Below are 144,179 nucleotides of genomic sequence, written 5' to 3'. Positions count from 1 at the left end.
TATAGTAGTCTGATCTGGCAGTTGTGGTCTCTTAGAATCTGCAGCACATGTGTCCAGGCCCTTTTGGCTTTTAGAGTCTTCACTGAGAAGTCATGTATAATTATAATAGCTCTGCCTTTATATGTTACTTGGTCTTTTTCTCTTACAGTTTTTGATATTCTTTCTTTGTTGTGTATGTTCATTGTTTTGATTATTGTGTGCTGAAGGGACTTCCTTTTCTAGTCCAGTCTATTTGATGTTCTGCATGTGTCTTCATTGGGGCTTCTATTTCTGTGAAGAGACACCACAACCACAGTAACTCTTATAAAGTAATACATTTAATTGAGGTGGTGGCTTACAGTTTCAGAGGTTCAGTCCATTATTATCATGGCAGGGAACATGGTGGCATGTAGGCAGAGGTGGTCCTGGAAGAGTACCTGGGCATCCTATACCTTCCAGGCAACAAGAAGCTGACTGAGACACTGGACAGTGTCCTGAGCATAGAAACCTCAAAGCCCACCCTTACAGTGGCACACTTCCTCCAACAAGGCCACACCCACTCCAACAAAACCTCATCTCCTAATAGTGTCACTCCCTATGAGAGTGTGGGGGCCAATTACATTTAAACTACCACAGTATGCTTCTTGTACCTTGATTGGCATGTCCTATAGGTTAGGGAAATTTTCTTCCACAATTTTGTTGAAAACATCTTCTGTGCTTTTGACCTTTGTTTATTCTCCCTTATTCCTATTGTTCTGGATTTGGTCTTTTTATGGTGTCCTAGATTTTCTGGATGTTTTGTGATAGGAGTTTTATTTTGTTTTTCAGTTTTATCTTCTTTGACCAAGGTAACCATTTCTTCGATCATGTTTTCAATGCCTAAATTCCCTCTTCTGTCTCTTATATTCTGTTGGTAAGGCTTGCTTCTGAGGTTTGTGTTTGAGTTCCTAAACTTTTCATTTCCAGGTTTCCCTCAGTTTGGACTTTTTTGAGTGTATTTCTGCTTTCAGGTCTTAAAGTGTTTTATTCAACTTCTCCACTGTTTGTGTTTTCATAGATTTCTTTAAGGGATTAATTTATTTCCTCTATCATATTCATAAAGGCTATTTTGAGGAACTTGTGTGTGTGTGTGTATGTGTGCATGTGTGCGCATGCATGTGTACATGCACGTGTGCTTCAGCTGTGTTGCAATACTCAGGGCCTACTGTGGTAGGGTTGCTAGGCTCCAGTTGAGACATAGCGTTCTGGTTGTCATTGTTTTTACACTGACATCTAGGCATCTGGGTTTGGGAAGATGATATCTAGGTGCTGATATCTGGTCTTGTCTTTCTTGGGTGGGTGCTTTGTTTCTTGCTTTCTGTTGGCCTCTTTGTTTTTTAGGAGGGTGTGGTGGCTGTGTGTTGCCTGGTAGAAAATTCTTCTGGAATCCTGATAGGTGTGGCCACTGGGAGTTCCAGGGAAAATCTGTTCCTAGGTATTGGGAACTGGCACTTAGGAATGGGGGTAGGTTAGGAGGGAGTAACTATGGGGGCCCACAGGATGGAGAAAAGAAGGATTATCCACTAGGATCTGCTTAGTCCCTGGAAATGGGTGCAGACATAGCAGGTAGTCTGCAGAGCTGGGAATGAGACTGGGGATTGGGCTTGGAGAAATGGAGGGGTGAAGATCTGCAGTTAGCAGAAGTGGCCTGTGGATCCCCAGGGAGTGCCTGCTGGAGCTGGGGGCTGGGATAAATCAATGAGGGGGGGAAGGGAGTTTGGAAAGAAAGATCTAGGTAGTCTGCTGGCAATGGGATGGGGGTGTGAAGGGAAGCTGCAGCAGGTGGTCTTCTGAAGAGCTAGGGTTGAGACTGGGGGATTGAAGGATAGGTGAAGACCTGAGACTAGCCTGTCTGCTTCCCTGGCTGTAGTCCATTCCTAGTGTTCTTAAAGGCAACAAGGTTGACATCCAATTTTGAAATGGCTCAGTTAATATTATTAAATCACCTAAAACCCTTTCCTTTTCATAGTCTATTGTTGCCCACATTCATTCCATAATCAGCATATTAAGTTGCTGAGAAGTTAACTGTACTTGATAAATCAACTGCCAATTCCATGTAAAATTGAACTGCAACCTAAGGCATGCAATTTTCCTAGGTCAGAGTACCCAGCTACCCTTCTCAAACATATCTCCATCATGAAACATATTTTTGTTAAAACATGTTTATTTCACCTTTTTAATCTTAACAGAACTCATGCTATGCTTTCCCCCTCAAATCTTATTTGATAAGCTCTGTGTAAAATATTGAGTTCTGTATAGGTATAAACCATATATTGGAAAAGTTTATAAAATATAGTTGTTAAAAATAAATTCTACATTGGAAAATAGAGGGTGAAACAGTAGACAAAGCCTCATTCTTCTCATGAGAAACTAAACCTGTTCGTGAAGATCTAGTAATATCAGACATGGAATATTCAAATGCACATTGATCATTAACAGGCATATTAGCACACAGGCAAATGAAACACAGTGCTGGCTGCTGCTTCCTGTACTACGGAAACACCCCGCAAGGGGGCGGGGCTAAAGCTGGTCAAAGGAAGCCCTATCACATGGCTCTGTTCTCTGCACAGCTCTGGTTTTTAAAATGTGATTTGGGAATTGGAACCACACCAACCAAATAAGTTACTTAAAATTAATTAAAGTCCTTTAAAAATATGTATAGTCAATATGACTTTGCACCAAGAAAATTCTAGATTGTTTCAAATAAATTCTTCTATTAGAAACCATATGCTTGGTCTAAAAAAAGAAAAAAGAAAAGCCACAAGAACATTTTATGTTTCACGTAATTCTTAAAACATGAATGACTATACAAATGTAACTACCTAAAATCAAAGCCCAAAGCAAGAGATTATCATATTTGCTCTAGTTACCTAACATGCCAACGTGATAAGTTCCCACTGGACACTTGGCACATTAGCAAAGAAGAAAGAGGCTAGCTTTCTGTTGAAAGTATCTTAAAAGGAGCCTTTTATATAATGAACAGGGGGTGGGGGTGCCAGATTATATGTAGAGGCTAGATTTGGTGGGCTGGAGCTATCTCTTTGGAAATTTTATGACTAGCAATCAGGTAAATGATATGCTCGTTCTTACCCTTACTTCTAAGTTGTTTGATTAAGTGTGGTATGAACAGCAATTACCACTGTGTACCACGGAAAATTCTTTAACCTGACACAATGTACTTTGGTAGTATTGGTAGGTGCTTCACTGTGAGATGAGGATAGACCTCTCTCAAGAGGATTCCATTTTGCCATAGTACACTGTAACATCTTCCACATAAAGTTAGACACCAAAAGTAACCACTCTTTAAAGCACACATTTTGAGCAAGTATAGCTGGAACTGTGCAGACAGCCCAGATTCAGATAAATACAATTATTACAAACTGGTTTTTATCAAAGCGTTTTTACAGTATGGCAACCATTTACAATTATCACCCCATTAAAAATTTTATCATCAGAAAGCACTTGTTGGCCTGTTACATAATACCATAAATTAATACTGAAGGGTGCTTCAACAGCAGCTTAATCAGGTTAGGTCCCAGCATTGTTCTGAAACACTTCAAGAGCAACCCTGAGTGGGGCCCGATTTGCCAAAGAAAAGGCAGAATGTGTTTAGTTGAGCCCATTGCACTGCCTCGAAGTTAAAGAAGCCTTCCCACGTCAGGCAAGCTCACTGATATTCAGACACTTGTGGTCCTGGTCATTTTTCATAAAGAATTGACAAAGAAATTATGAAAACAGAAGCCGTTGCTGAGCACTGTTTTCCCATCACTGCCATGAACCTGCCTTACTTGAGGACAGCCATTAAGAATGTTACACCATCCTGCCCTCTTCCATCATGGTATTAGCATATCTTTCTATTAGCATGGTATTAGCACGCCTTTGGTAGCATGGGTGAATTTTTCTTATGGTCTGGACATAGCAAATACTGGAACTGTATTGGAGAACTATATAGGAGAACCTGTCTAGCATATAAGTGTTCTATTTGTTACATAAATGTCCCTCATCACCATCAGGTAAATAGAAATGAAGTGTCCTATGGGCTTCAACTCACAACAGAGGGTGGGCTCCTGGTCACCACTGGATGGTGTGAGGTGAGTCTTAAGTAACCTCTTGAATGTCACCTGGATGGATGGAGGAAGGGTGAATTCTATCCACATGGCCTCTGCTGAGTAACAGGAAGGATCAGCATGGCTGGGAGATGGTGACTCCTAAGGATCTCATCGATCAATAACGTATGGCCGGGCAGGTGAATGGCGCTTTGTCTCAGCCTGAATGGGAGGGAGTCTACACTCCCTGGACTTTTGTCACAGGCTGCACAGGGTGGATGCACAGAAGATGCAATGAAAGGTTCTCTGTCCTGTGATGCTTTCCTTGTTCCTTATCCTGTTTGGCAGGAAGCTTGGTCTCATGTGGAGACTTATTCTGTCTGTGACCTCAGGGCTTTCTTGGTGTCTACCATTTCCACTATTAGCTCTAGAATATATGACCCCTGTCATCCACCCCACCTCTCAAAGGAAAAACATCCAAGGCTCACGCTGTACCAATCTTTGGGCCTCTGGCTCCCTCACAGCTATTTTTTATTCTCTACTCCTTAGAGTCTATTTTTGAATATCTAATGCCTAGGTTTTATCTCCATTGAGTTGACCAAATGGAGAAAAAATGAATCTGTTACTCTTTCCTAGACCTACACAGCTATCATAATGTGTCCAGGCTACTGGGCTACTGTAACTAAGTCCATGAGTAGCTTACAACTGACGGACATTTACTTCTTAGTTCTAGAAGTGGGAACCCCAAGATCCAATTCTAGACATTGTCAGAATGGAAAGACTGAATCCCAGTTTATGGAAGACTGTTTCCTCAACGTGGTCACACCTGGAAGAGGGGTCAGGCGCTCCAGGATCTTGTGTAAGGTCACTAATCTCATTCATAAAGGTGCATCTTTATGAGCTCAGCACTTCCCACCTTCATCCTGAGGGCGAGGATTCCTCTGTGTGAATTGGATTGGACAACAACATTCATATTGTCCAGTGAGAGCCGAGAACCAAAAAATTTTAATTGCAGAATTAAGAACACAAACAATTCACATGAAGTGAATTGAATTTTACCCTAAATGTGTTTGTTTGTTTGTTTGTTTGTTTGATTGTTTGTTTGTTTTGGTTGTTGTTCTGTTTTCTTTCATTTTAGCCCATGTTGCTGAACATCTTTCTCAAAGGTTACTGTACCCTTGTGCTGTTCTAATAGAGCGTAACTGGATCATGTTGATTGTACACTGCCAATGTCATTACATGTGAACAATTCTCTGGGGATAAAATTCAATAAAGGAGGAAGCTAAATGTAATTTAAAACACCCTGAAAGATCGGTATTGTTTTCCTACAAGTACCGAATAGTTTCTTTTCTTTTGTTAGATGTTATTCTATAATTTAGAGACAAAAATCTAGCTAATCCCCAACTTTGATTTGTTTGATTGAAGTTCGTTGAAGTGGTAATCTTTGAACAATGTCATAGTGGTTTTTTATGGTAAAAGATTACATGGTATAATTTACTTACTAAAAGTTAAGTGTGTTTTAACAACAGGAATGTTGAGTCTATACATGGATAGCACTAAGTAAACTGATCTTTGTGACAACAGAAAATGCAGCAGCTGGCGATGAGGAGGGGTCTTGCAGTATTGGTGGTCGGCTTTGTGCAAATCTAGCAAAGGATGGAAGCCATGGGGTATGGTGGACAAGGAGCACCTTGAAATAGTTAGAAAGCCGTCAAGCTTGCTGGGAAGAGAGAGTTCCTCTTTCTTCGAATTCTGTGACCAACTGTGTGTGTATGAGTGTGTGTGTGTATGTTTGTATATGCCTGTGCATGCACAAGCACCCCTTCCCCACACTGACATACAGTATGTGGAGGCCAGAGGTCAAGGTTTCCTCTCCAAACACTCTCCACACTTTTTAAGACACAGTCTCTCACTGAACTTGCAGCCCATCGATTTGGCTAGAAAGGCTGGCCCAGGAGCTTCGGGGATCCACTCGTACTTCTCCAATGCTGGGGTGACAGGAATGAGCCGCTGTGCCCAGGCTTTTACACGAGCACTGGGAATTGAACTCAGGTGAGTGTGTTCACACAGCAAGTACTTTACAGACTGAGCAGTCTCATTTGTGATCAACTTCATGCAAATTTGAGTGGAGAAAATAAAAGTTGGGGGCCATTCTAGCTTCCTTCCTGTTGCTGTGACATGACTGAAAGCAACTGAGGAGAGAAAAGAATGTAGAACAACGTATCTAGACTACACTTCCAGATCACAGTCTGACACTGAGGGAAGTCAGGGCAGGAACTCATTGTAGGAACTTGAAGGCAGGAGCTGTGGAGACGCAGGGGTTACTGGCTCACTCTCTTGTTCACAGGGCTCATGCTTCGTGAGCTTTCTTACACAACCAAGGACCACCTGTGCCTAGGGATGACAATGCCTACAGTGGGCTGGGCCCCCCCTAAAATCAGTTACTCATTAAGACGATGCCTCACAAACACACCCACAGGCCAATATGATCTAAGCAATTCTCAGTTGAAGGAGCTTGCCTTTCAGATGACTCTAGTTTGTGTCAAGATGACATTTGAAGCTAATGAGGGCAGCAGTCAAATCACCTGGTCACTGAGAAATGGGCAAGAAGGAGGAAGGTTTTCCCTGCCCCACCACCACAGGACATGCGTCAAAGGAGAGGCATCCAGGGGTCTTGGGGGAAATGGTGTAGACATTAACGGACAGAAGCCCAGGCAGCTATCTTCATGTCCTGAGAATTGACACATCCACATTCCTGTTTCTTCAGGGTTAACAAACAGACCATTTTTCAGTCTGTATTTATTAAGACCTAAATACTGGATTCCAGGACAGCCCTGGAATGCGGTCTGTGCCATTGCAGAAGGTCTGGTGCTACATTGTTTATGTGAACGTTTCCAGAGTGATGAATGGCCCTCTACTCCAGGACATACTTCCTGGGCCCTGTTTCCCACTTAGGCACACAAGGAACTTTCCTATCTGCCAGGCCAGCATGCCTAGGTCTTAGGATATGGAAAGAGAAGTTAAAGGGAGTTGATGAAGGCATCTGTCAAGTTCATCTACCTCAACAAAGCTCCTCATAACTGAAAACAGTCATCTACTAGGGTCTCAATGCACAAGGCTGACATGGCCTTGCTGGAAGCTCCTATTTGGGGTCACTCAGGTGGCTTCAGTTAGAGAATGGCAGAGGGCAGGTCACTGAAAGGCTAGGTTTGGCAAGATGTCCTAAGGGGCTTCTATCTCACATAACCAGGCCTTTCAGCAGGCAGGATGTAACCACAGGATCTGGCCAGACTTCTCTCTGACTGTCACTTAGTGCAGTCTCTGATATGGCCAAATGAGGCTTCCTCTAAACATGGTAGTTTGAGGACAGACAGACTCTGAGGGGGTATACAGTACCCTCCATGCGTCAAGAACCTGATGGAAACCACAGTCTCCCTCTATATAGTACCATGTACACCATCCCATTGGCTACACAGGTGAGACCCAGGTCAACATGAAAAAGCACTTAAGGGGCCTAGGGAAGTGAGGCTTAGCTGCCTAGTGGCCATCTTTGTAGACTAACAACTTGAGTCACTGAGGACACTTTAAAAATGTAGAGAATCAGAAAAGCTATTGAGGGAAGTCAGGGCAGGAACTAAGCATAGGAACTTGAAGAGCTATGAGAAACAGTGGTTACTGGCTCACTCTCCTTATTGCTCACAGGACTCATGCTTCGTGAGCTTTCTTATACAACCAAAGACCACCTCCCTAGGGATGACAATGCCCACAGTGGGCTGAGACCCCCTAAAATCAATTACTAATCAAGATGATGCCTCACAAATATACCCACAGGCCATTCTGATGTAGGCGATTCCTCAGATGAAGAATACATAGTACGTGCAAGTCACCTGACTGTGTGTGGTGTTTGACAGCACAGTGCTTCTGAAGTCTCTTTGGATTTTTGTTATTACTGACTATCATTTTCTTGCTGTTATCAGTGGAAATTTTGTTCTGCATTATTCCTTGTATTCCTAGAATATCGAAGGAAATATCAGAATGTTAATGGTCCTGCCTATAGAAGAGAATCCCATAGCATGGACTTCTACATCTCTGAACTATTTACGGAGACTCTTCCTTCTGTTGTGGACAGGGAGCCTCTGTGACAGTCTGCTATGTGTCCCCTTGCCAGGCCGTAGTATCCCAGTTACTCAGTCAAACACTAGCCTGGGTGCTGCCATGATGATTCCACAGATGCCGTGGACACATGTACTGCTCAATATTACATAATGGATGTGGTCCTTTGCAACCCAGACAATTGGTTAAAGTCTTAAGGGTAGAAGTGAGGTTCCTAGAGGAAGAGAGGGTTCCATATGTGAGCTTCAGGGTCAGCCTTGCCTGGGACCATCAAGCACTGGCCTGATCCTGAGGACCTGGGCTTATCTAACCAGACCCACAGTTGTCTTGTCTATGTGTCTGTGTGTGCATCTGTGTATGTCTCTGTGTGTATATCTGTGTGTGTATGTCTATGTGTGTGCCTGTGTATCTCTGTGTATGTCTATATAAGTGTGTCTGTATGTCTGTGCATGTGTATGTAACAGATAACTAGATAGTAAGTAGATATAAGATAGGTAGTCAATGATATAGTAATAGACAAATGGTATGTAGCTGGACAACAGATAGTTAAATGATAGATATAAGATAGATAGATTGCTGTGGGTGGTCTTTCTGTATGCTGTGACTATGTATTGTTACCATTGATTAATAAAGAAGCTGCTTTGGCCTATGGCAAGACAGGTTATAGCCAGGTGGGAAATACAAGCAAAGATACAGGGAGAAGAAAGGCAAAGTGAGGGAAGATGCTGTGAGCCACTGGGGGAGCAAGATGTAATAGAATACAGGTAAAGTCAGGAGACACGTGGTGATACATAGATTAATAGAAGTGGGTTAATTTAAGATGTAATAGCTAGTTAGCAATAAGCCTGAGCCATAGACCAAACAGTTTATAATTAATATTAAGCCTCTGAATGATTATTTTATAAGCTGCTGTGTGGCTGGGCAAGACACAGAAAAGCTTCCGGGTACATTTGGCACCCACCATCGAGCATTGATCCACATAGACCTGAGAAAGATTCTAAATGCACAGAAACGGAACTGCACTGGGCTTCCTAGTCTCACAGTCTCATTCCAGCAGCAGAGCAGAGAGATACATCTCCCAACAGCTGCCTATGAGATGGAGCTGGCTGCCAGCCACCATCAGCTAAGCAGCATGATCAGCTCCTGAAGTCTTTCCCACAGGCCATGGTACAGACAGGATTCTCCCAGCTCCTGCCTGCAGGCTTAAGCTATCAACACAAGCTCCAACAGCATGCCACATGGCAGGTTTAAGGCTTTTACCCAGACAGATAAAAGGCTAAAAGATACACAATAAAAAAGATTCAGTTTTAAATGGGTCACAGTCTATTTTAAAAATATGCATAGGCATGAGAGAGAGCAAAAAAGATATAGACAGTCATAAAAAAGAGATATATAATTTTAAAATTCTTAAAAAGAGAGAAGTAAAGTAATATTTTTAAAAAGCCACATAAAGATGAAAAATACACAGAGAGTCTGGATATTGTATATTATTGTGTTGTCTTTGGGATATTTACTGCAGAGAGACATTTGATTGTGGGGGCTGCTAAGCTAAACCAACATATATATCTTAAAGGTATATTAAAGACTTCAAAATTTGGGTCTAAGGATACGTCACTTTGGAAAAGAGGTTCTGCTTTTGTTTCCACAGAAGATGAGAAGCTGTAGATTCCTTCCAGGTTAATATGGTTCCATCAATGAAGACCCCCTGAGATGTCTCCAATGTGAGCTATGGCCCAGATGATCCAACATTCAGAGCAGCTTCAAAGCAGCTGGTTGAGATGATCCAGCCTCACAAACTGCACCAGTCAGGACTTGACCATAATGCTAAATTTTCTCAGGGTCCTCCAAAGATTACTAACACCCTCAATCAGCAGGAAGTAGCCTAGAAAACTATGCCCACATTCCCCCAAAAAAAATGGATTTTGGATGTTTGTCTTTATTTAGGGGGGTTGGTTATAATCAATCTCTTTCTAAAATATTGAGGACTATGGGGATTCAGCCCCTTGATAGTCCCCTCCTAGGGTCCAGGAAGAATCTACAACCAGCTGATAATCTTTGATGAAAAGAAATGAATCTATGTACATAAAACTCCTTAGTCCATACATTTTATTATTCTGTCAGTTCTCTCTCTACAAGCTTATACTCTCATCGTGTTCTTTCTCATCTTGTTCTTCCCCATCTCATCTGGCTCTTGCTCATCTTCCATCTCCTTCCTCTAGTACTCTCTTCTAACCCTTCAATCTAGTTCTTCCCCATCTCAGTTTGTTCCTCTCAAGTTCTTACCCATCTAGTTCTTCCATTCTCTTTTCTCTTCTCTGTCCTCCATATGCCCTGGAAGTCCTGGTATATATACATTTATAAGCATTATTCCCTTAGCAGTGCAAAGCCAGGCTTCCACGGTCAAATGGAAGAGTGATAAGAATCACATAGAAAAGCAATAACCACTAATTATCATTTGCAACCCCAAAGGGAAGTGGCCAATGGGGAAATGAATTAACTAAAGGCTAAATTTGGGTAATATCTAAGAAGAGGGATCTTATGTGTTCAACTATAGTCTTGAACATGATTAGCAGAAAATGTTAAGAATCTATAAGTTGCTTGGTCAATGGGAGAAAACAAAATTGCCTTCTTTTTCCTGTGGCTCCTATCTGTCCAAGCTGTCTGCCATTTTTTCTGCAAAGTGGGGTAAAGTGTGCTCAGTCGCTAGGCAACATGTGTATAGCTAGATGCCTCTGGTGATAGTTAAAGGGAGATCTGGAACTGGAGGTAAGATTTGGGAAAGGAGGAAGTTAAGCTTAATTGACACATCCATCAGGCCTTCTCAAACAGGTAGCCTGGATGCTTAATTCTGTTCTTAGAGAGTACAGAAATATCTCTGATAAGGTATTTTCCTCTTTCTGGGGATGGTCCTGGCCAGATGCTGCCAATGACAATAATTACAGGGAGGCTTGAACTGGGGTTCTGGCTGTGCATAGCTGTCAGTGACAAGGTTATCTAAATATTCCTTTAGTAGAGAAGAAATGGTGCCCAATAAATGATGGAAAAGCTACAATAGCACACAAGAAACTCATAGCAGGAAATGGCTGATAATCAAAAGCCAAATATCACCAAGTCTCCTTGAACCTCAGCTTGACCTCTGGAAGGCCCTTGGCTACTTCCAGATATTAGTTTTGTCATAATCAGCCGAAATCCTACTTTTTTTTATTTTTGCAGCTTGCAGAAATAAAAGAAGGGGGATATGATATACAAATGATAGGGGAAAAGAATATATTATTGAATCTACATTAAGCCAAAAACTATTAATCTTACATATTTTACATTAGTATAGATTTTGGTTTAATTTAAAGTTAATTTTATTATATTATATGTATATTTCTATTCGTGTTTAGGGTATTATGTTTATGCAGCTCATTTAAGAATGTAATATATAATTTAAAAAATACAACTTAATAGTCAGTAGTCATACTTATGGTCATGTTAGTTAGATTCTCCAGGTATACAGAGTTATATTTCATATAGACAGGTAATCTTCAAACACTTCAAAGACCTACAGAATATGGCATTTAAAATGTTTTAAGAACTTGGACTTTTCTAAACAATGAGACATGTCTGTCCCTGGCAACACCAATTACTTAAAAGAGGATGATGGGTACCAAAGAAACTCATTATGGAGTTTGTTTTAAATATGGCAAAGGCTAGCCATTTGAGCAAGAAACTTCTCTTGCCTGGGCTGCTTGACAACATGTTATATAAACTGGACATGAAGGACCATAGGAAAGTGACCACTGAACTTTGCCAAAACAAGGTGGGATGGTCCTTCAGGTTCCTGCTTCACAGAAGAAACTGCCAGACATTCTACCAGACACAGAGAAAAATAACTTTGTCAAAATAGATGAGATAGTCCTTCAAATTTCCTGCTTCACTGAACAGTTTAGGCCTATAGGCTGAAGGTGGCTGCTCCAACATTACAAAAGAACTTTGGCTGACTGTCCAGGCAACCAGATGTTTCTTGTCATTTCTAGAGTTTTGGAAGTTGCTTACAATGCACTTCTTGTTACTAAGGTAATATTATATCTTTCTGGGGTCTTTGATGGAGTTGAAGACAGATAGTTATATTTTTCCTTAGTTAGGATAAAAGATAAATTAGATATAAAACTTTAGACTCATAAAAATAGGATAGATGATAGAGCATTTTCTTTAATTTTGCCAAATCCAAACAGATTAGATATTGTAACTGTAATTCTTGTTTGATAATTGTTTTGTTATGTGTAATTTTACTATTTTAAAAGGAAAACCTTCATTTTTGATTAGACAGAAAAGGGGAAGTTCTGTGGGATGATCATTCTGTATACTTTAAATTTAGCTGTGTGTGGTAGTTTGAATGTAATTGGCCCCCATAAGCTCATAGGAAATGACACTACTGGGATGTGGCTTTGTTGGAGTATGTATGGCCTTGCTGGAGAAAGTGTGTCACTGTGGAGGGCTTTGAGGTCTCCTATATGCTCAAGCCATGCCCCGTGTCTCAGTTTACTTCCTGTTGCCTGCTGATCAAGATGTAGGACTCTCAACTCCAGCACTATGTCTGCCTGCACACCACCATGACCCACCATGATGACAATGGACTAAACCTCTGAAACTGTGAGTCACCCCATTGAATGTTTTCCTTAATAAGAATTGCTGTGGTCAGTGTCTCTTCACAGCAATTAAAACCCTAATAAGGCACTATGAGACCTACTTCCATCCCTGAGCACCAACTGGATGAGTGACTGAATCTTATGAATACCCCTTGCCTGTCTCTGCATATATCATGAAAAAACAAGTAACAGAGATCTGAAATGTTCCTTCACCTTGCTCCCTAGGGTGTGAGTGGATCCCTCATCCACATCAACCCTGGCTAGTAGCCACAAGGCCATCAAAAGCACCACTAAGACACTTGGGTGCCTCTTAGAACCACCCCAGAAACACCACTGCATCTTCACCTTTCTGTAAGGACTCACTTCTCAAAATGTTGCTCTCTGGGGGCTGAGGAGATGGCTCAGTGGGCTAAGTGTTTGCTGTGCACGCATGAAGACCTGAGTTTGACTCCCCAGAATCCATGAATAAAAGTCCAGGTGAGGGAGTCCATGTCTGTATCCTAGCACAAGGGGGCTGGTCTAGCTGAACTGGTGAGCTCCAGGTCAAGTGAAAGATTCTATCTCAAAATTAAGATAGGGAGCAACAAAGAAAGATACCCAGTGTTAACTTCCTGATTCCACAGGTGCATACATGGATGAATACCCCCGACACACACACACACACACACACACACACACACACACACACACACACACACATGCATACATGCACATTTGCACACCCAAAATACATTACTCTTCATAATTGCTCAAATGAAAGCCACTTTGAAAGTTCCCTGTATTTGCACCAACCTGGTAGTAATGTCTTTATTATCTTTGAGCCTTCAGAGACAAGATAATCTTCCATTGGGGGAAACCAGAGTCCCTGTTTTAAGAACAGCTGTGTTAAACATATTGGCCATGTTCTCCTCAAGCAGTCATGATCAACATAGCACTAATATTTCAAATTGCTCCTGTTGAAAGCTTACTCTTCCAACACCCTTCAGACTTCCCAATATCCTGCAGGGAAATTAAAGGGAGGTTAGGCTTAGCAGAACCCAGTCCAAATGAAATATCTTTAAAACAGTTTGGGAAGATATGACAGACAGTCTGCAGCTGAGCACTTAAAACAATAATGCAGCCCCTAATACAATAAAAAAGGCTGGGAATGAAACCTTACAAACAGGCTTGATGGCAAAAGCTTATGATTACAGAAGTCATTTGATCCCGACTCGCAACTCCAAATAACCCCAGTTCCATTTATGAAACTAGAAACTCAAGTTTGGCCTCATTTGTAGTGTCAAGAGTAAACCAAAGAGCTGGAGGTGGGGGTGGGGGACTGAGAAACTGTGAGTGCACATGGCTGAGCAAGGCAGCAAATACCAGGGATGCTCCTGGGGAAATCAACCTTTTAAAGTAACTCTACGTGGGTAAGCTGAGGTTTTAATCTTTCCTCTGACATAAATTTAACAGAATGACTTCCAGAACAACACAAGAAAAGGCATGTCTCTATCAACTGACCCACCCACTGTTTGCAAATCTTCAAGATCGTGTGTGCCTCTGCATGGCCTCTAAGAGTAGGTTGCATGAGTTCTTCTTTTTGCTTTGATATTTTGGGGGTATATTTCCTAAAAACAAAGAATTTTTCTTTTACAGGAACACAGTATAGTCATCAAAGTTAGGAATTTTAATTTTGATACAGTGCTGTATGGAACCCATTTTGCATTCACATTTTGAATTTTTTTTAATTTGTCATGTGTGTGCCTGGGCATGTCTGTGTGTGTGCAGGTTCAGGTGTTATGTCGAGGTGCATAGGCAGATGTGTGAGCATGCACGTGGAAGCCAGAGGACAACCTTGGGTGTCACCATCAGGAACAAGGTCCACTTCCTTTGAGATAGGGTCTCTCACTGGCCTGGCGCTCACCATGTAAGCTAGATTGGCTGGTCAAGGAGTGCCAGGGAGTCTCCTGTCTCCACCTCCCCAGTGCCAGCATTACAAGTGCTACTATTGTGCCCGACCTTCTTACACAACTCAAAGGCAAGCTCTTTACTGGCCGAGCCCTCTCTAGGCCCATATTTAGCTTTATATTATTGCTCTCTTCAGCCCGTACTTTTTTATGATAGTCATCCTCCCAGTCCAAGATCCTTGTCAGGGTCGTGGATTGCCTTTGTCTTTCTTCAACTGGAAAGACTTTGGGGATCTTCTTTGTTGTTCTTGTCCTTGAAACTTCAGAGGATTGCAGGCTGATTATTGGGGGGGGGGCGAATCTCTCAGTGTGGGTTTATCTGGTGCTTCCTGGGGGGCAAGATTTAGATAATGTGGCAGGATCCAAAGGAGTATCAGGGGACACTGTGTTGTTCTAGGTGTGTGGCCTCTGAGCTGCAGTGATCTGGCTTCGTCCCAACATGAAGGGTGTCGGTTTGGTCACGTGGCTTCTGCCCCCTTTCAGCACTCTGCTATTAACTCTCTTCCCCTTTGTAATTTATGGGCAATTTGCAGGAAGGTGTTTGTTACATGTGTGACCTGTTTCTCATCAAGCTTTCACACTTCACTGTGAGTGAGCATCCCTTGATAATTCCGTAGCTCCCTGCTCCTTCCAGGTCTGTAAGACGATATTCCAGTGTAATAAAGAAAATGTCGCTTCTTCCCTACATATGTGTGTGTACGTGAGCATTTGATAATACAAATGTATAAAAGTACATGCATGTATCCATGTGTGTATGTAAGTGTATTGGTATAGATATAAAAAACTCATTATGTTTTTTCAGTTTGAAGTCATTATTACTGATGTATGATTGAGGATTTCTTCAGTGGGTGCCCCATCAAGCCATGGCCATTCATGTGGACATCCACATTCATCCTTAAGAGCTTTGCTCTTTAGAAACAAGTTGTTCTAGACTTGATTTACCTTTCTCAGATTCACTCCTACTCGAAGACCCCCAATTTCTCTGAGTAAAAAGTAATCTTTAGATAAGAAGATGTGAGCACCTGATGTCACTGCCCAGAGACCTCCCAGATGCCAGACCTAGGAGATGTACATGCAAACATATGCATTAGGAAGTACATGCATGTGCATGCATGCACACGCAAAAATTTACATTAAGAAGTACACACACACATACTTTTATGCCCACACAGACATCCAAAGAATATGCCAGCCGGGAGGTGGTGGCGAATGCCTTTAATCCCAGCACTCGGGAGGCAGAGCCAGGCAGATCTCTGTGAGTTCGAGGCCAGCCTGGGCTACCAAGTGAGTTCCAGGAAAGGCGCAAAGCTACGCAGAGAAACCCTGTCTCGGAAAAAAAAAAAAAAAAAAAAAAAAGAATATGCCTTTATGTGTACACATGAAATTTATGTTAAGAAGCACATATGTGTGCATGTGTCCACACACAGAAGTTTACATTAGGAAATACACACATATGCACACAGAATTTTAAGTAGGAGCACATGCATGTGCACATACCTGTAGCTGGAGGGCTTCTCTCCAGGTTCCCCAAGCCCCACAGTCCCACAATCCACTTATAAAATAATCACTCAGACGCTTATATCACTTATAAACTGTATGGCCATGGCAGGCTTCTTGCTAACTGTTCTTTTATCTTAAATTAACCCATTTTTATAAATCTATAGCTTGCCACGTGGCTGGTGGCTTACCGGCGTCTCTACATGCTCTTCTCCTGGCGGTGGCTGCAGTCTCTCTCCCCTAGCCTTCCGCTTCCCAGAATTCTCCTCTCTCCTTGTCCCACCTACCTCCTGCCTGGTCATTGGCCATCAGTGTTTTATTTACATAGAGTGATATCCACAGCACTTCCCCTTTCTTCTTTTTTTAAAAAGGAAGGTTTTAACTTTAACATGGTAAAATTACATATAACAAAACAATTACCGAGCAAGAATTATAGTTACAATATTAAAGAAGATGTCCTATCTATCTTATATTTGGGAGTTTAAGGTTTTATATCTAACTTATCTTTTATCATAACTGAGGAAATTACAACTATCTAGTTTTCAACCATATCAAAGACCTGAGAAGGAACATAATGGTACCTGAGAAATGGTAGATGGATGCAAGCAACTTTCGGGAATCTTGCAAGAGTAGACCAAGACAGCTGGCAGCCTGGACAGTCACCTAATGTTTCTCAGCATTGTTGGTGCATTCAAATTGGCTACAGGCCTAGAGTATCTGACAGACCATTTTTAGAAGCAGGAATTTTAAGAGACCATCTTACCCTGTCTTGGCAGAGTACAGTGGTCGCTTTCCTTGTGTCCCGCTTGTCCAGAAAGGACAGCATTGCATTTGTACTGTCAGCCATCAAGGTAAGGGCAGTTCTTTGCCCAGTAGGCCATTTTGTGCCAAAAAGACAAACTTCCAAATGGAAATGTCTTAGAAGCCCAACATTCTCTCGGGATCAAATTGGTGCAGCCAGGAGCAATTGTGTCTCACGTCAACAGAATTCTAAGTTATTTAAATGCCATATTCTCCAGGTCTATGAAGTGTTTGAAGATTACCTACCTATCTGAAATATATCTATGTATACCTAGAAGACTTAACTAACATGGCTACAGATATGATTATCATAGATGACTAATTATTAATCTATTTTTAATTATCCATTACAATTTTAAATGAGTTACATAAACATAATACCTCAAACAAGAATAGAAATATATATATAGAGAGAGTATAACAAAATTAACTTCAAGTTTGTATCAACGAACTAAAATTTATACCAACGTAAAACCTTTTAAACATAAACTAAAATCTATACCAATGTAAAACATTTTAAACAAGTTGTTCTTTAAAAGTAGGTTCATTAATCTACCCTTTTATCTTATCATCTCCATTTCCTCCTATCTATCATATCCCCTTTTCTTTTTTAGAAAGAGATCACATTTATAATTAACCTGTTTTAAATAAAAATATTGGTTTTTCTCTGTCCCACACCAGAGGGCTCTTCTGATTTGGGACATAAGAATCACTTAACCATTTTTTTTTTTTAAAGCAATATGTCTGGGTTTAGAGGGGGAGTGAGCCAATTCCACCTCTAAAGCCAGCTTGGTATATTTGGGAATTTGGGCGTAGCATCTCTTACTACTTCCTGCTGGAGGGGGGCGCTGTATCTTATGGGGATGCAAAGAAAATTTTAGACCTATGGGGTAGTCCGTGAGGCTGTATTGTGTGAACCAGTTGCCTTGAAAACCGATCTGGATGTTGGATCATCTGGGCCATGGTGTCATCGGAGTCCTTTCAGGGGGTCTTGGCTGGTGAAACCTGATGTATCTTAATCTGGAACAAGTCCACAGCCTCTGGCTTTCTGTGGAAACAAAAGCAGAACCTCTTTTCCAAAGTAACATATCCTTAAATCCAAATTTTGAAGTCAAGGTACCTTTAAAATATACATTTTGGCATAACTCAACAGCTTTTGTAATCAAATGTTTTTCTTTAGTTATGAATATCAAAGAGAACATAATCCAGATTCTCTGTGTGGTAGCCATCTTTATGTGGCTTATGTTTTATAGTACCTTGAGCCTTGAGCCTATTGCTTTAAACTGTACCATTGTAAGCCTGAAACGGCGCTGTGGCTGCTGGCTCCGCCCACTTCAGCTTCCCAACATGGCAGTGGTACGTTTTCCGCCAGCTCTGGGAGTCATCAAGTCTCAGAAATAGTGGGTCTAAGCTTTTATCAAAGCAGCGTGTAGACCAGAAACCTCTTTTTTTTTTTTTTTTTTTTAAATACTAGTAAAGACTAAATCTACCACACAGCTTAATGTGCCGCTGGCAGACGCCTCATTTCCGCCATACTGCCGGTCAAACGCACCCGCCAGGAACCCGCCAGTGTTCAAACCTGTGTTTTGCGGCGTCTAGCTGCCAGTATGAGACAAGAAGCAGGAACCTGGTTTTGGCTCTGTTTAGAATTGGTTATTAAATATTCTCAGGTTTAAGGTGGAAACTCGAGCCGTTGGGCGCCATTTGTAGCTGGAGGGCTTCTCTCCAGGTTCCCCAAGCCCCACAGTCCCACAATCCACTTATAAAATAATCACTCAGACGCTTATATCACTTATAAACTGTATGGCCATGGCAGGCTTCTTGCTAACTGTTCTTTTATCTTAAATTAACCCATTTTTATAAATCTATAGCTTGCCACGTGGCTGGTGGCTTACCGGCGTCTCTACATGCTCTTCTCCTGGCGGTGGCTGCAGTCTCTCTCCCCTAGCCTTCCGCTTCCCAGAATTCTCCTCTCTCCTTGTCCCACCTACCTCCTGCCTGGTCATTGGCCATCACTGTTTTATTTACATAGAGTGATATCCACAGCACATACCTTCCACACACACATGGAGATGTGTGTGTTCATTTGAAGCCAAGCATTCACATGGACACATGGGCTCCAGTGAGGCACAACAGGATACACATATGTGGAGATTCCTTCTGAGCTCTGAGAAGGCCAGCTCCCATGCCTTCACATGGACTCCGATGTAACCTTCGACAGAAACTTAGAGAACTGGGAAGCCACACCACTACAAAAAGCAAACCTGACAGCTGGAGCCGAATTGTTTTATTGTGGATTATTTTAGGCAAAATTCACATTTAGTCTAATGTGCAGGTAGGTCTCATGTGCACAGTTGAATGTGTCCTGGTTCTCAAGCCAGGGAGACTCAAGCAGCACACAGGTGTATTCATCTGTCACCACCTAGGTAGGGGTAATACGGTGATATTTTATTTGTACTGAAATGTTATTTTATTTGTATGTTAATAAATAATGTTGCCTGGGGGTCAGAGCTAATAGCAAGCCATAGCAGAAGTCTGGCAGTGGTAGCACATGCCCTTAATCTCAATCACATGACAGGCAGATCTCTTTGTGTTCAAGGATACCACCATCATGGAGACACACGCCTTTAATCTCAATACCAACCATAGAAGATCTGGAGGTCTGTATAGATGGGCAGTGACGAGGAGGTCATGTAGTTGGGTTTACAACCAATGAGAAGGCAGAACAGAAAGTCTATAAGAAGATAGAGACACAGGAAGGAGGCCTCTTCGGAGGGAAGGACAGGAGCGGCAGTGAAGGGTAAGGATTTTAGCGCTTAGCTATCACTCTGACCTCTTGGGCTTTCATCTCTGCATTGGCTCTGTGTTTCTTATTTAACAAGATGGTTACAGCTACAGGGTGAGGCTGGGAGGACCACTGAATCCAGCATGCAGAAGGCAGCAGTGACACCCGGCAGCCGATGAGCACGAGGAGACGGTGCTGCGGGGAGAATCCTTGCCTGTAACGGCAGCAATACTGCATCTTTAATTCTAGTAGTGCACCGTGATCCCTAGAGTTGAACAGGACAAGTCCTCCGACGTCCGTCTTGGCTTTGGAGATTATTTCCTCATAGGCTGTGGCATCTTCATAAAAGCTTAAAGATAGCTGTCAAAATGGAGATTTTATTGGGTGTTGCACTAGATGAATCAACGGAGTTGGGAGAATTGACAGTTCAGCGGCCCCTCAATGCAGCGCCGTTTCTAATGTATTTAAATCTTCAACTTCTCCAGGCGGTGTTCGATGATTTTCCGTGTAGAAGACATGAAATCCTTTCATCTGATTTGGGAGTTCTTCCAGAGTTTGATGTCTGGGCACCAGCATCAGGTACAGCCTGCACTTGTGGTATTTTTCATACCAGATTCCACAGTTGCCACAAGACTTGGAAGTACAGTCGGTGTCATACGCTGGTTTTCTGAGCTTCATTCCTGTGTTCCCTGCAGGGCGGTTTCGTGATTCCTTGGCATTTTCTGTATTGTCAACCAGACCACCGGCAACTGAAGCTTGTGGTTTAAATGAGAAATGTCACCCTCATGCACTGGAACCCTTGGTCTGCAGTTGGTGGAACTGTTTGGGAAAGTCTGGGAACTTTTAGGAGGAGAAGCCTTGCCGGAGAAGTACTTCACTGGGGGCTGGCTTTGAGGTTTGTAGCCTTGTCTTGCCTTTCTACTTTCTGTGTTCACTTTCTCCCTTCCTTCCTCTCCCTCCCTCTCCCTCTCTCTTCCCTCCCTCTCTCCCCCATCCCTCTGTCTTCCCTCCATTAGATGAAAATATCATCAGCCAGCTTCCGTGCCCAGGCCACTTTCCCTGATTGTTGATGGACTTCATCACCATGGTGGACCATGGACCCGTGTCTCTCGGCAACCCTAAGCTAAGATGCAAATGCACCTTTTCTTTCTTAAGTTGGTTTTGACAATGGCATTTCATCACAAGAGCAGGAAGGTAACTAACACATGGGTACTTCTGTCCAAAAACATCTCCCAAGTCTTTTTCCCCTGGCCACCCAAGGTTGGAGGTGGGAGGGCAGGGGACTAGCAGGAGAGAGGCGCAAGGTTGAAGGAGGGAAGTGGGAAGAGAGATCAACAACAAGCAAGTACGCATGAGAGCCTCATGGTAAAGTCCGTCCCCTTGCACACCGTGCCCAGATTTTGTGGCATGCCTGTCGGGTGAATAGCATCTCTTCGTGTGTCACATGTCAAACACTGCACTTTAGAAATAGGCAATCAAATATTATAACACGTGCACTGGCTGCTTTGATTAAACACCTAACAAAAACAACTTGAGAAAGGAAAGATTGGTTCTGGCTGGTGGCGCAGAAGTCATACCACAGCCCAACGTGGTAGGAAAGCTCAGTGGGGCACGGGCTCTTAGCCGTGGCAGTGCAAGTGTGAGGTGACTACTTACACTGTCTGCAGCCAGGAAGGGGAGGGAAGTGGGCGGAAACCAGGGACACACTTTCTCCAACAATGCCCCACCCCACAGGTTCCACAACCTGCTTCCACAGCTCCACAGCTGGTGATCAATCCTTAACACAGGAGCCTTGGGGAGCATGCCACAGTCAGACCATCACACCATGAAAATAAAACAGAGGATGTTTTATAAATTACCAAGGCCAAATGAATAGTTATGTATTCCCAACGTCTCAGATTGGTCGAAAGTGAGGTCAAAGCTCTGGGTGAATATACTTTAAAATAATGAAAAATGCTTCTGAGATACAGAGACATCTCGAGACTAGGGACTCTCTTAAAGACATACAGGGATATCGAAAAGGGGCAGGCCCAACTACGAGCACTAGATGACCAATCAAGCTAGCAAGTCATTCATATTTGTGCAGTGCTAAAATATAGAGGCATCATTATACAGATCAGTATTTTTTGTTAAATCTGCAATATTTGCAATGATCTAAAATCGGGATGCATTTCAAGTACAAAGACAAAAGCTAAATGCAAAAAAAAAATTGTAATTATAAGAGCAAAAACCAAACACACATTTTATAATTTTATTAGTAGGATAGAATGCTATACAGAAAGAAGTGAGGGCAATTATCAAATTTTCTATGTTCAAGAGCAGAAGAACTTAATTTAAATATCCATGAACTGAAGTTGAGTGTATCAGTCAGCTACGCCAATGAAGAGGACCCCGGAGAGCAGCACCCCACCACCACCACCCGGCTCTTCCTGGTATACTCAGGGCGATGTGCTTAATTTCAGGTGGTGGTTTACTTGAGTTATGTTCCTGGTTCCCAGGGCACAGCTAGAGGTCTGTAGGAACACCCTAGAAGAGTGCTTGAAGAAATGATTGTTTCCTCCAGAGATGAGGATGCCAGGGACTAACAAAGGCCCCTCCAGGTAACTGGAGATTTTCTTTAGATAAATGAGTAGACTTCTGTGTTCCTCGAGAGATTTTCAAGTCAGTCTTTCTTCTTTATCAGCTATGTGGAGAGACAGTTTGATTTTCATGGCAAGTCAAAATCCTTCAGCACCATTAGCACAGAAACTCTCTCAAAGAAAAAGAGTGATTCACGTTTTAACAGGGTGTGCTCCCTGGATGGGAACATCACGGGCCTTTCTCAGGGACACTGTGGAAGGAAGTCCCATGGGTGTCCTTAGGAAGGAAGAGCCCTTAGGAGCTCTTCCAACTCCAAGATTCCACAGCTCATGACCATCACAGTATGGGGCCTTGGATTGCTGGACCTGGACAGAAAGTGATGTTAATGCCCGAAGCCTCAGGGTTACACGTGACAAAGTCACTAAGGCTCTGTCCAAGGTCCCACTGATGCTAGCTGGACATATTCCATTTCTGTCAGATTTTCTTACCATGAATAAGGCTAACAGTTGAATTCAGAACTCCAAAGAGGATTTCAAAAGCTCTGGAGTCTTCATTGTTGAATTAATTACAGACATGTAGTGGCCACATAATAGTGCCAATCCCCCACCCAAGTAAATATCAGGCTGGTAACACCCCCCATTTGGTTAAAGAAAATGGTTTTATTTACAGTTTGAGCCAGAACCACGAAAAAAATTCTTAACTTCTTCCTTTCTTTAGTAGTATCACAATTTATAGGGGAAGATGGGCCTAGTAACTTAAAATTCCAAATTCTGGACATTTTATTCCATATCCTAATAGAGATCAGTAACCATGATATGAGATTGTAGATTCTTATTCTTATTAAATTCCTGGTGTTGTGATGAATTGGCCCCTGTGTATTTATGACCTTGGTATGTCTGATGAGATAGAAAGGTGATTTTGTAATAACTACCCGCCAAAGTTGTTCTTCTACAACTTGCCCAGGGTAGGTTGGCTCTGACTCTTCTCTGCCATCCTCCTGCTGGAGCTGGGGACAGCATCCCCCAAAGCACTCACTGATGCTGACAGTCATCATTCAGAAGTCATGTGCAAATTTGGATTTTGGGAACAGCCCGGGGAAAGTTCCTCCTGTGGAATGTCGTTGTGGAATCCAACGACAGGGAGAGGTGTGGCTTCCCGAAGCTTCTGAAGAACTAGGTCACTGCTGAGAAGGACCAGCCCTCGACCCACTGGCTGGCTCCTAGCATGCAACCACCAAGGCTGCGGCCTGTGCTGCTGGCCCTGCTGGGAGACAGTGCCGCCAGCCTTCGCTGGGCTCCAAGGGTTCTGGTAAGTTATTCTTTCCTTTTCATTTGAGTACAATTTTTTTTAATTTATTATTTGGTTTCCTTAATGATGCGCTGATATTTCAATAATGACCTACCTGGCAAGGTAAGCTCACTGGGACAATAGTGGCATGACTGTTATGGGAGTAACTAGCCACTTTCCGATTTGGATTTAAGTCCTATTCCACTAGAGGAACTGCCTGATACTGTGAGCCTTGTCAAGAGCCCATGACCGGGGAAGTCATAGAGCTTAGGGGAGGACCCACCACCCTGTGTTTGCTAGTTGGAGGTGGCATCAAACTGCCTTCTGATGATTTCTGTTCATATCCATAGATTAGTGTGACCCTGAACCTTCATCAGAGAAGTCTCTTTGTTTGTTTGTTTTTTGTTTTGTTTTTATTGTTAGAGACAGGGTTTCTATGTGTAGTTTTGGTGCCTGTCCTGGAACTCACTCTGTGTAGCCCAGGATGGCTTCTAACTCATAGAGATCTGCCTGCCTCTGCTTCCTGAGTGCTGGGATCTCATTTTATAGTGGGTAGTAGCTAATGCAGAAATTCACAGTTGGTCACTATGGAATGATTAGCCCTAAATCAGACATCTATATTATCTCTTCCAACAACTCAGAAGTTGGAGCAAAAAGAATGTAAAAGCCAGAGGTTTCATGCAGAACATTATCTTCTGGACAGGACCTGGCCATTGGACATGAACAGCTTCAGCCCTGGTTACTTGCAAAATACCTGCACAAGGCTGGGCCTTCACTCTTTCATGATGCAATAGCAAGGGACTCAGGAGCCCCCTTCTTCTTAACTGGGGGACTAAACACAGATAATTGGAGCTAGGAGAGCAGTTATCATTTTCTTCACTCGTGTGGCCACTGATATGGTGCTCCTGTCCCAGGTAATAACCCTCAACTCATGCTCATGCAAGAATCTATAGTCAAACTTGGTAGGTCATTAAAGAAATAGGAAAAGAACTTGTTGGAAAGAATAGGGGTTTCATCAACAGAGAAAGAAAGATGAAAGAGAATAATGAGGGCAGTGAACATACCAAAATTCAGTATATACATGTATGAAATTGTCAAAAATTAAAGAACAAGAGTATGGGGTTCAATCTCCATGTGTTTGCATAGTATCTTGTGATATTTTCATGGTATTGTTTAACAAACAATCCTTTACCTCCCGTTATTAACTCCCCATGTAGAAGGCAGGGGAAGCAGAACACAACCTTGGTCTAACCTCAAGTTTCATCTGCAGATGCTCAGGGTAAAATTAGAAAAGGTGCTGAGGAGACGAGAGAAATCACTGTTGACAACACATTTTACCTGCCATTCCAACATTGTTTATCAGCCCCATAAAATGTGCCAATACTTACCAGCACTCTAAAATATGCACTAATAATAAGTAGAGACACCGGACATAATGCAGTCATTGATGAGAAATGAATTTATGGTTCCCTGGGGGACAAAAATGACGGGGCATCTCACACGGGGCAATGTCGGCTCTGGATGAAACTGAGAGCTGTTCCCTTTGTTAAGCCTCAGATGAAAACTGCATTGATCTTGATTTTAGTTATAAAATAGCAAGCCCTATTTGTGTTATCAGGAAACAGAAGCCAATCTTCAAGCTATTACCTTTCTGATCCAACATGCCCCTGTCTGTCTCTTTGTCTCTCTGCCTTTGTCTCTGTTTCTGAGTGAGTGTGTATGTGTCCATCCTTTTGATAGTTAACATTCAGTGCTTTTGTTTGAAGATCAGAACCAAGTCCTGTCCACACTAATCCTTGACTTGCCAAGTCATAAATCATCTCACATTCTTCTCTCTGTGTGTTAAAGCAAAAGGCAAACATCCACCCTAATCAGCTAAGTTCCTGAATCCCTGCATTTCCTTCATGAAATCTTCATGTTCACACTGATATGAAGCAACCACAGCTTCAAGGAGGCTGATCTATTGTTGACGACAGTTCACAAGGTCAATTTCCTTTTACAATGGCAAGTTCAACCCTCCAGGTAATACAAACAGGTAAAAGCTTAGCTTGCTTCCACATACAGGAAAGTATGACACCAACCTCCTACCATCCTTGAAGAACCCAACATGGAAGTAAACACTAGCATCTCACCTTCCCTTCTCAAGGACCATTAAACCTGAACTTCATACATTGAGAGTAGGTACAACTCCACATTTTGCCCAATCACATTTTAAGATTTGTTTTCCTTTTAGAGCTAATTAACTTGCACCTGTGACCACTAAACTTTAATTTTCTATATTTTCAATTGGCTTTGCAATTATCCTTTTGGAATGCTTTATTCACTCCCCTACAAAGAGTATGCCTCACTTCCCATAAGGAAGATCCTGACACTGCCTGTGGGAAGCTTGGCAATAAAACAAATGTCTGTTTCCTGTCCCAGAAACTCAAAGAAGGACAAGAAGTGGACGGCTGGCCCCATGGGGCAGCACACAGTTTCTCTCCTCTCCATCTGCCTATCCCTTGGAGTCCTGTACTGTGGCTCTGTGTGACAACAAGGGCTGCTGAGTAGCAGGCTTCTTCCACACAGGTCCCCTGCATGCTGCTGAGTTCATTGCTGGGAGCAGGAGCTCTCCTGCTCAGGCAGCCAGAATCCTTGCTGAGTGAAGGATGGGAAGTTTCTAGGAGGAGTGAGCATGCTCAGGAGCACAGTGAGTCAGGGGAAGCTCAGGACCTTGCTTTTGTCTCTGCTGAGGCTCTATAGGCTGAATCACTGCCTCTGCACAGCCATGCTCCCTGGGCTTTGGAAATGGTGGGTCTCTCAGCTAACATGGAACACAGAATCCTTGGGCATTTGCTTGGAATAAGATCAGGTAAGTATATTTACACTCTCCTGTATGGAAGAGTTACCACACACTGTAAATATGGGCAATGTTTGGGTAAACTGAAGGGACCCTTGATCAAGAATAAACACCAAAAGGAATGAAATTATGCTGTTTGCAGGAAAATAGAGTAAATAGATTTTCATATTAAATGACTCCAGTCAGTCTCAGTGGGCAGTAGACCATGTTTGTGGCAAGGCAAGAGAGTCCAGAGGTATTCTTGTATTCTTGCTGAGGTCATTTTAGCTTTGACTAGAATTTGATCTCCTTGATGGAAAATCTTGTGGAAAATTACCCAACTCTAATCTGGGCATCTGAGGTCACGATGCCCCAGTTAACTTATCTTGGCTGCCATTAAACTGCCTGCTTTTGCACAGCTCCCCCTCTGGCTAATTGCTTACCTTAACTTCTGTTAAACTGCTTGCTTGCACAAAACCTCCCTGTGCAGGTGCCTAGCAAAATAACAGGATGTGATTTTTGCCTTTAAAAGTCCCTCACTCTAAATGCTTAGGGCTACCCCTGGGTCCCAAATATCTAAGTGTAGTCCCAGTCATCTGGAATAAGGACTTTTAATTGGCTATAGACTGTATCTGAGTGGTCTTCTCTAGTGGGCTTCCTGTAACATTTTTCTCCCCTTTGTAGACACTGAAGTTTATATCATACATAAAATCACATGTGCATATATAACTTGAAAGAAGTGAAACTGTATAGGGAAATGAAGGGGACTAGACAGGTGTGAGAAATGTGAGGAGAGGGGGACATTTTGAATATGTGTATATCATATACCTGTATTAAAATGTTATTAGGATGAATTGGAGGAAGAGAAAGAAGGTGATCAAAATACATTGCATAAAATTTTCAATAATAGTTTTTTTTTTTAAAGAAAAGCAAATTCCTTGCAAACCCCAGCACCATGCCCAGTGAATATATGTCAATCAACAAATACGGAGTGAGCACCAAATGAGTCAAAGGTTGTTTTTAGAAAAGTCACGTTAGGCGGTTGCAATATCCTGCTGTGGAGTCAGAACTAGAAAGGAGTGTGGTGCTGGGCCCTTCCTGTGAAGTTCTTTCTGCAAAGCAAGCCTGAAAGTCAAGGGGAACAAGTCAGGAAAAAAGCTCAGGACTGGCTTCTCACCATGAGATTCTCAACCACAGGTGAACAAAGCATCACATAATATGTGGACATATGGCTCCTGAGACTCTTCTGAGGGATTCCCCCCCCCCCCGCGCGCCTCCACCAACAAGAGCAATGCTGGCAGTCCAGTCCAGTTGTATTTGAACTTCAGAAAGTGTATGGCCTTCACTTGCCACCAGAGAGCTTCTAGAGGAGTCCTTCAGCATGCTCTGGTGGCGGGACTTTCATCAGAGAGTACCTGATTGAGCAGGAGCCGGGCACCTCACAGGCAATCTGTCACTTGTTTCATCCCAGAAGAATTGAAGGTCACTTCAGCCTCTATACCATAGAGACATGCTACCAAGAGAAGCTGCTTCTTCATGGACCTTGGGTTCGAGAAATCAGCCTCATCAGATTCAGCACAAAAGTCCAGGAGTAGAACGTTCTCTGAGGAGGGACCTATCGCTCTCCCTCTGTTCAGAGGCGTTTGACAAGGGAAAGACCTGGTAACCACATCTCCAAAGAGCTACTGGAGTATCCCCCACCTGCTCACATTTACTACAAAAGGGATGGAGGCCCCCTTTGTAAAGTCCCCACTGTTTATCCTATTGTGTTTATTTTAAAAAAAATATATATCAGCCACTGAAAAGACAACTTTGTGTGGAAAAGACAATTTTTAATATAAAAATTAAGGCTATTCCTAGGGCTACGAAGGAAGGTGCCAATTTAAAAGAAAAAAAAGATTAGGAAATAATAATGAAAGCTGTATGCCTTATCACTTCAGGTAAAAATATCTTATGAATAATATAATCATTGTCTCTGGTTATTGGTATGAAGAAGATAAGTATGCACTGTGCAGAGCGATAGAGAGACGGCAGTGGGCACAGACTCAGAAACGGGTTAAGGATCCCTGGGTCATCTGTGAACAGGATTATCCCACACATGAGCCCTGAGGTCAGTTTAGATTGTTAAATTTATCTCTGTGACCACGGGGCCAAGCAAGACATTTTGCGTTTTCATGTTATCTTTCAGCCCTGTTCATTGTGACTTAGCAAGGAGGTCTCAGCGATGACAGGAAAAATCATGTGATCCAAAGTCCTAGCTTCTCTCTCTCTCTCTCTCTCTCTCTCTCTCTCTCTCTCTCTCTCTCTCTCTCTCTCTCTTTCTCTCTCTCCCTTTGTTTCTTTCTTCTTTTCTTTTTAGATGGGGCCTTACCTGGTGCTAGGTAACTCCAGAGTTCTGAAATTAAAGGCACATGGCACCATGCCTGACCCTACTTGGGCCTTTAGATAGTGAGTTACTAAGCCATGGGAGAGTCAGACGGGGTGTTTCATAGCATCCCCTTGCAGAGTGACTCTGTGTTGCTTTTAATTTTGTTTTGATTTTGGCACAGTAGGGTTGTCTTTGGGGTTCTGGGGCTATGGGCTCATCGGAAGGGTTGCCAGGTGGCTGCTCAAAAGTCATTCATCTATCTTGGCTTTCTGGGGGGTTCCCAGCATTAGTGTAGCCTTGTTTAAGAATCAGATGGACCCCGCTGAGTCAGCATGCCCAGGGATGCTGCTGCTTCCACCTCCCTGGGAGCTGGGATTACAAACTTGCACCACCACTTTACTCTTCTTTATGTATGTTGTGGGACTCGAACTCAGATCCTCGGGCTTGCATAGCAAGCCCTTTAACAACTGAATCGTCTCTTCAGCTCCAAAGAAAGATATTTTAAAATTTGCTACTCTACCCTGTGGCTGAGTGAATATTATACATAATAGCTGTAAGGCCTCTATAATTATCGTCCTTAATAAATCACATGCCCAAGCATAATCATTACACTTGTCTAGCCAATAGTCCTAATTTAGTGTCCACTGAGAACTAGACCTGCAAACAGCATTTTCATTTCCCTACGCCTCTGGTCCAGAGAATGAAGGGGTGAGAGAAACAAGCAACTATTTGAGAATTCTGGTGGCATAAGGGCATGCTAGGTCAGAAAAGACAGTCAAGGAAGTGGTGTATGAAAAGGTGACACCCAAGGCTACAGAAGGAGCCCACCAGGTGAGCTGGTGCTGTGCCCATGGGGTAAAGAGAAATCCGAGTCCACCTGGAGCAGCCAGAGTTTTGTCCTCAAGGAGAGCGGGGGGGGGGGGGGGGGGGCAGCCTGGTGTGCCTGAGAAGCAATAAGCCAGGAATGGGGTTGGAGAAGCAGTCAGGATCTAACAGAAGTGACCCTTGGGTTAGGAGGGCACTTTGAGCCTTGCCACATGGAGAGTGTGGGAGGAATCACAGGCTCTGACATCCATGTTCAGCAACTCTCCTTCTTCTTGCACAGTGAAGAAACGAAAAGTCCAGGAGCCACTGACTTAGGGCACAGCAACAGCTGTCACAGGCCGGGTCAAGTGATGCACAGGCCTGAGAGTAGCAATGCCTATAAAATGGGATTTGATTTTCATCCTTCAATGTGTGCAATGGCTGCCTTTAGCTCTTTGCCTAGTAAGTCCAACAGCTGGGTCCCCTTGGGGATGTTTCCTTTGGTTGCAATTTTTTTCTAAGTAGGATATACACTTTCCCATTTCTTCATGTGTCCGTACTATTTTGTTGAAAACAGGACGGTTTGCATAACAGAATGAGGCAACTCCGGGCGTCGGATGCTGTTCTCTTCCCAGGATGCATCACTACAGCTGTTTTGTGTTTATTTCCTGTAAAGTTTGCATTTTCTGTCATGTAGGACCGTTGATCACTCAGTTTGATTAGCCTAGCATTCGGATACTAATTTGCCCCGGGGATTTTCAGAACAGTTGAGCCAGTGAGTCTTTGCGGACACTTGGAACACTTTCTCCATGTGCTGGGGCACACTTCCAGCGCTCCGGCCATTACAAGCCTTCCTTAGCCTTTGTTTCTTACTTGTGAGGGCTCTTCAGAGTGACTGGGCATGAGTCCTTGGGGACCCCTTTGGATCCTTCTCTACATGTGTGTGTGTGAAGCATGAACCTAATTAGTCTTAACAATAAAAACCCAGAGTCAGATATTAGGGTGAAAGCTGAAAGATCAGAGAAGCAATGCAACAGCCACCAGAGACTTCTTACCTCTATGGATCCTCAGACCAAAAGGGGGAGAGCTTTTCTCTACGAGTCCTCAGAATGAGTGGGCCAAGATCCTGTCTCCACCTCCCGAATGCTGGGATTAAAGGAATGCACGCCCTCCCGACCCCCACCTCCCCCACCCCACCCCTACCCCCGGTTCTGTTTCTTGTTTAGACTGATTCAATCTCATGTAGCCTAGGGTGGCTCCTGATCTTCCCGCCTCCTCTTCCCAAGTGCTGGGATTAAAGGTGTGTGCCACCACTGCCTGGTCTCTATGGTTAACTAGTGGCTAGCTCCACCCTCTGATCTCCAGGCAAGCTTTATTTGTCAGAACAGAAACAAAATATCATACAACATGTGTGTATGTGTACGTGTGTGCGCGCGTGCGTGCACACACGCATGCGTGTGTTTATCAGTACATGTGGGGGAAGTGTGTATAGATGTATACATGAGCACATGTGCACGTGGAGTCCAGAGGAGGCTTAGGTGTTGTTCCTCAGGCAGCTGTTCACCTTTCCTCCTCCTTTCTTCCCTCCTTCCTTTCTTCCTCCCTCCCTACCTTCCTTCCTTCCTTCCTTTCCTCCTCTTTCCCATCCTCCTCCTTCTTCTCCTTCATCTTTTTGGCAAGGTCTCTTACTAAAGCTTGTCAAGCAGGCCACACTGGGTGGCCTGTGAGCCCTGGAGATCTGCCCGTCTCTGTGGTTACAAGTGCCCCCATGCACACCGAGCTTTTTTATGTGGGTCCTTGGAGTTGAACTCAGGTTCTCGTTTTAGAAGGCAAGCACTTTACTGACTGAGTCATCTCCCAGCCCTGTGAGGTCTCTGCTGATCATGGCCTAACCCTTCAAAAACCCAGACATAAGCCAGAGCTTTTCAAAGCCCCGAATAGTAGTTATGTTGCCCAGATACTTTAAAAATAAATTGACCTTTCTTGCTTTAACTGATACTACAATTTTAATCAGGTGTGGGATCGAAAAAAAAATGCAGGTAGTTAATTATTCTTGGTAAATGCCTTTGATGTAGCATTTTTCCATGAAGCCCTGAGTCAGGTTAAATGGTGGAAACATCCTTGTGACTTGAGCTTTATTGAGAAGCTATGAGGCACACCAAATTGTGGCAACGCTTTAGGGATGGGCCTTCTTGAACCCTTCAAATCTGCTCTGCTGCCTCGGATGGCTTAAGGCTATTGGTTGTTCTTCAAGGACACTATGAATCTGTAACTTCTGGTTGTCAGGGATACCAGAGAACTGAGGAGAGAGGGATGGAAGTAGGCCAAGAGAAGACATCACAACTGGGGTTCTTACCAAAGTTCAGCAGTATATCTTGAGATTATTCTGTTCAGATTCGTATAAATCTTTGGCTAATTCTTTGGTTCTGTGGGATGTTGAAAGGGAGCCAGCTGACAATTTTCCCAGTATTGCCATGGCACCTATGGAGGAATATGTGTGGAAGCCTTCATTCTATCATTCTGAAACTCCCTCCGGAAGTGGCTGGATTTTAAATATCTAAAACAAATTCAGCAGAAATTACCCCAGATTTTGATATGAGGAGTGGAGGAGAGGAAAACCCAAATGTAATTTCTAGGTTTAGGTTCTAAGAAACGGGAAAAAAAATAAATAAAATGAATTTCTGTTTTCTGACAGTGAGTAGGGAGATGAAGAGAACAGCCATGGGCATGTTAAATGTGAAGTCCATGCTAGGCATTCTGAAGAGACCTTTGTGGGATGTTGCATGTTCTAGTCAGAAGAGAGACTGTAGAGTGGAAGGTGTCATGTATGAGCAAGATTTAAACAGTACAATCTTGACCCAAGGAAAATGTGTCTTCGAAGGAGTTCTAGAATGAGGGAGGTTCAGTTCCTCAGAAATGGAAAATGAGAAGCATCTGGTGGAGAGGAAGTGACGGGGAAGGGAAACGGGAAGAGGAGGGTAGAAACAGGGCAGTGGCTGACCCAGGCATGGACAACCTGAGCAAACCGGCAGAGAGATCCCAGTTGGATCGAGTTTAATGGAGCAGAGGGACACATCTGTGAGTGGATTCGAGGAAGAAGGAGAGAAGAGGAAGTAGGAGTGGTAGGTGGGCTGGTTAGTTGTGTGTCAGCTTGACACAAGCTAGAGTCGTTTGGGAAGAAGGAATCTCAACTGAGAAAATGCCCCACCAGGCCTCTGCATCAGCCCCTGCCTCCAACCCCTGCCCTGGCTTCCCGGGGTGATAAACTGCAAGCTGTAAGGAAAATAAACCCCTTTCTCCCCAAGTTGCCTTTGGCCATGGCATTTCATCACAGCAGTAGAAAACCTAACTAAGACAGTAAGTTTCTAGGTTTTCATTTTTTGTTGCTGTTGGCTTTTGTAGGGGGGGGAGGGGGAGTGGGCATGTTTACACGGGGGTCCTAGGCATGAAGCAGTCCACACAGGCCTCAGGTTACTCTTGGCAACGCAGAGCTAAGAGTTGAGTGGTTCTGCTTAGGGGTTTTGCCGAGCAGCTCGAGGCTCCACTTCCATTTTGAAAGCATTACAAAATGCCATGTTACAGTGGGACTTGAACCCAAGACCTTGCGCTTGCTAGGGAAGTGCTTGACTATTGAGCTACGCCCCATTATCTAACCAACAAGCACCAAGCTTTTCCATCAGAGGGTGCAGGAAGAAGAAGCAAAGCCGGTCATGAGCACAGGGAAGATGAAGAGGTCTTGGAAACCAGCTGTTGGAGCCTAAACTCACAGCAACCTTCAGGCGAACTGCATGGCTGGGGAATTGGCATCATCTAAAAACGGGGGACCTTGGCCGGGCATTGGTGGCGCACGCCTTTAATCCCAGCACTCGGGAGGCAGAGGCAGGAGGATCTTTGTGAATTTGAGGCCAGCCTGGGCTACCAAGTGAGTTCCAGGAAAGGCGCAAAGCTACCCAGAGAAACCCTGTCTCAAAAAACCAAAAAACAACAACAAAAAAAAAAACGGGGGACCCCTGCAAAGAGCCCTGCAGTTTCCAGGATCAGCCCAGCCAGAGGCTGGGGCAGCAGCTGGCAGCAAACCGTTCATGAAGGACGGACGAGGCTTTCTGGCTGGGTTTGTTTGTTTTGATGCATCCACTGACTCATCTCCCCCATCTATATTTGGGGGTCCAGTTCTGTAGTGAAAAGGAACTGAGATTCCTATCAGATCTCCCGGCCCCTCTTGAGAATTGTGTGCCTTTGTGATTAAGTGCATATTAATAACACAGACTGTCCACATTAGAGAGACATGCACAGTCCTCCTTGCCAAATACTGAGATCATCCCAAAGCGCTCTGAAGTTAAAACACTCCCTGAAAAACAATTGAGCCCCTCCATGACAGTCTAATTTTGGCTCCTAAAGTAGGCACACCAGGAAAATGGCCACCCCTAAGGACATTGTCTTAGCTACATTTTTTTTTTCCATCTGGATACGCCACATGTTATAATACCATGTGGCTTCCTCTCATAACTATCTTCCAGAATGCAGATTACTAACTCTTTTACATTTTAGCAGCCCCAAAATGTTCATTCAGTATAACAAACCTTCACACATTTTTACCTCAGGTATTCTTAAGGATGCCTTTGTTTCTCTTGTCTCTGAAATCTAGTGTCTCTCACCAGGCTGCACAACTTTCTGATTCCCTTCCCTCCTCTCCCACAGACAGAAAGAAGGGAAGCCGTTACAACGGATGCCTGGCCTGGGATCCTAATTCCCTATGCACACCTCATTTACCGCCCAATCAAATTCAGCGGTTGCAGCGGTTACCAGGCAGACCTTACCCTGGAGCTTAAAATTCCCCTCCTACAATATATATAGTTAGTCTTAATAAATAAATGACTTGTACCATGCATTATATATCACTCAAATCCATGAGGACACAAATTATGTATAATACATCGGCTGTGTAATTTATTTATTAAGCAAAACGTGGATTTCCCATGCCCGTGCATGGAGCACAGTTTGTCACACACGGCTAAATGATGTATTCTTATTAGTCCCACTCAATTACCAAGTCATCCCTCTGTGGTCCATGTATTTGTTAATGATAGCGCCACAACGCTGCGTCTACAGTACCTGTGATTTTAGTGATTCATAACCGCTCGCTAAAACTGTGAAAATGATGAATCGGCTGCTGTTGATTAAATGCCGCCAACGGTATGTTTCAGATGTGTTTGTCGCAGTTAGGAGTTAAAGAAACAGCGTTGCTCCCGATCATTTACATATCTAATTAAGCCAAGCCCTCACGAGATAGGAAGAAGTCATCAGAAGACAAGAATGAGGAAAGAGGAGCAAGCATGGGTGGGGAGCATCTGTGGGTACTCTCCAGCTCCGCTGGCTATAAATTCTCATCCTCACCGTTTGCAAGGGACAATATCCTCCATTGAGAAGGGCAGTGGGGTTTGTTCTTTCTGCTTTGAGGACCATGGACAGACTGTCTGGCAACGGTTCTCATCTTTGGGGTTCATCTTGGACAACAATGTGTTGTTAACGTTGGAAGACTCCCCAAGTGAAGGCTTTGAAACTGAAGCTAATTCCTAAGGCCTGGGAAGGGAGGAAGGACACAGAGGTAAGGAAGGGTGAGGAGCATTTCAAGAGATTTCCAACAGCTCCAATTCGGCTTCCACCTCCTCAGCAGGGCTTCTTACTACTTCTCTGTGACACATGGCAGCAGGAAGGAAAACATCATTTCAAACAAAGATGAATTATCTTTATAGCTTCAGCTCATTTTCCCCCTTATCTGGATCCAGATAGGTTTTGTAGCTAACGTTAGAGCAGTGTAGAATGAGACTCGGACACGAGAACGCGCTGGAGTCACTGTGCTGGAAGGAGGGCTGTGGGACAAGTCCATAAGACAGGAAGAAAGGACACTGAGAAAAGCTGATGCTTCAGACCAGCCAGGAGGTGTCTGTCTTCCTGAAGCCAACTGAGAAATCTACATGCAAAGCAGGTGCGTGCGGCTTTTGGAAAGGAAATCTCCCTAAATTAGACTACGTCTCCAACACACTCAAAGCAAAGAGAAATAATGAACAATAACAAAAGAGGACTACTTTGAATTTCAGAATTTGGGTGCCTGGAATATTTTTAAACTTTGTGTTTTAGGAAGATAATCTTTGGCAGTGTCTCTGTGGTGGCCTTCCCCTAGAGCAGTGGTTCTGAACCTTCCTAATGCTGTGATCCTTTAATACGGTTCCTCAGGCTATGGTGACACAATCCCCCTCCCCCCACACACACACCATAAAATTATTTTCGTTGCTACTTCATAACTGTAACTTTGTTACTGTTTTGAATCATAACGTAAATATCTGTGTTTTCCCAATGGTCTTAGGTGCCCCCTGTGAAAGGGCTGCCGACCCCCAAAGGGGCCAAGAACCACAGGCTGAGAACCTGTGCCATCTTCCAATGAACATTCACTATCAACACCCCAAACCTGTAATTGACAGTGAAGGAGAAAATCAAAACAAAACGACATGGAGCACAACTCTGGCACGTACGTGTCACCTTTAACCGACTTCGTGTCGAAAGTTGTGTGCTTCCCTCTGCCAAAGTCTGTCCTGTCCCTCAGTGGCTTCATCCTCAGATCTGAACGTAACTCCGTGTGTCCCGGCAACTCCGGATCTGACTGGCCACCCACTCCTGCTGGAAGCACTCCTGGCACTTGGTCATCCAGGGCAGGATGCTTGTTGACCTGCCTGCCTGCCTTGTCTCTCACCGGAAGCACAGAGCGCATCTGCCAACTGGTCCTCTGAGCAGAAGAAACCCCCTGGACATGGAAGGGCATGCAAGGATGGTGGGACCCCCCACGTCCTGAAGTCTGTTCTTCTCAGGGGCACTGGGAGGGGTGCAGAGCTGAAGTTCTCACTTTTCCCCCTAATTAACCAAATTACTTCAGGCATTCTGTACCTCAGAGTCCACATTTTGACACCACAGATGCAAGAGGGACAAGAGAAGGCATCGGTGGTGATGAGGGCAAGTAAGAAATAGGTATGTATGAAGACGTCGTAAAGAGGTCCCTTCTTTTGTTCACTAACTAAATTTAAAAACAGACACCCTCAGGGACAGCCCTCCCTTCCCTCCTCTACATTTTAAGTTCCAGGATCCTCCTATTCCCATGGCACCTCCAGTTTGCCTGTTGCTTGGGTCGCTCTGTAGCTGTCAGGGGACAGCCCAAAGCACTCCCAGTGTGGCATGTGCGGGGTACACTTACAGACATCCCAGCAAAACATCACAGGGCACTTCTCTCCCAGAGGCTCTAGGTCCCCGTCCACCACGCCAAAGGGCCAACTCAATGCTAATCATCTCAGCCCTCTGAAAGCTGGTCCCATTTCACCTGAGGACATTTTTCCCCACATCCCTCATAGCGCATGATGACTGATTCCCCCCCACACACAAATCTGTAGTGGTGGAGTACTCTGCACTCCATCTGGACCATCATCCCTCAGTATTTGTGTGATGCCATCGTAACAAACAGTCCTGCTCTGTGTTTGAAAGCGACATCATCTAATCCAAGAGTCATGACATATCCTCTCAGCCCTGGTAGTGCATGACCTACCCAGATACACATTTTCTAGAAATTTCTTCAACAGCAATGTCTTGGACTGATTCCTTCTTAGGCCTCTGGAAAGTTTTCAATGCAAAGTCGTTTAAGAGAGAGAAAAGTTCCAGTTCTATTCAATGCAAACCTCAAAGCCAGAGCTGACGATGAACAGGAGTTCTGTTGATTTCCACAAATGGAGTCTGTGGTCTCCTCCTGTGGGAAGGTTTATACAGAAAAAATGTAAATGAGAAAAGCCTTAGAGAACTATTTGGCCATGAAGCGTAAGCCAGGGAACCCCATTTACCACCAGCAATAGCCTAGGTGAGAAAGCTTTGGTTTTTTCTGGCAGCTATGGAGAAAAGCAAATGCAGAAAATCAGATCTTGGAATGAAAATGACCGTAAAACAAGAACAGGGTCCTTTACCCAGTTCTTGGTAGGTCCTGCCCAGACACTTCAGGAGCCATTTCTGAAAGGGGCATCACCAGGGCCCCAGCTCCAGTGCCAGGTGGGGAGCAGGCAGGGGTTTCCTGTTCTCGCTTCACTCGGGGTTGCAGAAGGCAGGCAGTATGAGCTCTGAGGCCAACACCATCTCCAGTGAAGCAAACCCAGGTTCTGACGGCCTCTCCCTGGAAGGACCTGCAGCCTTGTAGCTCTGAGACCTGCTTCCCGGGGGCTGTGGGAGGCATCTGAAGACAGGAAAGGTCAGGGTCAAAATGCCTTTCCACGGCTTAGACAACGGTGGTTTGCTTTCTTGCTTTCAAAAGTCCCTCCGAAAATGCAGGACCTCTGGGAGTGCCAGTGTCTCCTTTATTTATATCTCAAAGTGCTCTGGTTTAAAGCATATTCTCTCCAATAACTAGCTGAGGTCTCTCTCCTTGGGGAAAAAGGAGCAAGTACCTTGGGCTATATGAGACCCTGTCTCAAAGAAACAAAACCAAAACCAAAGTATGAAGGAAAGAAGAAGCAGAGAAAGAAAATCTTTGTTCTTTTGTTTCGTTTTTTTGTTTTGATGTGGCTCATCCTAGGGAGGGGACAGCAGTGCCCAAGGGCCACACACCCAGTCCCAGACATCCTACAGACATAGGTTTGAACTCCTTTCCTATAAAGAAGATTGTGTCGCTTTAAAGGTTTCTGAAAAATTCTTATTTGTGTGCATGTGTGAGTATGCATGTGCCTGTGTGTGTGTGTGTGTGTGTGTGTGTGTGTGTGTACACACCTGTGTGAATACACAGTGGAAGCTATCCAGAGTTCAATACCAGGTGTGTTTCTCTATTGCTCTTTACACTACATTTTGGAGACAGAGTTTCACTGAATCTAGAACTTGCCAATTCAGCCACAGGACGGGCCAGCAAGCTCATGGGAGCCTCCTATCACCACTCCACGGAGCAGATATTACAGATATGCTTTTATGCAGTGTGCACTTTGTGACTTTTTTAAACCAGGAATAAAAACATCTAGCCAGAAAATAACTGGTCCCTCACAGTCAGAGGCAGAAGTAGCTTCTAATCAGATATCAGCTCTTATGACTTGAAGCTTGGCCCCCTTATTGGTTTGAAACCCTACAACCATTGAACTGTCTATGGTAGCGGCTTGCAGTTGGCCCTTGTGCCCGCCAGGTCCCTCCCAACACTGTCTTCGTAAGAGTGTGCTCATGAGCACATGCTTTTAGAGAAACAAGATATCGCACTAGACCAGCAGGACCGGGCAATGCAGATGGGGTTTGGTTCATGAAATAAGGGAAAACAGGCAAATAACCCAGAAACTATTTCTGCTGTGGTGCTTATCTGAGCTACCTTTCCTGTTGCTGTAGTGAAGACACCCTGACAAATCAGCATCAAGGAGGAAGGGTTTGTTTGGCTCCCAGTTCCTGGTTATGGTCCATTATGGCAGGGAAGTCACAGCAGTGAGAGCTTGGGGAGGCTGCTAACATTGTAGTCCTGATAAGGAGGCAGGCAGGGAGGGAAGGAGGGAGGGAGGGGAGGAGGAGGGAGAGGGGGATAGGGGGAGAGGGAGAGGGAGAGGGAGAGGGAGAGGGAGAGAGAGAGAGAGAGAGAGAGAGAGAGAGAGAGAGAGAGAGAGACCACTGTGCTCAGCTCACTCTCTCATTTTAACTCATCCGAGGACCCCAAACCATGTAATAGTGCTAAACACAGTTGAAGTGGGTCTTCCCGATTCAATTCATCTAGGTGATCCCTTGCAGGTGGGCCAAAAGGCGTGACTCCCAGGTGATGCTAGATGAGCCTATCAAGTCGACAGTCTACACGGACCTTCACAGAGGATAAGATGATACAGCTGAGCCAGCTGTGCTTTACTCCCAGGTGATTCATCTTAGCTGTCCTAGGTCTTGGGAAATCAGCTGTGACGGTGGAGGAACCACCTCCAGGCAAGCAGCATGGATTCATATATGTGGTCAGCTGGTCAGAATTTAAAGGGAGACCATGTGAGAGTGCCCGAGGTATGCATCACTGCAAACAGAGGGTCCTTGTATTAGTCACCCTTCTGCTGCTGCGATAAAATATGCCGACCACAAGCAAGTTATGAAAGAGTTCATTTTGGCTTATGGTTCCAGAGGAAGGGTCCATAATGGCCGAGAAGGCACAGCATGGCACGGCAGGAGGGGCAGGAAGCTGAGCAATCACAATCTTAACCACACACAGGAAGCAGGGAGAGCGAGCAGGAAGTGGGGTGAGGCTGTAACCCTTAAAAGTCCACCTCCAGTGACGGATTTCCTCCAGCAAGGCTCCATCTCCTGAAGGTTCCATAGCCTCTTCTAACCACGCCACCAACTGGGGAAAGTGCTCAAATGCATGGCATCTCTGTGGGACAGTTATCACTCTGACCACGGCAGTGTGTATCTTCTGCTTAGGGAGACCAGCAAAATCCCTTGATACTGGCTGCATGAGGTAGAAACAACAAGAAACTGGAAGAGACTTAAAACTCAAAGAAGGAGAAGAGGGAAGAAGGGAAGAAGGAAGACAAGCATTTAGCAGGCTGTTCTTGCAAACATCCACGAGGAGACTGGAGAGTGGGGTGAGCTGAAAGGGGGCAGACTAAGAAGAAGGAATGAGATGCTCACACCAGGGATAAGGAGCAAACCTTGGAGCTAGAGCATGCCAGGCAGGAAGTCCTGCAAGGTTCCTGCACTGAGGAGTTCCCCAGCAGAGAAGCATTTGAGAACAACTTCATTTCCATGGTTCTTTCCAAGGCCCAGCAGCAGCAACATCTGCTCGGTGCGGACACAGAGCTGCTCATGGTAGCATATACAAGGAAGAGAAGCCATTCATCTGGGGTCCACTTTGGAAGTGCATTCTGGACAGAGTGTGCCTGCAACCAGGTAAGACCTGAAGGCACTTGCAGACTCAGTGGAAAGGGGTCTCCAGCCACTGGCCTCTGGGGCCCAAAGAGACAGTGATGATGACTGAGAGGGATGAGGCGGGGAGGAACACAGCACGGGTCATCATTTTGGGGAGAGGGATGGAAAGAAAGGTTCTCTTGTAGCCCAGGCTGGCCTGGAACTCCCTAGATGGCAGAGGCTATCCTTGAATTCTTGCTTCTCTACCTCCAGAGTGCTGGAATAGGTATGCACAGCCACGACCAGTTTATGAGTTGCTAAGGATTGAACTCAGGCCTTCATGCAGGCTAGACAAGTACTCTACCGACTGAGCTGAGCCTCTAGACCTATGAGGGGTGTCATGTGAAGAGTGTGATCATCACCTAGACTGGAATGTTGGGGACTTGTGGGAGCTAAGGGAGGATTGAAGGTTTCAACATATAGCCTGGAAGCTTCTAACATGTCAACATAGCCTACGGGCTTGATGTTAGCACACAGAAAGACTCCATTTCTGTCCCACACATTCCCATCGGCAGCACATTGACCCTGCATGACTGGGTGAGGCCAGAACCAAGCAGTGGCCTGCTGGGGTCCTGCACGCTTGGCTGACCCTGCTTTCTACACAGCAGAGAAAGGAACGGATCTTTGGGGGCAGAGAAACCCAAGCCAGGAACTGCTCCAGTTCATACTTCAGTGGCTCTCAGGTCTGCTGTGTGAGAACCGTTTAAAACCAGAAACACAAGTGATACAGAAGGTCATCAAAATCTCCGTGGGCTGTGTCTCCTTCCTCTGCGAGGGCTCTTATTTCTCTCTTCGGTGATCCTACCATGCCGTCTAAGTCTTGTGCTGGGTATAAACTACCCTTAGAGCCCCTGCCATGCCTCTCTGTCTGTCTGCCCATGGCCTTAGCAATGCTTCTAATAAGGCCCAAACTTTCCAATAATCTCTCTCAGTGTCCTCTTGAGTGAGCCTAACAACAGTGGGAACAGAGAGGTTCAGGAAGCTCGACATGAACAGAAGCTGCTACTGGCCACACACTCTGGATCACTTGCATCCTTGGCAAAGACTTGGTGGGAAGATGGCTCCTTCTTTTACAGCTTCAGGATAAGGTCCAGTGAAGCAGCATACAGAAATAAAACAAAATAAAACAAAACTTCAAAATATGAAGGCGTCCTGCAGCCAAGTACAGAGTTGGGCAGTAATGTGCCTCACCACCTCTGTCAGGTCTTGGGATAGACCCTCTCTCCTCAGACACATGACTGAGGACAAACTCTGGACGCTCCTTCAGTTCAGCAGTACAGCACTCACCTGCCTTGTATGCACAAAGCCCTGCGTTCAACTCCAAGCATAAGACAGGAGGACCAAGATAAAGGAAAAGAAGACAGGAAGGGAGAAAGAAAACAAGAAAAAGGAAGTGGAAAGAAGAGGAGAGGAAAAGAAAAAGAAAACAACTCTCTCTCTCTGGTCTGCATCAGACGGAGTACCAAATATGCTTTGGGCAACAGTGAGCAGGGACCTGGCCAGTCTCATCTGTCCTGAAAGAACGGTTTTTGGGTCATCTGAAGATGAGGCAAGCCCACAGATTGGTAACACCCTGGGGCTCTGCCGTCACTGAACTCACCACAGTATTGGGCTATGCACAGCAGCCCAGTCACATAAAGCACTTTACCTGGTGTTACTCTGCATATCAACACAAAACATCCCCAGCACAGGGAGAAGTCAGGCAACCACTGCAGATGCTACAGTGAGATCTACACCAGAGGACACAGGGCGACCCAGAACTCTGTGTCTGTGTATCCCTCAGTCGCCATCATCATCATCATCATCATCAAAAAGAGCACTAACTGAGGGAGAACTTCCTACATTTCGGTTAGTGTGTTAAATCCCGTTTGCTCCTGAGAGACCTTGTAAACGGACAAACTGGGTTGACAGGAGCCTGTGGGATTGCCAGGACCTTAGACTGAAGCACGCCAGAGCTCATGTAGACCACATTTTGCCACATCCCTGTAACCATACTTTAGCCCTGCTTTATAGTGCTTCATATTTAAAAGGTTTTCTATTAAAGCAAAGTCCATGCAACATCCTCCGTGAAACCCCAGCTTGCCCAGAATAACGTGCCAGATCACTGCCACTCATACCAGGTGTGGTGTCCTCCTTCAGCCAGCTAGGAACAGACCACAATGCCACAGCTAACTATGCGTGTGGTCTGTCCCTGCAACAATTACAGATTTCCCCAGCGTAAGGCCACCCACTGAGTCTCAGAACTGTCCTGAGTACTTCATGGTCAGTCATGAGAGACTGAGGTATAGCCCCGAGAGCCAGGAAATAGGTGTGTGTCTTAGAGAAAGGAAAATGTCGATTTTAAAGGAACTGTTCTAACCCAACACACATGGCATAATCCTGTTCTAAAATTTAAACTCCTTGCTGGGTGGTGGTGGCGCACGCCTTTAATCCCAGCACTCGGGAGGCAGAGCCAGGCGGATCTCTGTGAGTTCGAGGCCAGCCTGGGCTACCAAGTGAGTCCCAGGAAAGGCGCAAAGCTACACAGAGAAACCCTGTCTCGAAAAAACCAAAAAAAAAAAAAAAAAAAAAAAAAAAAAAAAAAAAAAAAAATTTTAAACTCCTTTATTTTATAATTATTTATTTGTTTAATTGGTGTTTTGCTTGCTTGTCTGTGTGAGAGCATCTGATCCCCTTGAACTGGAGTTACAAACAGGTGTGAACTGCCATGTGGGTGCTGAGGATTGAACCCAGGTTCTCTGGAAGAGCAGCTGGTGTTCTTAACCACTGAACCATCTCTCCAGCCCCTTAATTATTTTTTTTTTTTAGGACAGGTTTTTCTCAATCTGTAGTCCAGGCTGTCCTTGAACTTGCAATCCTCCTGCATAAGCTTCCGGTGTGCTAAAATTACAGGCAGATAGCACCACACCCAGCTCACTGAAAAAAATTCTTTAATTTCTTCTCCTTCCAATTTCACAACTAGCCTTTTCAATTCGGGATCTTGGATCGCTGAGTGGTAATAGTAGCAGCTGCTGTTGCAATAAATTGCTCCTAAGCTTGAACACAGACATTTTGTGCCCAAGTTGATCTTTCCTTACTTTCCAGGAGGTTTCCATTTCTCTCTCAATCACCAGTTGCCGAGCTCGGCACAAGCCTAGGAGAGTTATTGGCAAGTCTCCAATTCCTTTCTCTGTGTTTTTGTGAACCCGCTTAACATAAACCAAGTGTCCTGCCCCAGGGGACGATTAAGCAACAGAAGCTGCAGTATGGATGGATGGACAGGAAGATGAGGGTCCCCCAACCCCCGCCCTGAGAGGGGTGGGAGTCTCCCCAGTCTCAGTCCCTGAAGAAGCTCTAGGCATCCAGGGTAACCCTAGGCTCCCCCTTTTGTGGAAGGGGCCAAGTGTGGCTCCTGGTTTTGCTTTCTCACACTGTTTTTGTTTTGTTTTGTTCTTTTTTTCCCCCCTCTTCCTTCTAAGGAGAGACTCAAAAGAGAGAAAAGAGAGAAAAAAAAACCCACGGATGTGAGAGGCTCTGTGGTGGCTGGGCTGTCCTAGAGTCCCCGTGTCCTTCCCAGGCCCCGAGTCACACATCACTCATCTTGTCACATTGAACTCCGGATGCTCCTGCCCTAGAGAACGCTCTGACTCCAGCAATCTTTCTTCATTCTCACTAACAATTTGGTAATGAAATATTGATTTTTAGTTAGATTCATATTGATGCTATTAGGTTTGCATTGATAAATCATGCTTGCCTCCTGTCTGGGAGCTGGAGACCGCTACCAGAGCCCTGGAGATTACAATCAACTCATTGATGTGTTAATTTGATGGATTTTTTTTCCTTCTCTTAGAAGGAGTGGGAGGGTGGAGGAAGATTTTTCAGCCGCGCTGCTGTAAAGTTTTCACAGTGAAATCAGAGACAGTAATTGCAGGCTTCACTAGGTACAGTCGCCTAAAAGAATCCTCAGCCTCTTGGGCGAGGAGTTAAAAGCAGGAAGAAGGTGGAGGCTGGGGGGTGGGAAGTGTGGGAGGATTTGGGCAGAGGTCTGGGAGGATATGACACACCTTGTAAACACCACTCCACTTGGGTTAAATCCTCATTAAGCCATTCCCAGACCTTCCTGAGCAGGCCTGGCCCCACCACTCTGATCACCTTGTGAAGTTTCTCCAAGAGAAGGCAGGGGGGCTGCGGACTGGGCTGCCCCCTCCTTGCCAGTGCCTGTGGCATAGTCCTGGGACATTTTCTCTCCCTTTCCCCAGTCCCCAGGCTCTGTAACTTAGTGCCAACAGCCCCTGGGTTTGATTTATGATCCTGTGCTAATGTAACGCCTATCATTAAGGGATACTCCTTGGCCACACCAAAGTCTGACTCTGATTTCCTTCAGAGACCTGGAATTCAGAGGGAGTGCTGAGAGCCGGGGGCGTGGGGAAGGAGTCTTTGAAAGTGCTTAGGTAGGGATTCGTTTTATTTAGTTTCCTTTTTAAAGCAAAAGTAGTTCCCATTCCAGTGCAATGTCTACTTTGGGAGCTCACTCTATTCTCTTGCTTCCTGTAAGACTGAACGGGCAGCTAAACACACATATGCATGAGTGTGTGCATGCATGTATGGGTATGTGCGCACAAACATAAAGCCTGCTTTCTGAGATAAATATGTGGACATGTTCACACACGTTCACACACACACACACACACACACACACACACACACACACACCCATATGTATGTGTGTGCATAGTCATACTTGTAAAAGAAAAGCAGAACAGAGGTGTGCCAGCTCCCTCTGAGGGAGTCCCACCCTTCGCCTCTTTGCCAGTCTGGCAGGAGTCAGTAGCAGCTTTTTCCGAAGTTAAGCATTTTGTACACATGTGTGTCTGTCGTCTGAGGAAGAAGATAGGAGGATGGAGGGAGGAGACAGACCAAGGGTCCATCCAGCAGCTCACGTTCCAGAACAGTGTTGACACTGCCCAAGGCCACCCTTGCCCCACATTTTTGTCACAGCCTGAGCTGTGCTGATCACACACAGGGAGAGAGAACTCAAACCTCTGAACTCTCACATCCAGGATGCAGGTACAGCAGCCATGAGCTGCCACAAGCAACCTCGAGTGGAAGACCTCCTGCCTATATGCCCTTACCCTACCTTCACCTCGGTGCTCATCTCTGAAACGAGGTGGGAAGTCACTTGTCCAGGGGCATGGAGACCCTGTCTGCCCAGGCCCTAGGATCAGCACAGCCTCTGCGCATGTCCGTGAGCTGAATGCATGTCTGTCCCAAGGTCTCCAGACCTCTGTGACTAGACTGTCCCATCCTAGAGTGAATTGGGTGTAGGGCCACATCGGTGCCAGGCTCCCATGAGACTCAACTGTGCTCCCTGAACTGAAGTGTCGTGTAAAGTGGGATGTGGGGCTGGAGGGATGGGGCTGGAGAGATGGGGCTGGAGAGATGGGGCTGGAGAGATGGGGATGGAGGGATGGGGATGGAGGGATGGGGATGGAGGGATGGGGATGGAGGGATGGGGATGGAGGGATGAGGATGGAGGGATGGGGATGGAGGGATGGGGATGGAGAGACAGGGATGGAGGGATGGGGATGGAGGGGTGGGGATGGAGGGATGGCTCGGTGGTTGAGAGCACTGCTGTTTTGCGGCTCCCAGAACCCTGTGTCATTTGGTTCACAATGGCCTCTAACTCCAGTTCCAGGGGATCTGGAACCCTCTGACACCCTCTTCTGGCCTGTGTAAGCACCTACACACACACACACACACACACACACACACACACCATACACACATACCATGTCGATGTTCTTTGAGGTCCCAGGCCTGTACCAGACCAGGCATTTGATCAAGCTCTTCCATGAGCAGACATATTGATTCAGCAGCTTCTCAGGGCAGGGAGGGAGACAGGATTCTACCATAACTACACATGGAGGTGGGCCTCTGGCAGAGCCTCAAGTATAAAAGACTGTGTCCCAATCTTCTAGGCTAAAACTCAGCCACAACACTGTTCTCCTGGGGACTGATCCTAACGACCACAGGCCATGCTGGCAGCTGGGAATGTGGACTCTATATGGTTTGCTTTGAATTCATCTTCTGAGTTTGGAGGCAATGTTCAGACACTGGTAGGTTGGTTTCTCACGTACCATATCTGATTAGTTACAAGGTTGGAGAGAAGAGGCAGGAACTAGATTGCCCTGGTGGAAATCCTGCTGCCAAAGCCTCCTGTGCAGTCTCAAGGGAGCTCCTTGTTCTGTGCTTGCCTTATGAATAACGTGAAAGTTGCCAAATTATTTAACCTATCATCCTTGCTGAAAGCATAGAATGAACTGATACACACACATATATACATAGGCATGCGTAAGTACATATGTGTATATGTCACTACATACACACATACACATAAATATACAAACATGCAGACACATTTTCATATGGATATACATATTTGTACACACATGCACACACGTGTTATGTGTACATGTCATATATATAGAGACAATATGTATCGTATACACATATGCACATATATACACATATGGTACACAGAACAGACCAGAGACCATCAAAAGCCTAAGATGTGCACCAGCAATTATTTTTTCCTGAAGGTAGACCCAGGCTCCTGCTTGAGGCTATCTGTGGAGCCACGGACCCTGTCTCCTGTACCCGGCCCCTGCCTTGCCTCCTCTCCACAGGCTCTGCTGTGCCTGTCATATCCAGCTGGGCCTTCCCAGTCTTCCTTACCGGCCACTGTGCATGCTGTCAATGGAGCTCACACAGCACTCTCGGCAGAATTTAATGCCGGTTCTGACCAGCAATGCTGTGGGAAAGGACAGAGGAGCCCTGGAGCAAAGGGACAGTGCAAGCCGGCAGGAGGAGCAGGCAGGGTGGGGGCAGACAGGAGAAACAGAAGAGGCAAGTCAGTCCACGACCCTGGACTCGGGGAATGAAGGCACAGTATTTAAAGAGAGAGAAGCCAGTACTTGGCCATCTGGGGCACCGCAGGCCTGAGGAGCAAGGCTCCACAACTCAGCCTGGAAGACGTGGATGTGTAAATCACTGACGGAGGTCGGGCCAGGTGTTCTGACCACTGATCACGGAGCAGGGATGACTGCCATCCACCTGATTTTACGATCCCTCTCTCCTGGATAAGCTAGCCGAGAGCAAAGGCCAGCGGAGGCCACCACCCCGATTCAGGGCATGCATTGCAGATCCAGGACTGGACTCAAAGATTTACAAAAGCTTGCCCACGGAACAGACACCACGCAGATTGATTCAGGCCCCTCAGGGGTTTCCTAATCAGCAGGAACAATTCCCCAGGCCTGGAAGGTCCATTGCTTCTGAAGGAGTGGAGGGTCCGGCGGTTGCTGTATTTCTAAATCTAATGAAGCACCAAGGCAAACAGCTTGCTGTCTCAGTGCTGGGGCTGAGCAGTAGCTACCAAAGTAACTGACTCTGCCTCCCAAACCCGGCATTCTAAGTCCCGGGAAGTTGTAGAAATCCCGGGCCATTTGGTTTTCAGGGAAATATTCTGCCCTCTTACTTTGGGCTTTACCCAACCCACAAGAAGTCTTTAGCTCGGTAAAGAAGGACGTGGACTAAAACTTTTCACATTGAACCTCGTCACCGCGCTCCTTTCTTCCAAGACAAATAGGCTCCCACTCTCGGATCTCCTGCCCCAGCTTCAATCACAGCTTTTGCTGCCTCTGACAGCCAGGGCAGGTCAGAGAGAGTGACGGTGGGGGATTGGACTTCAAGGACCGGCTCACAATTCCCTGTCTGACAAAAATAACTTCTTTCATGGGCGATTTGAGAATCTGAGCCTTGGTGTGCCTTCTCTGCAGGAGGCGGACACAAAGCGAGGGCAGAATATGCAGGTGCTTTCTTATCAGGGCCAGAAAACTTAAGAAGCACCTTTGGATGTGGGGGTCCCCACCTTAATGCGATTCTTTGGGTCCTAACAAGAAAAGAACATTGTCGCCAGAAACACTTGTTCCCATCCATTGTATTTATACTGTGCACCTGTCGAGGTGTGAACACTATTCCCAGGGTGCCTTCTTTCCAGTGGCCCTGGAGGGGGCCTTCCTCGACACCCTTGGAGAACTCAGCCTTGAAAAATAATCACTGTGAAGTAGGCATTCAAAGTGAAGCTTCCTCTCTGTTCCTCAGGCCTCATTGTCTACGGGTATCGACTGTGGCACCGGAAGATCCCCGTGAGCAGCTGTCGGCAGCAGGTTGTAGATGTTCACCATTTCATTTCACCCTATGAGTCCAACAGTGTAGTGGACATCATGCATGCCAGCACCATCCAGATCCCGGTCCCTTGCTCCGTCACTCCAATCACTGATGGTGCCTCCACTCTACCTGTGGAAGAAGAGTTTACAGCTAAAACCTGGAGTCGAGTGTGGTTGTTCTAGGATGACAGCGAGAGGGAGGCTAGGAAGGAGGAGTCCAGTGCAATGGGGGTCCAAAAGCCCCCTTCAGGGAGCACAGCATGGCTCTCACTCCACCTGCTTCCTACTGTTCTCCCCCACCAGCCTTCCTCCCAGACCCCAGGGAGCCTTTCAGAGCTGCACAAGGACCCATGCTCCTTCCCCTCTGCAGCATGCTCTTTCCTTCTAATGCAAACATTGGTTCCTGTTCTCAGAAACGTGGGCCAAACGCCGTTTTCCACGTGGTGTTTCCTCACCTGCCAGGAGATGGAGCTGCTCATGCTGTGGGTTCCCACACCGGGAGTCCTGTGTGTTTTTGGTCTCGACTATAGCCTCTCTCCTTCCCGCTGCTCCAAGCTAGCCTTTGGACAAACAGAGATGTTTCTGAGGATGACAGAGGCTTGAACACCAACAGGTCCAATCCTCCAGCTTAGCCCTCATCACACAGGCTTGGTCTTCATGAACCAGGTCAGTAGGACCTGACCCTCACTAGGGTCCTCAGGTGAGAGCTAGTAATTTCATCCGAAGTCTCTGTAAGCACTCTGTGATGTTTCTCCCTTTAAAGGACCAGAATGAGCCTATTGACTGTCAGCTGCTGGTCTCTTTCTTCATAAGTAACAGGTGTTTAGAAATGAAACACAATGGTCGGCCTGGGGCGGGCAGTCACTGGGGCCAGAGCAGGAGCTGCTGCAATGTGACCCATAATTCCTGAACCAGGAGACAGTGGTGAGATGTATGTCTACCACTCCTGAGGAGATGGTGGTGAGATGCATGTCTACCACTCCTGAGGAGACGGTGGAGGGATGCATGTCTACCACTCCTGAGGAGACGGTGGTGAGATGCATGTCTACCACTCCCAAGGTTGCATCAGTGGCACCTACAACACAAACCCTGCCATTTATGCAGCAACCACCAGCAACTGCCAATCAAACAGCTGCTATTTTATCAGTGGAGACTTCAGCCAACCACGGAAGCCCCAAAGAGGCTTGGTTCAAGAAATGGCCACCACTACAACTGTCGCACCCTCTGTACCAAAAACAGCTTTGCTCTAGGAGACTTGGGTTTGGCCAAAAAATGTTGAGAGGACCTTTAGATAATGGCCGCTACAGCTATTTCAGATGGCCCTACCCATAATGTGCCCAGGACCTCCCTGCAGCAGGCCTCCATCTGATCAGAGAGAGCATCCATGACAGCTAGTAAGTCACCCATGAGTCACTGGCAATGCAAGCAGAATTCCTCTCCTCACAGCCATCAGAAGACCTCCCTCCTTGCAGTGTCCACTCGATCCTCCCGCCTAGGCCCCCTCCCTCTTAGAGCCCATGTGTGCTTTAAAAAGGGTCGGGCTGCTTGTACAGAGAGTAGACACCCCCCATGCTGTCAGCTGCAGCCACGTGCAGCAATAACTAGATGGTGGACGGAGAGTCCCAGAGAGCAGCCAGAAGCAGTGGAAGAGCGGAGACCTCAGAAGGCAAGAAGCTAGGAAGGCGTGAGCCTGCAGAAGAACTACGAGATCCAGTCACTTGAAGGGTTCCAGAGAGCCACCAATAGCTAGCTATTAGCCTCTGCTTCTGAGGAACCACCTAAAGTGGCTCTCCTAGTTTGCTTCTCTGCCGCTCTGATCAAACACTCTGGCCAAAAGCGATTGAGGGGAGGAAGGGGTTTATTTCAGCTTGCACTTCTGGGTCACAGTCCATCACCGAAGGAAGAACAGAAAGTCAAGCAGAAATCAAGCAGAGACCAGAGAGGAGCGCTGCTCACTGGTACACTCCCCAGCTTGTGCTCATCCAGCTCTCTTCTATAGCCCAGGACCACCAGCCCAGGGATGATACCACCCACAGTGATCTGAGCCTTACTATAGCAGTCATCAATGGATGCGATGTCTTGCAGACACGGGCACAGGCCAGTCGGATCAAAGCTATTCTCCAATTGAGGTTCGCTCTTCCCAGGTGACTTTAGGTTGTGTCGAGCTGACAATAAAACTAAAATTAATGTCTATTCTTTGGCAATAAAGCTAAGAACTGAAGACCCCAACACTCAGAGCTCAGAGCTGTAGCATTAGCTGCTGCATGCTGGGCCACTAGGCTAACACCCCAGAGCTCTAAGCCTCTGGCTTTGAAAGCTTGCACTGTGAGTCATTGGATTTGAGAGTCCAGAGCTGTAAGCTACAAGCACTCAAGGCTCAGAACTGATAACGTTCAGGGAGTGTTGACCCTGCTGGTTGGCCACACACACTCCACCATGCTTAGTCCTCACCCAATGGACTCGTGTGCAAAGGGTCACACTGGCATTCTTTAGCTTCCAATCTGCCTCCCTGTCTTGACCCCTCCCCATCCTCCCCACCCCTGCTTCTCTTCAGGACTCCTCTACCATCTCCTGTGTTAATGTACCCATCTCCTGGAATCCCTAATGCTGAAAGTCACCTGAATTCTGTCATTAGATCCCCAGTGTCTATTAAATGACTGCTCTTGGTCATTTAATCCTGTCTTGGGATTTCAAATGCCATGTGAATGCCAGCAACCTCCAAATCACTATCTCTGACATCTCCCCTGAACTCGAGGCGAATTCCCCCACCATCTGTTCCTCTTCTGTCCACCTAGCTGGCTCTTCCATTCGGAGATTGAGTGAGCCCAAGCTACAGCTGCTCCTCACAGACTTTCCTCTCTTGATGAGAAGAAATTCAGTTATTTAGGATGTTCAGGGAAATGAAATGTACCTCCCGTGTAACTGTAACTCCTCTCCTTCAGGTTGACCTTCCTTAAACATGCACCCAAGTGTCCCTTCACTCCTGACTCGCCATCTCAGCACGCGACTTCGCCTCCCTCTCAACTCCATGCAGCTGCCTCCCATTGGCTTCCCTTCTTGGGCTGTACCCCTCTCAGTCTCCTCCCTGTACCCGAGGTAAGCCAAGTGTCCCTTCCAACCTCTATTCTGGTCAAAAATTTCCCACAGTTCCCAACGTCACTCAGAAAACAAATCCACGGCCTAATTAATAAAGGCCTTCCTGCAGGGACCCCAGCTGTCTGCTGGGCTTCCATCCACCCCCCACCTTGTTCCAGACTCCACCACACCTGAGTCATGGTGTCCGAAGACAATCAGAGACGCTGTGGAGAACGTTTTCATTTCCTCGTCGCCAGCCGGGGATCACCTCTCCTCTCTGCAATCTTCACGCTGGTCTCACCCAGGTCCTTTGAGTCCTGTGAGGATGGGGCATTCCCCCCGACCCTGACAACAGGCCTGCACCTTGTTTAGAGCAGGCGGTGTGTGATAAGCCATGACTGAATGAGAAAGGCAGCGCCTGCAAGCTCTACCAGCGCCCACATCATAGTCTTCTCATCTCTGACGGGCTCGCTGTCTCCACTTACCCTCTCACTTCACACAAATAGCAGAAATCATGTGTTGTTGTGGGTTTTTTTTCCTATTGGGCTAATGTTCGGGACACAAATATCAAGTTCCTCTTAGTATTTCAGAGAGTTCTGTCAAAGATTTAAAGTGGACCAGTACACAGGGGTTATGTGGTGGGTTTTATATTTTGATAGCTTGCCGCCTGCAGCACCCTGTGGACCAGGTTGTATCGTCTGCCCATCTCTCAGTGGCAAGATTAGCATAGGTTCCATTTATACCTACGCAGGTCAGTTGGCTTCACTGATCTCCTCTACTCTAAACGGTTCCGTGGTATGTGGATGTCAACATAACTAAGTCATCCTTAGATATAGCATCTGTCGCTGCCCTGGCCTCTAGATTGCATTCCTTTGTGTACATGGTAATTTATTTGTGAGTGTGTGTGTATGTGTGTGTGTGTGTGTGTGTGTGTGTGTGTGTGTGTGTGTGTGTGAAGACCAGAGGTCATCTTCTTTTTCATGAGGCAGGGTCTCCCACTGCCCTGGATCTTGTCAGGTCACCTAGGCAGGACTAGCCAGTGAGCTCCAGGGATCCTCCGTTCCTACTTCTCCAGCACTGGGATTATAAGTGCCCATCACCATCCCTGGCTTTTTAAATGTGCATTCTAGGGCTCAAAATTAGGTCCCCACACCTTCAAAGCAAGTGCTTTATTGACTAAGCCTTCATCCCAGTGCCCATTCATTTCCTCACTTATGACCTACTTCCATAGAGAAGCCCAAACATCACTTGAGTTACTTCCTGACTTTGATGTGACTCTTGCCAACTATTTAAACAAAAAAAAGCCCCCAAATTATTATGGACCAATTTAATACAAGTTCAAAAATCTTTTTTGCTTTGCCTAAGCCACTGAAGAAATACCTGGAATGACATATATAAATTGAAAATCATTTCCCTCTTGCGAATGTATCTTAAATTGATATGCCTAAGACTGTTCCCTGTAATTGTCAAATTCATTTAGATTTTTTGTGATATATTGTTCCTTGCATGAAAAGCACTCATCATTCCTTCTGTTCACTTACGCCTAGTTTATAAAGACAGAGAATGTTCCACAGTGCACACCAGCATCATGCTGCTTCCAGGCCAGGCTCACTTCAGTGCAAGGAGACAACGCTCCAAAGGCACAACAGTAAGGTCGGACAAGAGGTCTTAGAATGCACGAGAGAGAATGCACTCTTCCTCCCAGGAAAGTGAAGATGCATAATTATGCCTTTTGGGGATTAGGCCTCCTACCAAATTGCCTCCAAGGCTCAGTGTCGGCCCGCACTCACTAGTTAGCCATGTAGATAACAATATTAACCAAATGTCAAGGCAACTACACATTTCTTTGAATCCTACTAAACCATCTCCTGATTCATGGTAGCTGGGAGCTTGGCTTCAGTGTTGTAAGAAAAAGAGAATAAGCCAAAGAAATGTCAGAGTTCCAGTCATACCGTTTTCAATTGTGGCCCTCGCCCAACAAAGGCTAATTGATTTCTTGTGATCTGCTGCCCTCCTCTTATCATAAGAATAAAAATGAGGAAGGTCAATTTTCATAGCTCTATATGCATTTGTTAATCTTAAGAACGTCTATTACGTTATAGAGTAACATATGGGCTTACTTTTTAAAGCAATCTGATTCTGCAAGATTTGTGTTTGTTGAATAAAATGGAATTGATACCAAATATCTCAAGCATATCATAATAAAACATCATTTTTTCACTTATATTCTGTGGTAGTCTGAATGTATTTGGCCCCCGTAATTTCATAGGGGGTGGCACTATAAGAGGTGTCCATTTGTTGGAGTAGATATACCCTTGTTGGAGGAAGTGTGTCACTGTGGGGGTGGGCTTTGAGGTTTCCTATGCTCAGGATAGCGCCCAGTGTGTCAATCACTTCCTGTTGCCTGAAAGATGTAAGAGTCTCAGCTATTCCTCCAGAATCACATCTGCCTGCATGCTGCCATGCTTCACACCATGATGATAATAGACTGAACCTCTGAAACTGTAAGTGAGCCCCTTCAATTAAATGTCTTCTTTAGAAGAGTTGCTGTGATCATGGTGTCTCTTCACAGCAATAAAAACCCTAAGTAAGACATATTCCAAAGTTCTTTTTAAAATGATTTATTTTATTATTTATTTGTATGGGGATAGAGAGACAAAGACAGAGAGAGAGATGGAGAGAGACAGAGAGAGAGACAGAGAGAGCATGCATACAGGTACCTGCAGAGACCAGAAGAGGACGTTGGATGTCCTGAAGGTGGAGTACTGGCCATTATGACATGAGAGCTCAGGACCAAACTCAGGTCCCTCTGCAACATCAGCAAACACTCCAAACCCGGAGCCGCCTCGCCAGCCCCCTAAAGTACTTTTGTGTGAACTGTTGTTAGTTCCGCATGTGCCTGGGTGGACGGAACAAACACATCTTATGCCGACAACCTGACATTCGTTCCTGCTTCTGTCTTCACCTCACCTGGTGGACAGGTTCACGTGTGCCTCTGTGCAGCCTTGCACATTGATTTGTCCTGAAATTCCCTCTTCTTAGACTTCAGGAAGGTATGGACTGCATTAGTTAATCTTGCTTTGCAGAGCATCGTACCCGAAATTCATGGAGGAAAGATTGATGCTGGCTCACAGCTTCAGATGGTTTAGTCTACCATGGTAGGGGCTGCATGGCAGAGGAGGAGCGGTAGAAGCACGCGGCAGAGGCTGCTCACGTCGTCACGGCAGAACAGGAAGCAGAGGGTCCAACAGGAGCAAGACCTCGGTGTTCTTTTCAAAGGCCCTCCTCCGAGATCTACTTCTGCCAGCACGGCCCCACCTCACCGCATGAAGGTTCCCAAGCCTCCCCCAATAACGCCACCAGCTTGGCAATCACCTTTCAGACTACGAGCCCATTGGGAATATTTAACCCATAGCAGTTTGTCCTGGACCCCACAAAGCTCAGGGCCATTCCCTAATGCAAAATGGATCCCCGTAGCCTTAACAGTTCCAAAATGGTTTAAAAATCCAAGTTCGCAGTCTCTTCTGAGACTCAAGATTAAGTCTCCAGTGTGAGCTCCGGGAAAACAGAAAGAAAGCTACATGCTTGGAATGTACAATGGCACAGAGTGAATGCTCCCATTTCAAAACACAGGAACTGGGGCACAGAGAGAAGAGGGATAGAATTAAAGCCAGCGAGAAATTCAGCAGAGCAGACATTAACTCCTGTAACTCTGTGTTCGGCACCCTGGGCACACAGTGGCATACTCTGAACTCTAGCACGTGTACCTGTGTCTTATCATTGACAGCACGCATGGGCTCTCTCCTAGGCTGGACCTAATCAGTGCCTGAAGCTTCCTCTGTAAATATGCCACATTCCTGGAAACTCTAATATGTGGGGGTTTCCATTAAAATTTGGGCTCACCCTCCAAATTTTGAACAGAACATTGTAAGGGGTTCCCTGCCGAGAGTCCAGCCCTGACATGTACCCTGCGTTGTCTCACAGGCTTTCCTTAAAAGTCCAGGTAGACGCTTCGACAGTCCTGTAACTCTTTTAACTTGAACCTGCTCCCCCTTCAAATAATCCAACAAACCAGCACCACATTTATGATTGCACTCTCCTGCTGGACTGAGCAGTGTCAGGGCTCTGCTGGACCACCGTTGCAAAGGCCTCTGAGGGTCTTCTACAAGCAGTCTTACTTGAGGAGAACACAAATGTCACTCACCTTGCAAAGGGAAGTCTTCCTATTGAATATTCAGTTTTACACCCTGGAGCCTTGGATGGATGGGATCTCGCCAACATCTAAAATGCCATAACAGTACCCTTCATATCATCCTGGTGAACTTGACTTTTTTTTAAATGATTCTATTCTCTTAATAGCTTCAACTTTCTGTACAATTTTAAACGGGTATTTTTAAATATATATATATATATATATATATATATTATATATATATATATATATATATATTCCACATTTTTCTGCTTTGCCTTGTGTTCCCAGTGCTCACTAAAAACCTGGCTAAAAGCAACTGGTAGTAACCCTGCCAGTAAGCTATCTTAAAATCTCCTTCACAAAATATTGTCTACTACTGTTGACTCTTGTCTATCCCACCAGAAGCTCCCATTAAGCTCTACTCAAAGCATCCACATCTCTAAGTGTTGACCCTAAATCCCTCCCATTAGCCAGCTTCAAAGGCTTAAGAAATGCATAGACATGGGAGTGGGGAACCCAGTTCTCTGCTCCCAAAATCTATATTAATCAGTGTTATTTAGAGGAACTGTGCCAAAAGAATAATAAATCAATATGTATGGAAACGGATATGCATGATGTATACGCACATGTGAACATATCATTTGTGTGAGTCCATGTTGAAAGACAGAAGAAATTGCAGTGGCCCATGGCCATGGCGGTTGTGACAGTCGCCTCTGTTTAGGGAGAAGAGAGTCTGTATTCCTGTGCTGGTTGCTTCTTCCAATTTCTCTGTCCCTCACACTCGGGGGGGGGGGGGGTGGCTCTTCCACACTCCTAGCCACTATCCTACAAGTCAGTGAGCAGGCTAGGGGGCAGGTAGTCCATTTCTGGGTCCATGCCTTTCCTTTGAGTATGTGAGTGGGACTAGTGTGGCCTTTACATCTCTCATCTTTGTACCTTTGGAGACATCCAGCAGCAGCAAGTGTCAGTGACCCTGAACGACACATGCTTTCAGCAGAAAGGTTCTCTGCTTTGGAGGCATTCGCACCAGACTCGGGAGTCCAAGATGGCTTCCAGGATGAAGAGAGAGGCTTATTGAGAGCCTCAGAACATAAAGCATTATCAAGACTGAAAGGGCAGGAAGGAAGTCTGAGAAGAGGGCACCTGGAGCTTGGACAGCAGTATAAATAACTATTAGCACAGCTAATAATGAAGGCAACGTTGGCGAGCTTGGACAGGAAACAGCCCCACAGGAGAGCTTACAACCTCCTGCAGAGCCCCACTGGTGTGTGTGACGGCAGTGGGTGTTCAACGTCATGATTTAAATGGCCCTGCAAACCGTTAGCATCCAGGACCAGAACTGCTGTAGACTCTATGCATGTGTAATTGGATCAGGGACACCTTTCTTAATTAGACCTGAAGCTCTTCGTTTATTTTCTTTTCTTTGAATGAAAGTCAATTTTTAGCTGCCTCAAGTACGATGGCACTTTGTGTGCATTTTTTAAAGTGCTTTCAAATGCTTGGGCACACATGCTGACAGTTGCCTGTCTGAGTGACAAGACTGGGACCCTGGTCCCAGGAGGGCGCATAAACCATCCGAAGGGACTCTACACAGTGTCCAGGTGGCACCGAGAGAAGGAACCATAACTCACGGGACAGTTTCCAACTGCGGTTGCTTCCTGTATTCCATTCTACATTCTGTGGAACTGCGGGCCCTACCAGCTGTCACTCAGCTTGGCAAAATATCCAGTAGCTAAGTATATGATTAACTCTTGCTTTGGATGTATCTTCCTTGTCCTGCAAGCACCTCTGATTGACTGTCGTGTGGACCTTCTTCAGACCCCACGATCAGCCGGCTGTCTACTTCAACACCCTCAATTTTGTCTACTTGTAGATACAGTAAACACTCTGAGAACACATACATCAGAAAACAGATTTACCAACATCAAATTCTGTCACCAAATTGCCAAATTAAAGATATTATGTACCGCAGTCACAAGGGTACTACTTCTGAGTGGATCCCAAGAGCATCGGTAGGTGGGGTTTCCTGCTTTCCTGCTGTTCTCTGAGCTAAAAGGCCCACCCTGATCCAGAGAGAGAGAGAGAGAGAGAGAGAGAGAGGGAGTGAGAGAGAGAGAGAGAGAGAGAGAGAGAGAGAGAGAGAGAACCCCAGGGTACTGATCTTAATTAATTATCAGCCTTTCCAACAGCACGGAGTTCACAGGAACAAAATCCCAACCCAAAACCCAGGGACAACCCTTCCCAGAAAGTCATGTGCTTTCCCAAAGTGGGCACCTGCAGGGATGGAGCTGAGCCCCATGATGCTCCTCAGCCGATTGTTTTTCTGTGGCATTAGCCACACCCGGGCAAGAGGCAAGGGTGAAGCATAGACATATGGCCCCCCAAGACTTCAGCTCTTCCTCCTTGTGAGCGCCCATTTATAATCAAGGGTAAGTTGTTCTTAATAACCACCCATCCCTAGGGTCTGCACTGTGTGTGTGTGTGTGTGTGTGTGCGTGTGCGTGTGCGTGTGCGTGTGCGTGTGTGTGTGTGTGTGTGTGTGTGTGTGTGTGTCTGTGTCTTGCTGTGCACTGCAGTAGTGACTGAGAGCCTGTTTCCCACTTGTCCTGGTGTCCTCTACCCTTGTCACTGAGCCCCGGGACTGTTTCCATGTGTTACTTAGAGTAGCCATGGGGAATGCCGATCCCTGGAACCCTATGGCTGGGGATACTGGATCTTGAGGGCTCTTCATGGGTGGAGGTTATACAGTGTTCCCTATAGGAGTTGATGGAAAATGTTTCCCCTCCACTGGCATTGTGGATGTCAAGAGATATCTTCTCTTGGGAAAGGTCTCATATCTTATACATTTTATCAACTATTTCCTGATTATTTCAACAGAATACCTGAAAAGATGTAACTTAAAGAACAGGAGTTTGGTCTAGCTCACAGCTCAAGGGTCCATCATTCTGGGGAAGCCACAGTAGCGAGAGAATAAGGTAACTGGCCATATTGCTGCCACAATTGTTATATGATATTTTGTTTGTGCTCTGACAAATAAAGCTTGCCTTGAGATCAGAGGGTGGAGCTACCCACCAGTTAACCTAGAGGCCAGGTAGTGGTGGTTCACGCCTTTAATCCCAGCACTTGGAAGGCTCGTGCCTTTGATTCCAGCACTTGAGAGGCTCACACCTTTAATTCCAGCACAATCAGGAGGTGAGGATGGGAATATAAGGTGGTGGAGACAGGATCTCAGCCCCCTTTTCAGTCTGAGGATTCGTAGAGGTAAGAAGTCTCTAGTGGCTGCTGCCCTGCTTCTCTGGTCTTTTAGCTTTAACCCCAATATTTGACTCCTGGTTTTTATTGATAAGATTAATTAGGATCACACATCAACAGTCAGGAAGCAGAGAGAGAGAGAGAACACTGAGTGCTGGTGCCCAACCCACTTTTCAGACTCGAGACTACGGAATGATGCTACCCAAATTTACAGTGTGTCTCCCCACCTCAGCACAATCTGGAAACTCTCAGAGACATGCCCAGAGATTTGTCTCCAAGGTTGTTCTAAGTCCTGTAAAGTTTGCCATCAATATTAACCATCACATGTACCTCACATGTAAAATCACATCACATTAATCTTTCATGTAAAATATGTTCCAAGGCTATGCACCCTTGGGGGTGCTGTTGGAGGAATCCCATACCCAGGTCAAGCTCTGAAAGAAGTACATAAAAGATGGCCAGAAACCCATTGTCACAGACACTCCTCGCCCCCACTTGCTTTCTTGTCTCTGGTGACAAGGAATGCATGAGCTACTCCTCTTATGGCTGTGAATGAATTAGTGACAAGAAGCAACTGTGGGAAGAAAGCTTTGTTTTGTTCATGGTTCAGGGTACAGCCCATCATGCCGGGGAAGACATGGTGGTGGGTGGTTCCAGATGGCAGGAACTTGCAGCTGCTGATTGCCTTTGTCTCCTGGGTCAGGAAGCAGAGTGAAGAGGACAGAAGCCCAGAATGGGTCAGAAGCCTCAAGCCTACCCCTGCCCATCTACTTCTTTCTGTAGTTGAATGATTTCCTGTGTCCCACCTGGCCCGCGGTCACAAATCTCTCACTCGCAGTCCTGCTGTTGTTTATAAAATAATCACACAGGGGCTTATATTAATTACAAACTGTATGGCCATGGCCTATGGCTTATTTTCTTGCTTGCTAGCTCTCATAACTAAACTCAGCCCATTTCTATTAATCTATAGGTCACCCACCACATGTTCCATGGCTTTTCCTGTATGCCATTATATGCTGCTCTCTGGACGGAGGGATGGTGTCTCCTCTGCCTCTGCCTTTCTTCTTCTGTCTCTCTCTTGGATTTTCTGCATGCCTCTAAGCTGCCTTGTCATAGGCCAAAGCAGCTTATTTATTAACCAATGGGAGCAACGTATATTCACAGTGTACGGAAAGACATCCTCCAGCATCCTCCAAATGGTCCTCTCCTCCTAAGTGTTCCTTCTTAAACAGTACCACCAAACAGGGAATTTATTTCCAAACATTTAAGTCTATAGGGGCCATTTCACATTCAGGCAATCGCAAAGATCAAATTCATATGCTGGACTCTGCTTCCAACGGCCTTCATGTGACCCATGCAGCCAGATTGCCATGCTGTCATACTGTCACAAGCCAGTTATGAGGGCAATTTGGGCTCCCTGGTGTGGAAACGTTTTTATTTCCTGAGTCTTGGCTCTACCTTTTACCCCATATTTGCTTTGGCCTATTAGAACCTGAGGGTCAACATTGGAGTTGTCAAACACGGCTTTAAAACACAGGAGAGCAGCAGGTGAAGTGGGAGCTCCACCACCATTGCGTGCCTTTATTTCTCCAGTTATAACAAGATGCCATTCTTGTTACGTAGCCATAGCAACGACATCAGAACAACACAGTGGTAGCTGTGTCTTTGGTAATGATAGTTGAGTTATTGACATTTCCTGAAGAGTTTCAGGGGACTGTCACCCTGGATTCCAGGTGTCACCCTTTCCCCAGATGCAAGTAATCTTGGGAGAAGCTAGACTATTGAGAAGTGAATGGCTGATTAAAATCAGGATGCCATGAAGCAGCATGCACAAGGTAGCCCTCCATGTTGGTGTGAATGAAAGCGAGAACTCTTGGAAAGAGGCCATGACTACAAAGGTTGATTGACCACTTAGAACTTGAGTGTTGTGGAGAGGTTGGAGTGTTACAAAGTTCATAGCCAGATTATCTGGGGTCATCTATAGGCCTTTAGTGGCTGTTTATTGATGTCCTCTGTACCTGATCTAGCACCTGTGTAGCCATTAGGCAAATCACTTGGAAGGTACAGACCCCAGTTTCAAATCAACCAAAGGACTAAGAATGCTGTCAGATAGCATCTGAGGTCTAAGACGGAGTTTCCCCCACTCTTCTGTGAGTTGCCTATCTGATATTTCCACCAATGTATTTGGAAAATACTCTATTTTATGACCTTATTCATTCAGTGACTATAAAATGTTCATGAAATTGCTACCACGCTGGGACATGTCATTTGGGAAGAATTAAATCTGGGTTCCCAGACCATTGTCACTCATATTCAGTTCCAGAATGAACCATCTCCTTCATTCCTTTGAGATAAGAGTTAATTCTTCTTTCTACAGTATGGTGGGTCTTGGCAGTGATACCACTGCTGGGGGATGGCTCCAGCACCTTTAAATCACTCCTCATCTGTGCTCTGTGAGAATGCATGGTAAACTTGTTGGCCTCACCAAAGTGTACTTCAGCGAAATAATAATTCCATCTGCCATTGGTGCCCATCTGAGGCGACTGGACATTCATTTGTGTTTCCACAGGGGGGAAAAATTGACACAGCAATCACCATGGTAGTGGGGCCACCACAAGGAGCTGGGATTGGCCTCCAACTTCACAGATGAGGCCTACAGGAAGAGTCTCCTGTACTGAAAATAACAACGCTGCTTGTGCATGGTGATCATGAGGTGCAAGTCCTTCCATCAGCCAGCACAAGGTCCTGTGACTGCGGCAAAGCTCCCTGTGAAAACCAGGTTTCATCCAGGGGCTCTGTGCACTGGTGTCTGTCTGAATGTAGGCTTCTCTCCTCACAGAAGCCTCCAGTGGAGATCACCAAGCATCTTAGCTAAGTTCAACATCTAGTTCTGCACCTCTGAGAGTTTTAATACCTTTCCCTGAACTAAATTACAGTTTTATTATTTCTTTAATCACATTCCCAGGTTTTAACCTTTTAAAGCAAAACTCTTTGTCCTCTGGGCCAGGAGTAGCCAGGATGAGAACAACAGATCAAAGAGAGCGCTCAGAAGGTGCTTTGAATGTTATGAAAGGACACAAGTCTTGAAATGAACATTCAAAGGTGACTTTGGGGGCGTTGTAATGGAGAGCAGACCTTGCTAGCTCAGCCAGGTCCCCAGCCAGCAGCAGAAACACCTCCGGGGCACACAGGGTGGGAATCAGCTACTCTCTTCTGTGGGCTCAGTCTGGCTGAGCACTCTGACCGGGATCCACAGCAGGGCAGCCTCAGCTCTGTGGTTCTCTTTGCAGGCTGGAGCTTCCCCTCAGCTCCCACCATGAATGCAGCTGCACGTCACAGAACAGGGGCCCTGAGGTCATCAGGCTTACCACGTTTCCAAGTCCCCGCACCTGCCTGATGCTTGGCGGTATCTTTCAAATCCTATCCTTTTTCCATCCCTGGGATATGGCTTCTGGAGAGACGGCACTCATCATCAGAATGCGATGTCTTCATTAAAAGAAGCTTCACTGTCTCCACAGTGGACATTTACACTGACTGACCTGGGTGGACTCTAGTGTGAGATAAAAGGGAGGCGGCGTGGCCGGAAAACCATCAAAGGGGACGGCAAGGGCCAGGCTTAGCATCTCCCACTAGGGAGGGAGAGAAGTGGAGTGTGATGGGAAGCACGTTTTATATTTCTTCCCTTAGATTTATAGGGTACTTCCACTTCAAAGAACTCCCTTCAGGTCCATGTAGTGCATCTTCTAAAGCAGAATAGACACACGGGAACGAGGGGCTAGGACTGCAGAGAAGAAGGGAATAGTCACTCCTGTCCTGGAAGGGGCCTGGGTCGTGCCTGCTCCTGAAGGGACCGTGAGCAGATGCTAGGGAGAGACTTTTAGTGCATTCGTACATGTTTCTTCCTCTCAGTGGGGAGAGGAGACAGAAGTCACTTCTGAGGTCAGGGAGAATGGCCACCTTGACCAAGGAAGTTAATGAACATTCCAGCAGCATTTAAAATGTCAGCTTGCCTCCAGAGTGCTATGGACTTAAGTGACTATTGTGGGGGTTTACACACACACACACACACACACACACACACACACACACACACACACACACACACGAACAGAGAGAAAGTTCTCTGCTCTATGTCAGTGGCATTAATTCACTCAGCAAAACCTAACCAGGGGGCGAGAGACGACTCGGACGGTAGAGTGACTTGCCGAGCGTGTATGAAGCCCTAAGTTCAATCCCGAGCACCTTGTAAACCAGATCCCAGCGGTGCAGGACTGTGATGCCAACACTCGGGAGGTGAAGACGGGACAAGCTCAAGTTCAAGGCATCCTCTGCTACACAGTGAGTTCAAAGCCAGGCTGAACAAGAAACGCCCGAAACAAAACAAAAAGAACAAAAAATTATAAGCCTGACTGAAGATGGCCCAGGGGCTGGAATTAAAGAGGGGAGCACAGAAATAAAGACTGAGCCTCTGCTTCCGGAGGTCATGACTGAGTGGAGAGTCACCCACGGGGAGCAATGAGCAGGGTGTCCCCTACCCCCCGCCCCCTGCGTCCCTCAGCAGGGACAGAGAAAGCCCCAGGGGGCAAAGCATTACTTGACAATGTTAGATGCACTAGAACTGGGTCCTGCCATGCCACTGCATCCGTGTGACAGACGTTTGTGTGCTGTGGATGATTGGTTGACAAATAAAACACTGATTGGCCGGCAGCCAGGCAGGAAGTATAGGCGGGACTAGCAGAGGGGAACAGGAAGGCTGAGGAGGAGATGCCAGCCTGCCATCCAGGGAGCAGCATGTGAAGGCAGCAGGTAAAGCCACGGAACACGTGGCGACATATAGATGAACAGAAATGGGCTGAGTTTAAGTGTAAGAGCTAGTCAGTGGTAGGCCTGAGCTAAGGGCCGAGCAGTTTAATTAATATGAGCTTCGGAGTGATTATTTTATAAGCGGTTGTGGGGTCCGTGGGGCTGGGCAGGACTGGAGAAAACTCCAGCTACATTTGTGCGTTGTCACCTTCTATGGACCAGGGGCGAAAGGGACACAGTGACAAGCAACCCCGCAACGAAACAATGATCTCGGTGAGCAGCTCCTGGCTCCAGGCACAGAAAGTCAGGATCCATGAGCCAGGCAGGAGTAGGGGTCTGAACTGGTGAATGGAATGAGGACAGGGCCGCTCCAGGGTATGGTTGAGGAGAGGGTTTTTATTGTAGATATGAGGGAGAGCTCAGCCAGAGGCATCTGGAAGGATCCACAGCAGTGAGGAAAGGTATAGACTGAACACAGCCAGGGGTGTAGCTCTGAGAGGAGGGAAGAGGGAGTGAGAGAGAGGGGAAGAGAAGAGAGGAGAGAGAGCCAAGAGGAGGGACCGAGAGCCAGGAGTGGAGGACCATGAAAGCACGTGGCCAAGATGGCAGATTTTTACAGGAAGTAGAAACTAGAGGAAGGGAGGCAAAGCCCTTGGCCTGAGAGGCTTAGGGTCGGGCGTGGAGTGAGAAGAGCTGAGGGAGGGGTCAGAGGTACTGAGTGCGCCTAGCGCCAACATGTCCTTCGGTATGCTAATAGGCAACACAGTTAGCTGCTTGTCCTGAGCTTCTTCCGGACCTGACCAAACTGAGTGACAACTTGGAGAGATGGGGCAGGTGAGCAGGGCCCAGCCATGAGTCGGGACCTGGGAGGACGTGGAAAGTCATGAGTGTGACCCTGTGTGACTGTGGGGACTGTTTCAACTATCCCCACCGCTGTATCTGCTGTGGGGCCTGGAAGCCCAGTCAAAAGAGGGCTGGAGTGAGGTGAAGCAAGGAGATGTGGCTGGACATGCAGCCATGGACTGGAGTCCCCAGCTTCTGTGGAGGGATTCTGCAGAGGGTGCTGGCTTCCTTCCCTTTGAGCCAGACTGGTACCTCATCTTGCCCCAAGACAAGCACCAGGGTAGTATGACTTGGAGCCCAGCAGCTGCCTCGAGGTATCAGAGCTGGTCCTCAAGTGGCAGCCAAGGGCTATAGGGCTGGCAGTCTTGCTGGCTGGCTCCTTCAGGACTGCACTAGGCAGGCAACTACCAGAAGCCGTGGCCACCAGTGCTAGTTCTAATGGAGCCAAAAAGCCAAAGGAAGTCCCATGCCTGGGAGCTGGCTGCATGTGTCCTGGTGAGGAATGCTCATCTCCAGTCTTCACACAGACACACAGTGGGCTGGAGGCAGGCATTGACAGCAGAACCTCTTCAGGGGAACATGGGTTAGGCCGCAAGGCAAGGGGCATGTCACACTTCTCACGGGAGAGAGACAGCAAGCTTTGCTAATATGTGCACCCCTGTATAACATAAAAGAAGATTCATATCAAAGAGGCCTCAACTTAGGTATTTATTTATTTTACTGTCTAGTAGCAGTAGGCTCAAACCCAGCACCTTACACATGCCAAGCAAACCCTCTACCTCTAGCTGCATCCCTGACTCAGCCAACACTTTAGGGAATGGTTTTCACCAACTCCTGCAGTTTTTCAAGTGCCCGGTTGACATAACATGGATTGTATACCTTTTGTTGTACATAATCACTAGAACCAGTAGCCTACATGTACAAACAAAAATATTTCACGTTACAAATATAACCACTTCTATTTTTCGGAAAATAAGACTCATTATTATTCACATAAAGGGCAATAAAAACTTAGGATCTCCCCAAAGCTAGAAACCCTGGGGTTGCATTTCTCAACTTCTGCTGAGATAGTCGAGTCCTCTGAGCACCTACTCGGGTCATCTAGGAGTAGAGGGGTCGGGCACCTGAATTTTCAAAGCAGTCCTGGTGACTCCATACGTAGCCATGAGGTTCAGAAGGTTCTGGGATGAGTGCATCGCCATCTCAAGACCCCTTCGACCATTGTCCTGTGACTCCAGAACTAGCGCACAGTTAATGGGACGCAAATGGAACAGTCTACAAGGATGTCTCTCGTGAAGCGTGGAGACACCGACACAAACTGAACCTAGCCGCATGTGAGCACACAGGAGCTCACTGTAGCAGGGCAATCAGATGCAGCAAGGGGAGTCCCTTTCTCTGTGCCATGTGCCTTTGCCTATGATCTAAAAACCTGGCCTTTGGACCAGATAGTCCAAAACCATCAGGAATTTGCAGAAATCCTCCTCGACATGGACAGAGAATGCTTCCTCCACGATACAGAGAACCTCTCGCTTCCAAACTAACAAAACGCACTGCAGAGAGTAGCCTGACTTCATTAAGATTCTCCAACAAAAGCTATGCATTTCAAACCCTAGCCTCTTCAATAACTTCACTCGGCCAATAAACATCACGTAAAATTGATTCCTAATAAGGAAATGAATAAATGCTACTTAATGGCTTTGGTAAGTACACAGATGTGAACGAATTATGGCCCAATAAAAACAGCTGCTCTGCTTTCCCCTGCTCGTTCACCACTCCAGAGGCCCTGCCTGGCACAGCGTCTCACAGCTAGAGTGTGGCAGAGCTCACATCACCACCCACCTCTGCCCCCCACCTTCTGGACCGGCGAGCTCCAGATGCATGGGGACAGTCTCACTGCCTATCAGCTTAGTGGCTTCCACGGGCCCATTAACCTCAGTGTTACATTCCTATCCATGGAGTGAGACAAATGTCGGCACCTTCCTGCCGTATTATGGGGCTCCTGTCCTGACATACAGAAGCAAAGTGCAAACGACATGCCTACCTGGTGATGTGGCCTTTCTATTGTACATTGCCCTGGTACACTCCTTGGAGACAGACACTACACATATGCATTTACCCATAAATATGCAATCTCGAGATAGATACTGCATACATACAATATACGCATTTACACATAAATATACGGTCTTCAGAGGCAGACGCCACATGCGTATACATGCACACATTTGCACATAAATATGTACACATATGTATCCTCCATGTAGCTGCCAGTGAAGCAGTCCATAAATCTTCATTGCATTGAACTGGTGATGAATTTTTAACAAACTCTAGAGATTATTGTTTTAAATAATACATCATTTTTTTTCCAAGAGACTCAAACATTCTCAGTTCAAAGAGCTTAATTGGGTGCCATCATCATTTCTGTAACTTTGTGTGTAAAACATTATTAATGACATGCTACAAAAGGATTAGTCCGCATCATCTGGGTTGCTTAGCATTTGGGTTTCAAGAGGAGAGGCTCATCACGGAAGCCTGAGCATAATGGCGGCTCCTGTCTGCGCCTTCCGTACGCCACCATCGGCCCCTTGGCATTCAGACCCAGGGGGCCATCAAGGAAGCCCTGCAGGTAAGGTGGAAAGTGAATTGGGAAGAGGAACAAGAAGAGAGAAGGGGTCTTCTAGTGATTACAGAAACAAACCGGTAAAAAGTAAGAAAGAAGTGAAAGCTCATCAGTGGACCCTTCTCCTTTGGGATGGATGCGTGGGTAAGTAAGGTGCCGGATGCCGGAAGCACCGAGCCACGTGCTAGGTAAACAGGCCCAGAGCAAGCAGCTTGATAGTCCGCAGTGAAAAAACCAACATGCTTTCAACTCTACTTCCCTCCTGCCAACTGGCCTTCGGTGTTCTGTGTACGGTCGTGTGATCTTCCTAGATTTACTGATGTATCAAGAAACAGCAGTGGAAATTTATTGGTGGATTTCTAGGGCAAGGTTTAAAATGTTGAGAATGTGGAAGTGTTAGGGTGTCAACCACACGCTTTGGGACAGGGTCGTTTCTCATGCAACATGGTCTTTCATCACACAAATTGGATGCCATTGATCTAATAATTAGAAAATGCAATTTGAATTATTGCAGACCTCTATTGATCAGGGAGGACCCCGATCTAGTGTCCAGCTGAGGGAGAAAGGGTTGCTGTCCCAGTCAGAGCTTCGCTGGACTGGCCACAGCTCTATTCGAGAAGCATCAAGAAGGCATGAAAAGTGATGGGTTGCTGAGTTAGAATCAGCTCAGTCCTGATTTTCACAGTGAGCCAGAGAAGGAGCTGTGCAAAGCATTTGCTACGAGGGTTAAGGAGACAAGAGCGCCCAGTGTGTGCCTTGGGTTCACCTAGAATCCACCCTGAGCATCCAATGATATTTACATCTCATAGCACATCATCTATAGCTAGTGGAGAAAGCCTTCCCATTGAAATTTATGTAAGAGAAGACTATTTGGTATGCAGGAATTTCAATGAAAGGGGAATTTTCGCTTCTCTGGGTCTTGAAACCCCTTTGTGACAAATAAATCCAGTTTTTTGGGGATTTTATAGGTTATTCAAAGGGACGAAGGTAAACAGCTGTACAAGTAAACTTGGACCTTACCCCAGAGAGGTGGCCTTCCCTGCAGAAATATGAATTGATAGTTTGAGGGAGGGGGGATTCTTATTTTTCTTTCTCATGTGTATGTTACAGTGTGTATGTGTGTGTGCGCATAATCCCAGGTGTGGAAGTGCACATAAGTGCACATGCATGTAGATGATGGAGGTTGACGATGGGAGTCTTCCTTCACTGGTGTCTATTTTATTCACTGAGGCTCAGTCTCTCAGCTGAACCCAGTGCTCTCCAGCATGGCTCTTCTTTCTATCCACCTTGCTTCTGGGATCCCCGTCTCTGCCATCTAAGCACTAGAATCACAGGAAGGCCATGACACCCGTTATTGACATGGGTTTGGAAGACCTCGACTCTAGCCTTCTGTTTGCTACATGTGCAGTGGGGACTTTGACCACAGAGCCATCTCCCCAGCCCTAGGTTAATAGTTTGTCAGAGTGCTCAGCCATAGGATCTATTTTCTCCACCTGCTCTTGTGTCAAGTGAAGCTGTTGGTCTGCAGAATTTCATGACCCTGAATGCTAGCCATGCCATGTATGTACAATAGATTGTAGCATGCCATGCCTTATTATATAGGTCGACATGTTGGGCGTGACATCCAATTAAGCTTTTTGTTCAGATGAGACTGGAGAGGGACACTCCTCCATGTACACAGTCCCCACCAACTCAGACAGGCAGCTCCAAGAAGTGACCATGTACATTCACACTGCAAGTCAGTAAAGAGTAGATAGAACAGAAGAGCCCTGTCACAGGATTGCACAGCACCTCCACCCATGCTATCCACCACCAGATGTCCTCACGGGCTCTGCAGTTCACCACTTTGGAAATGAAATAAGGGGCTGGGGACCGAGTGACTCAACAAGAAGGATGATTTCTATGCGAAGGAGGACCTGTGTTGAAATCCCCAGCACACAAAAAGCCAGGTGCGGTAGTGTGCTCCTTTAATCCCAGCACTGGGGATGTGTAGACAGGAGGAACCTTGGAACTTGCTGGCCAGCTTGTCTGGCCAATCAGCAAGCTCCTAGCCCAAGAAAAGATGCCTATCTTAAAAAGTAAGACAGTAAGTGACTGACAAAGACATCTGATGTTGTCGTCTGTCCTCCCTGGCACGTGCACGCACACCTGCACAAAACCAAGTAGACACGTGAAACAAGCATTTCCTGATTTGCACACCTGCACAAAACCAAGTAGACACATGAAGCATGCATTTCCTGATTTTGCACACCTGCACAAAACCAAGTAGACACGTGAAACAAGCATCTCCTGATTTCCAGTACAGTACCTGGCACCTGGGACTTCGGGGAACCACTAACTCCCTACAGACTTGAGTCGATCCTGTATCCCCTCCTGTGGACCTCCAGGATGCCCCTTCAACACCTGATGTCCCCCAGTGGTAATGTGATCCGTCTCAAGGACTATGTATCTTTATTTCTAGGTAGGAAAGGAATCCCAGAGAGGTTTGAACTAAGTAAAAGGTGTCTCTAGTTAGCCAAGGATGGTGAAGGACTCAGGGCAGACATTCTGGAGTGCCACAGCTGTAAGTTCTCATACCTGTGATGTACCTGTGACGGTCAGTGTTCTCTGTCGGCTTGAGGAATCTAGCGTCACCTGGGTCTGTGAGCATGCCTGTGGGGGATTCTCTCGACCTTGGGAGTTGATGTGGGAAGACATCTTAATCATGGGAGGAGCCATTGCCTGGGCAGGGAATCCTAAACTGTGGGCATGGGGTGGGGGTGGGGGTTGGGGCGGGCAGCAGCCCTGCTCTCTTCTGCCTTGAACCCCCCACCATGGTGGACTGTGCCTTGAGCTGTGCATTAAGCAGAGCCTTCCTCCTTAAACTGTTTTGTCAGGGTTTCGTCACAACAGGAAGAAGGACAAGGCAATGCTGATGCACAGTGAAACCACTGTGGAGGACAGAACAGCACGGAGACTTCAGTCTCTGGGGCCTGAATTCAGCTACTTCCTATAAACTCAACAGGCAAGTGTAAACACCTTGGGATGCAGGCACTGTTCGGGGCCTCACTGTGTACTTGGTAGATTCCTTTTGTGGAAATGCCTGGACCAACCTCACCTCACAATCCCCATCACATTAAATAAACCAGTATGAGAGCGTAAGTGCACTGGCTGAGAAACCACACAGACCCGGGGCCTTTTCGTTTGTTAATTCTTCCTTCAAAAATAAGGATTGAATTACTGCACGGCCATCTGCTAACATCTGCCGCTCTCTCAGCCCTTAATCTGGGGGAAGCTATTTTGTTTTTGTAAGCATCACTCTATGGGTTATAGAACTGAGAATATGATGCGATCACAGGATTGCGATGACGTTGGACAGGACAGAAGGGAGAATCATCGACGCAGAGAAGCTCTCGGTACGCAGTAACTCTTGTCGTGGGTAGGCATCTCATGAAGAAAACACACTGCGTTCACACAGGTTACGTGTGTAAGATGCCCCTCTGCAGCCTCCTCCCTAAGCCCTGCATTCTTGCAGCTTGGAATAAATCACTCAGCGTTTAACCAAGTGGAATTCAAGCCAAAGGACTGAGTGTAGATTTGTGTGCACTGCTCCTCCGTGGTCTCGGTTTGGTGTTAGGAAGATGTGGATACACATCGTGGCTGTTTGTGGTGTCCCTCGGGAGTGGGCAAACAAAGCGAGCGCCGTCTGCTGCAGCGGCTCACCAGAGTGTTCCTTCATGCATACCAGCCGGGAGTGGTTTTTGTCCTTAATGTCAACTCATCAGATGACTGGGGGCGGGGTGTCGGGTGGGTGCACAGAAAGGACAGTGAACATAATCTAATCTTCTCCCTCTTACCCTGTCATGCATGCAGGAAGACAGACTATTATAAGTGGAATCAATTGGCTAAAGTGTTCCTGAAACTGCTGACATCAAACTGCAAGTTTGTGCAGACCACTGATTGTCTTTCCTTGAGCCCATGTTCATCCACGCGGCATTAAGCCCCCCATAGCCTGCCCACCGAGCCTCAGGCACAGGGAGTAAAGGGATTTTAGTCACTTATACCCTGCCTCCTTCTCACCTGCCCCCTTAGCTTGTCCTATAGACCACATTTATAATAGAACACCAGTAGCTACCACCATTGTCCATGGTTATTGAAGCTCTCAAGTTCTGAGCTCTGTGTAGTCAGTTGTCCTAGGAGAACTTTTATTCCTCTCGAAATTCTTATGAAAGTGTCACTCTTAGCCCCAGTTAATATGGGCAACCTGAAGCAGCAGGAGGTAACTGGTCTCTGGTTGCCTGGTTCCATGTGAGGGAGTTGGGTTGGCCCTGTAGGTGGCTGTGTATGAAGTTATGATGCCCATCAAAGTGTCAGCATATTTCCTTCCCATCAGTGAAGTTCATGGATGTGCCTCTGGTGCCGAACATGCATTTACGAGTAGATGGGTCTTTCCCCAGCCTTTCTGTGCAGGCCACATATGACTCATTCCTCTCCTCGGTCCCCATGGTCTCCTGGCCTCACCCTCCTGACTCATTCATAGGACCAGTCTGCCAATCTGGTGCTCAAGGAGGGTTGATGTGAAGTGAGACCAGAAGGATGCCAGGGCATCTCACAGCAGCTGGCTGGTCATCTGGGAAAGATACTTAAGAACCCCTTGAAAAGGGCCAAGGTCTCAAACCCAGGAAGAAAGGCGAGTGGAAACAGATTTGGAGAAGACTCTGAAGTAAGAACAGATTCAAAACATAAATTGTGTTCAGATGATGTGTTAATAGTGTAGAGGGGGGAAGGGGGCTGGGATCTGAGGAGCATTTGCATATGCACTGTCTGGGACCACATGCACAGCTCAACACATGCTGGAAATGCACTACTGAACACAGGGCACAAGAGGAAATGAGAATAATCAGACCTCAAAAGAAGTGCACACGCCTCCAGCTTTTGTTGGAAGCAGGTGTGTGATGGACAGCTGCAAGGTGGAGAGTGCTACTGAGTCCCTGCGCCTGCTCCTCAGAGTGCTGGTCTTCATGTTGTTTCCTGCTGGGTTCCAGGGCCCACTGTGTGCAGTCAAGGGCCAGCTGATGCCTTCCAGGTATCTCCATGTCAGCACGAGCCTCAAAAATAAGAGGCCATGCTCCCTATGTTCCATCATTGACAGGGATCATCATGGCACATGCCCTTGCTGTGGAACAATCTTTGTACACTGCAACTCTGTATTACTCTCATTGGTTAATAAAGAGCTGACTGGCCTATAGCTGGGCAGGAAGAGACTGGGTAGCAGAGCCAGACTAGAAAGATGCAAGGAAGAAGAAGGGCAAAGTCTGAGGAGTCAAGAGCCAGAGGCAGAGGAAGCAGGACATGTAGAAAATGAGGTAACAAGCCATGAACCATGTAGTAGAACTTAAATAAGAAATATGGGTTAACTTAAGTTGTAAGAGCTATTTAGTAACAAGCCTAAGCTATTTGCTGAGCATTTATAATTAATATTAAGTCTTTGTGTGGTTACCTAGGATCTGGCCAGTGGTCCTAAAAAAAAAAAAAAAAAAAAAAACAACTCTGCCTACATGCCCTTCCCAAAGACATGTACCAGAGAAAGATGTTATGCCTCTAAAACAAAGCCCAAGGACAGGCTTAGTAAATGAATGCTGCCACTGGGCAATGGTGGTGTATGCCTTTAATCCCAGCACTTAGGAGACAGAGTCAGGCAGATCTCTATGAGTTCGAGGCCAGCCTGGTCTACAGAGCAAGATCCAGGACAGGCACCAAAACTACACAGAGAAACCCTGTCTTGAAAAACAAAAATAAATAAATGAATGCTGCCAACTTGTAGAATAATGGACTGTTTTGAATTTGAACATGGTTAGGGCTTTATCACTATATTACAGAGGTCTGACTGTGTGTAGTTAGATTGGAACTTGAATTTCTAAATTTGGGGGACATCAATTTAACATCAAATTACTTTCACACCACAAGCCTGCATTTTGTGGCTTTTCTGGGGGCGGGGAGGCATTAGACAATACTGGAGAATCAAACCCAGGGCCTTTGCATGCTACACAAGAAGTACTATACAGCATTGCTACTGCCCATCTACCTGATTCTTTTTCAAAAGATCACAAAATCTGACTTAACGTGTTTATGTGTGTACATGCATGTATGTGGGTGTGAGTGGGTGTATGTCTCTGCCCATACATGCACACGTAAGAGTACATGTGAGAACATATACACACGTGTGTAGTACTGAGCTCATTTCTAAGAAAGAGAGGTTTACTTTACAGTACTAGCCCTACACTCGGCACACACAGAGCTTTTACACCTCATTTAAGAATGGGCTCCAAACACAGAGCAAAGCCGGAAAGGAATGAACCGCTAATTCAATGAGAAGTAAAGCAACTTCTAAAATGAGAATAACATTTGCTCTCCCTCAGAGTGTCTCAACAACCCTGCATCTCATAAAGACTTTCCCCCCTCGTGTTTCATGTGGCTCTGATGTGAGGGTCTAACTCCACATTGGGATCAATGCTAGATATCTTCCAGAGTTATTGACATTTCCACAGGAGTTATGTTTTCAATAATGTATTTTTCCAAAACTGATATATCCAATGAGCTGGTTCCCACAAGATTTGTGTGTGTGTGTGTGTGTGTGTGTGTGTGTGTGTGTGTGTGTACAGCACCATACTTGTATTTCTGCAGATTCAGATTCACTTGACAAGTATTTATTGCACAGGACACCATGAGCAAAGGTAGAGATTTAAAGAACTTGAAATTTAGTTGTAGAAATAAGACATTCCTGTGGAAGGGAAGACCTTTGACCCCGCCACTAACAGACCACTTAAAAATGGAAACAAAGCATACGTGGCCACAGAGGATGCCAGCAGATAGCAGAGGGCGTGGCAGATGCTGCGGAGTGGGGGAGGAGCTTTCCTTACAGCAGGTCACTGTATGGGAGCAGGCAGCCAACGGGAGAACACCACAAGCCCTGTGAAAAAAGAAACCAGCAACGTCAACTGTGGGGGTTAGAAGGGACCTTTCAGATATGCTGGGATTCAACACTGCCAGGGGTCTCCCCACGAACATGCAGGCCACATAGCATGCTCAGGCCTCAAGCATGTTCTAGTGAGGTGTGCACAAGAAGCTGGTTTGGAAAAGTTTCTGGAAGGGGCAGGACAATCTGAAGACACGCTACTCAAGTTTTGTAGTGAGCAGAACCTACCTGAAGACCCAAAGCCTCATCTAGGGAACTTGACATTGGAAATATTCTAAGAAAATGGAGGTGCCAGAGCTATGAATGGATTGAGAGCTAAGGAGGGGACAATAACCAAGTCCCCTAGGTGCTTTAAGAGCGGCCTGGGGACAGTGCTCAACCTCTGTCCTAATGGCTTGGTCCCAGATCAAGTTCAAACATTGCCCATGCACACATCCCAAAGCATCAGCAAGGGGTGTTGCCGTTAGTAACATTAGTTCTGTGGGACTTCACACTTGATATTAGAAAATCAGATTGTGAATGGCTTTACAAGGAAGACCAGAACAGAGGTTTTGCTTCATATTTTTCAAGGCTTATAAAACTTTCTTCATATGAGGCACCTCGTGGGCCCTCTGAACAGAGTTCTGAAACAGGCATTTTAGCTTCCTCCTCCCCCTCCTCCCCCTCCTCCCTATTTTGACACACACCTGTCTATCAAAGTGCATCACTGCAGAGCCCTCCTGCAGATGCTCTGTACCTAGCTGACAGTCTGCATCTCTGCCCCCAGAACTACCATTACAAGGAAGAAAACAGCACAAGAGGACACGAGGCTTTCCCATATGCAGCCAGGGCGGGGTTCGATGGCTCTCTCCCATGATGCAATGCTGGCTGCTACTTCTACCATGCGTAGGCCTGCTGTCTACATATCATCCCCCTCTCTCTTTCTCCCTCATGTGTATGTACTATGTGCACTTTTTGTGCATGTGCCTGTATGTGAATATGTGTGCAGGTTTACCTGTTCACATGCGTGTGTGTGTGTGTGTGTGTGTGTGTGTGTGTGTGTGTGTGAGTGTTGTGTGAGTGCTTATGTGTATACAGAGTCACCTCCTCTGCCACCAGTCCCATGACTTTGACATGTCCCTCCCACTCTGTTTGGACTCAAACACGCTGGGCCAATTGCTTGCCATTCATAACTGAGGGGTGACACACTCAAGACAAAACAGAGATGCCTGAATGACATGTCCACAGCCCCGCTGGGTAAGGAACACCCACATCCAGGGAGAGGGGGAGCAAATGCAGAACAGAGCGGCTGCACCAGAGAACTCAGTCTTCGTCCACCACTGTCATTCCCGATGAACTGCACATAATCTAGTCCCATCCGTAGATTCGCCTCCTTATCGCCAGTGGTTTCATCCTTTTAATGTTAGAAGCAAAACGTCCTGCAAGCTGAGAGAAGCAACGTCTATGCATGTGAATGTACGTGTGCGCCACATGCACAGCAGGCCAGGAGAATGTTCGTATTAGTTGGCTTTCTGTCGCTGTGACAAACACCACGACCAAAGCAACTTGGGGAGGAAAGGGTTTGTTTGGCTTACGCTTCCACGTCACCGTGTATCACTGAGGGAAGTCAGAGTTCCGGAGAGGAACTCACTCAGAAACTGAAGCGGAGGCCGTGGAGGAGTGTTGCTTCCTGGCTTGCTAACTGTGGTTTTCTCAGCCAGTTTTCTTATATCACCCAGGACCACCTGCCTGGGGTGGTACCACGCACAGTGCTTCACACATCCAACATTCATCAAACAAAAGCCCCACAGACATGCCCACAAGCCAATCTGAGGAAGGCAATTCCTCATGTGAGGTTCTTCCCAGGTGACTTCAGTATGTGTTCAGTTGACAAGAACTAACCAGCATGATACTATTTCTTTGAAATTCATCAATGTGGCTGCTGTTTACCGCATATGTTGAAGGTGCATGGTGGGGTGGTTGGCTGAGTATGACCAAGCTGCGCCAGTGACTATGATATGTTCTGAGAGTGAGGGAACAGTGTGGAGTACGCTTGCACACACACAGCCCCAACACTGGCAGACGACCACACACAGCCCATCACTGCCATCACTGAGTGTACCACTATGCCTGAAATCACTCTCACAATCACAGTGGTTAATGCATCTGTCATATCACATAGCTACCTTTTCATTGCAGCAAGAACACTTACAATCGACCATTTAAGTAGACTTCAATTATATAGTATCAGTTACAGTCACAAATGGTTATATACCAGGTCCCAAAAGTGTAATCACCTTATAAACGATGCTTGGTGCCCTTGGATTGGCATCTCCCCAAGTTCCTCATGTCCTAGTCCCTGGCAGCCTCGTCTGCTCCCCTTTCTGAGTCTGGCCTCTTAGATGGCATACACAAGCGAGACTACACAGTATCTATCTTTCCATGTTTGTCTTATTTCACTTAGCATAGCATCTTGTAGGCTCTCCCATGTTGCCATGGGAACATGTCTCCCTTTTATGGATGAATGATATTCAATTGTGTGCTTGCATGTATCTCACATTTTCTTTATCCATCCATCCATCAACGGACATTTAGATGGTCTCTCTGTATAGGCAGTTGTGATGAGTGCTGTCATGGACATAGGGATGCAGGTATGCCTTTGGCTTACTGACTTCATTTCCTCTAGGAATAGACTAACCTAGACTCACGTGCAGTTTATTTTCAAGTTTTTGGAGGAAAAGCACAGTGTGTTTTCCCATTGAGAGTATCTAAGGATTTCCTTTTCTTCAACCCTTCCAAGCACTTGTCACCTCTTAGCGGTCGCCATTCTAATGTGTGCTAGGTGATAGCTCGTTGTGTTTTAAAACTGCATTGCTCAGATGATCATGACGTCCTGCACCTTCTTTGTAGAGTGTTTGTCTGTCAGTCTAAATCCTTTGTCTACTTTTTGAAAGATTTTATTTTATTTTAAATTATGTATTTGGATGTGTCTGGGTGTGGCTGTGTGCTCATGTGAGTGCAGGTGCCTGAGAAGGCCAGAAGAGGTCATTGAATCCCTTGGAGCTGGAGTTACAGGTAGTTGGGAGAGCCTTAGATGGTTCCTGGGAACTGACTCAGGTCCTCTGCACTTAACCACTGAGCCTTCTCTCCAACCCACCCCTATTTGTTGGTCTTTTATCAGGTTGCTTTTGCTGTTGAGTTGTGTGAGCTCTTTACTTACTTACCTGTGGCTACTAGCCACCTGTCATATATAACTCTGAGAGTGCTTCCCGCATTCCATAGGCTTCCTCTTCCTCGTTTTACCTGCCTTGACTCTAACAGAGCGGGGCTTACTTCCCTTTTTTCACTTCACTACCTGTATTTTTGTGCCAAATCCAAAACAAAATCTCTACACAGACCAAAGTAAAGGAGTTCTCCCACCCAGTATCTTCTTCTAGGATTCTTGTTATTGGAAGTCTTTCAAGTAGGTCTTTAGCCCACTTTCTGTTGATTTTCACGTTGTACAAAGTCATGGGCACATTTTCATTTTTTTATGTGTGTGCCTCCTTCCCTAGTACTGTTTACTCAAGAGATGGTTTCCCTGATGAATTTAGGACACATGTGTGCACATGTGGCTAGGTTCTCCATTCCAGTCAGTAATCTATGTGTTTGTTTTTATACCAGCACCATACTGTTTTGATTACTATGGATTTGTAATGTAATCTGAAATTAAGAAGTATGATGTTTCCAGCTTTGATTTATTTCAATATTTTTGACAACTTCATATGAATGTGGGTTTTCTTCTATTTCTGTAAAGAATTCCAATGGAATTTTCATACAGATTGGATGAGTCCACAGGTCACTTGAGGCAGTGTAGATATAATTCTAACCCATGCCTCCAGGGTGCATGTATATTTGTATCTTCCCATGTATTTGTAACTTATTTCTTTCATCAACATGCCGAGTTGTAGTCTGCAGATATTTCAGTTGCTTAGCTAAATTTATTCCCATCTATTTTGCTCTTTCTGATACTACTGTGTGATCATTTTCATGGTTTCCTTATCCACTAGTACATTAGTAGCTTGTAGAAATGCAACTGGTTTTTGTATGCTGGTTTTGTATCCTGTGACTTTACTGAATTTATTAGTTGAGAGGGGTTTGCGGAATCTTTAAGTATTCCTACATACAGACACAATTTAACTTCTTATTCTCTGGCTTAGATAACTTTTCTTTTTTATGACTAATCACTTTGGCTAGGAATTCCAATGCTGTGCTGAACAGAAGTTGTGGGAGTGGACATCCTTCTCTTACCCTACCTTAGAGAAAAAGCTCTCAGCCATTCAGCATTGAGTATAATATTTAGCTGTAGAAGAATCATGTACAGATTTTTCTATGTTGAAGTTTATTACTGGTAAATATAATTTATAGAGTTAATATGAAATTATATTGAATTTTGTCAAATGCTTTACCTGCACCTATTGAGATAGTCCTATGACCTTATCCTTTATATGGTTAATATGATATATCACCTTTATTAATTTGTATGTATTGAACCGTTTATCCCAGAAATAAATCCTTTTTGTTGGTGGTATATGGCCATTTTAGTATTTTGCAGAACTTTACCTGCTATTATTTTGTCAGGGGTATTTGTAGCTAAGTTCAGCAGTGTTATGTCCTTTCTATTCTTGTAGTCTCCTTATCTGGATTGGCTATAAGGCTAATTCTAGTCCTATCAAATGAGTTTGAAAGTGTTAGGTCTTTTGAAAACATTTAAATTCTTTAATTCTTGAAGGAAATAAGCCGTAACCCTGGCTTTGAATACTCATATAGTCTCTGTACTCATTAGTCATCTGTTCAGATACTTTTATTTCTTCATCAATAAATCTTGGGGAGTTGTATGGTTCTAGGTATCTATTACTTTATTCTAGGTTGTCCAGTTTCTTGGCAAGACTTTGTTCATAATAGCCTCTAGTGTTGTGTAGTATTTCTTTGCTAACATTAATGTCTCCTCTCCTATTTATTATGTATTCATATTCTCTCTCTCTCTCTCTCTCTCTCTCTCTCTCTCTCTCTCTCTCTCTCTCCTTCTTTTCCTGTGTTAGGTTAGCTAATGGTTAGTTAATTCTGTTTATCTTTTCCAAAAATCCAACTTTTGAGTTTCAGTTATTGTCTTTGTTTTTTCAGTCTCTGTATTGGAGAATATTATTTTAAGGTGTGTTACTTTTGTTCATGTTGCATTTGTTTAACTCTGTGAAGCTGTGTGACTGTGCCTGTCTAAAACACCTGATGGTCTAATAAAGAGCTGAACAGCCAATAGCTAGGCAGGAGAAAGGATAGGCAGGGCTGGCAGGCAGGGAGAATATATAGAGACAGAAAACTGGGAGGAGAGAACTATCAGCAGCCAGAGAAGGAGGAGGACTCCAGGGGCCAGCCATCCAGCTACACAGCAAGCCACGGAGTAAGAGTAAGATTTACAGAAGTAAGAGAATGGGAAAAACTCAGAGGAAAAAGACAGATGGGATAATTTAAGAAAAGCTGGCTAGAAACTAAGCCAAGCTAAGGCCAGGCATTCATGGGTAATAATAAGCCTCCGTGTGTGATTTATTTGGGAGCTGGGTGGCGGGGCCCCCCCAAAAAGCAAAAACAAACAACATATCTGTTTCATCTATTTCTGCTGGAAACTTTACTCTTTCTTCATTCTACTCACTGTGGGCTCTAGTTGCTCTTTTCCTGTCCCCCGGCTGCGAGGTTATTGATTTCAAGGATTTCTTTTAGCTGGCATAGGCTTGTACTGCCATACACTTCCCTCTTACAGCTGCTTTGGCTGCATCTTTTCCTCTATGTTGTATTCCCACTTTTGTCTGTTCTGACAGACTCTGTAATTTCTTTTTTTTTTTATTTCCTTTTTGATCCTGACCCGGTAGTTGTTCAGCAATGTAATGGTTAATGTCTACATATCCTGAATTTTCTAACTTTTTTCCTGTTGCTGATCTTTAGTTTCACAGCATTATAATCAGAAACCTTTGATTATTTAAATCTCTTTTCATTGGTTAAAACTTGTTTTGTGGCCAAGCACGTGATCGATCCTGGAGAGTGCTCTATGTCACCAGAGGAACACCCCATTGTACTGCCTCCTGCCCACAGAAAAGCTAGCGGCAATCTCTCATGGCTCCCTTGTGTGTGAAATTGATCTTTACTAGCTGCTTTCCAAATTCTTTGTCTTTGATTGTTCTCTGTTGTCTGGATGATCTGTCCGTTGGTAAAGGGGGTACTAAGGTAAACTAGCATTGATGTGTTGCACTTAAATTATTGCTTTATATCTAGAAATATTTGTTTAACAAAGTTGGGAACGTCTGGGTTTGGTGCATATGTTTAGTAAATGTAAAGATCTTTTGACCAATTGGTCCCTTGGTCAATGTGAAGGATCGTCTTTATCTCCTCTGATTAGTTTGGGTCTGAAGTCTATGTTGCTGGGTATTGGAATAGCAACTCGGGTTTGGTTTCTATCTTTCTTTGTGAGGTGTATTTTTTGGAGATAGCAAATAGTAAAACTTCTTTTTTAATCCAGTTTGATATTCTGTGTCTTTTCATTCGGAAAGTTGAGACCAAGGATGCTCAAAAGTCAGTATCAAAAGATGTGTGGATTCCCATCATTTTGTTGGATTTTGTTCTTTGTTCTTAGTCTTCCTTTGTTTACTCATACATACATGTAAATAAAAACACAGAGAGTTTATGAAAATTGAGCCTCACTAATGATCAGAGAGAGAGAGAAACAAATACCACTTTGCATCCTTCTCACTGGAGCTATGAATGGCTTTCATTTCACTATGAGATTTTTCTGTGTTTTAAATTTTCTGCAGTGGTGATATTATTGTTGCGGCCATGGGGCTGCGTTGCTTTAGGAGGCTATTGTGGGGCCAGTAGCACCACAGGTAGTGTGCAGATACACTTACAAAACATAAGGTGGATGTAATATGACATTTCCCCCAAAGCCCTATGTCCAAACAGGAGGAAGATGGATTAGACCCTCTCCAGTAAGTGTGTATAGAACACACAAAAGTATCCTTGCTGGAGAAAACTCAATATCTCTCTAAAATTCACAGACTTAAACCAAGCATTGTGACTTGTGTCTGTAATCCCATCACTAGGAAGGAGGAGGCAGGAAGATTTCCATGAGTTCAACAGCAGCCTAGACTACAGAGCGAGATCCTGTCTCAACAAGTTACTTAAGCACCTAGCTTTAGAGACTCAAAGTCACTAAAGAGCCACATGTGTGTTGAGGGTTTGCCTGCACCTTCCATGGGGTCAGCCCCGGAGTGTTCTGCCATCTTTCCTAGGGAGTTTAACTTCAAATTTCCTACAGCAACCAAGATCAGAGGCAAGGCCACAGAACCCAGCCCACGCATGGCACACAGCTCTCTGCCAGCGTGGTGTTTCTCCTGGCCCTCAGCCAGAAGCAGAGGCGGGAGCTCAAGCAGGATTTCCTGCCTTCACCCAGAATTTTGAGGGCTCTTTTGAGGTGGGAGCAGATGTTGCAACTCCTTACTTAGAAAAATAGTTTGACCTAACAAAAAGAATTCTGAAGCTTACTTTCAGGGAAGGGGGGAGGGGACGACAGCGCATGTGCACACTACCCACTGCCCACAAAGAACACACTGCTCCTTTTCAACTTCCTTGTGCCACTGGAGAAGCATTGAGTGTGTTCTCTGTGAGACTCAAACTTCTAAACAGTCCCTGTATCTCAAAGCAGTTGGTGGGGCTACTTCTAAACCAGGGGCAGCTGTCGGGGCCAGCGTGTTTCCAAGGGCATGAGCGAACCTGAAGGACTCTTCATGTGAGAACTTCTCATGGCTTCCTCGGGGTTAATTCTCCTGAAGTCAAATCCTGGCAAGCGGAGGAGTATAAATGGTGCTGGGCCTGGCATTGTTAAGATGCACACACGACTGACTTGCAAACAGAAATTCATTTCTGCATCCTTTGCAAAACCCAAGCGTGGGAAGAAAAGTTTGTTCTGCATGGGGTTTACAACCACTTGGAATGAAGACAGGAGCGATGGATCTCAGCAGAGAAACGAGTTAGTTTTCAAAAGAACCAGAGAGGTCTGGCAAGGCGGCTCAGCAGACTGGGATGGTTGCCCTCCAGCCTGATAACCTGAGTTCTATCCCTGGGACCCACATGGTAGGAGAGACTGACTCCTGATTTAAAGGAGAAAACACATCCGAATTTTTTTAAATAGTAGAGCAGATAGTAAAATGGAAGAAATGGAGGGGTAGAGTAACTGAAAAGAAGGAGACAGAAAACTTGCCTAAAGAGGAAATAGAAAAGAAGGAGCCAGAGGGAATGGAGAGAGAGACAGAGACAGAGACAGACAGAGAGACAGAGAAACAGAGAGAGAGAGAGAAACAGACAGGGAGGGAGGGAGGGAGGGGTGAAGGGAGGGAGGGAAGGATGAAGGGAGGGAGGGCTAAAGGAAGGGATGAAGGGAGGGAGGGGGAGGGAGGAGGGAGGGAGGGAGGCAGAGAGGCTCTGAGGCTTACTTATGGTCAATAACAGAGAACCAACGTTTGTATTATACTATCACATCTTTCCAAAGATGAAGGGAAACAGGCTGAACCACACACACACAAACCACGGAGGAAAACCCCCAACGTGACAAGCACCATCCACGCAGAGACTGGAGTGACTGAGCAAAGCAGAGCAGATGAGGCCAGGGAAGTCCACATCAGTCACACTGTGGTTACGTTCTTGAGCACCCAGGACAAAGGAGCACTAAGAGGGAGCACTGCTACATCTCCACAGGGGGCCCGGGATCTGACCAGAGCGGGCTTCTCAGTGAGCACCAGCCTTCAAACTATCCTTCCCAGATGAGGGGGAGTCAAAATACTTCACATGAGAAAGAAATGAGAATGCCTGGCTCTCTGATCACCTCTTAAATCACGGCTAAAGATAACATTTTAGGTGGAAATAAAATGGAAGAAAGAATTTTGAAAAAAAAATCAGAGAAAACAATGGAGGACGTGGAGTTTCCAAAGTAGTATGCCATGACTGAACAGAGACTAATGGACTACGAGTCGAAAGAATGTCACTAAAATACAGAGAAGGCAAAGGGACCTAACTGTGAGTAGACGTTCAGCTTCACTAATGCCGGTTCCAGTGGGCTGGTAGGCCCTTCATATATATTCTAACATCCAGAACAGCTACCAAGAAAACTGTACAAAGGGACACATTCAAAATGATGCCAAGTAGAATCCTAACAAGTGTTCTCATTGCATAAAGAAAAGCAAGAAAATGGGCACCAAAGACAGAGAACTTGGACCGAGGAGAACCAAGAGGAATACATTAGGCCTTATCATACCAATAAAATGTGAATGGTCTGAATATATTGGGAAAAATACAAAGATTGATAACACGGATGTAAAAAACATCAGGACACAAACACATGCTTCCTGAAATGCATTTTAAATTCAAAGACAGATTGAAAATAGATGGATTTTTCTAAAGATATATATCATGCAGATATTTACCCACAAGAGGAGATCACCACAGTAATGCCAGATAAACTTCAGAGCAAAGCAACTTACTACAGACTAAGACATACATCACAAAACGATTTTCAAAAGATATACCAACTGAGAATGACTAAGGACTCCAGATGTGTATACACTGAGCAAAAGAACCGTAAAATATATGATGCGAAGCCTAACAGAGCTAAAGGGAAAAAGAGAAAAGTCCACATGTATAGGTGGGGAATTTGAAACCATGTGCAAAGGACACCACTGGACGGAAGTGGGCAGAGGTCTGAGCATCACAACCCACCAAGTGCACGTGGGGAATGTATGGTGCACTACCCACCAACAGAGTAAGCCACTCTGCTTTGTTCCAAATACTCACAGATTATTTGCCAAGGTCAGGGGTGGGGGGACACAATCCTGGTCAGCTGGGCCATCAAGAAAATTTTCACAAATCAAATATATGGATCCCTTGTGATTTTAAATAAAGATCTAAGAAACCCGTTAATACTAGGGAACGTCCTCAGCCTACAAAAGTCCCACATCTGATACCATATTTGCTGTATAAACCTCAGTGGGCCTTCCTATGACCAAGCTGACATGCTTCATTCTCTCATTCTTAATATTCTTGTTCTAGCAACTATAAGACAAGAAATTAAAACAAAAAAAAATGTGTGTGCAGAAAGGATGAACCATCAATGTCTCTATTCATAGATTTTGTTCATCAAAGAATCTACAAGAAAACTACTAGACCTGAAATACATGTCCAGCAAGTTTTCAGGATTAAAGATTAATACAAGCATACTAATCTCATGCTGTAGCATTAATAATGAACATAGGTGGCCTTGAGAGACAGTTCAGCGGTTAAGAGCACTGGTTGCTCTTTGAGGAGAACCAGCTTCAGTTCTCAGCATTCACATGGTGGCTCAAAACTTTCTGTAGTAGTTCCAGGGGATCCCCCACCCTCTTCTGGCCTCCAAGGGTACCACATATGTCTGTGGTACACAGACATATGTGCAGACAAAACACCCATATACATAAAACAGCATTTAAATTTAAAAATGAGTCTAGGGAAGTCAAACATTAAAGCACACAACTTACTACAAATTCATGAAAAATGGAACACCTTGGCATAAATATAACAAAACATGCATAGGATCCATATACTGAAAACTTTTAATCACACATATAAGAAATCAAAGACATAACACATGTACTAGATGATTCAATGCTGCAAGATGTCAACTCTTCCCATATTGGTCTATATTCTTAAAGCTGTTCCCACCAATGAAGGCTTCCTGCTGACACAGACAAGTTCATTCACTGTAGCATAGCTGAAACCATTTTGAAAAAAATGATAAGGTGTGATAAACTATCCCATTCAATGTTAATATTTCCTCTCTGGTTCCAGCAGTCAAGGCAGTGTGGTATTTACAGAGAAATAAAGGCACAGAGATCAATGAAATAAAACAGAGAACCCATAAACAGATGAATATAGATTTGTTTACTCTTTATCAATGATTGTGTGTGTGTGTATATGTGCATACATGCATGTGTGTGTGTGCACACATATGTATGGAGGTCAGAGGACAACCTGTGGGAGCTGAGTCTCTCCTTCTACCATGCAGGTCCAGAGATCCAACTCCTCAATTTGTCAAGCTTGACAGCAGGATCCTTACTCACTGAGCAGTCTCACTGGCCCCTGGATTTGATTTATTTATTTACTTCCTTGTTTAGGAGCTAGAGACCAGGTTCAGAGACTTGCAGAAGTTAGACAAGCCATCTGCACCTGAGCGACGGCCCCAACCCAAGTCCAGGTTTTCTTCACAAAGACAAAAGACATTTATTGAAGGGGAGAGTTTTAAACAGGCTGTCAAAATAAATATATATCCACAGACAAAATAAATCTCAATTTAGACCTTATGCAAAAACCAAACTCCCTCTAAGTGAATCACAAATTTAAGAGTAAAGCGTAAATCCAAAACCCTTTTAGGAAAAAGAAAATACATGTTGATTTTGTAGATTTAAAGCTGGACACACAGTTCTTAGATTTAACCAGAAATCACAATCCAATGAACAGGACTGGCAAATCACACTTTATCAAAATGTTGTGAAGTTTGATTCATGAACAATACTAGCAGGTCAATGCAATGACCACCTACCCAATGGGGTAAGTATTTACAAAGTGTTTATCTATTAAAGACCTGGAATCTAGACACCAAGAGTCCTCAAGTCAACAGTTAAGTCCTGCCAGAAAGTGGACCAAAGTCACGGACAGACCTTTCTCCCATAAGGCCATGTAGACGGCAAGTCACACCAGGGAAGTGTCCAGCAGCCCGAGAAACGAGGATGTAAAAGTTCAAACCACAGGGGCTGCCTCTGTAGTTTCCAGAACGGCTAAAATAAAAAAGTGAAAACGCTACGTCCCCTAAATTGCTGTGCGAGAACACAAGGAAATGGACCACGCACGTCGCTGGCAGGGACGTGCAAGGCGCAGGGGCTCTGGAAAACAGTTTAGCAGTTACTAATAAAACTAAACAGACAATTGCCACATGACCCAGCAGTTGTGTTGTTTGGCATTCATCCCAGATAAATGAGAAGTTGTTCAAACAGAAACTTCTGCAGGAACGTTCACGGCAGCCTTCTACCCGAGAGCCAAAACTCACTCAGACACCTTCGGTGAGCGTGTGGTCATTCGAGGCTCAATTCATGAAATGCTACCCAGTCACAAACATTACGGAGAGTTCGTGATGTGAGCAGAGTTGCGCGAATTTTTCTGAGAGCAAAGAGCCAACCATGAGGCTCTAGATGGCACTGGTGCCGGGGTGACACACCGGAGAAACAGCAGCGTTACGGATGTGGAGAATGCGCATTTGCCAAGGGTTGAGCACGTAGATTGGGGAAGGGCAATGAGGTGGGGTGTGACGGAACCAGGCTGTGTTTTGACTGTGGTAAACTTCCAGAACACTAACACACACACACACACACACACACACACACACACACACACACACACACACACACACAAGTGACTGTGAGTGAAACCAAGAGAACTACAGAAGGTCCACCCACTGCCCAGCTGTACCAGTGCCCGAGAGTTTTCACAGGACGCATAAGAGAGCAAAAAGGACCACCCTACACTCATTCTCCTTTTAGAATGTGCTGGTGTATGTGGCTGCCATGCATGTCGTGTTTGTATGGACGGTCACATGTATCGGGATATGTGTGTGTGTGTGTGTGTGTGTGTGTGTGTGTGTGTGTGAGAGAGAGAGAGAGAGAGAGACTGCCATTTAAAATCTTCCGCAGGTGATCTTTGCTTTGTTTTCTGAGGCAGTGTCTCCCCACTGAACCCAGTGGTCACCAGTTTGGCAGCCTAGCTAGGTGGCTTGTGCCAGGACTGTGCTGTCTCTGACTCCCGACCACTGGGATTGAAAACTGGCTGTCACACACCTCCCGCCTCTTTTCGGTGACTGCTGGGGACCTAGCTCTAATCCCCATGCTCACATAGTGTGTTGGCTGGTTTTATGTTAACTTGACACAGACTGTAGTCCCTGGAGAGGAGGGAGCCTCAATTGAGGAAATTCTCCATAGGATCTGCCTGTAGGAAAGGCTGCAGGGCATTTTCTGAATTAATGATTGATGGGGGAGGGCTCAGTCCATTGTGGGTGGAGCAACCCCTCCACTGGTGGTCCTGGGTTCTGTAAGAAAGCAGGCTGAGCAAGTCATGATGCACACACCAGGAAGCAGCACCCCACCATGGCCTCTGCATCAGCTCCTGCCTCTCAGTTCCTGTCTTGTTCTAGTTCCTGCCCTGACTTCCTTCAGTGATGAGCAGTGGTGTAGAAATACAAGCCAAATAAACCCTTTCCTCCCTAACTTGCTTTTGGTCATGGTGTTTCATGCTAGCAATAGTGACCCTAACTAGGATACACAGCAAGCCCTTATCCACTGCCCTCAGCCTCCAGTGTTTGTGCATCCACTGTGATTGTGAACTAAATGCTTGGCTCTGTTTCAAAAGCAAGAGGGAGGAGAGAGAGAAAACGAGACTCTTTTAGTAAGGTCAGAGAAGCAGAAAGTTTACGGGAGATGAAGGAGGTCATATTGCCAGGTCTTGGTTGATCGGGACATGGGATTAAATGGAGGGAGAAACAAGGATGGAGCCCATATTACAGGCCAGCAAAGGGGTGTCACGGAGGCCACTCCTGAGGAACAGACACACAGCATGTTGGAGCAGGAATCACAAATTCTGCTGGCTACAGGCAGGCAGGACTTCAAGCCCAAATCTGTCTATCATTTATAGTCACACAGGCTTCACACTCACAATTGAAAGTCTTACTTTCATTTTTCCTTCATCTCCTCCTTGCCCTCCTATCCAGCCTTCCTGTCAATCACCAGCCCTTCTTTCCACCCACTCAACACTTCTTCAGTGGTCCCAGGTGTCAATCACATGCCCTACCTGAGTGCACACCACCATCCTGGGCCTCAGAAAAGCATCAGGCTTAGGAGGTATCAGTATCTGAAATTTGACTGCAAAAGGAATAATAACTAGGGGCACATCATAAAGGTGTGTTGAGGGGGAGGGAGAAGAAGGGAGAAAAGAGAAAGGGGAAAAATGGAAGGCCAACATCATCTAGAGCAGTCATTTATAAAGGGCAGGCAGTGTGATCATAGTTACCAGCTTGACAGAATCAAGAATCACTTGGAAGGCCTCTGGACGAGTCTGCAGTGGGTTGCCTTGATTATATTAACTGAAGTGGGAGGACCTGCCCACTGTGGGCAGACCTTTCCTTAGGCAGAGGATCCTACCTAGACTGTGTAAGAGTGTAGGACTCAAGCTGAGCACTAGCATGCATGTGTTCTTCACTCTCTTTCCTGACCAATGGTGCAATGCGACCAGCTCCTTTAAGCCCATGCCATTGTGACCCCACTCCCAGTATAGACCTGGGATTATGAGCTAAATACATGCTTTGACCCTTAAGTGCTTCTGTCAGGGTATTTTATCACAGCCACAGAAAAAGAGACTAAGTCTGCAACAGAGTGAGGAAACAGTCTGGGAGGGCGGGAGCCAGGGCAGACCACTGGCAACAAAGGCAGCTGATGTCTGATGGATAAAATCCACTGGGTTTGGGTTATCGACCCTTGATGTTGTGGAAGGTTTCAGGCTAAGGTCAGCTGTAGAGACAAGAGGAGATAGAGCAGAGGTTCTAGGCTAACGAAGGCCTTAAGAGGGTGAGCAAGGCTGAGAGACCCAGGCTGCAGGAAGGAGCCCACAGAGGATAAACGTAGAATACCCATCAGAAGATGACCGGGCCGTTGACCTTTGCATTAGTCAGTTTTCTTTTTGTTGTGATAAAATACCGGAAAAGCAACTAAATGGAGGGAGGGTTTATTCTGGCTTCTAATCTGAGGGCCCGATTCATCATGGCGGAGGGGCTGAGAGAGCCCAAAACAGAGAATCAGCTAAGTGCTAGTGTTCCATTCAACTTTCTCCTTTTATCCAGGCCTCAGTGCATTATCACCCACATGTAGGGTGGGTCTTCCTCCTTCAGTGGGCTCAGTCAGGAAAACAGCTCACTGTCATGCCGAGGTTTTGTCTCCAAGATGACTGCAGATTCTGTCAACTTGACAGTCAAGATTAACCATCACACTGCTGTAATAATATCCTCAAAGAGACAGAAGAAAGTGGACCTGAGACCAATGAGCAGCAACCAGGAAGACAGAGGAAGGGACACACGGACTCCAGCAAAACTGTGCCCCCCTCACTACAGACAGCGTCTGACGTCACCACATTTGTGAGTGGTGAGCTAGCTGATGAAAAGCGGATCCAGGGGAGATAGCCGTCTGCAGCAGACTGGGTGGTTTCATGGTACAGGGTGAGTTATGAATGAATGCCTCTATGGGGAAGGCGTGGTGAGGATGGCATGGGTCACCGTGAGTTGAACAGAAGCGCAAGGCCAGGTCACCTGGCAGGACCAGAGTCCCGCCGCAGGAGCACAGGTACTGAGGGAGCTCGGGGCTGCAGGAACTATTCCCAGCTCCCTGCCCTGTTAGGAGCACCTGTGAGCTCCTGAACCTTGCCCAGAGCCCCTTGTCTGACTCCAAGTCTCTGCTTCCACAGCTATCATGTCCTACAATGCTCCTAACCTACTAACAAACGTCATTCATTGTCCCAGTACAGAAAAGATTCCAAAATCCATGTTCTCCGTCATTCAGACTGAGCCTGCACCACAGCAGGCTCTGGTAGCTTGGCTGATTCACCGGCCACGATGCCTCACATCCTCATCCATCACCATTATCAGCTGCATTCACAGCATTTCTTTCTTGGGCAGAAAGTCTGAAATGCAAAGGGATCGTTAGGATGGGGAGAGATGAACCAGGGAGATATCAAGCCCCAAATAAGTGCTTTGTTAGAGACGCAAATGGAAATCTGAATCCAGGGGAGAAGGGACTCTGTCCGAACATGGTCATGTGCTCCTTTCAAAACATGAAAAATAAATTCACCCTCCAGAAAAAGAAGAAGAATGAACCTGACAGATTCATTCTCTCCTATCTTGAGGCTTCTCCTCTGAGCCCTCGCATCAAGGATCAGTCTGAACAAGCAAGGCCAGGCCGGCAAGGAAGATAGCCTGGCTGCCATTGTTCCCGAGTGCAGGTACTCCTTGCCAGCCTGGGCTTGTAGCTCAAATGTGATTAAGTGGCTTGTCCCAGAAATTTAAAAAAAAATCCACTTCCAGCCCAAATTCAAACAAATTCTACAGCTGCTTTCCTGCAGTTCCCTTCAAATTTGAATTTTCACACCTTTTATTGTATTTCTAATCCAGAGGGGAGGGGGAGAAGAAGAAGAAAAGAAAAATATATTCTACAGTTGCTGCCTAAGTGCAGATTCTCTCTTCTGCTCTTTCCATGTAGAACAGGACATAGACAGCACAGCAGGGAGCGCAGAGGTCTACAGGTTGTCCATGGACCGCCAGGATCCTAGGCAGACCACTTGCAGGTCCGGAAAAGAGGGCAGAGACAGGTGGTCCTCAGTGGAGACACTGGAGAGTCAAACACCATTGATAGCTGCTGTCACCTGGTCACCTGTCAGGTGGGTTTTTCCGTGTATCTAAACTGAGATGTGAGGAAGCCGTCCCTGGGACCCAGCAGCTCTGTAAGTGTTGTTGACTGCTTCCTGAGGTCAGGGCAGAGGAGAACCTCTCCTTCCAGCCTCATCCGGGCTCCAGGCAAGACTCAGTCTCAGCTGCTACAGTCACCACCATTTACAAACCTTGCTCTGGAATAATACCTCTAAGTAGACTTTTTCCAATTTGTAAATTAATTTATATAAATATTCATCATTTCATTATGCTGTTGGTGAATCACTTTCCTGAAAACACTTAAGTCAGAACAGTGGGAGGAAAGTCCAAAACAGATCTAAAGATGCTCAGCAGTTAAGAACTCCACCCTGCTTTTGTACAGGAAGTGGATTTGGTACCCAATACCCACATCAGGCGACTCACAATCACACACATTTATACACATAATTTTAAAATAAAATATTCTTATTTCGGTACTCACTGTGTTAAATTTTTTATACATTAACTGAAATAAAATTATATCATCTCCCCCCTTCCCTTTTGGAAATCAATATGGAGAATCCTTTAAAAACTAAAAATAAATTATTTCTTAAAAAATCTTGGCATGGGAGGTATTGGAGGGAGAGGGGAAGCATGGTATTGATGTAAGCACAGTACTCTTGTACGCAGTTGTCAAAAACAGAAAAATTAAATCAAGAGAAAGTTTTGAGAGCCCATTGCAAAACAAGACCAAGAACATCAACTCTGTGCTGCTTGCGTTGGGTGTTGGGTGACTCCATCTCCTGGAAGGTTTGACTTGAACAAGTCCAAATCACGACTCTGCATAGACCAGTTTAAAGAGAGTCCCTGGTGATGCTGGTGATATATTGTCAGTATGCAAGCCTGCTGTGGTCTGCCTGCCCTTCAGACCGTCTTTCTCTTCCACACAGACACCATTTCTGTCTGTCCATAAAGTCAAACCCATTTAAATGTCATAAACATATTTAATTTTTATTTTTATTTTATCTTATTTAGTGTGTGTGTGTGTGTGTGTGTGTGTGTCTACCATAGTATCAAGCCATACTCGCTGTCCATTCCGAGATAGAACCACACAGGACAGCCTCATGATTTCAGAACAACTGGAGGTGGATCTTCAGTCAAGGTGAGCTCAAGGTGACAAAAGACATTTCAAGACGCCTAGAGAGGGAATGGAATAATAATAATAAAAAAAAAAACTCCTTCCTTCCCATGTACACAGTTCAGCTAACTGTTTCTATGTTGAGCTCGCTGCTGGAAAAGAGGGTGTGTCAGAAAACAGAGGCTGGCTGCCTTGGCATGTGAGTCAGGAAAAGAACGTGACTGACAGAGGAAAAGAGGACTCCGTGGGCCGGCAAGATGGCTTCGCCAGTGAAGCTGCTTGCTGCCAAGCCTAATGACCCGAGTTCGATCCCCACATGATGGAAGGAGAAAACCGACTCCAGGAAGTTATCCTCTGACCTGTACACATTCACATTTCCCTAGAAACTCATCTAGTCCGTTAAAGTAAAAATTGTTTTAATTTTTAAAATATAGTACTTCATACATACTTTTTAAAAGAGCAAGAACCATTGGAAGGCCTTTAGAAGAGTGTGGTTCCCCCCAGCGTTACCACCACCCGGCTGTTACCTAGCAGCCTGAGACAGCCACACAGAGCCCTCTCTCGGATGCAGCGTGATAAATCCAGAAGCAAGATACAATTACGTGGAACTTCTCGCTTCATAATCTATGATTTTTTTTCTGTTTCAATCTCAATGCAAAATCCAATGTGAAAACTCTGATTTGGGTGAAAGAATGGGCCTGACAAGAGAGAGGCTCCCCCAACATCTGTGGAATTGATGCCTGGTGCTGACCACATGGCAGTGGACCAGGACAGCTGTCTACCTGTACTGTCTTCCTTGGTGAGATCCTGAGTGCTTCTCAAGATGGGCTAAACTGACATGACATGAGTGAGTGTTACCATGTGTTTTCAATCTTTATTAGAAACATATTATCCTTCCTTGGATGTATTAGGAACTGCAAGACTCATATTTCCACTACTGCGCTATATACATTCTCTGTTTCGAATTTTCCCTTCTTCCTCTCTGCTGCCCCCCCCCTACCACCACCTTTTTAATTTAACTAGAGAAAATGACATGTTAATTTCAGCTCCACCTCTGCTGGGTCATCCTCGGGTCAGCAGATTAGAGACATCAGCAGAAGAGAGAAGACATTGCGTTCCAACTGCAGGGCAGGCTGACCTAGCCATCAATCAGGCTGACGGCAGCGTTTGAACAATGACAGTCATCTGTCAGGAAGCAGGAGGTGGCGTCTCATTAACACACAGCTCACCTGCCCTGAGCTACACCTCGCTTATAATAATATCCATCATTCACCTTCAAGGTGTAGCTTTTTTCTGCTCCGTGAAATAACAGGCACTCTGTTTCCTCTCTTCCTCCCCTTGGAGTTCACAAGACCCAGTTGCCTGTAACGGGAGGAGAGGGTCACTGGGCTGGGCTGGGCTGGGCTAGAGCAGGAGAAAGGCACTACTAGAAGGGAAAGGCTGGTACCATGGCCCGGTCTTATCATCACATGATATCACCCCATGGTTGGCAGGTGGAGACAGTCATGTACAGCCATGGAAGGCGGAGGTGGTCCTCAGCTCAGGAGTTCCATTGGCTCCACAGCAGCATGTTCCCAACAGTGCTCCACAGAGGACTGGCAGGGACAGACACGTGCTGAGACCAGTGTTGAGCTTTGGAAACTCCTAGTACTCACATTTGCTAGCCACAGGGCACTTTGGTCCACAGGGTACCTGCCTCCCAAGCCCACATTTGCTCTATTCTTTCCTGGGAGACCTTGCCCACGAAGAGTACCCTCTACGGAAGGTAGGACTATGTTCTCAGAGGGACATTATCAAGCGTCTCCTTACTCAGGCCATGCCCCATCTTGGGACCTGTGCACTATTTTCACAGGTCATAAATGGATTCCTTCAAAGTTTGAATGCCAGGCCCAATACTTTAGCCTCAGTCACATTCATAATTAATTATAAATTACTAAATAGTCTTCCTCCTTCACTGCTGTGGAACTAAAGTCACATGCATGTGCACCACGAGCATATACACATACATTCATATATAAACATCTATGCACACATGCAAATACAAACATATACACACAAACATTAATATGCACACATAGAAGGACACACACATGATCTCTTTTCAGTTCTTGAAGAAGGAAAGTAATGACATGCTTTTTTTCACCTGAGGAAGTTATGAAAGACCACTAACGTGTAAGAGGAACTTGAGGATCATATAAACGAAGCTAAGGGCAGCGAGGTGACTGCAAACCAGAGGACATCAGAGTCCCGGGTCACGGGTCCCTCCTCAGCTTCCTGTCCCTGAAGGAATCACAGGAACATGCTCAAAGCCGACTTCATCAGCAGAGAAATGGGGAAGTGGAGAGAACGGCCGTGGAGCCTGTGTGGGGAGATGAGGATGCTTCTCTTCTGTGGAGCCTGTGTGGGGAGGTGAGGAGGCTTCTCTTCTGGTCAAGGGCGAAGCTGAGGACAGTCAAAGCCGTGAGAGAGAGGAGCTCTCCACATGGCCCCGGCAATGCGAGGGAGCAGGCCCTGCTCACATGTCATCAGGGCATGGAGGTGGGGTGTCTGCTGCAGAGGCCACAGACCATGAGGATCGCACACAGCTGCTCTTGCCTGGCTCTGTCTCCCGCCTAATTATAAAATGCAAAAATAAAAAATAAAAATAGAAACCAACTTGAAAACTGGAAATCGGTCTGTAGCTCAGTTTGTGGGAAAGTCTGACCTGGGATTACAGTTTTTATTCCAGTTAGCATGGCTTTTCCTGTGACAGCCACATCGCCGTGTGGGGCTCTAGCAGGCTGCCTCTTGTGATCTGTCAGGTTAACACACACCCAATCACCTTCCTACGATCAAAATGACAGGATCCCAGCAGGCCTCTGGCCTCTATGGCGTGGATCTGGCATCATGGAACTTGCTCTCTTCCCCTCAGTCGGACAGGCCTCTCCACATTTCTGTCTAGACATCTTCCCACAGTTTGCACAGGAGACCAAACAGCTAAGAGAAATACTCATCTACATGGCGGTGGTTGTGGCTTCTGAGGACCCAGGTTGGAATCCCTCCGCAGTTAATGTCCCTTCCTGCCGGGTGGCTGTGAGTTCTTCCAGGGACCCTGTGTTCATACAAGCGCCGACAGATAAAGCCCCTCTGCTAATGGCGTCCCCCTTGGCGCCACCATGGGTTAGAGATTAGCTTGCAAGACCCAATGGGACTAAGATCCCCAGAGGAAAGACAGCAAATGGGAAGGACATTAGCTTCGCCTTCCCTGACTTGCAAAGGCCTTTATCACAGTTGCTCTGGGGGGGGAGAAGAAGAAAATGCAGGCTTTACACAATTCTAATTTTATCTGTATCACCCAGGATTAAAGCATTGATTTTCCAGGAGGCTACTGGAAGATAAGGGGTGGATTGGCTACAGTAGGCTTTTCCACACGAGAAGCCAAAGTTGCCTCTCGTGAGCTGTGTGTCTGCTGTTGGAGCGGTGCTCTCCGCTGATGCTTGCCACACCCCTCTCCGCATAACGGAAATTACTGTCAAGATGTCTTGTTTTTTTAAACTTCTTATTTTAAAATCAGCCACCTAGATACGTGGGTCAGACTCTTCCCAATCAAAGCTGCTAGGAGCCTTTTGAAAACACACCCCAGATGCATGGCACAGCTCTTCATGTTTTTTTATTTATTAAGGATACTGAAAATGCAATCCCACTCTATTCTTTTAAATAAGTTTCTCTCTAGCCCTTCTTCCTCTCCTTCTCCCTCCCTCTCTCCTTCTCTCTGTCTTTCTGTCTGTCTCTCTCTCCCCCTTCTCTCTCTCTTTTCTCTCTCTCCCCTTAATTGCCCAGCCTTTACAAACCCATCCCTGCAAAAGAAACACCCGTCTATTGCCCTGTCACACAATGCCTGGCTGGGAAAGCTATTGGTTTATAGAAGAGACAAACATTTCAGGCATGCCATTCTGGGGTAATGAAGCATGGCAACAAAATATACCTGTGCAACATTTGATAAAGATGAGCTGACATGCCAGTCCAAATAGGTTCTTTTGTGTGTCTGCACGTGTCGACCATCATCGCTTTCATCTTGAAACAGGAAGGTAGCAATAACAGCAGCAGCTGGCAGGGACCAAGAGCGCAGGAGCGGCTCACACAATTAAACGTCGTTTACCTCTGGCCTTCATTTCACTCCCACTACCCTTAATTTATTTTATGTTTTCTCTCATTCCATGCAAAAAAAAGGGGGGGGGGAGAAAAAGTGCCTCAATTTTTCTTTCTTTCTCTTGCTATCTAATTCCTTTTACGGGGCACCGGGGAAGACAAAAGGAAAATCCCTGGGCGTTTAGCCCTGGGTTTTAAGTTAAAATGCCTCTTAGTGGGGTTTTATGGCTTCTATTGTTTTTTGATTAATGTAATGCAAAATTCAACTCTACAGTTACACATGGTACCCCAGCCAGACAGGAGGCCAGCTGAACTCAGTACCTCGGTGTACAGAAAATGTCTTTTGTTGCTTAGTCTTCAGACAGAAAGAAAAACACAGCTAAGCAGATGGAGAAGGAGAGACCCAGAGACACGGTGATGTATGGAGTCCAGTGGCCCAAACAGGATGTAAAGGGTCACTCTGAGCACTCACCAATGAGGTTATCCGAGGCTAACCTGGTGTTTGTCTGGGTTGGGCCCCTTCTTTGTGTTCCTGTTCTGTCCTTGGGCAGTCACAGGGGTCACTCATGGGTGCAGCATGTCATGATGAATGTGGCTGGCAGGACTCTGGCAACAGAAGGGTCTGTCCCGTGCATACCACACTCTACTTTGACTCACAGAGGTCTCTGCGGCACCTATGTTCACATTGCTGAGGAGAAAGAGGAGCTTGTCCTTTTTGCAGAGGGAGACACTGGAGAAACTGGGACTGTCCATACCACACAAAGAGCCTCCCTGACTTGGTGACAGGTCTCCTCCCGGACAGAAATGGTGATGCCCACACTTGCTATAGCACAAGCTCAGCGAGGTGGCCGTCACCACGCCTTTGTAGCGTGGGATATGAAGTGTCCTCTGAAGGCTCATGTGTTAAAGGTATGTTCCCATTTAAAGGTGGGTTTTAGGGAGGTGAACACATCATGAGGACTCTGTCTTCAGCCATGGACTGGTCCACTGAGGGATTCATGGCTGAACAGACTATTGGGAACTGAGGAAAGTGATACCTGATTGGAGGAAGTGGAGGAAAGGGTTGTGGAGAGTTCATGAGTGAATGTCTTGTTGACACGAATGCCGCCATGTCAAAGATGCCAACGTCTCTGACCCATGGGAGGGGCAAAGCCTGCCTTGGTCAGGCTCAGAGGAACGGGAAAGCCTGGTCCTGGTCTCAGTACAGACACTGATGAACAGTTGACCTTTAGCGAAAGCCCGTGTATGCAGACAGTAGACAGTATCAAGGCAGCTTCCTCCTCCCAGATGACTGCAACTTGGGACTGCTCTTCTATAGAGACCTCCTGAGATTAGCTCACCCACGGCCTCCTCACTCTGTGTATAATAAATACTCTGAGCTTCCAGGTTGCTGCTGCTGTCTCTGCCAGAGCCCATGGTCCACCCGATTGTATGTCTGTGGTTTCTTCATTTCCTGTCACCCCGGTTAGGTCGGTTCCTAAGCCCTACATGTTGCAGCAGGGAATGTGCCTTCGAAAGAATGTCTGTCCTGTGAAAGGATGTCTGTCCTGTGCTCCCCCCAGCCCCTCTCCAGCTTCCATGATGGTATGGTTCCACGTGCCTTGCCACAGACCCAAAGCGATAGAGGCAACCCTCCATGGACCAAGACCTCTGAAACCCTGGGTCCAAAATAAATCCTTCCCAACTTAAGGCGATTTGCTCAGATATTCTGCAACAGTGACGAAAGCCACTTACCACCCGTCACTGTCACTCCGCATCTCTTCACACACACAATCCCAGCAAGTGTCTCCGTTCACCATGCTTACAGGCCAACAAGAATGTTGCGTGCCACCATCACAGAGGGGGTAATGTGGGACAAGTGTCACTTCACACCCTCGGGCTGGACAGTGGGCCTGGGTGGCAGAAACCCCGCTGATGGGGAAGTAGGAACAGGAGGGTGGGATGCGGGGGCACACCTTTGCCCCTGTGAGCCAGGGAGTTTGGCTCCCTGTTTTGCAAAGAACGGAAGATTCTAGACTTGTCGTGAAAGAGGTGATGGAAGTCAAATGGACGGTCACGGCATGAAAACGTGTGACTGAGCAAACCCTACACACAGGGCTCGCCGTTATTGCAGTCTCAAAATTAGTTTATACAGATAAAATCAAATTCCAAAATTAACAAATGAGCAAACGAACAGTGTTGTGCTAAATCTCAACAGCTCAATGATTTAAAAAAAAAAAAAAAAAATTAAGAGTTGAGGCTGTCCCAAACTGACCTACTCTGGTGATGGGGTGGCCAAACACCCTAATTGTCGTGCTAGAAACCCCATCCAAGGACTGGGGGATCTGGATGCACAGATCCACGGCTAGGCCCCAGGTGGAGCTCCAGGAGTCTAATTAGCAAGAAAGAGGTGGGTTTATATGATCGAAAATTGTTGAGACCAAGGTTGGATAAAGCACAGTGACAAATAGCCAAATGAATGGAAACACATGAACTATGAACCAATGGCTGAGGGGCCCCCAACTAGATTAGGCCCTCTGAATGGGTGAGACAGTTGATTGGCTTGATCTGTTTGGGAGGCATCTAGGCAGTGGGACCGGGTCCTGTGCCCATTGCATGAGCTGGTTGTTTAAAACCTGGGGCTTATGCAGGGTGGCTTGGCTCAGCCTGGGAGGAGGGGACTGGACCTGCCTGGACTGAGTCTACCAGGTTGATCTCAGTCCTCTGGGGAGGCTTTGCCCTGGAGGAGGTGGGAATAGGTGGTGGGCTGGGGGGAAGGGGAGGGAGGTAGGAGCGGGGAGAACAAGGGAATCCGTGGCTGATATGTAGAACTGAATTGTATTGTAAAATAAAATAAAAGAGCTGAGGCTGCCAACCTGCAGGTTGTAAGGCTTCTGGCCTTACAAGGTCTGAAGTTGTGTAAAAACCCTCACGTACCTATGGCCCACCTTGTCAAACTCATTACATCTTCTTCATTCTTTTAATCTTTTCATCAGAATAACCAGATTGGTGAAAATATCCCTGGAGATGTAGGTGGGTGGGGGAGAGCCTGTAGTGGGAGTCACTGGGCCAGGTGACTTGGGTAACAGCCTACAAAGGGCTGAGCACAGGAGGCAGATTTGGGGGAGAAACTGTATAAACGTAGGACAAAGCCAGCTTGCTGCTTAACCACACAGATACAGTGCTGCTAACAGAAACTCCTCCAGTTGATGCACGTACTTCCTCTGACTTCCCATTGGAAGTCAGGTTTATGGAACACACACACACACATTTGCAGAATACACACCCCCATTCAATTGCCACCAGAATCCAGACCCAAGAAGCCCCTCCCCAAAGCTGTGTGACAGGTAAAGGACTGCTGGGGGGGGGGACTCTGGTGGTGTCATCCTTCTAGAAATCCGGCCTTGGTGTCCTGCCCCACACCTGGGTGTGCTTCATGCTGCAGCTGCCTCGGTTACCCACACTTTCGTAAACCCATTGGCTTAACCGGCAGAACTTGGTTCGAATCATTTATCTGAACTGCCATTGCCCTCTCCATCCCAGGTGAAGAGAAACAGGCTACACACACACACACACACACACACACACACACACCGGTACACACACACACACACACACGAAGGAAGGAAGGAAGGAAGGAAGGAAGGAAGGAAGGAAGGAAGGAAGGAAGGAAGGAAGGAGGAAAACTCACAGTGCCCATTCATCTGTAGGATATCTGTTATTCAAAAGGTTCTCTTTACACGGTTCTCCTTCCAGTGTGGTCGCTCCGTTTGAAGCCCGTCTGGATGCTCCCCAGTCCCACTGTTAATCCTCCCCACTAGGCGAGCGGCTGCTGCCTTCTGCTTCCTGGATTTCCCCTCATCCTCACTGGCCTGGTCGCAGCCTTGGCTGGCTGGAATTCTCCAGAGCTGTGTTGACTAAACCAGTCCCTGGTCCACTGCCTGCAGATCCTTCTCCACTCCTCCTCCTCCTCCTCCTCCTCCTCCTCCTCCGTCACACCTGAGCACGTCCTTTCAGTCCCCTCTACATTTGGGCACTGCTCTCTGACGACTGAGAATAGACGACACATTCTCTCTAGCCCATAGAAGAGTTCCCGGTGTCAGCATCCGTACACACCCTCACCCGGCTCACTCCTGCCTCGGTGTCCGCTGTCCATTTGTGTTCTCTCACGGGGCCACTGTGGGGCTCATAGGAGACTCCTTGGTTGTTCTTATCAATTTTTCTCACAAGTGTGATTCATACCGCAGTGGACCTGGGTCCTTTCAGGCTCTACACGACATGATGGGGCTTAGCATCTGTCCTTTGTAGGTGAGCATGGCACTCGGGACCGTGGCTGCCTGGCTTGGCCGTGGGTTCGCTGTCCCCCTGCTGTCCGGACCAGTCAGTCCACTGTCTGTGACCAGAGTACTGCAGAAGTACCAAACCCAATACATTCATTCAGCCGAGGATCCAGGGGACCCAGGGTCGCAGCAGGAAGCCTACCCTGGCCTTTTGTCCCCAAGGAAAACCTGCCCGGCCTCCTATTCCCCTGTGAGGCCTGAAACCAGCGGCTGGGGAAGGGAAAGGGGTGAAGGGAAGCCATCAGCTATGGGTTCACACACCTGAGGCCATCATGCCACTGGTCCTCAAAGAAAGGGTATCCAGATAGAGTCGCCCCGGGGCTGGCGGAGACTCAGCCCCATCACCCAGCAAAAGAGGGGGTGGGGAAACCTGGAGATGTCCCGAATGATTGACCAAAATGGTTTTGAAATCTCTAGACCAAAGACCATTAATCTGAAAATGCCTCTGAGTCGATTTGATTTCAATAGGAAGCAAAGGCTTCTTTTGAAATGGATAGTGACAGCAGGGTCCAGAGATAACAGGCTGGTAATGACAGGCCGGCTCCCTGAACAGGCCACGAAAGCCCTCGCTGGCCGCATCTCCATCGCTCCACTCGTGTGGATTTCAAGACTGGCATAAGAATTGTTCCCGTTCTGTTCCCACCCTGGTCCTAGCCACCCTCCTCCATTCCACCCCGGGGGAATACACAGAGGTGCTGGGCCTTAGGGAGGCGGGACCCACGGACAGATGGACAGACAGATGAAAAAAAACAGACCAAAGCTAACCAGAAGGGAGGCTGGTGAGGGAAGGGTGAGGAGAGAAGGAGACGGCATCCCTGTGAAGTGTGTCAGCTAGGGAGATCGCTTCCGCAACAAGCCGGGGCAAAGGTAAAACTAAGTCAATGGTAACAACCAGTGATCATAAGGGAAGCCCACTCTAGTCACCGATATATCCTCATTAAAAATATGCAAGCTGGGGAGATGAGCAGCTTGAGAGGTCTGAGTCCTTGCTATGCAGAGGTGGGGATCAGAATTCAAAGTCCTATAGCCCACGGGAAAAACCAGGTGTGGCCCTACCGATTAGCCCCGAGGCTGGAGGATTGCCAGAGCTTGCCCATGGCCAGACTAGCTCCAAATTTGGTGAGAAAGAGAGCAAGAGAAAGAAAGGTGGGGGAGGAAGGGAGGGAGAGAGAGGTAGGGAGAAGGAAAGGGATCTGTCTTAAGAGAAAAAGGCAAATAAGGTAGAGAGTGATAAAGCAAGATACCAGATGCTCTTCTTTGACCTCTATATGTGGGTCCATGAACAGATACACCTGAACACACAAACACACAATCACTTGTATACATATACCATATACATACATGTATGCCATACACATGCACAGGCGCGCACACACAACTAGATAAAATAATTTTAAAAATATAGTTTTTCTTTCAAAAAAAACTCTAAACAATAGTATAAATATTTTGGAGCATAAAAGACACATGGCTGCCATTTTATGAAAGAAGTTTTCAGAACAAAGCAATTCAGTGCACAGTGAGGCAGGACAACGGGAAAAAGGAGGACTCTGCGCTGTGTGTGCTCGTGCACATGAGTGAGTGAGTGTGTCTGCAGCAGAGCAGCAGCCACAGGGACTGTCACCAGAAGGACAGAGGGGCAAGGTCATGGCGGACATCCCTCTGCATCTCCGCTCCACAGGCAGAGGAACGGGAGCTGATTTATGAATGCATTTCCACAATTCACTTGAAAATTTGTAAGGTCTGTGCAGCCCGGCAAGGAAAAAAGGAGGCGAGGGCCTGTGAAGGAACAGGCCTGCTCCACTTTATTGTAAAATTATCCTGTGCTACCTCTCTAATCCCCTGAAAACAAATTAAATCCTCACTAAGCTGACTTTAAATCAATAGTTTCATTTAAGAATAGTGTGACTTAATAAAAATAAAAAACTAACTGGTCCAGCCAATTTAAGAGGGAAATAAATCATTGCCCAAAGAAAAATAGCAGATTTGACTTGTATATGGGCCCCAGCTCCACTTCAGGAGGGGAGAGACCGCGTCTAAATTAACTCCAGTGGCCGACAAAGCCCAGAAGCCCCTCTTGGAACTCTGTGGGGGTTGTGCACCCCAAAAGCCACAATGGCAGGCACCCCAAATGAGAAGCTCCACGGTGTGGGGGAAGGGCCCTTCCTTGGGAGCTGCCTCCCTGGCAGCAGCCATGAGCACACATCAAGGGATCGTACACATAACCAAGATGCACGCCTTCCATTGTCGGAGGCGCAGAAGGGCTCCCTGCAAAGATGTGCTGTCTCGGGGAACTATTTCCTCAACAAAAGGGCAACTATTTCCTCAACAAAATTAGGTATAAACAGAGAGTATTGGGGAAGCAAAATAAGGACATGGACTATTTGATAATATCCTTACACAAAAACAAAACAAAAAATGTGTGTATGTGGTAGGTTTTATTTTGTTTCAGTTTTTGGTGGTATGCAAGAGGCATGGCTGCAGGTTTGTGAGACAAGAGAGCTACAGGGCTGAGGGCAGAGTAGCCTCAAGAGGGAAGGGGAAACTGCCATACTTTATTCCTTTTGGCTTACTGATCATGTAGAAGAGAAAAATGCTTGATTCGTATGACCTGAGATATGTAAACATCACAGTGATCAGGACATGTCATCTTATCAGGGATCACCACTACCATGTAAACAGCCTGGAGTCTTAATAATCAGAGGCTGTGGGTCCCAGCTTCTCACTGAGGCCAGCAAGGTGCACTTGCTTACCCTTTTGACACTAGCAAATAAAGCAAATGGCTTACAGGGTCTGATTTAAACCCAGTGGAGTCAGGTAGGACCACTCGATCCTTCCCAGGGTCTCTCTGGGAGAATAACTCAATTTGTGCTTCAGGAAATACCTGCACAGCTCAGTCCCACCACGGAACAGAGAGGGCTCTGGAAGATGCTAGGCGAGGCTGGAATGGCTGGGTCTCCTTTCTGGGTGATTATTAATTCTACCCTAGAAAACCTGAGTTTTCTGTGACCTTGCTACCTACCCATCTTCCCAATGGGAAGAACAGCTGCACAGCCATCCCACAGATGAGGGTTCCAGAAAGGACCTCAAAACCATGGGGACTAAAACGTTTCCAGTCACAGAATAAGTAAAAGCCGTTCACAGCTGTGGCCACTTGAAGTCAGGAGAGGGGGCAGGTGATGGTCTCAAGGTACCTGGAAGGAATTTTCCAAACTTGTCTGAATTAGGCTGTAGGTGAAATGAATTTATGGATATTTTGCGATACTGGTCTTGGCCCCACCAAGAGCAAGTGACAACCAGGAACTGCCAATTGTGTGTTTCCCTCTGTGATGAATTAGGATCTTTGCCTTTGTGAGAAGGCCAAGACGTTGTCTCCAGTGAGACCTCTCGCTGTAGGGAGCAGTTCTAGCCGCCACCCCCCAGACGGCAGTTCCAAGTCCATTTGGAGGGCTGGTAGAGTACTTGCCTGTACAGAGTCCTGGCTAGCTTCAATCCCCAGCACTGTATAACCAGATGTGCTGGTACGCACCTGTAATCCGAGCATTTGGGATGTGGAAGCAGGAAGATCAAAAGTTCAAAGCCATCTCTGGCTACAGCAAATACCAGGCAAGCCTAGATCACAGGAGACCTTGTCTCAAAAAAAAAAAAAAAAAAAAAAAAAAAAAAAATTAAAAATCGGCTTCCGAGTGGCTCCTCTCACTGTCACAGGGAAGGAGCTGGAGGCATGACTAGGAGGCTGCAGATGAGCAAGGACACGGGCTAGCTCACAAGCAATCCTGGTCCCTATGCTAAGAGGCCAACTCATCCTCTCCTTTGCAATACCCTGTCTTCCAGCTGGTGGCAGCCTGCCTGCTGTGAGCACAGAGCCTCCCACAGCTCTGAGCAGGCCTGAAACATCAGCACACAAGCTCTCACTGGAAAAGAGCACTTCATCTCCAGCTCTGACACCATGAAGCTTTATCCGTGACCTAAACTCACATGGGTGAACAAGCAACTCTTTGTATCTCCATTCTTCTTTCCAGAGCTGTGGACTTGTACAGACCGAAAGACTGAAAGCGCCGGGCAGCAGTGGTGCATGCCCTTGATCCCAGCACTCAGGAGGCAGAGCCAGGCAGATCTCTGTAAGTTCAAGGCCAACCTTGTCTACAGAGCGAGATCCAGGTACCAAAACTAAACAGAGAAACGCTGTCTCAAAAAACAAAGCAAACAAACAAACAAACAAACAAAAAAAACCTGAAAGCATTCCCAGAGGGGACAGCTGGTCCTTCTAAGAGCCCTTTATTAGCCAGCAAGCCAACCTGTGTCTGTAGTTGTATAGGTCAGCAGAAATAATGACCTCACATGCTAAACAGCATCTGGCTTAGTTCTGAGTCCTGGAGAGAACACTACTCCATCCCATCCACTTCCAAGGGCAGGTCACATACTGATACCCCACACACTCTCCTCCGATGGAGGAACACAGGTCACCAAAGCTTACCCAATATTGCCCAGCTTCTCACAGTGAAGATTCCAGACAGTCAACATCTAGTGCCCTCAGCGCCTGCGTGTGAGTGTCCCTGCGTGAGGCTCAGGGCTCCGTGTGCTTAGCAAAGGGTTCTGAGAAAGACTCACATGTGAACTCAAGGGTCAGTGCTTGAATCCTGGAAGCAACCTCTGATGAGCCTCATGGCCCATTCTGAATGGTTTCATCCAATTCAGTCCATCAGAGGGCTGGCACACAAAGATTACAAGTTTCTAGACTGCATGTGAACCATCAGACCCATGGGTCTGCTCCTCCAAGGCCACCAGAACTTGTCCCACCACCCTCCCCTGAAAGGTGTGTCCCCTGAAATGGGGACCTTGGACAAGTGAAACCTTCCCTTACTCAGATACCTGGAGTCCTGAATCACCTGGTGGGGCCTTGGCCCTTCACATTAGCGAGCAGCCTTGGGTCTCTCCCTGAGATGGTCAGTAGACCTGTGCTTCTGTCCTTCTCTGTCCCTTCTCAGGGAACTGGGGACAGAATCCCCCCTGGATCAACCTTCACCTTAACAATTAAACTGAATTCAAGAGTATTCTAAGGACTGTCCCATGAGCTTTCAAGGGACTTCTGACCACAGAAAGATTGAAGCCAGCTGCTGTGACCTTCGAGTACAGTCCTCCAGGCCACAGCTGAAGGCTCCAGAATGCATCCCTGGTGACTGGTGACTGTAATCATCATGACTGGAGGACACAGAACTTACAGCAGTCATCCTTTTTGTTTAATTCTTATCGTAGAATGGACACCCGAGGAAGTAGATTTTGAAAGGTTTGTTGTTTGTTTGGGTTTTTTGACACATGAAAAGTTAAGCATTTTGTTGACTCTGTACCTCAGGCTTCACAGACTCTTGTTACTGCTGTCCTGGGTGTCTGTCCTGTCCTAGGCAACAGACCACACACATCCATTCCCATAATGGGATACCCAGCTCAATGAATCTGGCAAAGGCCTTCGGGAAAAAGATATGTTGGGCCAAATAAAAAATAGAAACAGACAAGTCAAAAAGATTTGTCCAAGAGACAGAGAAGCCTCGAGTATGGGACACACTTGCTAATGTGCAGAGTCCTAAACCATCAGCATAGCTGAAAAATCCCATATAGGGGCTTACACACACACACACACACACACACACACACACACACACACACACACACACTGCATTCAGAAAAGCCAGACTGGGCAGAAGGGTAGAGAGAGAAATGCATGTACCCCTGGAACTAAGGCCAGAGAATACCCAAGGAGTCTACAGCATTATGGTTCTGGAACTTGTTATATTTTTAAATGATGTTTATTTTAATTTTTTAAGATTTATTTTACATATATGTAAGTACACTACATGTGTTTCTGGGGCCTGCACAAGTCAAAAGAGGGGGTCAGTGTGGAGGCCCACAGAGGTTTCCTAGTGAGCTCTGAGCTTGCTTTACCCAGCAGGGCTGCATTAGAGGATGACTTGACCATGTGTGTGATTACCAAGTGATTGGAAGGGTCTACACTTGGCTAAGCTGGGGGGGAGGTATTTTGCTCCACCCCTTGGCATTCCCATAAAAGGTCCTTTAGAAGAAACAGAGGGGCCAGTGGATAAGGATCCAGGCTCTCCCGAGGCTATCCTGTGTTTCTGTCTCTCTCCCCTCTATCCTTCTGTCTAAATATTTCTCACTTCTCCCTCCTCAAGAGTATCCTGGAGAAAAAGTGGGAGTGGGCCTCCCAGAGAGAAGGATAGCACCCTCCACAGGTGGCACCAGGAACCGGGACCAGGGACTTGGTGAAAGGCGGTTTGGGGGCCCCATAGGAAGCAGTTGGGCATGTCTGAGTTATGTAGTATAATGAAGATGGGGGTATTCTATTTTCAGGAGTATAGATAAAGTAAGGCAGCTGAAAGAAATGCTGAAGTGAAAGGTTAGGCTACAGCAAGTATCTCTCTCTTCCTAGGCTTCTTTCTTTTTTCTCTCTTAACTTCTACCTATAAAAACTAGAAAAAATAAGGTAGGAATATAGTGTAAGAAGAAACTTAGGATATGGTAGAATATAGGAATATCTTGTAGAAAAGCTTAGGGTAAGGTAATAAAGCAACAAGACAGAGCATCTGTGTTCTTGGGACTATGAATGAAGACTTCTGGGGAAGAATTGGAGTCATGAAAAAACACCTTAAAGAAAATGGACAGAAAAAGATTCCTGTGGAAACTTTTGGCCTGTGGATAGCTTAGCTTTAAGCCCTGAGTGACTGGGGGGGAAATTTCCCTGAGGCAGACAAGAGAGGAACTGAAAGACTTAAGAAACTTAGTGATATTTCTCTCAAACACCAAAAAGCTTTTCAGGTCTTTCCTTCTCTGATCTCTTTTCTTCCTGTAAGGGCAAAATTAGATTCACCTGGAAATAACAATTATCAGAATGGGAAAATCACCTGTAGTTGCCCCAGAAAAAAATCTCTTGAAGCATGGCAAATCCTCTCTTCTAATCCTATCTCCCCTTCAAGACAGTATTAGAAAAACAGCAGACACTTCAGACCCTAGTCAGAGTTCTCTGTGGCCAGAGAGAGTGCAGGCAGAAAGCCAAGCAGGGTCAGCTTCCTGCCAGGGTGGAGCCACAGCAGAGGAGAGGAGGGGCTGCTGGCATGGAGGGAGCAGTGGAGGCTTTGGGATCCTCCATACAAAGGGAAAAAAAGGCAGGGTCTGAGTTCCTAGCAGTAGCTGCAATATGGGAAAAGCTGAAGCAAAATTTGCCCATACACAACTGGGGACTCAGGCCTCTACCCCCAGAACAGAAAACAGTTAGCAGAGGAACTGAGTCACGGCCGAGGCATCAGGGACTGTGCATCTTGGGGTAGGGAACAAGTAGAAGATCTATCATGGGGGGAGGGGGATTCTCTCTGAAAAAGCTCTTAAAAGTCTGATTAGGGAGGTACATCTGTCAAACAGTAACACAGGTGTCCTAATATGAGCTTAGGGAAGACAAGAAACCTCCTGTGGCAAAGCAGGGACCTGCAATTGGTCACAGCTGAGTTTTCTCCCAGATCTGAAAGGCAGCTTGGGAAATGTAGTTCATAAAAGTGATGCAGCATAGGCAAGCAGGCCCTGGGGAAAATGTAAACAGAGCAGGACAAGAAACTTCCAAATATTCCCCATAACAGAGCAGAAAAATGTGCAAAGGAAATACTACTGGTACTGTGCCACCCAAAAAATCTCTGCTTTTTTTCAAGCACTGCTAGAAAGCTTCGCTTTACTTCCCCAAAACAAGAAACAGGTGATGCCTGTCAGAAGGCAATTAAGATGCTAATGATGCTTCTCAAGTCATTTTAAAACCCTGAAGAAAGCAAGGGGAAGTGGTCCATACACTGGGAAATTGCTTTAGATATGAAAAAACTTACAGGCAAACAAGAAACTTGGATTGTGCTTGAGATGCAAGAGAGAAACACTGGCATCGTTAAAATAGCTCCTGGCTATCTTAAGATGCAGCTTCAGAAATTAAAAAGTGGGAAATTGTACCCTCAGAAGCTTGATGGCTGCCTGAGTTCGGTGAAATGTGTAGAACAAAGAAATGTCAGTTCTAATAATACAGTAGCTGCTGATATTCCTCCAGAAAAGCTGGAATGAAATGGAGCCTGGAGCCACACTGCTTCTGTTTCAGTGCAGGCTCCTTTAAGAAAGATGGTTCCTAATAGCTATGCAGGAAGTTTTTTCTAAGAGATTTACAGCAGTTCAGTGTGATAATTACTCATGATTTGCGAACTCTGTCTTGTTGGAAGAATAATATAGATCTTTAAAGAAATCTCTTCTAGATGTACATGCTAAAGTTTGTAAAATAGTTCTATAGTTTCCTTTTGAATATAAGTTTGTAAAAAGTGTAAATATGTATAGTGATACCCATGCTACTTGTAAATATGTAAAAAGTATAAATGTTGAATGTAAGTTTGTAAAAAGTGTAAATATGTACTAGAATTGTTTTTATCATCTGTCTAGTCTGGATGAATTAGGTAATATTAATTTTTAAAGAATAAACCAAATCAATCACATTAGAAGTATCTTGAAGTTTTTGTTGCTATTTTTACCTTCAGATATATTTGAACACTCTTTATGATAGCTCAAAATATAATTTTATGGTCTCAGTGGCCCCTGGAAAATTTAAGTGAAGGTGTCATAATTAGAGGAGCTTTTCTAGCTTCTTCCTAGAAGTTTGTACTCCTTTTGTTTCTGCTTAGAAAGGGATAGGTCTCCCACAAACAGGTAGGTCTCCCACAATTGAGTTAGTTTGTACAGAAACTCTACTGCTGTGGTAGAAATACATGTATACATGAGCTACTTAAACAGCTAAAATGTCTTTATAATTAGCCTAGGTTTTTGTTTACTTGAGTGAATACTTTGAAGTATTTTGAAATGACTGTTTTCTCCCGGGAGTCAAAATAGTCTCTTGAAAATTTTATTGAACATCTGTTAGGAGAGAGTTTTGATTTAGAAAAGGGCTTGGTGCAGCTAAGACTGCTGTAGTCACCTCAGACCCATTCCAAAAAGGATATCCCATCTTTATTATCCTCTACTCCTTTACTGGGAGGTGTGGCAGCTATGGAGATCACTGTGTATATTTGCAAGCTCTTAGTAGGGACCTGAGTCAGAGCTGAGTTAGGCTCTGTACCTCTTCTTGCCAGAGGCTGGTAGCCAAAGATGGGCAACTTTCTTCTTGCTAGCTTCCTGAATGCATGCATATAAAATTAATCAAGAAGGATGACCTAATACAGTCTATCTGAGGAGCCTGGTGGGCTTTATTATATCAAGAGGGGGAGTTTTGGAGGCCCATAGAGGTTTCCTCATGAGATCTGAACTAGTTTTACTCAGCAGGGCTGCATTAGAGGATTGCTTGACCATGTGTGTGGTTTCCAGGTGATTGGAAGGGTCTGTACTTGGCTGTGCTAGGAGGAGGTCTTTTGCCCCTCCCCCTAGCATTCCTATACAAAGCTCTTTTGAAGAGACAGAGGGGGGCAGTGGATAAGGATCCAGGCCCTCCTGAGGCTGTTCTGTGTTTCTATCTGTTTCTCCCCTCTATCTTTCTATCTAAATATTTCTCACTCCTCCCTTCTCAAGAGTACCCTGGGGAAAATGTGGGAGGGGCCTCTCACAGAGAAATGGGTAGGCCTCCCACAGGTCAGAGTCCCTGGGCTGGAGTTACAAGTGGTTGTGCTGGGAACCAAACCAAAATCTTCTGCTAGAGCAAAAAGTGCTCTTAAGCACTGAGCCATCTCTCCAGCCCTTCTAAATGATAGTTTATGCCAAAACTCTGCAAATACTTGTTTTTATGAGTGACAAAAGGCACAGAAACACAGATTTCATAAGAATAATAAATGAGATTGTGGGACTTGACTCAAGTAATGCAGGTGAGCACAATGAGTCATTGTTATGCAGATTTTGTCTGCTTCCAAAACTGCTTCCACGAAACTTAACAATTGAAGAGTACACACATACATGAATTAATATTAAGTGTTTAAAACATAATCATCTAAGTCAGTAACTAACCAGAACTGATTTGTGATATTTGTCCCAAAGAGTGAATGCCTCTTTCTAAGGACATTACAACTCTCAAGAAAAAAACACTTTTCCTAGTATTCCTACAGTTAATTGATCAAGCAGCTATATAACATCAAAGGTATTGAATAACAAGATTAGAAGTCTTTAACAATATTTTCAGAAACTGGGGAAATGAATTTGGCTATCTCCTTCAGAACAAAATTAAAGGGCTAATTTTCCTTTGGGTTTAGACACTCTAAAATTGGTGTGTGCTGCTGTAAAGGATTCTTTCACTGTAAAAATGCCTTAAAAAGTAATCCTTTCTATAACAAAATTTTGTATGAGCTTATTAAGATATTCAGTGAGTCTTCTCAGTGAGCTTAGTGGATTCACAAAGGGCATTATCAAGTCCTTCTATCTTCCCTTGTGGGCATGTGCCCTACAGGTCCTCCGGGACCAAGACGATACTCCCTGTGAACTTCCCAACTGCCAAGGCTGTCCAGAACTCTATGGGCACTTTCCCTGTGCCTCTAAGTGACTAATAACCTTTGACTTATCCACTTGCAAAAGTTAAATGGTATGACGTTGCAATAGAGGCATAAAGGTTACAGGTGTAACAAACTGCTTTCTGATTCACTCTAAGGCCTGATCCACAGGAGGGAATTCATGCTTTGTGTTGAAAGCTTCATCAGAGTCCATGATAGGGAACATGCAACTATGGCTGTACTACAGCAGCACGTCGTCCAGCTGCCTTCTAAATATTTATGCTTACACCCACAGATGGCCGATGCTTTCAAGTAGAGATTCAAGAAGCCTCTCTCTGCAGTGAGCAGCAATGCAGAGACACAGAACTGGTCAAAGTGCTGAGAATAAGCAGCTATTGCATGCTCAGTCCTAAACAGGGCATCCATATCAGTAACTTCCACTCCCTAGACTTGGGGACATAGGGGAAGAGGGAGCAGAATGAATGTAAGAGGTGGAGGATGGGGAGGAGGGCCATAAAACACTTCTGGACTACAGCATGACCACGGCACTCATGAACTCCTGCAGCTACATTGACCAGGATTGAGCCGGCAGAGTCGGTCAATACAGATCAACTAAGTGGACTTGGTGGGTTATAAAAGTAAGGAGAGGACATAAAGGGGTGGGCATGCATCAGGGGCCATTGAGGGACTAGAGGAGCAGGGAGTTGGGGTGAGCATAATTGAATGCATTGTATATGTGTATGAAACTGTCAATGAATAAATAAAAGATAGTCAAAAATAGTTTGTGTGGTAATGTTTATGTTGTATGTATTTTACAATGAAGAATGAAAACAACACCTTCAATGGTAATAGCAACCTGTAGAAAGTTGACAGGCAGAGAATTTGAAGAAGGGCACATTTTATACCCAGGTTTCACTAACCACCAAGATCAGTTTTAATGGGTTTTCTCATAAGATTCCCCCTCCCCCCAAAAAGCACAAGGTTCCATAAGTGCCACTTCCTCCAGGGATGCAGGCCTGGGCCTTGTTTCCTTTCCCCTGGGCACTACTGCTGCTCGGGAAGAGCTGTAGAAGTTGACTCTGCTTCACAGGGAGACCTTCTTCGAAGGCCAAAATCTCCCACTTCTTGTCAGGACCCTGTTTACCTCATCTCCAATGCTGTCCCTTTGGCTCACTCTCCTTGAAATAAAAGAAACAGGGCTCACAAGAGGGCTCAGTGGGTAGAGACGCTTGCCACCAAGTCTGACAGCTTGAGTTTGATCTCCAGCACTCACATGGTCAACACACCCCTGCAAGATGCCTTCTGACTTTCACACATACACTGTGTCACATGTGTAAACACATACATACACAGGTGCAATAAATTTTAAAAAACAACTGTGATTTAATAATTAAAAACAGAGGGGCTGGAGAGATGGCTCAGCAGTTGAGAGCACTGGCTGCTCTTCCAGAGGACCAGAGTTCAATTCAAGCCCCAGTCCCGGGGGCTCCAATGCCCTCTTCTAGACTCGCAGACACAGCACGCACATGATGCAGACAAAGGTACAGTCAAAACACCCATATACATAAAATAAAAATAGAGGAAAAAAGAAGAAGAAAAGAAAAAATAATAAAGAATTAATACAGACACAACTGAACAATATACAAAGAGTGAGAGATGTTGAAACATTAAATCTTAACTGGAATGATCAAACCCTCAGGGACCTATGCAGAAGAGGAGGCAAAAAGATTATAAGAGCCAGAGGTGATGGATGACTCCAAACATAACAGGACTGTCCTGCATATGAACTCACAGAGACTCTGGCAGAACCATGGGGCCTTTACCTGTTCAAGTCAAACAGAGTTCCAGCATTGAGATGCAGAAGCAGACATGGGCTTCCACCCCTAACCAAGAAGCTATCTGTAAGTGACACCTGCTTGCAAAAGAAAAAATCAGTTTTTTCACTGTATACATTCACCACATTCCAGGGAGGCCCCCCATCCAAGAGTAAATGTCTGCACAAGACAAACTCAATGGAATTTTTGTAGACTTCTTGTCTCATAAAGCTTTATATGTGCACTTTTTGTCTTATTGGTTTTTTGCATATTTTGGTTTCTAATTTTGGGGTTTTGTGAAGTGTGTGTGCTTCTTGGGGGTTTTGTTGTTGCTGCTGCTGTTGTTTGTTGAAGAAGAGAAAAAGAAGGGGCATGGAGTTGGGTGGGCAGGCAGGCGAGGGGATCTGGGAGGAGCTGGTAGAGGAAAAGGCATGATTTGTGGTGATATATTGTATACCCTAATAAAATTTGCCTGAAGCCACTAGATTAAACATAGGTGCCAGGCAGTGGTGGCACACACCTTTAATCCCAGTACTTGGGAATCACGCGCCTTTAATCCCAGCACTAAGAAGGAAGTAAGATGGCTGGGCGGAGAAAGGTCTATAAGGTGTGAGGAGACAGGAACTAGAAGCTTTTAGGCTGAAGCCTTTTCAGGCTGAGGAGTCCTAGACATAAGATGTAACAGTGGCTTGTTCCTTTGTCTCTCTGATCTTTCAGCAATTACCCCAAGATCTGGCTCTGGGTTTTTTTTTTTTTTTTTTTTATTAAAGACCATTTAGAAATTTGTGTTACAATGATTAGCATATATTGTATGAAAACAAATATTTTTCAATAAAAACCAAAAAGGAACAGCAAAGATTTTATATGTGTGTGTATAATACCAAATATTCTATATACTTAATTTACTGTGTGTCTTGGTTAGGGTCTATATTTCTGTTAAGAGACACCATGACCATGGCAACTCTTCTAAAGGAAAAATATTTAACTGGGGTGGCTCGCTTAAAGTTTTGGAGGTTCAGTCCATTATCACCATGGTGTGGGGCATGGCGGGCAGCCTGCAGACAGACATGGTACTGAAAAAGTAGCTGAGAGTCCTAAATTTTACAGGGAACAGGAAGTCAACTAAGACACTGAGAGGTATCCTGAGCACAGGAAACTTAAAAAGCCAGCCTCTACAGTGACACACTTCCTCCAACAAAGCCATACCCCTCCAACAAAGCCATACCTCCTAATAGTGCCGATCAGATTATGGGAGCCAATTACATTCAAACTACTATGCTATGATAATATTATAAAGAATATACTTAAACAAATGCACATATCTAAACCTCCTTCATCTCCTGACCCTGAGGCCAGCCTATACTCCTCTGAGATACCAGCAAGTTAGTGTAGACCCAGAGTCTTACATACAGAGTTAGAAGATTCTAGAAACCAAAGATTTTCATAAAAACCCAGAGTTACACACACACACACACACACACACACACACACACACACACACACACAGCAGTTGTGGCCCTCCCCTCCCCTGCTGCTGTTCTGGGCAAGTGTTGCCTAGGGGTCTGCAAGTTCCCATGAGGTATATTTTTCCATAGCTGCTAAATTCGAGGTCAGCCCACCCTGCCCAGTTTCCTGCAGACACTAAGATAGTTTAAACTTCTCAAGCACCACAAACCTCAGCAAGTATCCTGTCCCCACACCATGCAAGCCACGTGCCCACTATGTGACCCTTAGTCACCCAGTGGAGCACATCTCTGCTCTATGCTTGTTACCTCAGGGAGGAGGTCACTGAAGAGGGACAGGGTCTGTGGATCTCCCTCCAGCTGTGGGCTGCTCTCCTCATATCTGGGCACAATAAACCATGAAATCAAGCTGGCCTTAGTCCACAACAGCAGGGCTTAGAGATGAGAACTCACCTTCCACAGCCCCCAGCCCCTAACCGTACATCCACATAGTTGCTACTCCTGCGAATTTGGATCAAGCCAGAAGAAGTATGTGTGGAAAGAAGAGACCACATCTGCAGAGGACAGTGGCTCCCTTCAGAGCCTCTTCCTACTGCACTGTGCATTTTCCTTCAGAGAATAGCTCACAGACAACCGGCTAAGGAGCAGTCCTGAAGAACAAAGCATGTCCCCAAGAGTTCTCAGAGTCTAGCTCACTCTAAACCTCCTGAAGAAGAGTCAGGACTAGGAGCCAGAAAGGGCAGCTCTTTCTCTGTTCCAAAGACATTCCCCAGATAATAGGGAGCAGAGGGACACACAGAAGGACACACACACACACAACCACCTCCGAGAGCTCTAACAACTCTGAGGGTGGAAACCCTCTCTTCGTTTCTACATAGAGATGAGAGAGATTTGGAAACGGCACATGATTTGGCCCCAGGAATGCTGAAGAGGAAGACTATGGGGGCAATCTCCATAAAGTTTCCCCAAACCAACTGAATCCCCAGGTCCTCGTCCCAAAGTTCTTGGGAGGCTTTCAGAGGAACATGTGGGCTGACGGTGCTGGCTCATGTCCCTAGCTCCCTTTTGGTTCTGTCCCCTTTCCTCTTGCACCCAGTTCTCAGTTGAAGTTGACAAGGTGTGGAAACACACCTCCAATTAGACCTCTGTCACCAACGGAACTCTGTTTTCTGGATTGTTCTGTTCTCCATTCGAAGGAATTGCTGACCAATAAAATCAGCCACGATCTTGACCTCGGCTTTGGGCGGTCACCCATTGCCTCTGCTCTCAGCTGGCTCGTTGTCTGATTGCTCATAGGAGCCACCAAGCAGAAATCAGGAAAACACTTCTGCTTCTACCAGATGGCTCCACCTCCATGAACCACAGAAACCCAGGAAGGCCAAGCCAGCCTCACCTGGGCCTCCAGCATGCAAGCTTTTCTTCTAAGCCTCGGTTGGTGTCACTGACACTGGATTTCTCTGTGGTGCTCTGTGACATTTGCAAGCAGAGAGGTCATGGGGCTCAGAACTCCAGGGTGAGAAGGGGGTCACAGTTCACCACAATCTCTCTCCTTCCGGGTGTCCCTCGCCAGCTTCTCTGCCTCCATTTCATCCTTTGTATAATCGGTATCACAGTAAAACTTCCTGTCCTAGTTAGCTTCAGCTGTCAACTCAACACAGCCCAAAGTCATCTGGAGGACTCTCAGTTGGACAAGTGCCCACACTAGCGTGGCCTGAAGCCATGTCTGTGAGGAATTGTGTTCACTGTTGGTTGGGAAGGCCAAGCTCACTCACTGTAAGAGGTACTATCCCTAGGCAGGTAAACCTGGGCAGTATAAGAAAGCTAGCTGAGTATGAACCAAAGAGCAAACCAGGAAGCAGCAGCCTCCAAGGCTTCTGCTTCCGTTCCTGCCACGACTTTCCCCGATGATAAACTATTACCTGAAAATGTCAGCTGAAAGAAACCCTTCCCTTCCAAGCTGCCTTTGGTCAAAATGTTTTATATGCACAACAGAAAAGCAACCAATAACTGACCCCCTTGGAAAATGAGAAGGCTGAAGCAAAATTAGTCCCCCTAAGTGTTCAGAATGATGCCTGATTCGAAGAGATATCTCAGTAACACAGAGCAGTATCTTTGCACCAATGTCACACCGGTTACAAGCACGCTCAGCTTCTCTTAGGAACTCACCACTTTCTGTATCATCACTTCAACCAAACCCAGGCACAGTCCCTAGTCAAATGCTTTCCCTGTGTTCTTATGGCCTCTAACTTGAGATACCATCTTCCAAGCCGATGTTACAGAGATCCCTGCAAACTCAGAAGCCTCCACTACTCTGCAGTCCTTGCTGAATACCTGGGTGCAAAAACTGGAACCTCCCCCTAAGGGATGGCCAAGAATCCTGGTGTGCTCCCCAAATGTATCGTCAGGTAAGTACGATACAAGTATTGTCCACCAATTCCAGGGGCCAAGAAATTCACCCCCATGAAGATGAAACGGTGACAGACACAATCGGTTCCCAGAGTGGTGGCTACTGTTCAGTGAAGGAACTGAAGGACCAGGAAAACTCCCTGGCAGTGGTCATCTCCCTTAATCATCAGCAAACCGGTGATGGGTGGGGACTTCTGGGCTGGGATTCATCTTTAAATTCCATGATGCACCCTTTGCCTTCTTCTGTCAGTAGATACTGCATCACTTGCCACACACAGCCCATTTCAACACGGAACATGCCCCCCCCCCAAAAAAAAAGAAAGAGGGAAACCAGAGGTGGGTCCCTAATAGGTCCTCGGACTTAACCCAACACAAATATACAGTGTCCTGTGTGTCACCATGGAAACCTCAGGTTTAAAAGAATTCCCCAGTCTCCAAAGACACCAGACTCGGGAACCGGGCCACGCCATGCCAGCCATAAGCAAGGCTGGTTCTACTTATCTGGGAAGATCAAACACGCAGGAACGCATGAGTCACCCACAGATTACTCCTAATGAGGAGAGCGTTCTGTGGAGACTGACAGGATGGAAGCCAGAGCTCTTTGTCCATCAAAATTGGACGAGAATAGACAGCTCCTACTTCCCCAAACTCAACTCCGCCTGAGCAGAAACAGCTTAGGAGAAAATCATGTCAGGCACTAATATTTTCCATAAGGAGCCAGAAGTCATCTGCACAGCTGCGGCTCAAGTGGGGAGGAACCGCTTGTCCCGGGGGCACCCAGAGTGAACGCTTTTAAGACCCTTCGCATCGGCGTGCACAAACACAATCCTGTTCTTGTGGGCGACGGCCATGCTGTGTCCATGCGTTCACTGTGGTGACTATGCCTGCAGATCTTTCCAGACTATCATGTTCTTGCTGGACAATGAGCTTAGCATGTTAGAAGCCCGAATGCTTTAGAAGAAATTGCCACCCCAGCAGTGACTTAGTGCTACAGGAAGTGGCAGGTTGTAGTGGTAAATTGTCGTACTGAGACTACAAGCCCCACCGCTCCTGTCCCAGTGTGCTGATACTGTCTAGGCAAACAGGCTGAACTTGTACTGTAGATTCCTGGGGGGCAGGGGGGAAGCCTTTGACTCTGAAACAGACCTAAGAGGTTTCCTTAGCCTCTGAGATAACCCGGGCCTACCAGGAAATCCATCAAATCTCGAATGTTCTCAGCAGCTCTGGAGTATTCCGTCCTCCACAACGTTTTGTAGAAGAGCTACTCAACCCAGGGACTATGATCGGTGTTTTTTTGCGGCTTGCTCATCCTCATGACAAGGCATCCTGAGCACTGTGGGGTGTTTGGAAGGATCCCAGGATTCCACCTCCAGGCAGAAACATTCCCACTGTGGCAGCCCACACCGCAGAAATTCCCAAATGTGCCCCCCATTGAGAACCCCTGGTCCTAAGTGAACAGGAAGTTCTGGGTTTTGACAGCAGACGTCAGCCACTGCCTGTCACTCTGAGAGGAAGAACCAGCAAATTTTAACTCTCTTTCTCACTTCAGCTCCCACTAAAGGGAACATAAAAGACATCCCAGAGTTTTTACACTCGGAGGGAGCTCTGCAGGAAGAACCGAGGTGGTCCCCCTGGCATCCGGGGCTCCTCATGTTTCATGCATAGGTTGTGGCCCCAGTGGCGCTCGGGTCCTGCTTATGAATAACTGTTCCATGCTCCTTAGGGAACAAATCCTCTGGCTTTCGAAGGACACCCAGACAGGTTGCTTAATGATCATTGGGACGTTGTGGCACCGATTTTTAAAATGAAATACACATAAATATCCGAGCCTGGGGGTTATTTCTCTCCAGGCCTGATGGCTTCTCTCATCTTAAAATAATTTACAGGAATTCTGCAATTATAGTGGGTTCAGGGTTGTTTTTCCTTGCATCGCTTTACAGAGATACTTATCAAAAGCCCAAACCAGACCCCATAAATCGCTCGCTTCCTCGCTCGACTCACGCGGCTCTGGGTCCCATGTGGTCCAGCGCAGGGTCACTTGGTGAGAGGCCAAGCTGCCAGACGTTCCTCCCTCGCTGCTTTTTTAATTTCCTCTCTCCCTTCCTTTATTCTCTGAGATACTTCATCTTTACATAAAAGGCAGCGCACAACTTTACGGGGGATTTCATTTTAAATAAAATGTTCTTGAAGTTTAAAAAGAAGAAAAGGAAGAGAGAAAGGGGGCGAGAAAAACCTTTCCTTGATGACTTGCCTGGGACGCCTTGGCTCAGGATGTTGGCCAGGTTCCCACCTCGTTCCACTCCGCGCCATCGGTTACTCTCAGACAACTGGTCAATGGCAGCGAAGGCAAACAAAAAAGGAGCGGGCTCCCTGGCTGGTTCTTCTTAAGGCCTGCTATTTACAGAAGACAATCGGCCTGCTCTTGCCAGTCGGTTTTCTCCGTCTGCTGGCCGGCTCCCTCCTGTTCTCACAGTACAGAGCTTTGTGTGGCAAGTTCCTTGCAAGTTGGCTGATCACCGTCTTCCTGATATCCCAGTCCTCTCCAGCTTCTCTCTTCAGGAAATGAATCTGTGGTGTGGGGACTGTCCCATGCCATGAAAGATTCATTTCTTCGTGTGTGTGTGTGTGTGTGTGTGTGTGTGTGTGTGTGTGTGTGTATGTGTTTGCTCGCGAGCACGCACGCACATGCACTTGCCTATGTGAGTGGGTGTGCATGTTCCCGTGGATTCTGATGGGTTTGGAGGTCAGAGGTCAACCTCAAGTGTCACTCCCCAGGAACCATCCTTATTGCTTTTAGAAACAGGGCTTTTCATTGGCCTAGGGTTCATTGATTTGCCTGGACTGGCTGGCCAGTGAGCCCCCACGATCCACCCATTTCCAGTTTCCCAGATCTGGGATTACAAGTCTACTCTGTCACATCCAGATGCAGCTCAGGGCCTCGCGCTTGTATGGCAAACACTTTCCTGGCTGAGCCGTCTCTCAAAGCCCCGAAGACTCACTTCTGCAGTCATGGGGTCTTGTACCTCCGCCAGCAGTAATGGACTGACTAGATGGACACACAGCGAGGGCTACATTCTGACTTCTTGTTGCCCTTTTTAGTGTGTGAAAAATAATGCTTCCTGTGGCTTACTGTGAAGGAAAGCTAGAGAAGAATTTTTCCTTCTTTTGACCCAAAGCTTACTCAGTCCTCTCATTCCTGGGCCCCTTGTTATTCCAGGTTGGCTAGCAGAGGAGTCAAGAAATAGCTGGAATGTGGTTCTGGGGCAGAAAATGATTCCACCACAGAAAAAGCACCCCATGTGTGCTTGTGCTCTGCCTCAGTGGTGCACAATCTCCTGAGGGCAAACATCAGCATGGCTCTCTCTTCCCTTCCTTACAATGCTCTGGTAGCACCTGGCTATGGACATCTTCCTGACCTGCAACGTCATGATAATTCGACCCCCATTCTTAATCTGGGTTAGGCCCCCACTGCACAGTGATTCCTAAGTGGGTGGGTCCACGTGTGGCTGGTGGCATCCCTGTGTCAAGGACAGCCCTTCTACATGGATCAGGAAAGATAATCTTCACTGTAGTGTGAACGGCATACCTGGTGTGATGAGTAGGTTTGTGTTTGCACACAGTGTGAGCATTTTCTCATTTGTTTGCTCACCACCTTGTGAGGCACACACTGTTGATCAACAGAAGAGACTGATTAAGCCTGAGCTAGACTGCTACAAGGGGGTTAGGAAGGCATGCAGCAGCTGCATGAAAAGATGCAGCACCACACTGGGAAGAGAAGGAAAGAGCAAGGGGCCCCAGCCAACATCCCGCCTGCCAGACCTATCACCTGACCTGCATTAGAACTTAAGACACTGCCATGTCTCGGCTGCTGCTGCTGGGTGAATGAAGTGAGCCAGAATTCCACATCTGAAGTACGCCATTCCCTCTCAGGAAGAAACTGAAGCAGGGGCGCAATCTACATGCTACTGAAGGGGACATGTAATAAGCAGTGAGAAAAGCTAATGCTGGTGACGAAAGTGACAAAGGTTATTGATACAGATGGAGTGAAAGCAAATCAGCCATGCTCACAAACACAACCAGAAGCTCACCGTTCTGCTTGACATCTTGACAGCTCAGTTAGAAATGCTTGATATACATTTCTTATTCCTTTCATTCCCTGCCCACTCAGATCAACAAACACACTAAGGAAATGCAAGTTTCTTATTGTACTTCCATTCTGTTAAACAACAGCTTGGGTAAAATCTAAATTTAAAAAACACACAAGAAGGCGTCGATCGAAAGGAGGTGCACCCTATGAAATACTGGTTGCCTTCTCCTCGAGGAATGACAAGGATGTTTGGCCTGCTGCCGCTACTCTTCAGGGCACCAAGAGAAGAGTTAGACAAGGAAAGAAAATGACAGACATACAGCTTGGAAAAGAAGGAATAACACATTTATTCAAATCCTTCACACACTCATATTCACACACAAAAACACATATGCACACATAGTCACACACATATATATTCATACACACAATCTCACACATATACACATATATTCACACACATATACATAAACATACACACACTCATAACAGAGACACACTGAAACACACATACATAATACACTACATTACACACACACATCACACACACATGCACACATATCACACATGTATACATCTCACACACACATCACATACACTCATACACGTCAGACATAATACACACACAGGCACATACATCACATGTATTCATACTCATCACACATACTCACACATGTACACACATAGCACACAGGCATACCCATCACATATATCACACTCATAGACACACTACTCACTCACACTCATACACATCGCACACATGTACACTCACACACATGCACACAGAATCACATAGCACTGACACACACAAAACATTTGCACATTTTCTAGTGTGGCAGTCCATAAAATCAACCACAAAAAGCCCCCACAAGGTTCACAGGATGTTGCTTCATGATATCAAGGGAAGAGAAGCAGCCTAGATGTCCATCAGCAGACGGAAAGAGCAAAAGGGCACAGATAAACAGTGAAATCTGATACAGTCTTAAGGAAAAGTGAAGTTGTGAAATTTGAAAGAAAATGGATAGAACTAGAAGACAAGCATTGTTCTCCCTCATCTGCAAATCCTTGCCTCTAACTAGGAAAATACACTTCCAGGTGGGAAGAAATATGGGCACAGGCCAAGAAACCACAAAGGGGCCCATGTGACTGGGGGAAAAAAGAGGCTTTGAGATAGGGAGAAAGGTACTAGAACCAAGCAGAAAGGGGAATATCGGGGTGTAAGGGGATAGTAGAGGAAAGAGAGATGGGAGATGAGAGGGAGGTGGGGGAAATCAATCAAAATGAGATAATATGGAAATTCCGTATTGTCTTAGTTAGGGTTTCTATTGTGAAGACACACTATGACTGCGGCAACTCTCACAAAAGAAAAACATTTAATTGGGGTGGCTTACAGTTCAGTTTAATCCATTATCATCATGATGGCTGGAAAGTTTCTATACCCCAACATTGAGCCTCTCCGCCAATGCAGTAAATCAGATCAGGCCAAATTAATAAATCCAAGTTTAATCTGAGCAAAGCAATCCTGAGTGGTCCCAGGAAAGAGGAGAAGCCACAAGAGGAACCACAAGAGGAATTCCATGGGCTAGACCTTAAATATCCTCTGGGGGTGGAGCCGTGGCTTGGCAGGCTCTCTTTTGGGCCAGGTCTGGAGAGGACAACTCCAGGGGAGATCTCCAACAGTGGCATGCAGACAGACATGGTGCTGAAGAAGGAGTTGTGAGTCCTACATTTTGACCTGCAGGTAACAGGAAGTGAACTGTCCCACAGTGGGTGTAGCTTGAGCATAGGAGACCTCCAAGCCCACCCCCACAGTGACACACTTGCTCCAACCAGGCCACACCTCCTAATAGTGCCACTCCCTTTGGGGGCCATTTTCTTTCAAGCCACCACATTCCAGTCCCTGGTCCCCAAAGGCTTCTGGCCATATCATAAGGCAAAAATTCATTCAGTCCAACTTCAAGAGTCCCCATAGTCTACCACAGTCTCAAACTTAAAATTCTAAGTTCAAATTCTCTTCTGAGATTCATGCAATCTCCTAACTGTAATCACTTGTAAAATCAAAATCAAAAAGCAGATCACGTACTTCCAACATATAATGGCACAGGATATACATTGCTGTTCCAAAATGTAGGGTAGGGAGCATAGTGAGGAAATACTGGGCCAAACTGTCTTAGGGTTTCTATTACTGCAACAAAACACCATGACCAAAAAACAACTTGGGGAGGAAAGGGTTCATTAGCTTACACTTCCACATTGCTGTTTACCACTGAAGGAAGTCAGGGCAGGAACTCAAACAGGGCAGGAACCTGAAGGCAGGAGCTGATGCAGAGGCCATGGAGGGGTGCTGCTTACTGGCTTGCTTCCCATGGCTTGCTCAGCCTGCTTTCTTGTAGAACCCAGGACCATCAGCCCAGGGATGGCACCACCCACCAGGGTCTGAGTCCTCTCCTGTTGATCACTAATTAAGAAAATGCCCGACAGCTAGATCTCAGGGAGGCATTTCCTCAACTGAAGCTCCTTCCTCTCTGATGACTCTAGCTTGTGTCAAATTGACACAAAACCTGCCAGTACTGCTGACCCTTGTCAACTTGACACACAAACACTTTAAGCCACATCCCTCTCTTTCTTATTCATCCCCAAGAGCTCACATTAAAATCATAAATAATTTTAAAAGTCCCACAGTCTTTATAAACTCAAACACAATAAAATTTTAGTCCCTTTAAAATATCCAATCTCTTTTAAAAGTTCAAGTCTCTCATCTGTGGGCTCCTTTAAAAATCAAAATTAAATACCTCTTCAAGCAGGAAGAACCAGGGCACTGTTTCAGTCTGAACCAAGGAAAACCAAACTCCAACAGTATGAATAACTCAATGTCCAACTATCTGGGATTCACTCACGATCTTCTTGACTTTTCCAAGGAGATTGGGTCACTTCTCTGGTTCTGCCCTCTGCAGCACACACAGCTCGTCTTCTAGGCTCCAGCAGGCTCCACTCCACTGTGGCTGCTGTTCTTGGTGGTCACCCTATGGTACTGGCATCTCCAAAACGCTGGGGTCTTCTGCTGAAACTGGGCTGCACTTTCACCAATAGCCTCTCATAGGCTCTCTTCATGGTGCCAAGTCTCAAGTCCTTTACATGACCCCCCCCCCAGTCCTGGGCCTTCAACTGCCACTGAGGCTGCACCTTCACCAATGGCCTCGCCTGGCCTCTCACAGTGCCAAGTCTCAGCTGCTCTTCATGACCCCTTCATGTCTTCATAACCAGTACCACCTGGGTGACACACATTACCAATTCCAGCTACCAACACGAGGTTCAACCTTGGCCACCTCTGAAGCACAGCTTCTCTGTGCTCCCAGGAAACACTTCCCAGATTTCACCTCAGTGATGCTGGTCTCTTCTTAATCACTGCTAATTTCTTAGCTCCAGCCAACCAGCATCAATTGTCCCAGCAAAGCAAAGTTTACTTTCATAGTTCTGGTATCTTGTTGATCACAACTGATTTTTCAGTCCCAGCTAATCAGAATCACAAGATCTTAATTCAAAATAACAAATGGCCCTGACAGAGTTTTTAAACCTCCCTCTGAAACTTCATATGCCAGGTCTCCATCCTCTTCACTGCTCTCAACATTCTTATCTTCCAAGCTCCTAAAGACCATCCCACTGAACTCTTCTTAACACTCAATGGCTCTTCTAGCCCAAAGTTCCAAAGTCCTTCCACAATCCTCTCAAAAGCAACATGGTCAGGTTTGTCACAGCAATACCCCACCACACCGGTACCAATATATCTAGTTAGGGCTTCCATTGCAATCCAAACCTCTTCACTTTAGCCTCAGGGAGACTCTTTGGACAAGGGCAAAAAGCAGCCACATTCTTCAACAAAATATAACAAGAATGATCTCTAGGCCACATATTAATATTCTCCACTGAAACCTCCTGAGACAGGCCCCCACAGTTCATCAAATCACAGTCAGTACTACTGTCCTCCATGCTGCTACTAGCATGGCCCATTAAACAACACTTAAAGCTTTCAACTGTTTTTCTAACCCACAGCCCCAAGGTCCATATTCTTTCAAACAAAAGCATGGTCAGGCCTGTCACAGCAATACTCTGGTCCCTGGCACCAACTTCTATCTTAGTTAGGACTTCTATTGCTATGAAGGGACAACATGACCAATGTAACTCTCATAAAGGAAAAACATTTAATTGGGGTGGCTTACATTTTCAGAGGTTTAATCTGTTATCATCATGGTGGGACATGGTGGTGTGCAGACAGACATGGTGCTGGAGAAGGAGCTGAAGATTCAGCATCTTGACCCATAGGCAACAGGATGTGGTCTGTTTCACTAGATGTAGTTTGAGCACAGCAGATCTCAAAGCCCACTACCACAGTGACACACTTCTCTGACAAGGCCACACCTACTCCAACAAAGCCACACCTACTCCAACAAGGCCACACCTCCTAATAGTGCCACTTCCCTTGGGGGCCATTTTCTTTCAAACCATCACACATATAGAAAACTGTTAATTTGTAGGTTAATTTTAAAATTAAAAAATAAGAATTAAAAAAAATTAATGAGTTCAAAAGATTCCCAAACTAAAAAAAAAGCAGCATTAAAAAATTATTGCTTTTCTATGTAGCAAAAATGAAGGTATAGAAACAAAGTAAAAGTGCAAAATCATTTATAGTCACTCAAGTGAATTTTTTAGAACATATTTCAAAACTGAAAACTCTTAAGTATAAATCTCAAAAAAACATATACAGAGCTTGACTGCTGAACTACAAAGTGCTAATAAAAGATTCAGTCACCTTCTAAACAAAGGAGAGACACACCATATCTGTGGAGTACAAGATTCAATATAAAGATACCAACCACCCCTACCTGATATTCACAATGGACACGCCTCTTCTCAAAACCCCAGGAAAAATTTTCTGATATTAAAATTATTCTTAAATGCATATGAAAAAGCACATGCCTAAGACAATCTTGTAAAACAAAGCAAGAAGAAGCATGCTAAATGACATCGAGACTTGCTTGGTGAGCTGCACTGACCTGGCCGTCTGGTGCTGATGGGAGACGGACACATAGACAATGAAACAGAACAGAGGACCCAGCATCTTCAGCACTCGTGAATATGCTGGGTGATTGGTTGCTTGTCTAACTGCTGTAATAAAATCCTTGGCGAAAGCAACTCAGGGCAGGAAGGGTCTTCCTGGCTCACAGTTCAAGAGCACAGTCCATCATGTAAGAAGTCAAGGCAGGGGGATCTGGAAGCAGATGATCACACTGTGCCTGAAGCCAGAAGAAAGGAACCATGAATGCGTGATGCTAGAGCTTGGCTGGCTGTCTTTGCTCTTGTACAGTCTAGAATCCCCCACCCAGGAAAAGGTGCCACCTACAACTAAGATGGGTCTTCTCACCATGATTAATATAATTAAGACAACCCCTCACAGGCATGCCCTCAGGGACCTTTTTCAGGTCATTTAGACTCTGTAGAAGGACAATGAACACTCACTATCATACAAAAATACAAAAACAGCTTAATGGACAAAGTCTTTTCAAAACCAGAAAGTGCTGGAGAAATTGGATATTTATAGTAAAGGAAATAAATATACGGACCTAAACCCTATCTGATACTTTACACTCAAGTTAATCAAAAGTTGATGCATATTTAAATCTTAACATGAAACTAGAAAACTTTTAGAAGAAATCTTTGAAACTTGGGGTCTCATAAAGAATTCTTATACAGTGCATACACACCATCAATGAAAAGTTTTAATAAATGGGACTTGAAAAATATTATAAACTATCTGCAAAGTTTTTGTTCAGAGAATGAAAACATAAACTACAGACATGGGAAGGACATTCGAAATGACACTAAGGACTCTAATCTATTGCACACAGATGCCCTTTGACTTATGAAGGGAATATGTCCTGATTGATACCACCATTAATGGAAAGTATTATATGTTGAAGATGCTTTTACTGTATCTTATCTACAGAGTGTCACAGCCTGGCCTGGCCTACCTTAAGTGTGTTCTGCACACCTGCACAGGCCCAGAGTTGGGCTATATCATCTATCACAGGCTATTTACACAGCATTAATAAGTCAGCTAACATCACAAAGGGTACACTACCATGTACAGATCCATTGTTGGCCCTTGTGACTAACAATAAATTTTAAATCAAGCCATCCTAAAATGGGGGACTATCTATAAACCAGCAAAACTTGACAATAAGAAAAACACTAATGTAAATAGAAAGCAGTCAAAAGCTGCATTTAAGACCCTTTTCCTCCTACTGGGTTGCCTTGTCCAGCCTTGATATGAGGGTTTATGCCTAGTCTTACTGTAACATCTTATGTTGTGTTACAGTTGATATCCCTGGGAGGCTTGTTCATTTTTTTAAGGCAAGGAGGAGAGAAGGAGTTGATCTGGAAGAAAGGAGGTGTGTGGGGCTAGGAGGAGGGGAGGGAAGGGAAATTGTAGTCAAGATGTAAGGCATTAGAGAAGAATTTTAAAAAAAGAAAGAAAGAAAGAAACAGGCAAAAGACATTGTAATTTCATCAAAGAAGACATGAGGATGTCATAAATTCAGCCAGTAAGATGTGTAAATTAAGACCAGTATGAGACGTTATTATTGCAACAGCCCAAATAATAATTAGTGATATGAATACCAAATGCTGGAGATGGGAGACCAACTGAATCTACCACATTCTGTGAAATCGTACAGTTACTTTTTGTTGCAGTGGCTTGAGACTTTTTGAGGCAGGGTTTTACTGTGTCATCCTAGGTGACCTAATTCTTGCTATATAGCCCAGACTGCCTTCTGAATCATGGAAGTCCACCTTCCTTAGCCTTCCAAGTACTGTGACTGTAGGCATGTGTCTCCATGCCTCGGTGGCGGGTAGCTACCCTTGGGAACAGTTTGGCAGTTTAATTTTTAAATAAGAATGGTAATTTAAATGATATTTAAATAAACAATTTAAATGTTTAAATAAATAATAATTTAAAGATTAAACAGACTCTAAGAGCCAGAAGGTGAGGAGGACCAGAGACATGGTGTCTTCGAGACCTAGCAAGATGGCTGCACTCATGAACTCCCAGCAGCTGTGGTTGCCTGCACGAGACGACATTACATCATGGAGAGTGTGTGACTCATGAAGAGCCCCCATTCATGGCTGAGGAGCTGTTGACAATGGCTTCGGAGAAGGCAAAGCCGGTTTTCTTTAAGGGTGTGCCCCCCGATAGACTCCAGGGAACGGCCTCACACTCGTGAGTATGTGGGCAGCACAGACTGGACTCCACGGGTCAGAAAGAAACAAAAAAAGGACATGAAGTTGGGAGGGGTGGATCTGAAAAGGGTGAGGGGAAAGAGTTGGGGTGAATATGATAAAAACATATTATATGCATGTATGAGATTATTTCTAAATTAATTAAAATATCATATTAAAAAAACTAAACATACATACAGGAGAGTCCATCAAAGGCATGAGGGATATTGATTTCAGAGACATGAAAATGCAAGTTCACACATTAAAAATTGGGGCCCAGTTATTCATAGCAATTATTTTCACTATCTTGGAACTGGAGATAACCAAACTGTCCTTTGGTAGGTGAACCACCCATGGTACAGCAAACTCTGGAATAGTACTCTGCAATTAAAAAAAAAAAAAAACAAAAAGCACAGACTTGAGTGACACTGAGTCTGGAGGACGTTAAGCTGAGTGGAAAGAGCCTGTTTTAAAAGGCCATGTGGAATATGATGGTGGCCACTGGTGTAACATGCTCAAAATGGCAAAATGATAAAGCTAGTTAGGGTAGGGAAAAGGCAGGAAATGATCACGAAGGAGTCATCCTCGGAAGCCTTGGAACTGATGGGGTAATTCTGCAGTGGGACTGTGGCGGTGTCTGCGTGAATCTACAGGTGTGACAAGATGGCCTCGAGCCATACACCCAGCACACCGGCATCTCTTTCCTGGTTTGGTGTAGCATGCGGTGACCACTGCGAGGAGGTGGGTGTAGCAATCTTCCCCCATGGAATCGAGACTTCCTAGACTGTCTGTGCAGCTTCCTATGGTCTTACAGTCATTTCGGAGGAAAAGGTTTAAATGTATTCTAGCTTTTAATGATGAAGAAGTGGATCCATGTGCAGGAAAGGCAAATCACTGGCAAAAATACAAAACGCAAACTTTCCCACCACGGCTGTGATCAGACCCCCCCCCCCCCCGAGACACAGAGGAAAATGGACTCTATCCTTTTCTTCCAGAAGATTCTTTGTGCATGTAAAATAGTCATATTTTTGTTCATGTAAGTGGGTTTTATGGGGGGAAGGGTGCACAGTCCACAGATGGCTTTACACCCTGCTTCTGTTTTCTTGTTCATCTCTCCTGGGATTCCTTCCTTTTCTTTAAAGACTATGTCTAACTTACATGTGCAAAAGTCAGAGCTTAGCTACACCAGCTCCTCTTCATGGATGTAGGAGCTGCGTATGGATTTCTTCTGTTTTACAACTGTCAGTGGAGGGCTGACCTGTGCTTAGAGCTGTGTGCCCATGGTGTTAAAACAGATCCGGCGTGGGGCACAGCTTTCTGTCCCTATAACAAAATACTGGAGATGGTCAACTTATAAAGAGGGGACTGTTCTTTTGGTTCACCATTTCGGTCCATAAAAGTGAGGCAGAGCACTTGGTGAGGGGAGGGCATGGGACAAGGCTACCCAAGTCATGGTGATGAGGAAGCGGAGAGAGGAAAGGAAGGGGGCCCAGACTGGGACCCCACCCCACCTCCAGAAACCAAACTTCCTGCCACTTTGTCCTACCTCTTAAGGGATCTACCACTTCCCAGTGTCCCTGTATTGACACAGACCGATGACAAACCTTTGGCATGTGACTTGTAGGGAATATTCGAGATCCAATCTATGATCCTATTTCACGAGAGTCCAGTCAAGGCTGGGTTTTATTTCAGGCCTTTGACTTTGTCTTCTTTGCAAGTTCTACATTGGCACTTCAGGCCTCTCTCTTCCTAAACTTCAGTGACACCACAGTGCCCTTCCCTGGGTCCCTGGGTCCCTGGGTCCCTGGGTCCCTGGGTCCGTGTCCTGTGAGTCCCTCCTAATTATCTGTGCCCCTGATGCTTCCTAATGGACTCAGACAGCAATCGGGATCAGAAGGACTCAGCCACACAGGCTTCTAAGAGTTCTCAACTGCTTGTGGGGAAGTTCCAAACTTCATCTCAAGTCTAGAGCTTTCCTTCAAATTCTAGATCTGTATCTGTTGCTCCTCATTGAATACATCTAACCACAAGACCAGAAACATCGCCAAGCTCCTTCATTCCAAGGAGAAGAAAGCCTCACTCTTGGTTACATAATTCTCTGTGACTGCTGCAGACGACATTGTGTCTAGATGTCAAAACTTCTGACATGCCTACGAGCCTTGCGTCCCGCCAACCAAGGCAAACGAGACTCCTCTGTTTCTGCAGTCCCGCTGAGTGCCCCTGAGCACACACTGCCCATGCCTCAACTTTAGCGAAGCTCGTTGCAAACTTTGCCTCTTTAAAAACACACCAATCTCACACCTTGACCAGGTCTTCATCTTCGGGAAGGCCCCTCCTGTGCCCTCACCGAGCTTTTCTCCTTCCTTCCCTTGGCCTTCTCTTGGCCTTACTTTGTTTCTGTGGCTGCCGGAACACCCCACCACAAACAGAAATGCATCTTCCCTTTCATGGCTCGGAAGACTGGACATCCAAGCCAAGATATTGGAGGGTCTCAAGCCCACTAGGGTCCAGGGTGGGCTCTGCTGCCTCTCACAGCTTGAGGTAGTTCTCTAACAAGGTAGGGCCCCCACGATACTCTGTCTTGCCTTACAGTCTGCTGTGGGGCTTAGGGAATCTTGGGATGACTTGCATTTCTTTACTGCTTGATGAACTTCTTTGCCTAGAGAAGTCTTGAGCAGGAGCCTGGGGTGACAAGGAGGTGTCATTACCTTCCTGTCCAACATGGTGGTCAACAGTGACATGTGGCCACTGAGTACTTCAAAAAGAAACCAACATAACTCAGTAACTAATGTTTGACTTTTACTTACATGGTTTAAAATCTTCACTGAAATCCTGATGTGGTCAGTGGCTGCCCTGTGGTGGCCACAGCTTTCTATGTCCACTACTGGGTTTGGATAAAAGAACAAAAGATCTGTCATATTGATGTCTTTCAACAGGTTCATCAATGACAGTGGACATTTCTGTCAAGCTCCTCACTATGTTAAGCAATTTTCTGAATAAGCAAATTTAACCTTTTACCTTCATACATTGTCTTAATTGATTTTGATTTTCAATTTAACACAGCCTAGAGTCATCTGTGAGGAAAGCCTCCATTGAGGAATTGCCCAGATCAGATTGGCCTGTGGATGTGTCTGTGGGGTATTTCTTGGTTATTAATTGGTACAGGGGGCCAGTCCACTGTGGGTGGCACCATGGATAGGTGGTTCTGAGCTGTACAAGAAAGCCAGCTAAGCATGATGCTGTGAGTGAATGAGACAGTAAGCAGTATTCCTTTATGGTGTCTGCTTCAGGTTCCCGCTTGAGTTCCTACCCTGGCTTTCTTAGAAGACACACTCTGACCTGGAAGTACTAGGCAAACAAACTCTTTCTTCCCCTAAGTTGCTTTTGTTCAGAATGCAGAATGAAACTAGAATACATATGCTACTTTTTTTTTTTGGCCTTTGCCATATGGAAAATTTAAGTTTAGATGGGAACACTAATATCTGGGCATACATTCCTTATAAAATATTTTTATATTCTTTATATTAACATACAAGTTAGCTGAGCAAAGAAAGGCGATCTGTATAACCCTCCTTACCCCAGCATCTTTCAGAAGCACTGTCCTGTTTTTTTTTTTTTCAAAATAATCAATTCTGCCAATCAAATCACTGATAAGAACTGCCATAGGAAACAGAAAAACAGCAAAGCACAAAAGGTTTTCAAAGCAGAAGTTGCTTATTTGCTCATCAAAATCTCATCTCTCTGGTTGGTTTGTGTTGAGAAAGGGAGCCATTGCTTATGAAACTCCACAAGCCCGCACGGTTGCTTATGGGATGGCCAAAAATAGAGTGGGACTGCACAGGACATTTGTGTTGCAATAGCCCCTGGCCAGCTGACTACTGGAAACACAGGCCCGCTTCAGCATTTAACAGAGGCCTCACATCAAAGCTGCCTCGCTGGTCTCTGGTCTCTATAACGTCACACTCCTCTGCCTCATCACACAGAGACGGGCAGTCATTTTCAAAAGCACCAGAAACTCCACCTAAAAACATGATGGGAGACCCACTAGAAACCCCCATACGTGGTAGCACGGGATGTGGAAAGATGGAGGGGCGCCGTGGAACATCCCTGGGGCCCCTGCCCTGCCCGCCAGGTTCCAGGGCCCTTCTGCAGGTGGAGGGGGACCTTGGGGTGGGGGGCTGACTCTGTCTACACCTGCAGGTGCTTGCGACCTTCACGGCCACCGGGCTGCCAGTGGTGGCGTTTCTCCCCAGAGCCTGATAACTTGTGCTGCTGTTGTGACATGTACCAGACACTGACTACGCCACAAACGATCCAAAACCTGAACACCTCATTGTTGCCTGTAACGAATACCTGTCAGTTTTAGACTTGACGATTTCTACTTATGTTAAATTGCAGGGGGTACAAAAAAAAGATGAACACCCTCTCTTGTGGTGTTATGAAAAGAAATAAGGAAGTATTTGATATGTGCTTTCGCACATTTGAACAAAACCTAAAGCTCTGGCTTTCGGATTTAAAAATTTAAAAAAAAAAAATGAAAGGAAAGAAAAAAAGATGGAACAGAGCCGGAATTACAGAAAACCAGATCAGTGGCTACATCCCAGGTTTTTTTTTTTTTCATTTGCAGAGATGCACATATGTCCACAAACACTTCTAGAGAGTGAAAAAAGGAAAGAGAAAATTCGCTACCAGTGCAGTGAATTAGGAAAGTGTCACTGGCTCCAGAAGTCTCCACTTCTTAAAGGGAACATAATTATTAGGGCTATAAACATTTTAATCATTTCCTCCAACATACTCAAGTGTAGACCTGGCGAGTCTCTCCCAGAGCAGAGCCCAGCCCTTTCCCTAATGGCGCATTTTCTTAATGGCTTTGCTGGGCCCGAGCTCACCTCACTGCGCTGTTCCTCGTTACAGCCGACATGAGTTAATATTGCACTAAAAAATACTCATGCTATTTCTCCACCATACCAGCCCCCTCCACCTGCAGAGGGAAAGAAGGAAAATGAGACCACTAAGCAGGAAGCCCACGGACCCCCAAACTCTTGGGAGCACATTTAAAACAGAGACTGAAGGATGGAGGGGGGCACAGCAGGCTGCTGGGGGAATACCTGTCAAAACATGGCTGAAAATGAGCTCAGCAGATGACGTCCTAACAGTAAGAAGGGATCTGGTACCCACAGTGCCGCACCAGACAAAGGCTGGGGCTGAGAGAGATGGTTTGGGTGATAACGAGCTTGCTGTACATACGTGGGGGACTTTGCTTGATCCCCCAGAATCCACATAGTAAAAAGTCCCAATCCGAAAAATGTCCCAACAGGCTTATTGGTTAGGCACCCTAGCCTACTTGCTAAAAGTTCCAGGCCAGTGAGAGATCTCTAAAAAATCCAAAGCAAACTGCTCCTGAGGAATGACAGCTGAGGTTGTCCTCAGAGCTCCACAGGCATGTGCATACACACGCATGTACACTCATGCACACACAAGACAAAGCTACAACCCCTATGTGGAACGCCGAGGCAGCCCTCTAGCATGCAGAAAGGCAGTCCTTGGTCTACCCAAGGGCCACCTCTCTGAGGATGAGGCCCAGCACTGAGAGGTGTTCAATAAATATTTTAAATGGTCTTAGTCCTTGGATTTGTCCAACTTTGGGGAGTTGAACATCTTTCCACACATTAATCAACAATGGGCATTTCTTTCATCGATGACAGTTTCGATGGAGCTCTTCGATACATTAAATAATTTTGTCTATAAGGAAATTCGAACTTTGACACACACAGTGTAGATATTTTGTGATCCTGGGGCAAGCAAGGGAGGGTGTGACTAGCGATTTCTAGAGACACACAGCTCATTTGAATTAGCAGCCCAGCCTATGTAGTCTATCACGGAATCCTGTCCTCTGCCTAAGTGATAACAGTAGATGCCTGACCTAAGGAATGTTCCATAAAATGGGGGGTTTGTATGGACAGCATTCATGGAGTCCTCTAGTCCAGCATTTCAGCCTGCCACATGCCTACAGCTTAAAAACAAACAAACCGCCCAAAAAAATAAAAATGAAAATGAAAAACAGGTGTGGTGGCACACATCTTTAACCCCAGCACTCAGGAGGCAGAGACAGGTAGATCCCTGAGTTGGAGGCCAGCCTGGTCTACAAGGTCCAAGGCCTATGGAGATGACCAGTAGATAAAATGCTTGCTGTGAAATCATGAGAAACCACATTTAAAAAAATAAAAGCCAGGTGTAATGGCCCATGCATGCAATCCCAGTCCTGGGATGGGAGAGAGAGACAGGCAGATTCCAGGGGCCCATGCCCAAAGCTATTATTCAGCATGCACACACACGTGCACGCAGATACACCTGCACACATACGTATGCATGCACACAAAAACACACACAAGGTCCTGAGAAGTCACCTCTCCAGATCACACAAGGTCAGTCCTCTCAGAGCTGGCACTAAAAACTTCCAACACCAGAAGATCGCTGTTCCATTACAGCATATGGTAATTCTTGTTAGACGGAAAACAGAAATATTTAGGAGGTCCTCAGAGGCTCTTATTTCTTGCGTGGAAAGTGAGGACTTGACATTCTTTAGGAGTGCTGGTCAACTCCAGACAAGCCACATTAAATAATGAAGTGGGAACAGGGACTGTGAAAAATTTAAGGATGAAGGGGGTTTAAAGACCTACAGGTTTCAAAGCTCCTAGAATTATTATTTTCCTTTCATACCCTTGGCTCCTTCTTGGAGTTTTGGGTCCTATTCAAATGTTAGTTTTACTGGAGTGTTTTATCAGGGCCAAATTAACACTCAAACTGGAATTAATGCCTACCTTGTTCTTCAAATTCAGACTCCCAGGTGCCAGGTAGGTGTTGAACACACTTTAACACTCAAGGACTTTTCCCACAGAAAAATATATCAATTTACCAAGAAGAACAAACCTCAAACCTTGATGTCTAAACCTTATTGGCATTGGTTGTGGGCACTGACCCCACAGCCGTCTCCTCTTCCTCCTTCCCTGCTCCCTTCCTTTCCCCCTCCATCCCTGCTTTTCCCATCCTGCTGCTCCATGGGGCTATCGGAGGACTGTAGTCTTCGGGAGAAAACTCACACACACACCCCAGATGTGCTACCTTTCTTTATGCTCAGCCCCAAGACGGGAAGGAGGAAATAAATCTTGTTCCCTGTGGGCTGCCATGTCCCCAGCATTCTGGGGTCCTCCAGTGGAGGTCTCTGAGCGCCTCGCTGCCAAGGTGCAGCATGGCTGAACGCAGGTTCCATTTCTTCATGGCAGAGGCCCTCCCTTTCCACACAAATTATTAGTACTGTCGCGTCGAGTTCTGACATCACAATGTCTTTTCCATACACCTGCTCTGGCAGTGTCATGAAATCATCGCACCCCAATCAACTGAAGAGGGAACCAGCATCCTCACAGGAACGCACAAACAGATGTGGGCACTTTTCCCATCAGGGCATCTCACCCAATGCTCTGCCTTAGATAGGCAAGCCCAAGATCTACCCCCTTTCACATTTAGAAACTTAGTGTTACTTGCATTTGATTTTATGATCCTCTGTTTTCCAGTGTGCCGTGGGAAATGATACTGCTACTCAGAGATGAGTACTTCTACAGGTAAGTAAAACTTAGAAAATGACCCCCAGCTTTTCATCATTTAGCGTTTTAAAATTAAGAGATTCTTCTGAGTGATCATTCTTAAAATGTCAAAGGGTAATTGTGTGATCAACGGCAATGGCAGCATTCTTTATTCGGGGGATGTGATCACATTCTACTTACCACTTACAGTCCAAGGGGTTTTGTCAGGTGTGGCTCCCTTTTCCACTGACTTAAATTTACAGGCAAAAGCCTGAAGCAGAGCCGTGCTACACATGGCAGGCAAAACACTAGCTCACTTCAAGAAGGGAGGGATGCCAGCTGAGTCTCTTGGTTTCTAAGTCATCTCAAGCTTGGCTCTCCAAGACCTCACACGCCACCCTTTCTAATGGCCACCAAAACGAGTCCCCGGCTTTGCCAGTTTTTACTTTAGTTTTCAGTGGCTCTGCTGAAGTCTTAATCCCAAACCTGCTGTGGGCAGGCCACCTGGAGCTAGCTGGGTGTTCAAAAGGACCCGTCCTGGCTAGGTTTATTATCAATGATGAGGCCACAGAACTGAAGGCATCTGAAGGCTTTTTTCTGGAACTCTCAAAGCACAGTGCCCTCTAGGTGTGTCCTGCAGAAAAAGAAGAAGGTGAATCCCACAGAAACCTCCCTCCTCTGTGTGAAACATCTTGAGGTATGGTTTTGTCAGGGATGAAACAATATTTTTATCAATGCGAAACTGATACACTTGGATCTAAAATGCTTATCTGCCTCCCCTCACACAAGTCCTCAACCAAAGCTGTTTTTGCTATTAATTCTTTGAGTCAAAATTAACCGTCAATAAGCTTTTATGCATCTAATTTTGCCATACTAATGATTATACTACATAATATAACCCATTGATTTTTGTGATCATGTCAATTCCTCATCCTCTCTAGCGACTCCCAAAATTTAGCCTGTAAAATAAGGTAGGAATGGAAAGTCTTCGTTTTTAATTCCCCAGTGATTTGCACAGAAAACTTGTTAAATGAACGGATTTCATAGCATCGCCCTTCACGATGGGGGGGGGAGGGTATCCTAGAGGCAAGTCATGCCAGTGCGGACGTTGTTCAGCCAGTCTGCACTCAAACCTTTCAACACCCAACCCCCACACCCACTGTGGAGCGACAGAATGACTGGCTGATGTCACCGTTTTCCTAGTGATATGATTGATACCTGTCGTGTGTTTTAGGGGCTATGACCATGCGTAGCCATTTCTGAAAGCAAGTTTGTATAACACAACTGAAACTCAAACATGAACTCTGTGAAGAACCCAGACGTAAGAGCTGGCTCCACTCCTGTGAGGCCATTGCAATCCTCGCTCCTCTCCAGGCCTGTTATTGGCAGGTTGTCACTAGGTGGGAGTCTTGGAAGGTGCTTGATTTCGTGGGTCGTGAAGGCCCACTGGCTCAGCAGAGTGGTGAATCACTGAACGTCACAGATTTCCAGTCATGACTAGTTGAGTGCTGAAGAAAGGATTCCCTCCTACCTTTAGGCGTTCCATGTTTTGCAAGTTGAGGATATTGACAATAGAGTGAAGACAAATTTCTAATTGGTCTTATTAAATAAAAATCACGCAGCCAAATATAGGGGTGAAAGCCTTAGATCAGGGAAATAGTGAGAGCCACCAGCCAACCTTACCTCACCAGCTCAGCAGCTTCCAAATGAGTTACTTCCTGTCTTACCCACGTCTTTATTGCCTTGCTGTTCTGTCCTCTCATTGGCTATCTTAGCCCAGCTACCTCACTTTCTTGTCACTTCCTGTCTGTACAGACCTCCAGGCTTCTATGGTTGGTACTGGGATTAAAGGCATGGCCGTGTGCTGCCTGACTTCTTGTTTACTTAAAATGGCTGGCCTTCCCCCCCCCCCCATCTCCAGGCAAGCTTTATTTATTAACGCACAAATAAAATATCGCCACATTCCCCCTTTTTTGTCTAATAAAAATAAAAAAATTTAAAAAGTTATAACTAATATAAGATAAACTATATACAATAAGTACAATAACTATATACAATATATACAAGCAATAAATACACATTGTTTAGGATGGCTGGTTACAAGTTGTTAATTGTTAATGGTCAAAAAAAAGCTAAACAAAGGTTTTTGTTTAAAAAGAAAAAAGGATAAAAAATAGGAGATAGATTATTGAATCTACTCTGGGGAAAAAAGATAGAGAAATAATAGGATAAAAGGATAGATTATTGAATCTACTCTGAAAAGAAAAAAGGGAAGATAAAGAAATTATAAAATAAAGGGAGATTGTTGAATCTACTTTTAAAAAGGAACTACTTGTTTTAAATATTTTGTATGGACTGGATTTTTGTATATTGTATACAATTTTGGAATGGACTCACCAAAATAGGATAATGAAATTTTTTGTCTGAATTTGTCAAATGTTAATGAACTGGACATTGTTAATGTACATAATGAAGTTTTTTTTTGTCTGAATCTGTCAAATGTTAATAGACTAGACATTGTTAATGTAATTCTTGACTGTACATATTGTATATACTATTTCTTTTTTTTTTTTTTTTTTTTTTTTGGTTTTTCGAGACAGGGTTTCTCTGTGTAGCTTTGCGCCTTTCCTGGGACTCACTTGGTAGCCCAGGCTGGCCTCGAACTCACAGAGATCCGCCTGGCTCTGCCTCCCGAGTGCTGGGATTAAAGGCGTGCGCCACCACCGCCCGGCTTACTATTTCTTATATTAGTTATAATTTCTATTTTAAATAAAAAAGGGGAAATGTAGCTGATATATTATGTACCCCAATAAACTTATCTGGGGGTCAGAGAACAGAACAGCCACTATATTAAACATATAGGTTAGGCAATGGTAGCACACCTATTTAATCCTAGCATTTCAGAGGCAGAAATCCATCCAGATCTCTGTGAGTTCAAGGCTACACTGGAAACAGAGCCAGGCATGGTGGCACACACCTTTAATCCTAGGACTTGAGATCTCATGTCTTGCTTGGGAAAGATACATGCCTTTAATGGAAGTGATGGCAGGAAGCAAAAAGGTATGTAAGGCGTGAGGACCAGGAACTAGAGGCTTTTAGGCTTTTAGCAGCAGTTCAGCTGAGATCCAGTCGGATAAGGACTCAGAGACTTCCAGTTTGAGGAAACAGGATTGGCTGAGACGTTGGCAAGGTGAGGTTAGCTGTGGCGTGTTCTGCTTCTCTGATCTTTCAGCATTCACCCCAATACCTGGCTCTGTGTTTTTTATTAATAAGACCATTTAGAAATTCATGTCACAATAGAGTGTTGAATCACTAGCATCACAGATATCCAATCAGGTCACTTCCAGGTTTGAGTACGTTTGAGCTTTGAGAATCCTCTGTGTGATTTGTTTCCACAGGCATGCAACAGGAAGCAGGGTCAGTCTGCCCTGGCCAGTTTCTTGCTAAGGGCCCCTGTCTCCAGGCTTCAGGAGATACAAGGAAAGAATTGGATCCCAAATCATATAGGGCAGACCATCAGCATCCTATATAGGAAGTTCTGTGGCCCTCATCACCATTTCATCAGAAAAAAAAAAAATAGAGCTCTGGACCAGTTTCATCTCCAAACTCCCTAACTGTGTGCTGAGAGGGAGCTGTGGCACTTTTGGTGAGGGTACAACCCCTGTAAAGATAGCAGATAAATTTATGGAGAATGCAGCTGCCAACGCCACCTCAGCCCGGCTCCAGTTTCCTGTAGAGCAGTTGCTGTGAGGCCTTCATCTGCCTTGGTGTCTGTTTCCACATGCCTAAAAGATAATTTGGGTTTGGTTTGGTTTGGTTTGGTTTGGTTTGGTTTTTTTCTAACTCCAGTGAGCTGGCAGGGGACAACACAGTGCTGTAGCAACGTAAACTCCTCTGCATGTGTACCCATAAACATTAAGAGAGGAATGTCCATGACCAGACAGCCGAGGGGCAAGCTGAACACTGACCCCACACTGTAGACATTCAAGTACCTTCAGAGGAAATCGTAGGACTAAGCGGGGCCATCAAGAACCCTCTTCTGCCTGGCAGTGGTGGTGCACGCCCTTAATCCCAGTGCTTGGAGGGGCAGAAGCAGGTGGACCTCTGTAAGTTCGAGGCCAGACTGGTCCACAAAGTGAGTTCCAGGACAGTCGGGGCTGTTACAATAGAGGGGGAAGAAGAGCATAATGGCTAGTTCTAATTGTCAACACAACCTCAAACAGTCCAGGGAGAGAATCTCAACGAGGAATTATCTGGATCAGAATGGCCTGTGGATGTGTCTATGGGGGACTTTCTTGATGCTTAACTGATGGAGAAAGAATCTGGCCATGGTGGGTGGCACCGTCCCTAGGCAGGAGGTCCTGAGTGATACTCTAGAGGAAAATGCTGGATGAGAACAGAGATCCATGAGTTCACTCTCTCTGCTCTTGACTGTGGACGTGGTGCTTCAAGCTCTGCCTTGACTTCCCACAATAATGGACTGTAACCTGGAATTGTGAAGGAAACACACCCTTCCTTTCCTAAGTTGTTTTTTTTTGTTGTTGTTGTTTTGTTTTTTTCTTGTTGGGTACTTGTCACAGTAACAGAAGTGACAGGGCAAATGGCCAAGGGTAATAACTGTGCCTATACTTATCAGGAAGTATCTAACCAGCCCCTGTGCTAACAACCCTACCTGACTCCCTGTAGGGTTTGGGGGCATTCTGAAGAGATCAACACACACACACACACACACACACACACACACACACACACACACACACACCACAGGCTTCCATTTGTCCGAGCTCTAAATTCTCATTTGTCTACTCGGTAACTCCAAGCATCAAGCAAGCACAACAGCACACAAATTCAGGCTTGAGACAGTTTGGACTCAATTCCTCATCAGTGAACTGGATTTGTTTCTTGTTTCCTCCCAGATTCCAGCTGCTCCATAAGTACCAGAAGGTGAGACAGGAAGTGAACACAGCTGATGTTTCTTTCTTTCCTTTTCTGGTAGATTCGAAAGCTGGAAGCCTTGAGATGATGACCTTCTGAGGATTGGTAATGAGAAAGCCATGCGGAGGCAGGACTCTTTTATCTTGAAAACTAACAATGCAAGGTCACTGTCCAGCGATGAGTCCCTTGAAACTGGTACTTGTCGGCTATTCCGAAGAGCGTGGCTGTGTGGGAGCCACAAGGAACGAGAAAGAGGACAGACTTGGGACTCATCTCACACCCTAAGAGTGGCCAAGTTTGCAGAGCAATATCCTGGAACCATATGAGTAAACGTGGCGTAAATCCCCTGCCGTGGGAAGATAAGTGCTCTGAGTTCTGTAAGCTAAATGCACACCGCTGAAATCTGATTGGAAACTTAGAGATGTGAAGACTGAAAATCACAAGAAGGAGGCAATGCTTAATCTCCTGCTGGATGATGACTCAAGATAAACCAAGAGAGAGAGACCTGCTGCCTGATAAACCAGTCAATAGTGCAGATGGGAGATACCCACCGGGAGGGAGAGGGGGAAGGGTGGGCATTTCCGGTTTGTCATGATGCTCTCAGCTCCTTACTGGAATAGATGAGACCTGCATCCTCCAGGTATGTTCTTACACCGTGAGGCCCCGGGAATCTCACCTTCTAGGTAGACAGCCATATCAGGAATCCACAATCTTTCAGCCATCTCATTTGTCCATTAGAGATGATGAGATGGTCTTTGAAAGGAATCTATGTATTGAAGGAGACCAGTATTCATGTAGAGATTATCCTATCTGTCAGTCAATCCGTGTTTAGAAATCTTAGGGTTTTTTTTTTCTTTCTTTCTTTCTTTCATTTGGAACAAATACACACCTAGATACAAAAGGACCAAAGAAATCAGTGTTTCTGGCCAAATGAGTAGAATTCATGCCCACAAAGTGAATAAAAGGAGACGTAAGCACAGTTTTTCACTCTGTGATTGTGTGTGTGTGCGTGTGTGTGTGTGTGTGTGTGTGTGTGTGTGTGTGTTTGTGTGTGTGTGTGTATACAACAGCTCTTGATGGTACACTTACTGCTATAGTTATTTGGAGGGAATTTGAGAAGAAGTCTTTGAATGTGATCAGCTTAACAGATTTATTTATTAAATAATTCACTAGGCTTTTCTGCTGAAAAATTTTCTAGTTGCAACAGAAAGAAAGCCAGGCAAGAAAAATGCTCATGGCGAGAAGCGTCTATGGAATGTCTTAGCTCTGGATTCTTTATTAGGTAAAACGGTGTCATACTGCCATCCCTGTTGCAAACTCTTCATTTAATTTCCCTCTTTTGTGGATATTTTGTTTTCTCCTAAATGTCAGTGTTTGCTGGAGAAAAATGAAACGCTTCTGGTTTTTCCTTGAAAGCTTCTTGCAGTATGCCTCCACCTGCTGGCCGTTTTGCAAACTGCGGCCGTAGCTCTGTGTGTTCAAGAGTTAATGTTCTCCCCATCACACGAGAGAAAAGAAATTATAAATATATAGAAGAGGCTGATTAAAAAAACCAATTGTAAATTAAATATTATTCACAAAGCTCCTGAAAGACAGTATAACCAAAATGTGTTCAGTACAGTTTGGAATAAAAATAATTTCATTTTAGGGAAAGCAGGCTTTATGTTGATACAAGTAATCTGCGGTATTTATCAAAATATAATCAATTAAAGGTGAAATGTAAATTGTGGCATTAAACTTCTGAATACTAACAAATATTTCCATTTCCCCAGCTGTATCATATCATTTTTATCAGCCGTTGGGAAGGAAGCTGTGTGGGCAATGCCTGTCCTATACAACAGTACATCCTGGTGGCGCCCCTGTTCCGTGGCACAGGTGAGTCCTAAGAATTCATGTCATGGCCCTGATAGGTCAGGAGCCATAATGGCATGCTGTATAAATTTGAATTTTGGCACTCTTTAGGAAGTGGATTATTATTGACCCGATAGGTCAATAACAACTCCCAAAAAGCCAGTGCCACTGCTGGGTGATTCCTTCACGGTGTGTGTTTTATTGAATTTTTGGGGCCATTGGGGTCTGACTCGTCAATCTTACTGCTAGGGTCAGGAAGCAAATGTATGAGCCAGCAACGTGACGGTCAAATCACCCTTATTCTGACCCAAGAAGCCACAGGAAAACATGGGCTGTTTCCACGACAGCTTGTTCTGCCACCTTCCACTTCTCCGTACACACACACACACACACACACACACACACACACACACACACACACCTGGAAACACTGAAAGGTAGATAAGGGTGTAGTGGCTTGATTTCAAGCTCAAAAGAGAGGAGTGGGGACAGAGGGGAAAATCAAGAAGGAGAAGGAGGAAGGGTGGGCTGGTAGGTTTGCTCACACGAAAAGACACTGCAAAAAATATATAGATCCGTCAGCTGCCCAGAGGTGGATAACTATCCTAGTGAGATCTCTCACTTTGGAGAAACCAAATGAAACTTCCATTTAATTACCTACACAGTTACTGTGTTTGCTCTCTCCTGACATTAAAAAAATAAAAATAAAAATAGAGGGGCTGGAGCAATGGCTCATCGGTTAAGAGCACGGACTGCTCTTCCAGAAGACCCAGACTTGATTCTCAGCTCACAACTGTCTATAACGCGGCTTCCAGGAGATCCTCCATCCTCTTCTGGCCTCCTCGGGCACTGGTATGCAGACATACATGCAGGCAAAACATTAATACATATAAAATAAAATAAAAGTTTTTTAATAGACATTGGAATTTTTGTCAGGAAAACAACTCCATGATTTGTATTTTGCAAGGAAAAAAAAAAAGGAGACCCTTAAAGGCCACTGATGTAGGGAACTATGCTGCTCAGAGGCCCAAGCTGGTGATGAACCTACATGTTATCGGCTCCCTGAGTACCATCCACACTGCAAAGAAGTGTGAATGCCTAATGCTTGGAGCCAGGACATGTTCTAGAAATGAAGGCATGAATGGACAAGTATCACCCAAAAGAGATGTAGGATTTAGGTCACTAGGAACATACCCTTACCCTCAGGTTGGCAGAAAATGGCTTCTCAGTTTTTGAAAGTAGGAAGAAACGGTATACAGAAACATTCCTGCTTAATGAGATCAGTATTCTTCCAAGTTATAGAAGAAAATAATCGGAAGGGTGAAAATAAGTGTCGTCCAACTTCATTCTTTTCCTCTAAGAATATCAAAAGTACCCATTATTTTATGTGCTAAACTAAAGGGAAATTTAACACAATACCTAGAAATACAGCAAAACATTTTAATTCTTTGCTATTTCGACTCATAATCGTTTTAACTGATACTTTTTAAAACCAAAAGCTCAATGTTGATGGGACAAATGAGAACACACTGGATGAGCTGGGGACTGGGGGGGAGAAGTTGACCTTTAATTTTTTTTTTTTTTTTTTAGCACCTGTATTGAGT

The sequence above is a fragment of the Peromyscus leucopus genome, chromosome 19 (assembly GCF_004664715.2).
Source record: "Peromyscus leucopus breed LL Stock chromosome 19, UCI_PerLeu_2.1, whole genome shotgun sequence".
Taxonomy (NCBI): domain Eukaryota; kingdom Metazoa; phylum Chordata; class Mammalia; order Rodentia; family Cricetidae; genus Peromyscus; species Peromyscus leucopus.
The sequence above is the reverse complement of the archived record's forward strand: the minus strand, read 5'-3'. Positions refer to the sequence as shown.